Below are 144,179 nucleotides of genomic sequence, written 5' to 3' on the forward strand. Positions count from 1 at the left end.
GCTTTTAGCTCTGCTGTCACCTTTTCTAGTGTGAGCTCCTTCTCAAGCTCAGTTATCCTCTTCTTTAGAGCTTTTATTTCTCGTTCCTTTTCAGCTGCATTCTGTTTGCTCTTATCATATCTCTCATTTACTTTAGCCAAAGATTCTTTGGCTGAATTGAGCTCCAACATTTGAGCTTCCAGGACTTGAATTTCATTTTGGAGCTTCTGCATATCCAGACTATGAGTCTGCTCTGTTGTTGGTGCAGTTGTTGATGTAGTTGGTGCTGTAGGCCCTGTTTGCTGGGGAGGAGGGGCAGTTGTTGGAGGAGCTTCCTCAAGATTGATTATTTCAGGGGGAGGCTGGGAGGTTTGACCCTCTTCTCTTTGCTTCAGTGCTGCCTGTAGTGCTGCCTTTGCAGCCTCAGATTCTCCTAGTTTGTCTTGAGTCCGGATTAGCTCCTTGTATAGAGATATCAACAGGGTCGTGGCCTCTTGATCATGCCTTTGCTGGGCCATCTCATCTGTTTGAGGGTGGATTGTGGCAGGGAGTTTGATCTTTCTCCTCAAGGCTGCCATGTCAGCATCCCTCAACTTCAATATCTCTTAGATCCCTTTGATATCTTTGGGATCATGTCCAATCTCAATGATTATGTCTTCCAAGGACCTTATTCTGTTGTCCTTTGCCTGGGATGATGCCCTCTCCAACTCCAGTTGAGAGGTTGTATTGTTAAGGCTATTTTGCAGCTTATAGTTATCCAAGGTTTGGTCTGCCAGGGAAGCATAGACCATCTCACCCGTTTGCTTGTGCAGTTCTATCTTGTCCATTGGGTGGATATCCTTGGCAAGGACTTGCAAGTTAGTCCTTAAATAATCAGAGGCAGATTGGGGCTGTGCTGCTGTTGGCATGAAATGACTCATGATCATTTTTCCTTCCTGCACATCATATGCAGACATGAGTCTTTGCTGATTGGTGGGAGCCAAGTTTAGCAGATGGTTGTACAGTTGTCTCTTGATGGGCTCATTTCTCATTTTAATATCGATGAACTGTTGTTTAATACTAGGCCCACCTTCCCTTTGCTGCCTAGAGGAACTCACTTCTCCTCCCATTGCTCTATCCTGTTCCTGTTGAAAGGAACTTGCTGATGTTTCCCTGCTGGGTGGGACCATACCCAGAGGCTGCCTTATTGGTATCTCTTCCTCTGAAAGAGGATTGATTCTCTGTCTCTTCTCCCCATGAGTTGCTAATGTTGTAAGGGGAGTTTCTCTGTCCCTTTTCCTGCTTGTGTCCTCCTTTTGTGGAGTCTGAAGTATTGTTGCATCAGGTGAAACTTCTTGCCTTGGAGGCTCAGTTTGTTTAGTGGATTTAGGGGCTTCCACTGTTTGCTTTTGCTGGGCAGGCTGTTCCTGCCTTTGTTCTTGTTGTTGTTGCTGCTCCTCTTGCTGCTGCCCTTCTCCCTGCTGCTCCATTTCTTCTTGTTGCTGCATTAGGGTTTCCATTTGCTCTTCGGTCATAGGAGGTGGCTGTTCCACCTGCTTTTCTTTGCCTTTGTTGACTGTCTGTGGAGGATTGATGGCAGCTTGATGGTGCGTTGTTGAGGACGAGGCAGCTGCTCCAAGTTGTTTTTTGTATGAGAGGGGAACCTGTCCACAAGTTTCTAAGTCAGCTTTCTTTTGAATATTTCTAGCCTCTCTCTCTAGCAGCTCCTCACTAGAAATTTCTTCTTCTAGGGTACCTTCTTCCCAGCTTAATTTATTGGCATACTGCTCAATCTCAGGCTGCCTTACGTGTGAATAGCTGCCCAATTTGTATCTTATCCTCCTGAGGGAGACAAAGTGATTGGGATCATAGGGTATCCATTCAAAGCTAGTTTGCAGTTTGAGGGCCTCTAGGATACTGTTTGCCTCTTTCCACCCCTCCTCTTTTCTGTTGTATAGGAAAGGGCCCAGCTGGCTCCTTACCTTTAACTGTGACTTCTTGTTCTTGCTTTGAAAGTGGAGGTAGTCGGCATTCCCAAACTGCCTGAAATATTCTAAGGCAAAAAGCCTCATGGGGACATACCTTGGCAACCTAAAAGGCTTCAACTCACAGCCATATATTCTGATGACTGTGTGGTCTTGGTAGAGGTACCAATTACCAATGCTGTAGGTTTTGTTCAGGTGGAGAATTCTCCTCATGTCATCAGTTAACCTTGGAGGAGGAACACCATCCAATACTGTCATGGCTGGATGAATGAATAAGTCTATGAACTCAGAGTATGTGTATGGTGATACAGAGGCACAATGAAAAACAGAGGTCCAAAACACAACTGACCTTGGATTCCCTGGGCATTGACTTGTTTCAAGGGAATAGAGAAGCTGGCTGGCTGATAAAACAAGAATAGGTGGTATATGTATGAAGTATACCTGAACAGTCTTTCCCTCTTCAAATTCATAAGCTGGTCATGGATCTTATCTGCAATGTATGTAGCATAATCATAATGTACAGCTGGGGGCTTACCAGGAGAGAATATAGACAGCATTGCCATTATGATTTCATCCACATCCTCCAGTCCCTTGAACCCTAGGACATAGCTGATCAAATCCACTAACATTCTGCCCAATTCATTCAAGTACTGATATCCAATAGGAGGAGTTCTGATGGCTTCAGAGCCTGGTTGTACAAACAGCTGGTTGATTTTGATGAGTTGGTCATTTGACAACTTGTTCCCCTTCTTTATCAAGTTCTGCATGTGGAGGGGGGTCAATGGCTTTGCAGTATGGAAGTGCAGCATCTCATTTATACTCTCTGGGGTGATATGGAACAGGACTGAGCCTGTAGGGCTGAGGACAGCTCTTTGGCCTGGGTCATAGCACTCCTGGCATCTGTAGATCAACTCTGGCATAGGATTTACCTGGGGGAGGTTGTAGATGGGCAAGTTTGAGTCCCAAATCCCTAAGATGTCTACTCCACTAAGGTGCTGGGCTTTCAACTCATTCAGCATCTGAATATTATATTTGGAGCCCAATGGAAACCAGTCTAGCATTTGATAATCCATATCTCCCAGGGCTTTCCATTCTAATTCCTGGTGAGGGGCATTGAGAGGCTTGATGTTCAGTGCAATTGGAGTCTCCATGGTCTATTCAGTTTCTATCTGGCAGGTGAATTAGTTTCAAGTGAGCAGTACAGCACAGAGGTGAGTTTTTGCAATGCAACTGTGAATTATGGGGAGCAGAGGGTGGAGTGGACACGCAGCAATTGAAATACTGCTCGAATTATAAATAAGACCAATGCCTGGTCTCCCTCTGTCTTCTATGGCAGGTTTTAAGTAACTTGACCAACTGTCTCACGTTTGCGCGAGCAGTTTACAGTTTTTGACCAAAACTCGGGAAATGAAGGCTCTGCTGGTGGTTTCAAGGTTGCAATTGTAATTAAAAGTGCTTGCAGAGGAAAGCTATCGGTGAAATAGTGAGTTTCAGTGTTCCTTAAGCGTTCTGAGCAATTTACAGTGAATTTCAGGCGTATGGAGGATGAACTATGAGAAATACCTGGCTAACCGCGAACAGAGGTTGTAGTTGTGGGTGGAATTGGTGCTCTGGAGGTCTTCCGGACGTTTCCCGCAGGTGGCGCAGTTCACGACGTAAAAATAACATGCAGAGGAAACAGTAGCAAATGAGTGAAAAGTACAAAAAAATGCGTTTTTTGGCTAAATATGGACTTTTTGCAATTTGGCGCTTTTTCTGTGATGACGTCAGCATGACGTCATAGGGTGGGGTCAGCCTTGGATGACGTCATCGGATGAGGTGGCGGGCTGCCATTGGTCCACGGGGTAATGAGGTGGCGGGCACGTTGGCACAGATGCGGACAAAAGTGTGATGCGGTGGCAGGCAGGGTGATGACGTGGAGATTACGCTGGACCATCAAACCGGGCGGTGAGTGACCTAACGGTTACGGTTTAGCCCTAGCCGCCACGGTTTCTCGAGGCGGTTATGATACGGCCCCTCAATTGTCAGAGATTGCTCCGAGAGCCCTCGATGGGCGACGCGTGGCCGCGCCCTGACGTAACGCAACGTCACTTTCTCCGGCGCTAAACCTCTGTCGCGGGGGCCGCTCCGATATTAATATGGACCGTCGGATCTCTTGGATCTGATCCGACGGTGGACGGGGGAATGATATGATCGGGGGATATGAATGCGGGCGGATACCTTTTTTATTATTTATTTTTGGGAACAGCGCCCGGCGAAGACCTTAGGATATGGGTTTTCATATTGTTCTCAATGTATTTCAAAAATAAACCAAATGCATGCGCCAACTTTGGTTTAGGCGGTCAAAAGTGGGTTTTTGGGTCTTTTCGTGATTTGAAAGGGGTTATGGGTAAAAGGGGCTTGTATAGGGTTTTACTTATGCACAATAAGACAGCCCCAATACTTTGGATAAGAGAATGAAATAGGTATTTAGGAGTCATTTTGTAAATGAAGTGGGTATAGGCAAAACCAGGTCATTTGTGAGACTTTTTAGCAAATGAAGTTTTTCAAGGGGCCAACTGAATTCAGAGGAGGGGGTTAGGGTTAGGTTCATCAAAGTGACTAGATGCCATTTGATCCCTGACAGAGAACTTATTGGCTATAATGCCAAAAGGAGGGATATTTATACAAATCCTGGGGTTTATACACCATGGTGTTAATACTAGTAGGGGAAAGGTGATATAGGGATTTACATAGTAAAGTTAGAGTTAATATGGATGGGGTAAATGAAAGGGGAAAATACTGAATTTGTTTGCAAAACACTTGGTTTAAAGAGTAGATCAAAATGAAAAGATTTTTACACAAGAAATGTGGCTTTTGAATGAACAAGAACCACCATGAAACCATGATCTTCTTCCATGAATCTCAGCTGATAAGGGGATGTTAGTAATGAAAAGAAAGGGGGAGGGAGGGAGGTTAGTCATGCTCCTTGCTGTAACTTGATGCAGATAAACACTTTGTCAATTGATAGACTTTGCCTTGGTAAGCACAGTTAACATATCTACAATGGTAAAGATAACCTTTCTGCAACCCCAACTACTTACCCAACTACTTGCCTAGCATTTTTTATTTCTTCTTAGAGGGTGCACTTGGACTTGCAGACCCTTACTTTCCTTTTCTTTTCTTTGGCTTTTCCTTTGTTTTTTCTATCTACTTCTGCCCTTATCTCTTCCAAGGTCCCAGATTAAGCTGTTGGGAGCCTTTTCTTCTCTACCTGAACTACTTGTCTGCCAAGATTAAACAGTTTAGACAGACTCCTTTCTCTATTCTACAACTGCAAATTTAAACCATGGAATGATCCAGATTAGACTTTTGGACCATCCATCAAAACTTTGAGTCCATACCAAGCTATAAGCACAGATCAGATTCTCTAGGAAATATGTGATTTTTGAGTCATCAAAGCAGAGCATATTTGGACCTTCCATAGCCAATCATGAAATATGAAACCTATTGGTATAGGTATCTAACAGTCTACTCTTTAAACCAAGTGTTTTGCAAACAAATTCAGTATTTTCCCCTTTCATTTACCCCATCCATATTAACTCTAACTTTACTATGTAAATCCCTATATCACCTTTCCCCTACTAGTATTAACACCATGGTGTATAAACCCCAAGATTTGTATAAATATCCCTCCTTTTGGCATTATAGCCAATAAGTTCTCTGTCAGGGATCAAATGGCATCTGGTCACTTTGATGAACCTAACCCCCGTTAGGTCACTCACCGCCCGGTTTGATGGTCCAGCGTAATCTCCACGTCATCACCCTGCCTGCCACCGCATCACACTTTTGTCCACATCTGTGCCAACGTGCCCGCCACCTCATTACCCCGTGGACCAATGGCAGCCCGCCACCTCATCCGATGACGTCATGCTGACATAAAGTTAGAGTTAATATGGATGGGGTAATTGAAAGGGGAAAATACTGAATTTGTTTGCAAAACACTTGGTTTAAAGAGTACATCAAAATGAAAAGATTTTTACACAAGAAATGTGGCTTTTGAATGAACAAGAACCACCATGAAACCATGATCTTCTTCCATGAATCTCAGCTGATAAGGGGATGTTAGTAATGAAAAGAAAGGGGGAATTCCCCTGGGCATTGACTTGTTTCAAGGGAATAGAGAAGCTGGCTGGCTGATAAAACAAGAATAGGTGGTATATGTATGAAGTATACCTGAACAGTCTTTCCCTCTTCAAATTCATAAGCTGGTCATGGATCTTATCTGCAATGTATGTAGCATAATCATAATGTATAGCTGGGGGCTTACCAGGAGAGAATATAGACAGCATTGCCATTATGATTTCATCCACATCCTCCAGTCCCTTGAACCCTAGGACATAGTTGATCAAATCCACTAACATTCTGCCCAATTCATTCAAGTACTGATATCCAATAGGAGGAGTTCTGATGGCTTCAGAGCCTGGTTGTACAAACAGCTGGTTGATTTTGATGAGTTGGTCATTTGAAAACTTGTTCCCCTTCTTTATCAAGTTCTGCATGTGGAGGGGGGTCAATGGCTTTGCAGTATGGAAGTGCAGCATCTCATTTATACTCTCTGGGGTGATATGGAACAGGACTGAGCCTGTAGGGCTGAGGACAGCTCTTTGGCCTGGGTCATAGCACTCCTGGCATCTGTAGATCAACTCTGGCGTAGGATTTACCTGGGGGAGGTTGTAGATGGGCAAGTTTGAGTCCCAAATCCCTAAGATGTCTGCTCCACTAAGGTGCTGGAGCTTTCAACTCATTCAGATATGAATATTATTATTTGGAGCCCAATGGAAACCAGTCTAGCATTTGATAATCCATATCTCCCAGGGCTTTCCATTCTAATTTCCTGGTGAGGGGCATTGAGGGGTTGATGTTCAGTGCAATTGGAGTCTCCATGGTCTATTCAGTTTCTGTCTGGCAGGTGAATTAGTTTCAAGTGAGCAGTACAGCACAGAGGTGAGTTTTTGCAATGCAACTGTGAATTATGGGAGCAGAGGGTGGAGTGGACAGCAGCAATATGAAATACTACTCGAATTATAAATCAAGACCAATGCCTGGTCTCCCTAAAAGGGGCTTGTATGTTTCTGCACAATAAGCAGGTAAATTGGGTTAGGCAAAACCAGGTCAGTAACTTTTTAGCAAATGAGGGGCCAACTGAATTCTAGGTTCATCAAAGTGACCAGATGCCATTTGATTGACGAACTTATTGGCTATAAGCCAGATATTTATACAAATCTACACCATTGTTAATACTAGTAGGGGAAAGGTGATATAGGGAACTTGAATTTGTTTGCAAAACACTTGGTTTAAAGAGTAGATCAAAATGAAAAATTTTTACACAAGAAATGTGGCTTTTGAATGAACAAGAACCACCATGAAACCATGATCTTCTTCCATGAATCTCAGCTAGTCATGCTCCTTGCTGTAACTTGATGCAGATAAACACTTTTTCAATCGATAGACTTTGCCTTGGTAAGCACAGTTAACATATCTGCAATGGTAAAGATAACCTTTCTGCAACCCCAACTACTTGCCTAGCATTTTTTATTTCTTCTTAGAGGGTGCACTTGGACTTGCAGACCCTTACTTGCCTTTTCTTTTCTTTGGCTTTTCCTTTGTTTTTTCTATCTACTTCTGCCCTTATCTCTTCCAAGGTCCCAGATTAAGCTGTTGGGAGCCTTTTCTTCTCTACCTGAACTACTTGTCTGCCAAGATTAAACAGTTTAGACAGACTCCTTTCTCTATTCTACAACTGCAAATTTAAACCATGGAATGATCCAAATTAGACTTTTGGACCATCCATCAAAACTTTGAGTCCATACCAAGCTATAAGCACAGATCAGATTCTCTAGGAAATATGTGATTTTTGAGTCATCAAAGCACAGCATATTTGGACCTTCCATAGCCAATCATGAAATATGAAACCTATTGGTATAGGTATCTAACAACGGGTTTTACCTATTGATTACCTATTAGTGCCTGTGGCCCCAACTGTTCCCAACGAGTTCCCAACTAAAAAAATACTTTGGGAGAAGTATAAAAAGGCTTCAATGGAAGGCCTTAAGGAGAGAAGAGAGAGAATTACTCTGCTGAGATTATCCCTGATCAAGTCTGAAGATCCCTGTTCTTTCAGTACTTCCCCCACTACAGGAAAACCTTGTTCCCTTGAGTTTTGTTGCCATTTCATTAGTTGGGATATCCTTGTGTGAGTCATGGAAGGAGCCTTTTGAATACTTGAGATTGGATGGACCCGGAGGACAGTTCCACTTGGAGCCAGCAAGAGGAAGATTCAGGTGATATCATTCCTTGCTTTTTTTTAGTTATTTACAATAAAAGAAACATTTGTCTTGTTCCCGAAATCAATCTTCTTCATGCATATGATGTTATTGTTATGGTTTACATATGAATAATTGTTTCAATGTATAATTAACCATCTTTCAATAGGTTATGAAGTTGATTTCTATATGATGCTTTGTCCATATATTGCTATGATTCTTTGAATTGGCTATTTTGTAGGTTCAAGGATCAAGAGTAACTCCAAGAGGGTTTGAACCCTGGCTGGATCTGCTCGAACGAAGGACCCCCAGGTACACATCTCTTTACATAGTTTTCTTATTTAAGTATCATGTTTGCATGGAATGCTTGTCTTTTACTATAGATAACCCCTCGCTCTGCTAGGGTGTTCACCCAAAACCCTAGGGGACTTAGTCCCTCAATAGACCCCATAGAGGGGGGCTCAAAGCCCCTGTGACCCCCCCACTACACAATCGACGCAATGAAGGGGGGGTGGCTCCGCCCCCGCTCTAACACCTCAGTTAAATATGTGGGTTAGTCAAGGAAAGAATATAACACAACCCAACACGACTCACATTTCGGATCATATCCAGGAATGGAGGAGAAGGAAGAGGCTCATGAAAGCCAATGTCCCACAAGAATTCCTTCTCGAATGGTTTCTTAAATCATTACAACCTAAGATTTCTAAGGACGTGTCCCTCTCCGGAGTTTTCACTGAAGAGCAGGCTATTTTCAATGCCTAGCAGTTAGAACTGATCTATTCTCAGTCTGGGGTTCTTCAGAAAATTCTACTTGACACTCCTAGATTCAAGGTGGATATAGCCAAACTGAAGCTAGGTCCCCATGCGGACGGGCTAGTCGGATCAATTGATGTAAACATTGTTAACTTGCTAAATCAATTGCAACAATTGTCTTTACAAACTACTTCCTCTATGCAGGCATCACCATCCACATCTACAAATTCTCAACCTATGTCTATAAATGTCGTCTAAACTTCTCGCCCCAAAAGAAATAAAAAATCCGATGGAAAGGAAAACAACAAGGTAGGAAGAACTAGGATGGGAATGTTAATGCAAACAAACCTGAAAATGATGTTGTAGAGGGTAAGAAAGAGTCAAAGAAAAAGGTAAAATTTCCATGCAAGTTATTGTTGGCTTGTTGGGGCCTGACTGAGGTTCAGAGGTGATTTAGCCAAACAAATATCAGTACTACTATCCCTGCCTACGAAGAGCGAATTGAGGTCTCACCTGAAGTATGGGAGGGTGTTAGAACCAGGTTTCCACACCCTGGAGATGTCTGATGATTTCAAGTGGTTCGTGGTTCAACCCTGCACGCACGTCGCTACGTGCACTTACCCGTACTTCACAGCCTGAGATGCTGCCTTCGTGCAGCCCTATTTGGGGGTCGAAAAGTGTTATTACCCAAGTCCTTACTAGTAACCCTATATTAGTTGATTAACTTAGCTTATTTGTATGATTTTAGTTATACTTAACAATATTCTGAATTAATACAACTGCACACAATAAATAAACAGTATAATTGAAAATGATATCAAACATGTAATAACTCAGTATAGATGCACAAAATTGGTAACAAAACCTTTCCTTATTAATCTCTTCTCTGGTTACAGACTCAACTCTAACCTGCACACTTAGCTGCAGGGGTCTGCGCACTCAGCTGTGGACTCTACTAGGCCTCTGCGCACTCAGCTGTAGAGCCTCTTTCTACTACTACGACCCAAGACACACTTAGACTCTTATTCTATTCTTCACTATCTCCTTCTATCCATTAGATTCTATGATGTCTTTACAACTTAGAGCCTCACTCTATTTATACAATCCCATGGTTCACAGACCATTGGTAGGCCGACATTACATTCACATTTAGGACGGACAACCCTATGACTCTAACATAAATTTCACCTCTGCAATTTGCAAAGTATTGAAATAATATCAACTCAAAACTTGGGCTTTGAGCCACAAAACATGTTGTGGGGGGATTCCATGCCCAACAAGCCCACAACACAAAAATCGTGACTCATCCTCGAGTCACTCTACTGGTGCAGTGATGTTGGGGCAGAGTCCCTCCAACTAGTCTCGAACGGTCTTGATGTTCGCAACGCACTGAGCTGCTACTTGCTGAACCTGCTGCATCCTTTGTCCTGAGACCTCTATGTCTGAATTGTTTCCTTACATTTGTACCGACATCTGCTACGTATGTTTATAGTCCTGTGCCTTTGTCCAACTCCTCGGAGTGAGAAGATTTTGTGTTGGTTGGATAGTTATATAGCCGACCCACCCATGTAGGGCTTCAAGCAACTTCCATTTACTTTGTCTGGGAATGGTTCTCCATTTAGTTTGACTAGCTAGAGCGCACCTCCATCTGTGACCTCCTTAACCACGTATGGTCCCAGCCAATGCATTCTAAATATTCCCAGAAATGTTTCAAATTTACTGTCATACAGCAGCACTAAGTCATTTACCTTGAAGGTGCGCAACTTGATATGGTGGTCATTCCAGGCCTTTTCACGCTACTTTTGTACCTATTGATGAAACCTAGCCAAAAACTATTCTTCCTCAAGTTCTTCTAATTGAGCGAGCCTTTCCTCTAGGGCTTCACAGTCCATCATCCCTGTGAGCACTATTATGCGCATACTAGGTACGATATATTCCATTGGCATGATAGCTTCTACGCCATAAACTAATAGGAAAGGTGTTTGTCCCGTCAGTTTCTTGCACGTTGTCCTGTAAGCCCATAGCACAACAGGTACGCGCAGGTCCCAATATTTCGCTGTGCATTGCACACTTTGGTCAGCGCAATCTTCAATATTTTGTTGAAAGCTTCTACAGTCCCATTGGCTTGTGGGTGGTACGGTGTACTTTTCTAATGATACACCTGGAATTCTTCTATGAGGGCGCTGATTGTTTCGTTCAGGAAATGTGTTCCACAATCACTCATTAATATTTTTGGATAGCCAAATTGGGTCAACACATTTTCGAACAAAAACTTCACAGCCATAGTGGCTGTGAAATCTTTGACCGACTGCGCTTTTGCCCATCGTGTTAGATATTTTGTTACGGTGATGATGTAGTGCGCGACCATCTTTCCCTGAGCTTTGATTGGTCCCATAAAGTCGACTTCCCATTTTTCAAACGGCTGCAGTGTCATTTGTGGATTTAATGTCATCTCATTCCTCCGCGATGGTTTTCTAGTCCTTTAACATATATCACAGGCCTTACAATGTGCTTTTGAATCCTGGTGTAGGGTTGGCCACCACAACCCTGTGCAGAGAATATTTTGTGCAGTTGCTTGTCCTGCATACTGTCCTCTTGCAGCGCCCCCATTTTCTTCCATGAGGATCTGACTTCTTTCAAATTCAGGTACATATCTTCGCAATATCTCATCATTTCCCAGTCTGCATAGGTGCCCCATGATGACCGAAAAATCCACCGTGTGCACCACCAATTCCTTCTTTTGTTGGATGGAGTATTCCTTTGGCACAGTCCCTATTGTCAGAAAATGGATTATATCTTCGAAGTGCCTGTCCGCGATGCGCACCGCAAAGAGCTGTACATTAGGTAGTCCCTCCTCCAAATTAGGGTTCCTCGCCCGTCTCAATGTGTGACAAGCGATCCGGTCTTGTGTTCAGGTGTCCCTACTTTAAGACGACCTGAAAATCATATTCATGCAACAATAAGATCCACCTGCATATGCACCCCCCCCCCCCCTCAACACAGGCTTATTAACTAGGTATTTCAGTGCGGAATGGTTAGTATACATCTTGAAATGTCCTCCAAGCAAATAGTGTCAGTATTTTTAGAGCACATACACCATTGCCAACCCCTTGCGCTCGGTGATGGAACAGTTCTTCTCTGCTTTGGACAAACTTTGGCTTGCAAACGCGATAAGTTGATCTAAGCCTTCCCTGCCCTGCTTTGTGAGCACTACTCCTAGTGCGATACATGATGCATCAACATGGACATGAAACTCTACATCCAATTTTGGGAAGACCAGGATTAGAGTGGAGGCCAATTTCCCCTTCAGGACATCCAAACTTTTCATGCAATTGTCATTCCAGCAAAATTTAACATCCTTTTTCAATAGTTTTTCCATCGGTGCAGTGATTTGGGCATAGCTTTTGATAAACTTTCTGTAGTACCCGGTGTGTTCCAAGGTAGCGCACAGTTGTTTAACACTTTGCGGTGCTTCCAAATTTAGAATAATGCAATCTTTGCAGGGTCCACCATCAGTCCCTACTTGCAGACCACATGTCCTAACAGGTTTCCAAAGGGAACGAGAAATGTGCACTTCTTAAGGTTCAGCACAATCTGGTGTTGGCGGGAAGTATCCAGCATGAAGCGTAAGCTTGCTACATGGTGCTTAAATAATCCAAAGACAGTCCAATCATCCAGATAGACCTCCAAAAATTTGTGGATGTATTCTTTGAACGAGGCAACAACGATGCGCGAAAAGATGGTTGGTGCATTCTTCAAACCAAATGGCATAATGGTGTATTGAAAGCATCCCCATTCTTTTGCGAAGGTCATTTTTCTCCTATCTTCCGGTGCGATCTTAATCTGGTGGTACCTCGAGAACCCATCTGTGAATGAGTATTCTTCTTGTCCACTGACATTTTCCAATACTTCATCTGTGAATGGTGTCGAGAATGGGTCATGTACACATGCGTCGTTTAGCTTCTTGAGGTCCACGCATATTCTTATTTCACCCTTCTGTTTTTTCTCTTGTACTACCATAGGACTTACCCAGTCAAATTCATCCATTGGCTTAATAATTCCGGCTGCGAGCATTTTGTCTAATTCTACACGGACCTTTTCCTTATATTTTGGATTCAGGCGATAAGGCCTCTGCTTAACCCGCTTCGCGTCGGGCTTTAGAGTGATCTTCATCATCCCTAAGTTGCCAACGATCCCTTTTAAATCTGTAATTTTGGTCAGGAATAAGTCTTGGTATTTGTGAAGTAAGTCAGCGACCTTATCCACCGTGGAATCATCCCAATAGTCTCTAAGCATTGCATACTTTGGTGCCACCTCTATTCCAATGTTTACCTGCGTCGATTTTAGTGGCGCAGTGATGTCGGGATCCTCAATCAATGGTCCTCGAACTTCGTGACGGCCTTCCATTTCTAGAATGTTAGTATTTCATGGGTCCTCATCATCCTCCACAACATTTACATTGTAACACTCTAGCGTACATCTCAGCTATGTCGCCCATGCCAGCTGGAGCACCTCCATTGGCTCCTGGGGTATTTTGAAGATAGTTGTTTTTACTACTTGTAGCACATCATCAATAGTATACCACCAACAATCTTCAAACGTGAAAGTTAACAGAAATCCCTCGTGCAAGATATCCCCTTCACTCGTACCATGGCGGAGCTCCGTCTCAGTATACCAATTCATGGGTATGACAGAACAAATGCACCCATTCAAGCTGTGGCTCTTCCCCATAGACCTTGGTCCATTTTGCGAGGTGTGTAGGTGGATCATCCCATCCGTCATACTTTTCTGCTAGCCACATCTGTGGTTTCCCAACTCATAAGCACAACATCTTTCTACATTTACACTATCTCTCAATACTTCACTAATGCGTACCCACCACCTTGCGAGCGTAGCATGTGTTAGTGTTAGTGTCTTCACACTGCCATCAGTGATCAAAATTTGCTCTTTTGCATTTCATAGTAGGAGTCCCAAACTGATGAGTCATTCCATTAGGTCATGGATTCACTGAAGGTAGGGTTTACATCCAGTTTTTCTCCTCATAATTTGTACTTGCTGATCCTCTTTCATATTTCAGTCATGGTTCATGATTTACTTTGCAGTTTATCTTATTAGGTCTCAGGGTTTGTTGTCTTTAGGTTTTAGGGGTTTATCATGGTCAAAATCAGTTATTTCATGCCAATAATGGTCAATAAGGATATGAGGAGACTAATAATCATTGTTAAAATCATAATTTATCAATTTGAGAGCCGAATGCAGTTCTCACCTCAAAACTTGTTTTGAGGTGAAAACAAAGTATTATAGCTTTTTATATTTGTTAATGATGTAATTTTATTGTTTCTATATGTAATATTTATTCCCAAGCTCCTCCTAAGATTGTGATGTTGCCAAGCATTTTCCAGTGCCAAAAAATCAAAGTGATCTAGAGCATTAGTCCACTTGCAAGCAAAAGAGAAATACACTAGAAAAAAAACAGAGCATTGAAAATGACAAAAGACATTACAAAATGGGTTTTCAAAAAAGCAAAAATTAAAAGGGATCATATATAAATTATTTCTTTCCTATTTTCATGCCATTTTGTTATTGAGAAAATCCAAAGAGCTAAGGAGAGAGGAAACACGATTTCTAAGAGTCATTGAGCGAAGCAGAGGAAAGCGCTACGTCTTTGGAGGATTTGGACTGGCGTTGTGCTCCTGTAGCTAGCGATGTGTTCCTAGACTAGTGTTGTGCTCTTGGAAGTTTCACACAGTGCAAAATAACACAGTGTTGTGCTCCTGTAGCTGGCACTGCGCTTTGACCAACAAAGTCCAAAAGTGCTCCAAGCATCCAAACTTCACCAAATTTCTTCCATATTTTCTCTTAGAAAGCAAGTAACATCATTCCTCTTGTTGCTTAGTGTGCACATGTGAAGATTTTCATGGTTTTTGATCCTCAAAATTAAAACCCTAATCTCTATGGTAAAACCCTATCTTTCCTACAATTCATTTCATAAACTTGAATCCTTATTCCATCACTACTATCAAACTCTATTACTCTCTTATCACTGCCCAAACCCCCTCCCACATAAATTTTTCCCACACCTTCATTTCCATCCATTCCTCCAAGCCATTTCCCGTTCCACCATCCATACATTACCACTGTGAAAACTAAGGGAACCATGGACAGAGACAGTGATCAAGAATATGAGGAGGAAACCTTGAGTGATAGTTCTATGGAGAGGCACAGGAAATAGAGGAAGCCCCATAAAGGAGGAAAAATCAGCAGAGAGGAGCCCACCAGTTTGAGAGAATTACAAGCTTTCCCGCTTGCAGTTTCTTGTTTCAGAGATCAATCATGTTTTGAATTTTGTGAAATGTGGACAGAGTTCAGTTTCACCATGAGTTGGCCAGACTTTTTGTGACTTATCTCCATAACAATGAGGTGACACTTGCTGGAGTAACCTTTGCAATATCACCAGTTGTCATTTCAGAGGCTACTAGAATCCCTAATGTTGGTGAAAAATGGTACAAGGGTCATGATCTTGATGAGGATTACTATGAACCTTACATCAAGCCTCAATACAAAAACTAGGTGAAGAGGCTTTTCCCCTTTAAACTTTTGGAGAACAGGCATGTTCCTTTGATGAGGACTATCATCAAGTATTTCACTTGTGAAGGTAGATTCTCCCGATTATATGCTTACCATATAAGACTCCTCATGCACTTCACCAGGGTAAGAATGATAAATCTCAAATATTTCTTGTTTAGAAATATTGATAAGATAGCTCACATTGTGCAGAGGAAACCATACCCTCAGTAGTTGAATGACATCTACCATTATTCTTTGATCAAAATCATTGTTCTTCATCATCTCAGTCTTCTTAACATTCCTTGGGATACTTTTATGGCTCATGAGATGTTCAAAGGTCCAAAGATCCCTTCACCAATGCATCAAGAAGAAGGTGGGCCTTCTAGCCATGGAGAAACAAGGGAAGAGGCCAAGGAAATCAAAATTGCTGAGGTGCCAGTGTATTTAACATATCAGAGAGGCACAAGGAGACTTTTTGCAGCTACAATGTAAGTGTTTTCTCCACAAGGTGTAGAAGGGGCCTTGCCTTCATCATCAGTCCACATGCAAATGTTATCTCCACAAGGTGTGGAAGGGGCTTTTCCTTCTACATCAACAAAATAGGTACATATTGAGTAGTTGAGCAAAGGTAAGGAAAAGGTGCAAGAGGAAGATCTTGGTGATGAGGAGGAAAGAGATTTTGACTTGATTGAGCATGAGGAGCCACAACAGCACTTTAATCTTCATGGAAGTGGCATTATTGACTTGGAGGCTAAGGATGAAAACACCATCAAAGACCTCATCATTCAAGAAAGAGAAACTCAAATACAATATTTGGCAGACAACTTAGAGAGGGCCAAGTTCATCATCAAATATTTAGAGTAGGAAAACAAACAATTGAGGGACAAGCAAGTCCTCATGGAGCTGCAAATTATCAAAGCAGACAAGCAAATGGCTAAAGAGGCTCATGTCAAATTTACTCCTATTGAGAAAGAGATTGAAAATGATAGGGAAACATGGCTTGAGAGGGTTAACATACATCTTGAAAGACTAATTGAGAAGACCAACCAGGATAAGAAAATGCTCCGACACATGACCTACCATTACACGACACACAACAAAATCTGCAATATGAGGACTAGGAAGCTAAAAGCTAGGTTGAGTAGAGCCTTAGAGGGAAAGAAAGAGCAATATAGGTTGGAAATATTGGCTGAAGCCTCCCTAGCTCATCAAAGTAGCTGATGGTGGTGTCCCATGCCAAATTTGGGAAAATTTTGGAAACTTTTTGCATTTTAGCAATTTTGTAATTTTAAACACAGAATTTTTTCCCATAAGCACACTGCCACCGGCACTGTGCTTTCCCTAGAGAATTAGATGGAGAAAAGGTTTGCATATTTGGATTCAGGAGGATGAGAACATGCACCCTGAAAATTTTCAAAAGTTTTGGAGCAAATCTGGGTCACCAAAAGGTCCAAAAACTACCAAAAAAATGACCTATCTACCTCTTTTTGGACACACAGAAGAAATCCTAGGATATTAAAGTTTTGAGGGGGAAAATGACCTCCAAATTAACAAATTCTAGGTGTTACAAAAACTAGACTTGAATAAGTTTCCAATGAGCTATCATGGGCTCAATTTGGCTAAGGGGAAGGCTTCCAAAAGTGTGATGAAAGTGGTGCTGCACTTTTGGCCAGTGGCATTGTGCTTTTGACCATTTTGCTCAGAAAATCAAAATTTCGCCTATTTTGACTAGAAACTAATTTCTCTCTCCTCATGGTTGTTTTTAATGATGTAATTGATGAAATTTTATGTAATTGTAATGGTAAAATATTGTTAGAGGGTAGATTCATTAGTTAGAGGTGGTTTTGAGGCAAATTAATCAGTTTCCACTCTTTTAGAGGCAAGTTGTTTGACTGCCTATATTCCAGTTCGTAGTTCGGAAATGGTTGAAACAACCCCTCTTCTCATGGATTCGACCCCTGATGGTTAGGATGAGTGGTTTTGATGTCTATATTATGTATTTTCTTTCTCATTTGCAATGGTTGGATTCACTTGGATGCTCTGAACAATATTGTACATCATTGTAAGCAGTTTGGCAAGGAAATTAATAGGAGTTGCAACTATTTTTATGGGATACCTATGGTATGGTGCTTTTGCATAGTTTATTCTTTTGTTATCAGTTGTTTACATGTTTTATGTGTGCCATCATCTATTTCACTACTTCTAACTGAATGATATCAAGATAGATAAGTAGAATTCATTGTTTACAGTGCTCTACCTTGGGAAACCATTCAGTATTCTACGTTTTTTGATGTTTGAGAAGGATACATGATCTATGCATGCCTTCCTTAGCTCCTCAGCAGTCTTAGTGTTACCGGGAAAACTAGTGTATATTCAAAACTACTAGTACCACTAAGACGTGTAGCTATTTTAGAAACAAACAAACTAAAGTCACTTGTGCTTTCCTTTATGAGAGATAGATGAGAAAGAAGCAGAGAGTACCAACCTCAGTCTTTCGTTTGGCTCCTTGCTTGTTTCCTTTCCCCTTCGACAGAATCTCGCCACTACTTCTTTACTTGTCCCACTTCAAAGAACACCTGTAGAACCACAGCAGCATAATACCATCAAAGCATAGAGATCTATCACTGTAAAAAATATAGGATCAGATATATATTGACCATAAAAATGCATATATAAACACAATATTCAAAGATACACAAGAACATGGAGGAAAACTCAAATAGCTTTATTGATAAAAGTAGTAGAAGAGAGGATTACAACCACTTGGTCTCTTTTAGGGACTTAGAATCCCTTGGTTTATGGGCATATGTGATTGGGGTTGCAGTGCCCAAATATGTCTATAACAGTTTCCCCCTAAAGCATGAGGTCATAAATATTTTGATGTCGGGTGAAATGCTTTATAATGAGGATCTGAGGTATTTCGAACTAGAAGGTGACCTATAATAAGATACAATACAATACATTATCTTCATAATATTTTCATGATCTAGCTGAGGCAGGCATTCCCATGCTTAGCTCGATAAATTCATTTTCATGTACATAGGACAAACAACCGTCTGTGTGAAAATTGATGGTTCTGGTAGAGCCATCATCCCTTAGTTTGGATGATTATCTATGCAGCAATGATGCACATTTGATTTCTTTATTTACCTGAATATATCGCAGCCCAGATGGATGAAACTAGATCCAGGGTCTTCAAAACTCGTTCAATCTTCGCCTAAAAGTACAATTCGATCCATGTGAAAAGATGTTCTGATGTCAAACATGGAAGGACATCGCCTGATTACCAGCCGATGATGTAAGTTGTTCACAGGCATGAGAGGAATCACCGATGATGATGATGACCCTCAAGGTACTGTAGTACAATTCACGTGGTGTGAATACATGAGTCGATGTTGAACACCACACAAAATCTTTCGGTCGAAGGCCATTAATGTAGACCTGTCACCGGAAGTGAGAAACTTGCCATTGAGGCATGCAAGCTTCAAAGTACTGAAAGGGTTGTTCCCAGGTCGGCTTCTTGGATAGTGAGCTGATGTCAACAAGAAGTGACCCGTCGTAGGAGGGCATTGATGGATCCCACATCTATGAAACAGAATGGAGAAAATGATTTTTTAGAGGTGAAAACGATCTGATGATACAAGGTTCAAGGTGGCGGTCATGAGATAATGAAGCATGAAGGTATTGCAGCGAATGAGACACAAGCTGGGTAGGTGAATTCTCTAAGCGACTTCTCATGAACATATCGGCGACACTGAAATGGATTGGTAGCGTTAACCCCAAAAGTGGATGGTACAGTAGACCAATGGTGATATGACCGATGAACGGAATAACCCAACCCGAATCAATCATGGTGATGGAGTGAAAGTGTCATGTTTAAGAGCGACCTGCTACCAATAAAGTTTCTTCAAGTTTTCTTCCCAATTTTCCCCAGTCATTTTTGACCAGCACCTCTTTATATTTGTCAAGCTTGAGGAGGATAACATATGCTTGTTCTATAATTTGCCCTTCAGGCAAACCCATTTCTATGTTTTAATGACCCTAGCAACAATGAAACTCACTCTTGTCTGAATGTACAAGTTTTCCGCTATTTTTTTAACGAGTTTGACGACAAGGATAACTTAGTCCTTTCCAATTTTAGAGAGTCTGAAAAGAGACAGAAAGGAAACTCCAATATTCCTTTTTCGTAGTATAATCCCTTAAGTCCGAAAAAGTATAAAATAATGCGAAAAGGATGACTTTTCGATAGTTTTAACGAGCTAAACAAGACAAACGCTCGATCTTTTTGTGTAATAATCCCCCAGGTCCAAAAAGATTAAAATCTAGAGGAGGGATGGCACTTCCAATCACTTTAACGAGCTAGAGAGGCCAATTTCTCGGCAATATTTTCATATTTTACGAGTTAGATGAAGAGACCTTAAAGGAGACTCGTTTTTGAGGAATGAGTGATATTTCGGGTAGCAGTTGGTTCCAGGTAATCATGACAGTGTTAAGAAGATAGCTAACAGAATCACTCGTCGCAACTATTCCTCAAAAGGGGTTAACAATCAAATGGAGGCGTATGATCGGCTAAAATAGAGTGGATGTGATAGTAAGAACACGACCAAGGCTCAAAAGCTGATGATAATGTGTTCGTAATGGTTATTTACCGGAGGTGGGTTCATTTTTTAATGAGCTTAAACTTTGGTGGAACATATGCTCATTGCTAGGTTTAATTTTTAACGAGCTTGAACTTCGCGTAAAACTGCTTGTGATAATGGTCATTGATGTTTGATTCACCGTTAACACTCTGTTATTTTGACATTCGTACTACATGTTCAATTTCTCCATCAAAATGATTAGAAATGAGGACATATGCTTAAAAAATGAGTTAAAAAACTAATACCCTACTTAAATTAAGTGAATGGTAACTTAAAAATAGTTTTTTACCCCTCATTTTACCATTTCATTTGGAGTTGTGATTGTTGGAGCTCTAGAGGTGTTTTCCCCCTTGATTTTCATCAGCTGATTCTAGGAGATTCTGTGGACATTTTCGGTGCCATTTGGACCAGGTAGGGGCTAAACCTGAGCCCTTCAATTGCATTCTTTCCTTTTTTAATTCTAAGCATGTTTTCCTGCTTTTTTGGGCCCCTGGGGTTTGAACATTTCGTTCTGCCCCCATCGCACCTAGTATACATTGAAAGGTGCGATGCATCCTAGGCTGGCCATTGGCCAGTTAGGATGCATCTCACCTAGTACACAGCTAGGGTGCGATGGGCGCAAGGAGGAAAACATTTGCACTGATTTTTCATGGAAATTTTTCCTGTTTTTTGCCAAACCAAGATCCCAATTCTTCTTTTTGTTGCTTTTCATAGATTCATCGGAGCAATAATGGTTGTTACATGGTGTGAACATGAGCATGAAGAAGAGGACATGGTTGCCCTACATGATCCAGGTATGGTAACTCCATTGCGGAACTGTGACTTGCTCAAGTTCTTCCGCATGTCTAACATGAGGCAACAAATCAACTTGTTGCAATATTTCCTTGATGCATGGGATCCTACCAACCAAGTGTTCCAGATAAGAGGTAAATCCATCCCCATGACTATTGAGGACATCTATTTCTTGACCAGTTTATCGAGGAGCGGTGACCCTCTCTCATTATCAGGTTCTGCCCGCAGAGGTGAATTTGTGAGGGATTATATTCGCCGATACTATAGAGAAGGATCTCAGCCGAGCAGGGACGGCAAGATCAGTATCCGAGATGTCACAGACCGATCCTTGAGGAATATTTTATTCACCTTTGCTAGATTGGCTGGTAGCACAGCCCTTCACTTGGCCAATAGGTCCTATATGCAGTATGCCTTGGAATGCCTCAAACCCAAGGTATTCAACTGGTGTGATGTAGTACTTCTAGTGATCAAAGAACAACTTACCAAGGTGAAAAATGGAAGATCTAAGAACTTTGGCTATAGTTCTATTCTGACCACTTTCGCTTTGGAGAGGATCCCACTGATGCAGGCTTAGTACATCTCACTTGGCCTACCACCACTGACTGAGCCACGGATGCAGAGATTGGTCGACCTTATGGCCACACATGCTGGTGAATGGAAGGTTTCATTATTTGATGCTTTCTTTGAGTGGTTCAACCATCAGCAGATGGCTTATGTCGAATATCCATATGCTGGGATGGATTTTTGGGGTGACCCAGATTTGGTGCTGTCGGCTAGCGAGCAGTGGGGTGACATAGGTAAAAATATCTGACCATATCTATGTTTATTGTTTTTATAGTGTTCTTTTGTTTTTCAAATGTTCATGAAGACTAATCAAAACTCATGTGCTTATGCATATATCGGGCCAGTGCAACCAGTAGTTCGTCCGAGAGTAGTAGCTGTCATTCCAGCAAGAGAGGATGTAGGGAGGGCCATTCTTCACGACCTGGATGTATCCGAGACCCTTGTAGTCTTGCAGGATCAGATCGAGGGTCTCACCCTTGGTATTCCAGACATGAGGAACGATTAGTTGCCTCTGAGATTATAGTTCCATACCACTAGCGTGCCAAGCCGATGGACTAGGCGCTTATGCATGATTCCACAGGCGGTGACTAGTTATCACTAGCACCATTAGATTAGGGTGCCCCCTTGCATTTTGAGTTTTTGGGTCATATGACCGATTTCGTCCTGGTCACAGAACACTATGTACAAACAATATATCTATATATATATATATATATTTGATTTTCGGAGCTTCATTTTGGTTAAGTTATATGATCCTGATGCAGTTATTGATAAAATGCTTTTCTTTTACAAATGTTGCACATGTCTATCTGACACATAATTTGCTAATGAATCGGTTAATGTGTTTAAGTTTCTGGAAATATGTTGATATTGAATAGAATCAAACTGTCTTTCCAAAATATTGACCCTTAGGAACATGCGATATATAGCTGGATTCCGAACGGAATAGATGCCTGTAAGCTGTAGAATGATGAGCTGTGAGTCTAGCCTAACGACAAGTCGGCATATGCCATGCACGATGGTATTAGAGAGAAGTTATATCAACGCCCTATATTCAGCGATGTTGTTTGTTGATTGACCAATACACACCCCTTTGAAACTCACTAACTCGCCACTTGGATCAAAGATGGCCCAAGCTACAGAAGATAGGTTCCGCGTACTATGACTCGCCCCATCGGCATATCCAACAGATGATTCTAATGGGTTCTAAATCTACAACAAAATGCAAAAGTGGATTACCTAACCAAAACGATCACTCTTAACGAAAACAAAAATTTAACAAAAGCATATGAAGAGGTTACCATGACGAGTCAAGCATAGTAACGCTTAAGGTAAAACCCGTTTCGGGGTTGCGACAGTGGAATCCCATCATAATCTACTAGCTCGCAGGCTCCTTTTGCTAATGCACACTTAACAATGTAGGGACCCATCACAAAGACTAGAACTTACCTACTCCCAATTTATTGGATTCCTGATCATAAAGCAAGACCAGGTAACCTTCTGAGAAAACGCGGGGTTTGACATTCTTGTCAAATTATGCTTTGACCCATTTCTTATGTGCTTCGTTAGCCAAGGTGGCATCACGACGGGTTTCATCTAGTTGGATTAACTCTAAGAAACGAGCCTCTTCCTCTGAAGTTCAAGGGAGGAGGTCAACTGCGAGCTTGAGAGATGAAATTTCGCACTTAACTGGTAAGATCGCTCCCAGGCCATACACCAGCTGAAAGGGTGTAACCCAGTCGCATTTCTTACTGATGTCTGGTATGCCCACAAGGCTGAGTATAGGATTAGGTGCCAACTCCGTTTATGGACTCCAATCATCCTTTGCAGCATGCGTTTCAGGACTTTGTTGACCGCCTCAACCTGCCTGTTAGCTTGTGGATAATACGGAGTAGAGCTATCGTGGGACAGTCCTAATTTTGCGGCCAATTCAACCATCATGTGATTGTGGAAATGCAATCCATGATCTGTGACTATAGCTTGTGGAACGTCGAACCTAGAGACTACAAGATTGAAAAAGAAAAGAGTGGTCGTTTCGTCGTTGTTGTTTAATGTAGGCATTGCCTTGACCCATTTCGTAAAATAGTCAACCATGACTATGATATACCCATGCCCCCCGGCCAAGGTGGGGTTACATTGCATGAAATTTATGCCCCATTTGGCAAATGGCCCAACAGCAACTACTGGCTGCAGAGGTGCGGGTGGTATTCTAGTTTTGCAGTCGAAGATTTGACAAGCATGGCAACTTCTGACTGCGATTATGCAATCTTTGAACATTGTTGGCCAGAAGTATCTTGCTCGTAAAATATTTTGTGTCATAGCATAACCAGGTTGATGCCCCCCACATGCGCCTGAATGAAAATCATTCAGTACTTTTTCGACCTCCTCATGGGTGAGGCACCTTCGCAGAACTGTATCGACACCACGACAGTAAAGTGTTTCACCGATGATCATGTATTATTTTGCTTGGTATTGAGTACATCGCTGTTCTGAGCGAGAGGTATTAGACCTATACATTTGGGTTTGGAGATAAATGATTATATCTCCATACCACGGATCACTTGATGATATCAGAAACAAAGATTCATCCATGATTGTTGCTTTAGATGTTGAATCGTTGGATGACGATGGGAAATCACATAGTAACTCCGCGAAAACTAGAGCTTTCTTTGATTTGGATTTTACAAATTCCAGATCAAACTCTTGCAAAATTGCTATCCACTTTGAATATTTGCCCCCAAGCAACTGTCGTGACAAGATGTAATTCATGGGGTTGTAATCTAACAAAACGATAGTTTTTCGAAAGAGAACATAGTGTCAAAATCTCTGTATTGATTGAACAGCTGCGAGAGTCAGCTTTTCAACATAGGAGTACTTGCTTTCTGTATCATTTAATTTTCGACTCAAATAATAAATAGGATGTTTGATTCCATTGTCTTCTTGAACTAAACCATTGTGATGGTCATATCTACTGCAACCAGATACAGGTTAAAGTCTCATTGATAATCAGGAGCATACATTAATGATGCTTTTATTAGGGATTGCTTTAGAGTATCAAAAGAAGCTTGCGTGACCTGATCCCAGTTGAAGGGTAGTTCTTTTTTCAAAATACATGTATAATCTTTAGCAAGTTCAACATAATTTAGAATGAACCTCAGAAATTTTGCTTTCCCTTGGAGTTTCTGAATCTGAAGCAAATTTGAAGGTGGAGGAAAATTGATGATTGCCTGAACCTTGCACGGGTCGAGATGAATTCTGTCCTTTGAAACTACAAAGCCAAGTAAACGACCAGAACTGACGCAAAACACACACTTGTGCGAATTGAGTCTTATTTTGTAGTGTCGGCAACATAGAAATATTTCTCTCAAATGCTGCCGATGATCGGTCCTCTTTCGCGAGAGAGCCGAAAGATCGTCAAGGTATGGTTGAAAAATTTTCTGGATGTCATGGAAGACATAATTCATTGCCCTCTGAAAAGTTTCCCCTGCGTTCTTTAAACCAAAAGGTAGCTTACAGTATGCAAATGTGCCCCACAGATAGATAAATGCAGTCTTTGACTAGTCTTGTGGGTGGATATTTATTTGATTATACTCGGAAAATCCATCCATAAATGAAAAGATTTCGCATCCGGCGCATTCGTCAATTTTCTGGTCGATGAAGGGTGTAGGGTAGTTTTCCTTTGGACAAGCTTGATTTACATCCCTGTAATCGACGCATACTCTAATTGTTCCTTGCTTTTTCGTCACAGGAACAATTTTCGATACCCAATCAATTAGATGAACCAGGTAAATGAAACCAGCATGGAGAATTTTTTCAACTTCTGCCTTGATGGCAGCGGCTTTCTTTGGGTGCACCTGCCGAAGCCGTTGTCTTACTAGTTTGACATCTGGATACATCTTAATTTCGTGTTCAACTATGCTCGAGTCAATGCCTGGCATTTCTTCATATGACCATGCAAATACATCTCTGAACTCGCGAAAGAGAGCGTAATATACTTCCAGTTCTGAAGAAGAACAAGATTTGCCAACATGAATATTTTCTACAACATCTGGTTTGGTCGAGATATTTATGGCGATAGTTTCTTCAATATTGGACAAATTTCGCTCGAAATCCACCGTATTTACAGTATTTGATAGAAAATCAAAGACTGATGGATGATTAAGGTCATTGGAGTAATCTTCGTTGTAATTTGGAAGATGGGAACGATGGTGGTAATCTTCCCATGGTGCCCCCTCTATGTTCATTGACTGAACAATTCCTTCGTCTATAGAATGTACATGTGACCAAGGATCTGAAGAGGTACCATACTCTTTAGACCTATCTACCCAAACACTTGACAAGCGTTCATTTGGGTTTGCCTCCCATGCCAAGAACATTGATTGCTACAATACTTCTATTGGGCTTGGAGGCAATACCTGGTGATGATCCATGCTAATATCGTGTTCGGACATCTTCTGAATGGAAGATACCATATTGCAGGTTCCCACCATGGCCACTTCCGCCAGGTTGTTTGGAGGCAGTAGGGAAAAAGTACCCATCAATGTAGGGTCTTTTAGCAGGCCTACTCCGATATTTTGAAGCAACTGAGAGCTTCCGTGGATCATCGGGATGCTTCCCGTAACTTGTGAACTATTTGGGAGAAATGTTTTTTGATAAAAAATTGTAATTCCTCCTTGAAAAGGAATTGCAATCTTCCTGAAATACGTTGACACAACAGCGGCCATAGCATAAATCCAAGGCCTTCCCAAGAGGATGTTATAATCGAGATTTCCATTGATAACTTCAACATCAATTTCTATTGTTTTGCCTTCCATTTCAACTTGTATGTTACTCAAAATCCCGTATGGAGTGTATGTTCATCCATCGAATTCTTTTAACATTGTTGACGATCATGACAAGGGTGGTGAACCTAAATTTTTCCAGCAACTCATTGACATAATACATGTGGATGCCCCCTCATCAATAATTGTTCGATGAACAGTTTTGTTGAGGGCTTTCACTTGAATGAGGAAAGCGAGTTGAGCTAGTAACTGAGGTTCATATCCTTTATGATTAAAGGCCACAAGATTGGAATCCACTGGGTCAATCCCACCTATTGCTGATAATAGAGCCTTCTTTTGGGAGGGGAAATTTTGCAGTACTTCAAGTGTTGACATAGCGGATGGTGATTGGGCCAGGTCCTCTACTATATTATAATTCTGTGTCAATCTGGCATGAGGATTAAATGTTGATTTGTGTACTACTCCCTTTGGTGGCTTTATTGTTAGCTCAGGAATGATGGGTGGCACAATTTTGATCGAAGTTGTTGTTGAACTACTAGGTTGATCAGTAGCCTTGTTGTTCAACAGCTGTGGATTTCCGTAATATTTATTCCTTGTCGATATCAAAGCATCATTTTGCTGTTTTGAAATGGACAACATAAGCACTTGGGATGGGGAAGCATTGTCGCTAGCAACCAGATTGGTTCTTGGGTTCGGAAATGGGTCAGTCAATACTGCTGAAGTTCTTGAATTCTTAAAGATATTCTTAACTTCAGATTTATATGGACAATCTCTCATCCAATGATCCTCATCGCATATAAGGCATGAATGACTAGGTTTCCTTTGCCCAGAAGAGTTTGTAGACTATTTTTCAGGAGACAAATTGTCCTGTTTCTTCTTTTTTCTCTTCCCTTTCTTCTTGCCCCTTGGTTGCTTCGGTTCTTTGCCTTTATCTATTGACATGGAATTAACCTCCGAGGCGAGAAGTTATTCATCTACATTTTGACCAGAAATCTTACAGGCTTTCTTAGACACAGCATTTTTTGATTTCGTGCTTGTCATACCTATCACGCCATCGCTGGCATGAGAGTCCTTGTTTGATTTAGGAGGAGGAGGAATGGAAAATTCTGGCCTTAGAGCATCAAGGATTTTTTCATAGAGCGTGCCAGACTGAGTATAGATCAAGTCTAGATATTGCGCATAAGAAATGACCTACTCTTCAGTGACAACTCCTCCCTTTCCCACTTCTTCTGTAATAGAAGGTAACAAAGACTTAATAAACCATTCAGCTAGTAGCTGATCAGGGACATATGTTTTTACCATTCTACGACAATGTCACCATTCATGAATATTATCAAATATGTGAGTGGCCATCATCTGTTTGAAATTGGTAAGAAGCTCTGTTCCTGTTTCGTACCTTATTGGTAATTAAAAATGGGTTTAAAAGGTGGTAGCAAGGGCACTGAAGTTATCAAATGAAGCTCTAGGCAATTCGATGACCATTTTGTTGCCGGACCAGTTAATGTTCGCTAAAAAAGGTGAAGCCTAATTGAATCATCATTTAGAGTGTTGGAGGAACACCATCGATGAAAGGTCATCACATGATTCAATGGATCTTCACCTGGATTTCCATTGAATTTAGGAATATCTGACAGAAGTGTATGAGGAATCGCCAGCCACCAAGGGGCATAGGAAATTGGATCATTCGTTAGCCGATTTAGATCTGGTAACTCTAAAGTCGCCACAAAGGGCAACTGTTGATTCAGGTTCGACGAAGCGTACCCAGGATAAGATGGGATCGCCTAAGTGGTGGGTCTTTGCATACCAGCATAATGCATTTGATGCCGATAACTTTGATAAGGTTGTTGGGCATAACCAATTTGGCATGATTGATGATAATCGTTTTGAATATACGGCTGCCCATTACCTGCAAATATTTGTTGCTCAGGTCCTTGGTAAGCTTGTTGGAATTGTGGTTGTTGATGTGGCACTAGCCATGGTTATCAAACCATTTGTTGTTTCCCAATATTGGATGTTTGACCAAGATGAGGGGTAATAGTACGCATTTGAGCCTGAGTCGCTCCAGTTCAGGTGCCACTAATTGGCGATTTTGGTTGTGTCATGGAGACAAGAGGTTGTTGTACTACGACCTGAGAAACTTGAGGCTAGCATACAATAGGCAACGCTTGTACTTGTGACATATCACAATAGCTGGTGTAGTGGGGATATTCTACACAGGTAGACTCGGTTGCATTGAGTATACAACTCTTGGTTGTTGAGGTAGTATTGGCACCCAACCGTTGAATGTGATTCCAATTTGACCCGAATTCGGTTGTGAACTCTCATATGGCTGTCATTCCAGAGGGAACAATGAAAGGGTATAGTGCCCCCCATACGGGGGCAATCCAGTGCTCAAAGGAATGATCGGTCTTTGGAGACCAGACTACCCAAATTGATACTGTTGTGAAGGATCAATTTGTTGAGATTCAACATAAGAAATTCCAGATACTATTCCGGATGAACAAATGGGAATAGACCATACTGCCGAAACGGTCCCTGGGTGGACTCTCTCTAGTGGTTGAGAGCTAGTTGGGATAGATGGTATACCAGCGAACATTTTCAGAGTGGTGGCAGGAGGTTCTGCTACCGCTGTATCAGACGACACAGTCCTAGATGTCAACGGTTGTCCAAACATGTTGATTCTATCCAAAAGACTGCCCATCAATTCTACAGGAACTTGCGAGGAAGGGGTATTAACTTCTGAAGTAGAAGGATATAGGTGGATCCCAGTTCTAAAATGTGATGGAGTACTGGATGGAAGATCCTCTGTAATCTCTTCTATAGCAATCAATCCAGGTGGAAGAGGTAGACCATCAGGTCCGTAAAATATTTCTGGTGCCAAAGAACATATAGGTTCTGCAACGACAGATGCTGGAGGGGTAACACCTTCTAAATCAACTCTAGATGGAGCTAGTTCAGGAATAGAATTGTTTACTGTTACACTAGGATCAGTTCTAATGTCCTCTTGTAACTGTGGAACTTCTTCTGTAGAGGCAGGGATACCAGAAATGGTTGGAGTAACCAGAGTCTCGGAGGATGTTGAAGCACAAGTTTCAAACAAACAAGGAGACTTTGACCCAGTTAAACAAGTTCGATTGGCCTGGAATGGTTTCGTTTCCGAAGTCAAAGATTGCTGAATCATTAGTCTCCACAAACGATGGGGTTTTGATTGAATTTCTTCCACAATTGCGGATTATTTGATCAACTCAAAATAAGAAGGGAAAATTTTATTCCGAATTAAATGAATTTTATATGCTTTGACACAAATTGCTTTTTCAATTTTTAAGAGCCGAGAAAAAGCTAAAGATGACTCTAGTCGCCTTCGATTTTTAATGAGCCTGAAGTGACAAGTGCTCTGATGGACATTTTCCTTTAAGGAGTCTGAAAAGGAATGAAAGAGACTACTCTACAAATCTAGATAGAGGGATTACCAAATCAATCACAAAACTGTAGAATACTTTTTATAGTACAACAGTCAATCTTCCCGAATGCTGTGTTCAGTTCATTGCGATCGATAGGGTGACAGACACGGCTTCCTAACGATAAAGGATATAGCCTATTGTGTTCTCCCAATATATACTCGACGGTAAGGGGGAGCACAAGTCCGTACTGGAACTTATTGTCTCAAAGAGGAGGAATCACCCAACCTACAATGAAAGTGATAGTTACTAGGCGTTACAACGTCAGAATATGTCTCTAGCCTAGACTTCTAGATGTTGTGCGTTAGGTTCCAAAGCATTTTTATGTTCATTGAATTCATTTTACAGTTGATATTTCTTAAGGAGTTTTCCTTTAAGGTTCACCCCGTGATGTAGATATACAACTCCTAAATATGCAATCTAAGATGATAAACAGTCATTTACTCTTCTTTTTGCAATGAAAATCCTAGCTACTAAGGAAAGAGAAATGAAATCCTTTCAACATAGAGCAGAGAGCACACACTAGATGCACTGTCCTAAATCAAAATCAACAAGCAGTCTAAATGCAAATGCACATGCATGTATTTTTTTTCCGCTTTCTTAATGTGTGAATGAAAAGAAGAATGCTAAGTACAAATCTGAATTATATCTTCTTTCAAAGCGACAGTACTAATGATTTTCTTTTCAAAAACGAAAAGGAGACAAGACGACACTTTGCAGTTTTGAATTGAAAACTGCTTTTGAAACTTGAAATACTATTAATTTAGATCAAATACAAGAGTAACAGTGTAATCGACTATCAAAAAGAGGAGGATTCTTTTCCTTGGCTGGAAACGACACTTGCAACACTTTCAAGTCAAAAGACGACAGTCCGATTAAGCTACCATTTTGTAAATGAGAACTGTGAATGGTGAAAAATACATTAAAAAAACATTCACAAATCTTTGTACAATGGAGGCTGGATGATGCAAAGGAAGGGGTTTCAACAGTGGTCTACTGATCACAGATAGAAAAACTCCTGAATAAAGCTGAAGGCAGTGAAGAAAAAACCAAAATCTGGAGGCAGAAACAGTCTTATCTGATCATCGCACCTATAACACAGAGAAACATGGATGCATCTCACCTACTGCACATGGGAGGTGCGATGCATCCAAATTGCCAAAAATATAAGGTGCGACGGTCCAGGGATGAGACTTTAACTTGGTTTTTGGTCAGAGTTTGCAGCTTAGTTCAGGGATTTAGGCCGAGCTAATGATAGTCAGTAAATACAAAGTATAGGGGCTGATCTAATGAGGTTTCTTGAGCTACCTCTAGGGCACTTAGGATGTTTGCAAGTCAATTGTTCAATTCATAAACAAACCCAGAGATTGACTGAAGCAACGTTGATCTACTTTGCACTTGCATAGCAAATGCAGTTCGAAGGCTAGCTGGCTTAACTTCAGTCTTCATCTGTGGTTTATGAATCAAACAAATAGAGACAAGCAATCAAACTAATTCCTCCCCAGTGGAGTCGCCATTTTGTTATCGGGAAAACTAGTGTCTATTCAAAACTTCTAGTCCCACTAAGACGAGTAGCTATCTTAGAAACAAAAAAACTAAAGTCACTTGTGCTTTCCTTTACGAGAGATAGATGAGAAAGAAGCAGAGAGTACCAACCTTAGTCTTTTGCTTGGTTCCCTTCTTGTTTCCTTTCCCCTTCGACAGAATCTCGCCACTTCTTCCTTACTTGTCCCGCTTCAAAGAACACCTATAGAACCATAGCAGCATAATACCATCAAAGCATAGAGATCTATCACTGTAAACAATATAGTATCAGATATATATTGACCATACAAATGCATATATCAACACAATATTCAGAGATACACAAGAATATGGAGGAAAACTCAAATAGCTTTATTGATAAAAGTAGTAGAAGAGAGGATTATAGCCACTTGGTCTGACCCAGCGCCATCCTCCCAGCTTGAAAGCCCTCTTCACCTCATACAAAGCAAGATCACCCAACAATGTCCTCAAAGAGAAACCAACAACACTTCTTTGCAAATTACCAAATTCCAACCTTTGGATCTCTAGGATGAGGGATCCATATATAGATATTTGCAGGGAGTGAGTCAACTTCTGGGATTTTAATTAGTGTCGTCTCTCTGATAGTTCTTGGTTCCACTTGGAGATTTCATTATCTCTTACTCATCCTTGGGCGAATTCAGGGAGGCAAGTGTCAAATGAGCAGCTTCTAGAAGATTCTCAGGGTTTCCACCTAGCAAACTGCTTGTGCCATTTGTCTGCTCTCGCTCATCCCACCCTATAGAAGGGCTTTCCAGTATGCATCGCACTTTTTTCATGTGGCAGGTGAGATGCATCGCACCCTTAGCACTAGGCAGTCTGTATGGTTCTGCTTTGACTAGTTTTGAGTGGTTTTTCATGGAGAACTTTTGGGAGATGATGTAATCTGCTGACCTTGCTCATTTAGGGTATGAAACAAAACTTTTAGGGACTTAGAAGCCCTTGGTTTATGGACATATGTGATTGGGGTTGCAGTGCCCAAATATGTCTATAACACTTAGACATCTCACCTCACTCAATTTCAAGTGTAAAAGTCTATACCTACCTTGCCCCATAGAACACCCTGTATTCTGACCTAAATTCCCAAACCCAAATTGCCTAGCTCCATCCGATGTAGTAAAAAACCAAAAACATCAATAAAAACCCTTGAGCTACTGTACCTAGCATAAAATCTTGTCCATGATCCAGTCATATTGACTAAGATTCATAAGGAGAGATCCCTCTTCTGACCTGGTCAGCCTAGCTACTAGGTTAAGCTTGGTTTGTGGTTACCCTAGAATTTCCTTCCTTCAGCTTAAGCTCAATCTAAGCGCTAACAGTGCGCAATGCCCATTTTAGAGCATGAAACTGCTATTGTATTGGTACTTCACTTTCATATTTGTTTAGGAATTCATCCACCATTGTCAACCAGTCATACATAGGCAGATTCCTTACCTCTATTGTCACGCAATGCAGTGATCTTACCATCATGTTGAAATTGAGCGTGGCTACCTTGTGTAACCGATTCTACCATCGTTCTGTTTCCTCATCCGAATCTGATGTGCAGGAGCTCTCGCGCTCCCATGAAATCCTGACATCCGCTATAGGATTTACCCAATCCTGTTCCCAAGTGGTTATCTTGTAGATACAATCTAGCACGTCATCTTCGTCGCGCACTGGCTCTGTGTATCGTGATCCTTCTGCAAGGTCTAAAGGTACTGTTAACACCCAGGTTGTTCCCTATGACTCCCAAGGGAATACGGCCGGGGTAACCACTAACCAATCTTTTAATCACTGTTTCTAGCCAAACAGTGATCAGAGAGGGCTCTCTCTTTATGATTTAAATCTACAGTGATGGTGTTTTAGGCTAGGTATTGAGTACAGGTCATGTTTGTGTTTCGGTTGATGAAATTCCCTTAGACTTCAGTGATGTAGTTTTTTAGATATGTTGAATATCATTGGGCAATGGAGTCTGTGGCTTAATGTGTTTGAATCTGTGAGATGAAAGATGGAACTTACAGGGCCATTTGGGTGTTTAATAGAACAGATTTTTGATTAAAAGACTGGTAACAGGTAGCACAAACAGTGAAAGCATTTAAGAATTTTCACTATTTATCTATATGTTCCCAACAGATAGCTTTAAGAAGAGAAAACAGAAGTCTTAGGGGCAAAAGTTGAATCCCTGAGAATGACTGTTACAATAAAAACACAGTTTTGAATTGCAGCAATTAAGAATTACAATTCTGTTACTGTATATGAGGAAAACATATATAATAGCTCAGTTTGAGTCCAGGGTAAACATGGTTAAATCCTGGTACTATCCTTTCACCTTGCTATCAAGTGTACAACATTAGAACGACAAAGAGAACAAAAGACTCAAAACAGACACGACAAGAGATCTGAGAATACTTATAGTTTTATGCAACACCCATGGAATCCTGTAACATGCATCCTTCACCACAAGACATCAAATACACCAAACTTCTGGAAGTTCCATTCCTCCTTTTTTATTAATTCTCTGAAAATATTACAGCAGATGGAAGTTATCCAAGAGAAAATTCCAGCAACCCCTTCAGCATCTGTGAAGGGTCTATATATACTAGCGGTGGTCTACAGAAATATCTGAGTTCTGCGTTATCTCAGTCTTTACATTCTCACCAACTCTTTAAGATATTATGTCGAAAATTTATTACACATTTAATACACAGTACAGGCATTTTAATGCTCTGTCAGAAGATATTTAGCTTTATAAGAATAGCTAAGTCGGTCTGGATATTTGGAGTTAATGCATAGAAAACCCGACTGTAGGCTGGTACACTATGTCTCGGACCTGTCAGCTGTGACTTTGACTGCTGCTGGTGGCGAGTGACTGGTCTGGCCGAGTTGGCTCAGCCTCTGCTTTTTCTGTAAATTTTAATTCCCAAAATTGCCACTGCGCGTGTCTGCTTTTTTCCTTCTGCGCTATTGGTTCTGGCCTGTCAAAATTGTCTGGGTCAAATGCCTCCAGACATCCTGTGTGGGCAGTTGATGTGCCAAAATTGCCCCTAGAGTCTCATCTGCTTCTGTGAACTTGAAGAAATTGGGTGGTGTATCAAACAGATGCTCTATCTCATTCATGAGAAAAAACAGGTTCTCCACTCTGTCATACATCATTTGCCCTGTGGCTGGCCCTGTGTCCTTTGAAGTGCTGGGAGGTTTTGCAATCTCTGCTACTGCATGTGCATCAATTCTCTTGTTATAGTTGTCCAGGGTGAGCAGTCTTCCCACGCTGCTCAAAATGTTGGGGAGGCCTCTGTTCTGCAGTGTTACAAACTTCTCCAGGAACCTGTTAATTTCTGTCTGCATGTCCTGTGTCCTTCTTTCCAAGGTTCCAATCAAGTTTCTCAATGTAACAACTCTCTTGGCTATGGCAATTGTTTCTGTCCTGTTGTTGATTCCCATGCTAGCCAATTGAGTGCTGGTTTTGTAATTCAGGATATTGATCATCCTGGTAGTTGCTTCTGGCATGTGCCCAAGGCTTGCCCTTGCTCTCTGTATTTCCTTGTTTGCTTTGGTGATGAGCACCATTTGTTCATCCATGGTTTCAATGTATTGCCACTGTTTGGCAATGGATCTCCCAATGTTGCTCCACAACACTGCTTTCATATCAGCCGTTACCCTTTCCAGTGCAAGCTCTTTTTCCAGCTCAGCAATCCTTCTCTTAAGGGTTTTCACCTCTCTCTCCTTGGCTGCCTCATTTTGTTTGCTTTTATCAAATTTCTCATTAACATTTGCCAAGTTCTGTTTGAGCCCATCCAGCTCTTTCATTTGAGATTCCATAGCTCGGATCTCTGCTTGTAGCTTCTGCATATCTAAGCTAGCAGCTTGCTCTGATGTTGTTGTGGGGGATGTGGATGGTGCTGTAGCTCCTGTTTGCTGAGGAGGAGGAGTGATGATCGGAGGTGCTTCCTCAAGATTTATTATTAATGGAGGAGGCTGGGAGGATTGACCTTCCCCTTTCTGTTTCATGGCTTCTTGTAGTGCTGCCTTTGCAGCTTCAGTTTGTCCTAGCTGGTCTTGAGTCCTAACCAGCTCTTTGTATAAGGATACCAGCAGGTCTGTGGTATCTTTTTCTTGCCGTCGCTGGGCAACTTCATCTGTTTGTGGATGGATGGTAGCCGGGAGTTTGATTTTCTTTCTTAGGGCTGCCATGTCTGCATCCCTTATTTTCAGCAGTTCTTGGATGCCTTTGACATCCTTGGGATCATGTCCTATCTCTATGATTACCTCCTCCAAGGATTTGATCCTGTTGTCCTTGGCTTGTGAGGATGCTCGTTCCAATTCTAGCTGGGATGATGTATTGTCTAGGCTGCTCTTTAACTTGTAATTTTCCAGTGTCTCATCTGCCAGGGAGGCATACACCATTTCACCCGTTTGTTTGTGTAACTCTATCTTATCCATGGGGTGAATATCTTTAGCCAGAACCTCCATGTTGGTTCTTAAATAGTCTGAGGTGGACTGAGGATGTAGAGTTGTGGGCATAAAATGGCTCATTATCATTTTTCCCTCACTCACATCAAAAGCAGACATTAGTCTCTGCTGGTTGCTGGGAGCTAGTTTTAACAAGTGATCATAGAGTTGCACTTTTATGGGATCACTCCTTCTCTTGATTTCTATGAACTGCTGCTTTATACTTGAGTGCCCCTCTCTATGCCGGCCAGAAGAGCTGACCTCTCCTCCCATTGTCATATCTGGTCCTCTTTGAGATGAGCTGGCCGAGAGTTCTCCACTGGGTGGGCCCATGCCCATGGCCTGCCTTACTGCTATGTCCTCCTCTTGGGAGTCATTCAATCTTTGTCTCTTCTCTCCTCTGATAAAGGATGAAGTCTGGGGAGTCTCTCTCTCTCTCTTTCTGGTTAAGTCCTCCTTCTGAGGTGTTTGGAGGACTGAGCTGTCCACATTGATGTTTGTCCTTGGAGACAACTCTGTTTGGGGCTGCTGTTCTGTAGATCCGGGCAAATCTGTCTCTTTATTTTGCTGTAATGGCTGCTGCCCACTAGTTTGTGGTTTATCTTGTTGCTGCCCCAACTCCCGCTCTTCCATTTCTTCTTGCTGCTGTAGCAAGGTGTCAACCTGTTCTTCTGTTAATATAGGTGGTTGTTCCACCTGTTTGCCTTTGTCCTTGCTTGCTGCTTGGGTTGTCTGCTCGGCAGTTCGCTGTTGTGTTGCTGGTGTTGTGGTGGCTGCCCCAATTTGCCTCCTGTAGGAAATAGGCACCTGTCCACAAGTTTCCAAGTCAGCTTGTTTTTGGACATTTCTAGCCTCTTGCTCAAGTATTTCTTCATTAGTCATTTGCTCTACTAATGTGCCCTCTTCCCAATCTGGTGCATTTGCATATTTTTCAATTTCAGGTAATCTGGCATGAGCATAGTTGCCTAACTTATACCTGATCCTCCTGAGGGAAATAGAGTGGTTAGGGTCATATGGAATCCACTCAAAACTAGTTTTCAACTGGAGTCCTTCCAGGATCCTGTCTGCCTCTTTCCAGCCTTCTTCCTTCCTGTTGTATAAGAAGGGACCTAGCTGATTTCTCACTTTCAACTGTGATTTCTTGTTTTTACTCTGAAAGTGTAGGTAATCTGAGTTCCCAAATTGCCTGAAATATTCTAAGGCAAACAGTCTCATGGGAACGTACCTTGGCAGCCTAAATGGATTTAATTCACATCCATACACCCTAATGACTGTGTGATTCTGGTAGAAGTACCAGTTGCCGATGTTGTAAAGCTTGTTCAAATGAAGAATTCTTTTCATGTCATCGGTCAGTCTAGGAGGAGGGGCACCTTGCAGCACTGTTAGGGCTGGATGGACAAATAAATCAATAAACTCACAGTATGTATAAGGTGATACTGAGGTACGATGGAACACAGGGGTCCAAAAAACAACTGATCTTGGGATTCCTTGGGCATTGAGTGGCCTCAAAGGGACAGAGAAGGTAGCTGGCTGGTTGAACAAGAACAGATGGTATATGTAGGAGGTGTATCTGAACAGCCTCTCCCTCTTCAAGTTCATGAACTGGTCATGAATCTTCTCAGCTATATAAGTTGCATAATCATAGTGGATAGCTGGAGGCTTACCCGGGGCAAATATGGACAGCATTGCCAATATGCAGTCATCTACATCTTCTAGTCCTCTGAATCCTAGGACATAGCCAATCAAGTCCACCATCATCCTGCCCAACTCATTCAGGTATTGGTAACCAATGGGAGGGGTTCTGACTGCTTCAGAGCTAGGTGTAACAAATAGCTGGTTAATCTTCACAATCTGGTCATTAGACAGGTTGTTTCCTCTCCTTATCAAATCTTGCATGGAAAGAGGGGTCAGTTTCTTGGCTGTATGGAAATGCAGCATCTGATTTATACTCTCTGGAGTGATCTGAAACAGGACCAGGCCTGTGGGGCTAATGACTGCCCTTTGGCTGGGGTCATAGCACTCTTGGCAACTGTAGATGAGCTCTGGCATTGGATTGACTTGGGGAAGGTTGTATATGGGCAAATTTGATTCCCAAATCCCCAGGATATCTGCTCCACTCATGTGCTGGGCTCTCAGTTCATTAAACATTAGGATATTATACTTAGTTCCCATAGGGAACCAGTCCAGCATCTGGTAATCCATGTCTCCCAGGGCTTGCCATGCTAATTCTTGGTGGGGAGCATTGATAGGCTTAATATTGAGAGCAATGGGAGTTTCCATAGCTTGTGAAGGGATAAACTGTTGCAATTTGACAAGTGAGTTGGCAAAGACAGACTGCAGATTGCCCTCTGTGGTAAAAACTTGATTTTCTGAACTGTCAGAGGGGAATTTACCAGCTAGAAATTGAAATACTGCTGGTAATTGGTTACAGAGACTCTTTTGGGGCCCAAGTGAGCTTCTGGTAGTAGTTCGGAGGTATTTTAGCAATGAATTTGCCGGGGAAACGCAGAGCTGAGGGGTTTTTAGGTGAATTGCAGCTTATTATGGCTCTGCAGGGAATTTTTGGACTTCACAGAGACAATGGTGGAGGTATAACCCGGTTCTAGCGGTGAAAAAATCTGTTTTACGGTCCTATTATGCCTGTGAGCAGTTTAGAGCAGAATGCAGGTCGAATGGAGGGCAGGGTAGGGTAAATACCTGTAACTTGACGTGCAGAAGTCGTGATAAGGTGTACTGCAGTTGCTGGAGTGGTCGCCTTTGTTGAATTTACAGGTTGGCGGAAATCCGGGCAGAAACGGTTAAACAGAGAGTTCAGCAGACAATAACAGTGAAATGGTAAAAAATGCGTGAAATTTGGTTAATATGAGATTTTTACCCATTTGGCGCTTTTATAGGATGACGTCAGCATGACGTCATTGGTGGGTCACGGTGATGTGACGTCAGCTGACGTCATCGGGGTAGACGTGGCAGCAGACGACCGGTCAAAGGGCGGTGAGGTGGCAGTCCAGTCAGCGGTGAGCTGGACGTGGCAGAACGGTCAATAGCGGACGGGCGGAGGTTAAGCCGTGAAGGTTACGGTTAAGGCTCTAACCGTCACGGTCTCTCGGGGCGGTTAGAGTACGGCGCCCAGGGTGTCAGAGGGAGCTCCGAGACGGTCTAACGGGCGACGCGTGGCAGAGGCATGACGAGGCGCAACGTCATGTTCTCGGGAGTTAACGCGCGGACGTGGACGGCGTTCCGATATTGTGGTGGGCCGTCGGATCTGGAGGGCTTGATCCGACGGCTGGCGGAGGTGTAAGGTGCACGGCGGATAGTGCGGCGGAAAATATTAACGTTTATGGGTTTTGGCATAGTTTTTCAAATGTTTTTTCTGCCCACCCGCGCTTGCCTTTGGGAATGTGCCGAAAGCGGGATTTGATTTTTGTAAGGTTTGCAGAGGGTTTTGTGGGCTAGAGGGGTTTAGAGAGGGGTTTTTACCCATGCAAAGGTATTTTTTGAGGGGAAATGATCTGCAGCAAAGGGAGAGTATCGGAGATAGGTTCACCATGGTGGCCAGATGCCACTATGATCCCTCTTTGCAGATTTCTCGGCTATTATGCCTAGGGGAGGGAATATATAACATTTAGGGCTTTATACACCTTAGTGTTATTACTATTAGGGCAAGGGATAGAATAAGGGAGTTAAATAATAGAGTTAGGAGTTAGTATGAGGGAAGGAGAGGAATCTTTGAGAAAGGGGATGTTAATAATGGAGTAGGGGGGAAAAAGTGAAGTTAGTGATGCTCTCTGCTGTGAATCCATGAAATTCACCACCTTTTTTGCTGATATGTCCATTGCCTTGGCAAAATATCTTTGACAACTATGTAATGGTGAACCTGTCCTTTCTGCAACCACAACTGCCTACCCAACTATTTCACCTAACATTTTTTAGTTTCTTCTTGGAGGGGCACTTAGACTTGCAACCCTCAATTGCCTTTTCTTTTCTTTGGCTTTTTCCTTTTTTACTCTATCTGCTTCTACCCTTATCTCTTCCAAGGTCCCAGATTAGGCTTTTGGGAACCTTTGTTTCTCTACCTGAACTACTTGTCTGCCAAGATTAAGCTGTTTGGACAGACTTCTTTCTCTATTCTACAACTCAAAATTGAAACATGGCATGATCCAGATTAGACTGTTGAATCATCCACAAAAAATGTAATAAGGTCCTCAATATCTGAAGTAATTTCACACACCTCTGATTACCTGGAAATATGGGCTCTTTGTGCTAACAAAGCAGAGCATATTTGGATTTTCAATAATCAATCATGAAATATGAAACCTATTACTATAGGTATCCAACAGTGGCTCCACATGGGGATGGTTTTTCTTTTGAAAGACCAAGAACAGCAGGTCAGATTGCCTTGTTGCTCGATTGTCCATCTTAATCTTTGAGCTCTGATACATGTAACCTGTCAAAATTGTGTGCTTTTTGATAGGAACCTCTGGTTCTATGTGCCTGTTGCTGCTAGGTGCAGCACTTGGAAAACCTCTTCTTACAAACTAAAAATAGAAAACATATATAGGCCTGAATATATACAATGAACCTTTGGATCCTTATCATAGTGGACCATCATAATAGTGCTTCAGCATCCTGCCATTGACAGGACCTTCATCCAGTTCAGTTACAGTCAAACTTTTAAGGAAATAAGTGTTATTACCTTGCACTGCTTGGACAGCAAATGGTCCTTTCCACAAAGAATCAAATTTCCCATGTTTCCCTTTCTCTTCTCTTCTTGCATCCCACTTTAGAACTTTGTCTCCCATATTGAAATCTTCTGCTTTGGTTCTTCTGTCAAAGGCCTTTTTAAGTTTTTCCTGTAGTATCTGCACTCTGCTGAAAACTTGTTCTCTGGTTTGCTGTAAACAGATTATCTGGTTGATCCTTCTTTGCATGTCATTTGGCTCTGCTTGACTTTCTTGTAGAAGTTTCATAACTGGCACCCCTAGTGATGAAGGAAATCTGGCCTCTAATCCGTAGACTAACTCATATGGGCTGGTCCCAATTGATCTTTTGGTGGTTAATCTGTCTGCCCATAAAGCATTTACTAGTTTCTTGTGCCAGTTCTTTTTGTTCTCTTCCAGCACTTTCTTAATGATGTTTATCAGGCTTTTGTTTGATGATTCAGCAAGACCATTTCCCTGAGGATAGTAAGCTGTAGAATGGCCCAAAGTAATATGAAATTTATGGCAAAAGTTTACCATTTTCTTGGATCTGAAGGCAGCAGCATTGTCTGTTATTATCTTGTCTGGGCAGCCAAATCTGGCCAGTATATTGTTCTCTAAGAATTGAATGATCACTGAGTCATTTTCTTGTCTGCATGGGGCAGCTTCAATCCACTTGGTAAAGTAGTCTGTTGCTGTTAGAATCCATCTGTGTTGTCCTGAAGATGAGGGGTGAATTTCTCCAATGAAATCTAAGCCCCATTGTTGAAAAGGTCTCTCTGTTGCAATGGGCCTCAAAGGAAGTGGCAGCAGCTGTCTTTTGCCTTCAAACAGCTGGCACTTGTGGCATGATGTTGTGAATTTCTTCACATCTGAGAACATGGTGGGCCAGTAATAACCGGCCCTTAATATTTTGTCCACAGTGGACTTCCAGTACAAATGTCCACCACAGTCTCCAGCATGGAATTCTTGCATAATTTTATCAGTTTCATTCTCAAGAAGACAGTGCAGCAAAATACCTTCATGGTTTTTCCAGAGTAGATTCTCATCTAACACACAAAATTTGGATGTTTTCATTTTTAGGAACCTAGACTTAGTTCTGGACAGTCCTGGGGGAGCACACAGGTTTTGTAACACATAACAGATATCAGAGTACCATGGAGATTGTTCAAAGGCTACGTTGATCTTTGGAGTCGCCAGCTCTGTTTCACTGTCCAGTTGGTTTATATCTAAGGCTTGGAAATTTGATTCTGTCATTAACTTAGCCAAACCTTGCCCTTTTATTAACTTTGTAGGCTTTATTTCAATGTCAAATTCAAGTATGTTTGCAATCCATTTTCCTCTTCTACCCTCTAAGTTTTCTTGGGTGAGAATGTCTTTGACAATAGGACTTGGTACATAAGCCACAACATGAGAGTAAAGGATATAGATCCTAAAATCTTTGATAGCTTTGATTAATGCATAGGCTTGTTTTTCCATTATTTGGTATTTCAAAGGAGCATCTCTAAGAGCTCTGCTGAAGAAGGCAATGGGCTTTTCATTCCCTTGATCATCTTTCTGCAATAAAACAGCAGCAATAGTATGCTGGGAGGCAAAAGAAAAAATAATAAAGTCTTTGTCAAACTGAGGATTAGTTAATACCGGGGTTTGGGTTAAAGCCAGTTTTATGCTTTCAAAGGCTTGCTTTGCTTCCACAGACCACTTAACCTTTGAATCTTTCTTTAGCATATTGTTTAGCAGTCTGATCAATTCTGCTAAATTTGGGATGAACCTTCTTAAAAAATTGAGTTTTCCTAAGAATCCTTGCAACTCTTTGACATTCCTAGGGTGAGGCATTTGTAGGATCGCTTGTATCCTATCTGGATCAATTCTTATGCCATCTTTTGAAATGATGTGTCCTAAAAGTTTCCCTTCTTCCAAACCAAATAAAGACTTCTTGGGGTTTAAGGAAATGCCATATTTTCTGCATGTTATGAAAATCTGTCTTAAATGTTTCAAATGTTCTTGGTCAGATTTTGAGAAGGGTGTAAGATCATCTAAGTAAATGACCAAGAAATCATGAATTTCTTTTGCAAAAGCAATGTCCATTGCTCTTTGAAATGTTGCCCCTGCATTCTTCAATCCAAAGGGCATTTTCACATACTTGAAAGTACCCCATGGGGTAGTAAATGCAGTTTTGTCTTGATCGTCAGGGTGTACCAGGATTTGATTGAAACCTGAGAAGCCATCCAACAATGATATTCTTGAGGCTCCCACTACTCTTTGAAGGATTTGGTCCATTTTGGGTAAGGGATAGTTGTCTTTGAGTGATACTAGGTTCAAATTCCTTAAGTCTACACAAAGTCTAATCTCACCAGTTTTCTTTCTTGTAGGGACCAAATTTGAAATCCACTCAGAAAACCTGATTGGTGCTATGATCCCAGCTTTGAACATTTTTTGTAATTCCTTTTCAATGGAAGGAAGAAGCACAGGATTGATTCTTCTCAATTTTTGTTTGAATGGTTTTTGATTAGGCTTGAGGGGAATGGTGTGCTGTATAACAGAGGTATCATAAGACTTCAAGTCTTCATAACCCCAGGCAAAGACATCTTGGAATTATTTAAAGAGATCAACATATTTGGGCTTTTGATCGGGGGGCAAAGAGGCGGACAGCTTGACTATCTTAGGCTTTTCCATAGTGCCAATATTACATTCTTCAACTCTTGCATCTAATGGCTGCATCTTTGGTTTCCTGGGGACATCATTTGAGTCAAAAATGTCCTCTAGTGGGGTAAGGCCTGCTGGGAGGAAGTTGTCTTTGAGTTGTATGATTTCAGTTTCAATGTTACTCATCTCTTCACAGTCCATTTGTTTAATTTGTTGAATGTTTTCATTGTTGAAAATGGTTGGGCTGAGTAGTTGTTTTGCTGTCCTAAGTGACATTGGGTGAGCAGATTGTTGAAACTGTAATTGTGATTGACTTGCTCCATCAACAATTTGAGATTGACTTGCTGTCTCAAGGTCAATATTTAATCCTGTAAACTCTTGTTGCAAAGTTAAAAAGTTGTTTATTTGCCTATCATTCTCAAATACTTGCCATTCTTTGACATTGTTTGGAATAGAAGGCCTATATTTGACTTCTGCTGTGAAACAATTGTTGGGTTGTAGTGGGAATTTGAAGGTGCTGGCAAATGTTGCCAAGCTGTGAGCATGGAGATTGTGGCCCCTTGGAATCTTTGTGAGAACAAACTCGGAGAAAGTTTCTAGTATTTCAATTACAGCAGACCTGTAGGACCTTAATCTTTTGTCATTGGTGACAAAATCCCCTTTTACTTGTTGAATTACTAGATCAGAGTCCCCCATGATTGAGAGGCTATGTGCTTGTAATGATTTAGCAATCTTGAGACCTAGTAGCAGAGCTTCATATTCTGCCATGTTGTTAATGCATTTAAAGTTCAGTCTATATGCTCTGCCTTGTGCACAGGCTTTCTCTTTGTTATGTATCCATACTCCAGCTCCTGCCCCTAACTTGTTAACTGAGCCATCAAACTCTAGGACCCACAGACTATCTTGCTGGTCAGGGAATCTTAAATTCTTCTCATGGGATGGCCATGTGAGCATGAGTTGAGGTTTCTTTTCCCATTTGTCTCCTAGGATAATTTCATCATTTGTTTGACAATTTTTTACAACTGAAGGAGGGTGAATGGGTATTGTTGGGCTGATTAAATTTTGGCAGGTGCCACTTGTTTGATGGATGTTTTGTTTTTGTATGGGTGTCTCGGTCTTGATGTCATTGCTTAAGAAATTTGTGCTGTCATTGAAAAGGATGAAGGAGTCTATGTCCGAATGGACAGCATATATTGGGAAATTTTGGGGTTTCTCTTCACTGCTGACCATATACTTCATGAGGGTTTCCCTATAAAGTCTTTTTGGTTGTCCAAAGACAGAGATGGTTGCATATGACATGTCTAACTGCAGGGAGCCTTGAAGCTTTGCTCCCCATGATCTTGATAGTAGCATCCCATACTTGGGTGGGATATCAGCAACAACAACATCCATCAAAATGGTCTTGTTGGGGAATTGGACCAGGGACACACATAAATCCTTAATCAGGCCCAAGCATTTTACTTGACTAGAATCAAAAGAAAACAGGTCTTTGTATGGTCTTGTTATATCCAAATTTAATCTTTCCATGACTGCTTTTGGCATGAGGTTATGAGATGCACCTGAGTCAAACATTGCATTGTGCAGTATTTTATCATGAACGTGCAAGCTGACATAAAAAGGTAAAACCCCTGTGACTACTGTTTTTCCATCTACCTCTGGACCAAACAGTAATTCTGGAGTGTCATCTAGCACATTTACATCATCTTTGTTGTTGGTGAGTTGAAGGGATTTCTTGATCTGTTGCTTATATATGTCATGCTTGGCTAGCTCTAAAAGGGGAATTGCTATCTTTAACTTGCCAATCTCTGTTCCTAGGTCAAAGGGTTTATCCACCTGATTTTTAGGGTCACGGACAGCAGTCCTTTCCTTGTTCAATGAATCTCCTTGTTGGATTTCATCTTGATTTTGGAACCTGCCCCCCATGTCCATGTCTTGAGGGGTGATGTTCGGATTTGGGTGAGAGGATGATGTTGCTGTGGGCTCTTGTGGTGTGGACAGAAATTCAGTGACCTCCTCAACCACTACTTCCTTTGCAGGCAAGTTTGTTTTGTCATTAGGTTCAGTGACTGAGGCTTCTTTAGATTGCTGTTTCTCCTTTACCTTTTCAGGCTGATTTGCATTTATAGTCCGACTTCTTAGTTTGTACTGCTTATGGACTTCATAGACAGCAGTATCATATCCTTGCTTAAAGTCAAAGGATTCTCCTGATTGTGTTTGGAATGTTTTGTTCTCATCCTCATCATGGTCTTCTTGTGTTAGGAAAACATGGCTTTTACCATCCAGACCTATTAAATTGATCTCTGGATCTTCATTGAGCTGATTAGCCGAGGAAGTTTCTGCATAATTTTCTTGAAAAGGTGGTCTGATATCTTGGTCAGCACCTGTTTTTCCTATATTGGGGTTCTGTGTTCTCCTAAAATTTGGGTTTCTAGGAGTATTGTTTTGTGGTGCTTCCCATGATGACTTTCTTTCTACTGATTCCACTCTCTCACCTAGTCTTTTCATGCTGTTTAGTATTGCATCCAACTTCTGATCAAAGCCCGAGGGCTCTTCCTTGAAACCAACCTTCTTTTCCAGCTTTGCCCTGTTTCTTTTGGCAATTAGGTTGGCCTCTACAGTGATTGCAACTCTTTGGGCTTCTGCAAGGGTTGGAGGGTCTCTTTCTCTCAACTGATAGGCCATATCAGAGTCAAAACCATCAGGGAAGTTATAAAGGGCCAAATCAGGAGGGGGCCTTAAGTTCTGGGGAATAGCATTGTATATGTTGTTAAACCTAGCACAATATTCCAACACCGTTTCTTGGGGACCTCTTTTAATAGTGTTATATTCACCCAGTATATGGTGTGGATCTCTCTTTTTCTCCCATCTGTTGGTAAATTCCTGGTATAGAACTTCAGAGGTTGCAATGGAATTTGCATTCAAGGATCTAAACCAAGTTCTGACATCCCCAGTTAGGCTTTGGACAAAAATTCTCATCCTGACACTATCATCATCAATTTCATAGGTCTCAAAGTGGTCTTGCATCTTTTTAGCATGCTGGATAGCTGTCAAAGGGCCATGGGAATCAAAAAATGATAGTCTGGTTTGATAATCTTGGGGTAGGGCTGGCGCATTGGCTGGAATCTGCAATGGTGCATATCTGTTAGCCATGTTTATAGGGTTAATAGGGTTGATAGGAACAAATGGGACAACTGGGATAACAGGTGTACTGGGGTTAATAGGATGGGTAACAAGTGGAGAACTGGTTGAGTGAGTATGTGCAGATGGTGAAGATGGAAAGGTAGCACTTTGAGGGGTTGAAGATGAACTAGGGGAGTTGGGTGTGGAACGGAAAAGGACTTTGCAAGGAGTGGGAATTTGAAGGGGTTGGTCTGACCTTATATCTGAATCAGCAGGTTTATCCTGCTTGTGCTGTTTCCTTATGTTCTTTGGGATGATATTTGGGTTATCAACAATGATGGGTTGGTCAGGGTCAGGGTGTGCCCTAGTGTGCCTTGGGTTTCTTTTAGGAGCCAGCTTCTAAGTGTTCTTTCAGAATTTTATACAGAACTTTTGTATTTACAAGGGCAAAATAAGAACTCTGGAATGACTATATATGTTTCAAGGCTAGGATAAGTTTTCCCTAGTTAGCTCTTCCCTAAGACTGCCCCTGTATTAGAGAAACAGTCCTAAGATGTCTTGGCTAGCTTCAGGCTTGATGAAAGCTTTGGAAGATAGATAGTGATTGAATAGTCTTTTTCCCCAGTGGAGTCGCCAATTATGTTAACACCCAGGTTGTTCCCTATGACTCCCAAGGGAATACGGCCGGGGTAACCACTAACCAATCTTTTAATCACTGTTTCTAGCCAAACAGTGATCAGAGAGGGCTCTCTCTTTATGATTTAAATCTACAGTGATGGTGTTTTAGGCTAGGTATTGAGTACAGGTCATGTTTGTGTTTCGGTTGATGAAATTCCCTTAGACTTCAGTGATGTAGTTTTTTAGATATGTTGAATATCATTGGGCAATGGAGTCTGTGGCTTAATGTGTTTGAATCTGTGAGATGAAAGATGGAACTTACAGGGCCATTTGGGTGTTTAATAGAACAGATTTTTGATTAAAAGACTGGTAACAGGTAGCACAAACAGTGAAAGCATTTAAGAATTTTCACTATTTATCTATATGTTCCCAACAGATAGCTTTAAGAAGAGAAAACAGAAGTCTTAGGGGCAAAAGTTGAATCCCTGAGAATGACTGTTACAATAAAAACACAGTTTTGAATTGCAGCAATTAAGAATTACAATTCTGTTACTGTATATGAGGAAAACATATATAATAGCTCAGTTTGAGTCCAGGGTAAACATGGTTAAATCCTGGTACTATCCTTTCACCTTGCTATCAAGTGTACAACATTAGAACGACAAAGAGAACAAAAGACTCAAAACAGACACGACAAGAGATTTGAGAATACTTATAGTTTTATGCAACACCCATGGAATCCTGTAACATGCATCCTTCACCACAAGACATCAAATACACCAAACTTCTGGAAGTTCCATTCCTCCTTTTTTATTAATTCTCTGAAAATATTACAGCAGATGGAAGTTATCCAAGAGAAAATTCCAGCAACCCCTTCAGCATCTGTGAAGGGTCTATATATACTAGCGGTGGTCTACAGAAATATCTGAGTTCTGCGTTATCTCAGTCTTTACATTCTCACCAACTCTTTAAGATATTATGTCGAAAATTTATTACACATTTAATACACAGTACAGGCATTTTAATGCTCTGTCAGAAGATATTTAGCTTTATAAGAATAGCTAAGTCGGTCTAGATATTTGGAGTTAATGCATAGAAAACCCGACTGTAGGCTGGTACACTATGTCTCGGACCTGTCAGCTGTGACTTTGACTGCTGCTGGTGGCGAGTGACTGGTCTGGCCGAGTTGGCTCAGCCTCTGCTTTTTCTGTAAATTTTAATTCCCAAAATTGCCACTGCGCGTGTCTGCTTTTTTCCTTCTGCGCTATTGGTTCTGGCCTGTCAAAATTGTCTGGGTCAAATGCCTCCAGACATCCTGTGTGGGCAGTTGATGTGCCAAAATTGCCCCTAGAGTCTCATCTGCTTCTGTGAACTTGAAGAAATTGGGTGGTGTATCAAACAGATGCTCTATCTCATTCATGAGAAAAAACAGGTTCTCCACTCTGTCATACATCATTTGCCCTGTGGCTGGCCCTGTGTCCTTTGAAGTGCTGGGAGGTTTTGCAATCTCTGCTACTGCATGTGCATCAATTCTCTTGTTATAGTTGTCCAGGGTGAGCAGTCTTCCCACGCTGCTCAAAATGTTGGGGAGGCCTCTGTTTTGCAGTGTTACAAACTTCTCCAGGAACCTGTTAATTTCTGTCTGCATGTCCTGTGTCCTTCTTTCCAAGGTTCCAATCAAGTTTCTCAATGTAACAACTCTCTTGGCTATGGCAATTGTTTCTGTCCTGTTGTTGATTCCCATGCTAGCCAATTGAGTGCTGGTTTTGTAATTCAGGATATTGATCATCCTGGTAGCTGCTTCTGGCATGTGCCCAAGGCTTGCCCTTGCTCTCTGTATTTCCTTGTTTGCTTTGGTGATGAGCACCATTTGTTCATCCATGGTTTCAATGTATTGCCACTGTTTGGCAATGGATCTCCCAATGTTGCTCCACAACACTGCTTTCATATCAGCGTTACCCTTTCCAGTGCAAGCTCTTTTTCCAGCTCAGCAATCCTTCTCTTAAGGGTTTTCACCTCTCTCTCCTTGGCTGCCTCATTTTGTTTGCTTTTATCAAATTTCTCATTAACATTTGCCAAGTTCTGTTTGAGCCCATCCAGCTCTTTCATTTGAGCTTCCATAGCTCGGATCTCTGCTTGTAGCTTCTGCATATCTAAGCTAGCAGCTTGCTCTGATGTTGTTGTGGGGGCTGTGGATGGTGCTGTAGCTCCTGTTTGCTGAGGAGGAGGAGTGATGATCGGAGGTGCTTCCTCAAGATTTATTATTAATGGAGGAGGCTGGGAGGATTGACCTTCCCCTTTCTGTTTCATGGCTTCTTGTAGTGCTGCCTTTGCAGCTTCAGTTTGTCCTAGCTGGTCTTGAGTCCTAACCAGCTCTTTGTATAAGGATACCAGCAGGTCTGTGGTATCTTTTTCTTGCCGTCGCTGGGCAACTTCATCTGTTTGTGGATGGATGGTAGCCGGGAGTTTGATTTTCTTTCTTAGGGCTGCCATGTCTGCATCCCTTATTTTCAGCAGTTCTTGGATGCCTTTGACATCCTTGGGATCATGTCCTATCTCTATGATTACCTCCTCCAAGGATTTGATCCTGTTGTCCTTGGCTTGTGAGGATGCTCGTTCCAATTCTAGCTGGGATGATGTATTGTCTAGGCTGCTCTTTAACTTGTAATTTTCCAGTGTCTCATCTGCCAGGGAGGCATACACCATTTCACCCGTTTGTTTGTGTAACTCTATCTTATCCATGGGGTGAATATCTTTAGCCAGAACCTCCATGTTGGTTCTTAAATAGTCTGAGGTGGACTGAGGATGTAGAGTTGTGGGCATAAAATGGCTCATTATCATTTTTCCCTCACTCACATCAAAAGCAGACATTAGTCTCTGCTGGTTGCTGGGAGCTAGTTTTAACAAGTGATCATAGAGTTGCACTTTTATGGGATCACTCCTTCTCTTGATTTCTATGAACTGCTGCTTTATACTTGAGTGCCCCTCTCTATGCCGGCCAGAAGAGCTGACCTCTCCTCCCATTGTCATATCTGGTCCTCTTTGAGATGAGCTGGCCGAGAGTTCTCCACTGGGTGGGCCCATGCCCATGGCCTGCCTTACTGCTATGTCCTCCTCTTGGGAGTCATTCAATCTTTGTCTCTTCTCTCCTCTGATAAAGGATGAAGTCTGGGGAGTCTCTCTCTCTCTCTTTCTGGTTAAGTCCTCCTTCTGAGGTGTTTGGAGGACTGAGCTGTCCACATTGATGTCTGTCCTTGGAGACAACTCTGTTTGGGGCTGCTGTTCTGTAGATCCGGGCAAATCTGTCTCTTTATTTTGCTGTAATGGCTGCTGCCCACTAGTTTGTGGTTTATCTTGTTGCTGCCCCAACTCCCGCTCTTCCATTTCTTCTTGCTGCTGTAGCAAGGTGTCAACCTGTTCTTCTGTTAATATAGGTGGTTGTTCCACCTGTTTGCCTTTGTCCTTGCTTGCTGCTTGGGTTGTCTGCTCGGCAGTTCGCTGTTGTGTTGCTGGTGTTGTGGTGGCTGCCCCAATTTGCCTCCTGTAGGAAATAGGCACCTGTCCACAAGTTTCCAAGTCAGCTTGTTTTTGGACATTTCTAGCCTCTTGCTCAAGTATTTCTTCATTAGTCATTTGCTCTACTAATGTGCCCTCTTCCCAATCTGGTGCATTTGCATATTTTTCAATTTCAGGTAATCTGGCATGAGCATAGTTGCCTAACTTATACCTGATCCTCCTGAGGGAAATAGAGTGGTTAGGGTCATATGGAATCCACTCAAAACTAGTTTTCAACTGGAGTCCTTCCAGGATCCTGTCTGCCTCTTTCCAGCCTTCTTCCTTCCTGTTGTATAAGAAGGGACCTAGCTGATTTCTCACTTTCAACTGTGATTTCTTGTTTTTACTCTGAAAGTGTAGGTAATCTGAGTTCCCAAATTGCCTGAAATATTCTAAGGCAAACAGTCTCATGGGAACGTACCTTGGCAGCCTAAATGGATTTAATTCACATCCATACACCCTAATGACTGTGTGATTCTGGTAGAAGTACCAGTTGTCGATGTTGTAAAGCTTGTTCAAATGAAGAATTCTTTTCATGTCATCGGTCAGTCTAGGAGGAGGGGCACCTTGCAGCACTGTTAGGGCTGGATGGACAAATAAATCAATAAACTCACAGTATGTATAAGGTGATACTGAGGTACGATGGAACACAGGGGTCCAAAAAACAACTGATCTTGGGATTCCTTGGGCATTGAGTGGCCTCAAAGGGACAGAGAAGGTAGCTGGCTGGTTGAACAAGAACAGATGGTATATGTAGGAGGTGTATCTGAACAGCCTCTCCCTCTTCAAGTTCATGAACTGGTCATGAATCTTCTCAGCTATATAAGTTGCATAATCATAGTGGATAGCTGGAGGCTTACCCGGGGCAAATATGGACAGCATTGCCAATATGCAGTCATCTACATCTTCTAGTCCTCTGAATCCTAGGACATAGCCAATCAAGTCCACCATCATCCTGCCCAACTCATTCAGGTATTGGTAACCAATGGGAGGGGTTATGACTGCTTCAGAGCTAGGTGTAACAAATAGCTGGTTAATCTTCACAATCTGGTCATTAGACAGGTTGTTTCCTCTCCTTATCAAATCTTGCATGGAAAGAGGGGTCAGTTTCTTGGCTGTATGGAAATGCAGCATCTGATTTATACTCTCTGGAGTGATCTGAAACAGGACCAGGCCTGTGGGGCTAATGACTGCCCTTTGGCTGGGGTCATAGCACTCTTGGCAACTGTAGATGAGCTCTGGCATTGGATTGACTTGGGGAAGGTTGTATATGGGCAAATTTGATTCCCAAATCCCCAGGATATCTGCTCCACTCATGTGCTGGGCTCTCAGTTCATTAAACATTAGGATATTATACTTAGTTCCCATAGGGAACCAGTCCAGCATCTGGTAATCCATGTCTCCCAGGGCTTGCCATGCTAATTCTTGGTGGGGAGCATTGATAGGCTTAATATTGAGAGCAATGGGAGTTTCCATAGCTTGTGAAGGGATAAACTGTTGCAATTTGACAAGTGAGTTGGCAAAGACAGACTGCAGATTGCCCTCTGTGGTAAAAACTTGATTTTCTGAACTGTCAGAGGGGAATTTACCAGCTAGAAATTGAAATACTGCTGGTAATTGGTTACAGAGACTCTTTTGGGGCCCAAGTGAGCTTCTGGTAGTAGTTCGGAGGTATTTTAGCAATGAATTTGCGGGGAAACGCAGAGCTGAGGGGTTTTTAGGTGAATTGCAGCTTATTATGGCTCTGCAGGGAATTTTTGGACTTCACAGAGACAATGGTGGAGGTATAACCCGGTTCTAGCGGTGAAAAAATCTGTTTTACGGTCCTATTATGCCTGTGAGCAGTTTAGAGCAGAATGCAGGTCGAATGGAGGGCAGGGTAGGGTAAATACCTGTAACTTGACGTACAGAAGTCGTGATAAGGTGTACTGCAGTTGCTGGAGTGGTCGCCTTTGTTGAATTTACAGGTTGGCGGAAATCCGGGCAGAAACGGTTAAACAGAGAGTTCAGCAGACAATAACAGTGAAATGGTAAAAAATGCGTGAAATTTGGTTAATATGAGATTTTTACCCATTTGGCGCTTTTATAGGATGACGTCAGCATGACGTCATTGGTGGGTCACGGTGATGTGACGTCAGCTGACGTCATCGGGGTAGACGTGGCAGCAGACGACCGGTCAAAGGGCGGTGAGGTGGCAGTCCAGTCAGCGGTGAGCTGGACGTGGCAGAACGGTCAATAGCGGACGGGCGGAGGTTAAGCCGTGAAGGTTACGGTAAAGGCTCTAACCGTCACGGTCTCTCGGGGCGGTTAGAGTACGGCGCCCAGGGTGTCAGAGGGAGCTCCGAGACGGTCTAACGGGCGACGCGTGGCAGAGGCATGACGAGGCGCAACGTCATGTTCTCGGGAGTTAACGCGCGGACGTGGACGGCGTTCCGATATTGTGGTGGGCCGTCGGATCTGGAGGGCTTGATCCGACGGCTGGCGGAGGTGTAAGGTGCACGGCGGATAGTGCGGCGGAAAATATTAACGTTTATGGGTTTTGGCATAGTTTTTCAAATGTTTTTTCTGCCCACCCGCGCTTGCCTTTGGGAATGTGCCGAAAGCGGGATTTGATTTTTGTAAGGTTTGCAGAGGGTTTTGTGGGCTAGAGGGGTTTAGAGAGGGGTTTTTACCCATGCAAAGGTATTTTTTGAGGGGAAATGATCTGCAGCAAAGGGAGAGTATCGGAGATAGGTTCACCATGGTGGCCAGATGCCACTATGATCCCTCTTTGCAGATTTCTCGGCTATTATGCCTAGGGGAGGGAATATATAACATTTAGGGCTTTATACACCTTAGTGTTATTACTATTAGGGCAAGGGATAGAATAAGGGAGTTAAATAATAGAGTTAGGAGTTAGTATGAGGGAAGGAGAGGAATCTTTGAGAAAGGGGATGTTAATAATGGAGTAGGGGGGAAAAAGTGAAGTTAGTGATGCTCTCTGCTGTGAATCCATGAAATTCACCACCTTTTTTGCTGATATGTCCATTGCCTTGGCAAAATATCTTTGACAACTATGTAATGGTGAACCTGTCCTTTCTGCAACCACAACTGCCTACCCAACTATTTCACCTAACATTTTTTAGTTTCTTCTTGGAGGGGCACTTAGACTTGCAACCCTCAATTGCCTTTTCTTTTCTTTGGCTTTTTCCTTTTTTACTCTATCTGCTTCTACCCTTATCTCTTCCAAGGTCCCAGATTAGGCTTTTGGGAACCTTTGTTTCTCTACCTGAACTACTTGTCTGCCAAGATTAAGCTGTTTGGACAGACTTCTTTCTCTATTCTACAACTCAAAATTGAAACATGGCATGATCCAGATTAGACTGTTGAATCATCCACAAAAAATGTAATAAGGTCCTCAATATCTGAAGTAATTTCACACACCTCTGATTACCTGGAAATATGGGCTCTTTGTGCTAACAAAGCAGAGCATATTTGGATTTTCAATAATCAATCATGAAATATGAAACCTATTACTATAGGTATCCAACAGGTACCACTATGTGCAGTGATTTTTTTTCAAAAATCATTTTGTGCTTCTTTAGATTTATCACTCCATTCAATCAGTAGCCCAATCTATTCCTGATAGTGTGGGATAGGGATTATTATCATCGATAATCTCTATCACTTCGAAATCTTCAAGCATGCTCGCACCTTCGATGTCTACTGTTATCCCCTGCAACCTTCGCATCGGTAGGATCTTCTGTTGGTTCACCATTTGTAATTGAATAGGAGACCACTGCAACGCGGGACTGCCCATGCGTTCCCATGTCTATTTTTGTAGTACATTTGTGTCCAATCCTAGATCCAGAATCACTTGATCCATCTCATATTCTATGATTTACGTAGTCAATCTCATTTCCCTTCCTGTTCGCGATGTATGTTTCCTGAGCTTCCAGACTACACGTGGTTCTCTTGACCCAGCGCACCTAGTGATCAATTCCTGTAGCCCTTTCACATCCTTGTTGTCACGTAGCAGCTTCATAAATGTCTCCAAAAAGGTAGTGAGCATTGAAAGATCCATTCCCGGTTCTAGTGGATCCTTACTACTTGAAGTGGAGGCCTCCATGAAGCTCTACTTAGCTTCAATGAATGTCTCCTTTGTGCGCTCCAAATCAAATTCAGGTTCCTTTGTAGGAGCCTTGTGAACCCATGCAATTTATTTAGGCTTCTTACCTTTGTCCTCTCCTTTCATGATACCACTTCAAAGCACGATGTTTAAATAGGTCCTCTTCGCGGCTCAGACCTCATCATTTGTAGGTTCTAAATCGGGGGAGGCTGGAGTACTCCTTTATCGCACAACCTTGCTATCAATATAGGGCAGTCCTCTGTCTCATGATGAAATTGTGTACAATATAAACATGATGCCTTTGTCAAATTTGTACAATCACGGACATAATTCATTGGCCCTCCCAATTGTAACAAATCAGTTGTCTGCAACCCCTTCCTGGTCCCATTCCACCTCCACCTCATTTGTGCCCCTGAAATCCAGCGTGTGCCATCCCTGCATTTGGATCGAGGACTCACGTTTCAGTATGCACTCTGTAGGTAGGAGCCTGATCCGTCATCAGCTCGTAACTTCTGCAGCTGCGTTCATCATGGCCTACTGACCTACAAAAATTACAAAATAATTGCTAGGACGTCTGTATATACTTTTCTAATAGATGACAATGATCCACATCATGTTTTCTTCCTATCTGACAAATCACACACCATAGTGCAGGTGCCACACTTGGTCCTGCTTATGCCTCTAGTCTTACTGGAATCGGCCCTGCTATTGCCAAGTAATTTGTGAAGACTGGGCAATGGTCCTCGTCATGTCCATGGCCTTTGCATTTTATGCACCATACCTCCTCGTGTGCTTCTAGGCGAGTTGTCCTATCCTGTTTCAATCTCTGCATTTCCAGACACAAACTTTGCAATTGCGCATGGATTTTTTGGACTGCCAAGCTAGGATCTTGTATTGGGGTCTCATGTAGTCTCATTGCAATCTCTAAAGCATCAGCCTGGGTGGATAACTTCTGTTATGACAGCGTCGTCCTTAAATGCAGCGTTAGTGATGCTACAAACCATGCGCGACATTGTCCATCCGTCAAGGTCATGTTGGCTTCACGAATCATACTCTTCAGTCTCTAATCTAGATCCCATGGGGTCTTGCCTAGAAGTATCATGATTTCCTTAAACCCGATAATCGATTGTGTCTCCGATTTTGGCATACTAAATTCCATGTTCAGCGTGGCCTGGTTATCTGCGATCCCTACATTTGGGTGGTCATTGGAATGCTTAATGTACCATGTCAATGCGTGATCCTCCATTGCGCTTACTAGCGCTGCCTTCTTTATATTGTCATCCATGACTCCTTGTGCTTCCCATAAAACCTTTACTACAAACCAAAATTGGTTCAGATCTTCATTCCCTACTCATCTGAATACCGACAATTTTATCGCACTCACCATATTGAACTGTGGTGGCAGCAAAAGTGGTGTGGGTAGATATGGAGGTGACGATGGTGAAAATGGTGGTGGTGTAGGTGGGGGTGGTATGAGCAGAATTCGCTGCCTTATCAGACTAATCGCGCTCCTCAGAGAAACTTTCGCAAGCTCTTCCTCACTTTCCCGCCACGGCGAAATCAAGGGGCTATTTTCTATTTCTGTGCTACCTTCATTTCTATAGATCCTCCGACTTCGCATAGCCCCAAACATCAACTTATTTGCACAACCTGCTTTTCACACAATATCATTTTAATCCAAGTGTTCAATGATTTAATGTACTCACCTTGCAGTCCTTTGAGGAAGCGTCATTCTGCCTCGCTGTAGCTGACTGTCGTGTCTACCGCGAACTCGGTGATAAACCCTCCAATAATTTGATTGTGCCAATGGTCCACAGCGCGTGTGATCTCATCTTCTGATGCTTCTAGTCTACGCACCAATTCTGGAGTCCACACAATTGGTTTGTCAAGCCTACACTTTCCCTGACTCTCTGCTAGCTTCACTATCCACTCATACAACTTAGAGGGGAAGGATGCAAAGAAAATTTCGTGGATTTCTGTATATAATTAGCGCTCCAACCACTGTTCCTTTGATACTCACGGGTTTCTATTTTCTTGCACCGCGAACTTGTGAATCTTTCTATCCAACCACTCTTCAATTTCTTTCTTTGTTGGATTCCAGTGACACGACATCAGACATCCCTTATGCAGATCCCAATCCCAGCAATGGAACCATTTGTTGGCTTGTTGGGGCCTGACCCAGGTTTAGAGGTGATTTAGCCAAACAAATCCTGGTACTACTAGCCGTTTCGACAACAGTTCGTGGTGCGCGGACTGAGATCTCACCCAAAGTAGAATGGGAGGGTTCTAGAACCAGGTTTCCACACCCTGGATGTTTGATGTTTTCAAGTGGTTCGCGGTTCGACCCTGTGCACACTTCGCTACATGAACTTACCCATACTTTGCAACTTGAGATGCTTCCTTCGCGCAGCCCTACCTGAGGGTTGAACAGTGTTATTACCCAAGTCCTTACTAGTAACCCGATATTAGTTGATTAACTTAGCTTATTTGTATGCTTTCAGTTATACTTAACAATATTCTCAATTCATACAAGTAAGTGTAGTAAATAAATAGTATAATTTAAAATGATATCAAACATGTAATAACTCAGTACAGATGCACAAAATTGGTAACAAAATCTTTCTTTATTAATGTCTTCTCCGGTTACAGACTCAACTCTACCCTGCGCACTCAGTTGCAGGGGTCCCCGCACTCAACTACAGAGCCTCTTTCTACTACTATGACCCAAGACACACTTAGGCTTTTCTTCTATGCTTCACTATCTCCTTCTATCCATTAGATTCTATAATTTCTTTACAACTCAGAGCCTCGCTCTATCTATACAATCCCATGGTTCGCAAACCATGGGTAGGCCGACATTACATTCACACTTAGGGTGAACAACCCTATGATTCTAACATACATTTCTCGCCCGCAATTCGTGGATCTTTACAATAATATCAACTCAAAACTTGGGATTTGAGCCCCAAAACATGTTGTGGGGGGATTCCATGCCCAACAGTTATGCAATGGGGATCATTTGACTCATCTTTTCCCTAGCATCCAAGACACTCAGCGCTTATTAGTGCAGCAGGGGTCTTCTAGCTCCCAAGCTATTCTCACTAACCTTTCTCCCAAGGGCAAAAATTACTTTCTAGCGCAAATTCTAATGCTGGTACCCCCACAGGGAGAAACCAAGAAGGGGACAATTCATCAAATGTCTGTATGACGAGCTCACATATCGACGTTGCTACATGATCGTGTGATTATGATGAATCAAAATCATCTAAGGCTAAGTCTGCTTCTGATACCTCAGAGCCGCTCCATATTGAGAGGCCCTCTATTGAGTCTATACCTCGGATCCCGAAAGGCTTCGCGAAGTTCTCGACCATTAACCGTAATGCTAGGGAAACCCAGAACTACTTGATTATAGAAGATCTAGCTTAGAGTGCTTGCGCTATGTCAGCATTAGAGGTACTCCAATCATGCCCTGCTTAGAGGAGTGCTTTGCTCTTGACAATTGGAGAAGTAGATCCAAAAAATTCTCTTGTGCTCACTTTTGATATGTCAAACATCAAAAAGAGACTTCCCCATCATATCGCTTTCCAGATAAAGTCTACATATCGAAAGACTAACATCTCTCGCAAAGTTATAGATGAGGGAGCTTCCACATGTGTGATTTCCATGTCATGTTGGAAGCCCATTAGATCACCTCCAATTGTTCCTTCACCAACTCTATTGATAGCATTTTATGGACATTCTCATAGGCCACACAAGATTAGTCTAGCCTTTCCCATCTGTGTTGGGGGAAAGGTGGTAAATATTGAGGTATAAATTGTCGATGCAAACCTGGATTACAACCTTCTCTTAGGCAGGAATTGGATTTACGAGATGGGTGCCATATTTTCATCATTATTTCACATCCTTTGTTTTCCTCATGAGGGAAGGATTATAAAAGTTGATCATATGGATTATAATCTGGGTGATTCTCACGCATCCTCTGACTCTACTATTCCATTAGTGGACAATCCTAGGCAACCTATTGAGAATTTAGGAGTTGGGATGTACTCTTCTTTAATGGGTAGTTTTGATCTCCCTGAGGGGTCGTTTGCCTAATTGTCCTGCCTGTATATGCTTACTAACTGTGTCTCTTAACGCGAAGTCTATGTGCATTAGCGCAGGTTTTGCAACATACGCTTGTACCCATCTGGAAAGGTGTACACGCGGATCACTCCTTCTAGCCTTCTTGTTTTCGAATCACACCTCATGCTTCCCAAACCATATGTGCATCAATTTCTTGCATTCGCACCAGTCCTCAAAGCCTCTTCAGTTCGTGCCCCACCACCTAGCGAGCGTAGTGTGCAGTACCCATTTCAAAGCCTCGAACCATTGTTGTTTCGGCGCCTCTCTTTCGAATCTATTCAAGAAGACATCTACCTCACTTAACCCATCATACATAGGAAGATCTTGTAACTCCATTGATATGCATCGCAGTGATCTTGTCATCATGTTACAGCTTAGCGTGGTTACCTTGTGTAACCGGTTCTACCATCGTTCTATTTCTTCGACCGAATCCGATGTACAAGAGCTTTCGTGCTCCCATGAGATTCGTCCATCTACAGTTGGGTTTACCTGATCTTGCTCTCATGTGGTTATCTTGTAGATGCATTCCATGTCATCGCTATTGTCGTAGTTGCGCAATAGCTCCGTGTAGCGTGTTCCTTCTGCAAGGTCCAAAGGTACAACTAGGCACAAAGACTTTTTCTCAAAAATCATCTTGTGCTTCTTCAGTTTTATCACCCCATTCATGTCAGTGGCCCAATCAATTCCTAATAGCATGGGGTATGGATTTATGTCATCAACAATCTCTATCACTTCAAAATCTACCAGCGTGCTCGCTCCTTCAATATCCACTATGATCCCCTGCAATCTTCCCATAGGTAGGATCTTTTGTTGGTTCACCATTTGTAGTTGGATAGGAGACCATTGCAGCGTAGGCCTCCCCATCCACTCTTGTGTCTGCATCGGCAAAACTTTCATGTCCAATCCTAGATCCAAAATCACTTTGTCCATCTCGTATTCCCCAATTTGCGCAATAAATATCATTTCTCTTCCCATCCTCGTGGCATGCTTTCCGACCTTCCTTATTGTGTGCACTTCTCCTAGCGCAATCCCAACGCATCGATTGATGAGTTCCTGTAGTCCATTTACAGCCTTGTTGTCACATAGCAGCTTCATGCATGTTTCCAGAAATGTCATGAGCATTGATGGGTCCATTTCCAACTCTGGTCTATCTTTTCTTCCTTAAGGGGAGACATCAGCAAAGCTCTTCCTGGCTTCCATGAAGGTTTCCTTAGTGCGCTCCAAATCAAACTTTGTTTCTTTCGTTGGAGACTTGCAAATCTAAGTACTATCTTCAAGCTACTTTCCCTTATCATCCCTTGATGTAATTCTACTTCAGAGCACAATTTTCACATTAGGGTCTTCCTTGCGTGGCTCAGACCTCATCATTTGTAGTTTCTGAGTCGGGGGAGGTTGGAGATCTCCTTTGTTGCACAGCCTCGCTATTAGTGTGGGACAATCCTCCATCTCATGATTAAACAATGTACAATACAAGCATGATGGACATGTTGGATTCGTACAATCGCGGGCATAATGTCATGACCCTCTGCAATTGTAACATATCAACTGTCTGCAACCGCTTCCAGGCCCTCCTCCATGTCAACATCGTCCGCGCCCCTGAAATCCAGTTTGCGCCATCCCCGCATTCTGGTCAAGGAGCCGTGTTTTGGCCTGAACTCTATAGGTAGGAGTCCTATCCATCATCAGCTCAAAACTCCTACAAGTGCGCTCATCATGTCACACTGACCTACATAAATTACAGAACAACTGTTGTGAATTTTGTGTGTACTTCGGCAATAAATGGCAGTTGTCTGTGGCATGCTTTCCTCCTATTTGACAAGTTGCGCACCATAATGGAGGCATCGCACTAGGTCTTGCTTGTGCCTCTGGTCTCAACAGCATTGGTCCTCCTCATGTGAGGTAATTCGTGAACACTGGGCAGTGGTCCTTATCATGACCCTGACCCTTACATTTAACACACCATAACTTGTCGCGCACCTTTGGGCAAACTGTCCCATCTTATTTTAGATTATGCATCTCAAGGCACAAGCTTTTCAACTGTGCGTGGATCTGCTGAACTCCTAGGTTAGGATCTTGTATCAGGGTTTCATGCAGTCTCATTGCGATCTCCAAGGCCTGGGCCTGAGTTGTTAGCCTCTATTGTGATAGCATGTTCCTTAAATGCGGCGTTAGCGATGCTACAAACCACTCTCTATGTTGTCCATCCATCAAAGTCATGTTAGCTTCACGAATTGTGCAATTCAGTCTCTGATACAACTCCTAAGGAGTCTTTCCTGGTAGCGTTGTGATCTCCTTGAACCCAATGATCGACTATGCCTCTGACTTTGACCTACTAAATTCTCTGTTCAGCGGAGTTTGGATATATGTGATCCCTACATCGGATTGTTGTTGGAATGCTTAATGTACCAAGTCAGCGCATAATCCCGCAGAGTGCTGACCAACTTCTCCTTCTTTATATTATCATCCGTAACTCCCTACACTTCCCATATAACGTTTATCATGAACCATAACTGGTTTGGTTCTTCATTTCCTACTTCGTTGAACACTAGAAACTTTATCGTGCTTGACATATTAACTCGCAGTGGTGGTCGAGGTGGTATGGGCGAAGATGGGAGTGAAGATAATGCAACTAGCAGTGGTGTGGGTGGGGGTGGTATGCGCAGAATCCTCTATCTTATCAAATTGATCGCACTCCTTGGTGAGACCTTCGCAAGCTCCTCCTTGCCTCCTCGCAGAGGTGAAATCAAGGGGTCAGTTTCTAGTTCTGCACTACCTTCGTTTCTGTAAATTCTCCCACTTTACATAGCCCCAAAAATCAATGTATTCGCATAACCCGCTTTTCACACGGCACATTTTAATCTAAGTGTTTAGAGACTTAACATACTTACCTCACAGTCCTTTGAGGAAGCATCCTTTTGCCTTGCTATAGTTGACTGAAGTATCTACCATGAATTTAATGAATCCTCCTATAATTCGATTGAGCCAGTGATCAACAGCGCACACGATCTTATCCTACAATGCTTCCAATCTGTGCGTTAATTTTGGAGTCCACACAATAGGTCGATCAAGCTTGCACCTTCCTTGGCTATCTGCTAGCTTCGTGATCCACTGATATAGCTCAGTATGGAAACAGGAGAAGAAAATTTTGTGGATCTCTATGTACAGGTAGCAGTCTAACCACCCTTCTTTTGATAGTTGCAGATTCATGTTCTCCTATGCTGCGAAATCGTGAATCTTCATATCCAACCAATATTCAATTCCTCTCTTAGTTGGATTCCAGTGATACAACATCACACATCTCTATGTAGATCCCGGTCTCGGCAATGGAACCATTTGTTGGCTTATCGGGGCTTGACCCAGGTTTGGAGTTAATTAGCCAAACAAATCCTTGTACTACTGGCCCTTTCGGTAATAGTCCGCGGAGCACTGACTGAGGTCTCACCCAAAGTAGTATGGGGGGGTGCTGGAACTAGGTTTTGGCACCCTTGAGATGTCTAAGGGTTTGATTTGGTCCAAGTGTGAGTCCCTTCATGTAGGTTACTTCGCGCCCTTCCCTGGCCTTTGAACCCTGATATATTCACCTTCGTGCAGCCCTAACTAGAGGTTGTAGGGATTTTGCGCTGTTGGAGCAGCAATCTACACTATTCCCCTAAGTCACACCCGTGATCTTACTTATCTTCTTATAACAGTTAGTTACCTTCGCATCAACAGATGTCTTATATGATATTTACTCATTCAGCACATTCATATGATTTCGCGTAGTAAATAAACAGTAAACTTTCTATTCATACCCAATAATGCATAAACAGGAAAAGATACACAAAAATATGGTAAAACTTCTCTTTTATTAATTCTTCCCATGGTTACAGACTCGACCTGCCCTATGCACTCAGCTGTAGGGGTCCATGCACTCAACTACAGACTACTAGACCTCTACACACTCAGCTGCAGAGCCTTCTCCTACTCTACGATCCAAAGACACAACTTACACTTTGACTCAATCCTTCTTCAATCCCTTAGACTCATCTTGTTTCGCTCTTATTTCTACACTTAGAGCCTCACTCTATTTATACAATCCCATGGTCTATGGACTATGGGTAGATCTTTCAAACCGATATTACATCACAAAAGCAAGGGCGGACAAACCTATGACTCTATTATCGCGCTCTGCACCCACAATTCGTGGAGTATTTACAATGAATTTAGTCAAAACTTGGGCTTTAAGCCCCAAAACATGCCTTGGGGGGATTCCATGCCCAAAAACACTTCTTATACCTCTGGAATACTAGGTCAATCTCTAAGAAGGCGGTCACACTTACATAGAATGCAAGGGAATTTAACTTTGTGGGGATGATTGGAAGTTTCCTACATATTAATTGCATGGATAACAATGGTTGGTTGGTTGTCCCCCTTCTTATATTTATTTTTCTTAATCTTCCTTTTATTCTTCTTCTTATCCACTTGGTTACTAGCCTTGGGGCTTTCACAAGACGAAGAGGAAGAAGACCAAACAAACAAAGAACGAAAAGGGTCAATTTTAGGATCAACATAAGGTTGATACTTTTCAGTTGGAGGAGAACTTGGTTGAGGAGAAGTTTGGACATTTAGAACCATAGTGGTCGAAAACAACCAAATTGGTGAACCAATGGTAAATCCGGGAAGGGATAACGTTGCCATATAAGGCGCACCAATATATTAAAAGAAGGAAAAGGACCAAGATTCCCATAAGGGGGGTTTCCTTGATTAGTAGACTTAGAAACTATTGCCATTAGTCTCAACCTAAGATCTACTAAGTAGTTGTTCCATGGGGAGGATGTTATTCTACGGTTAATTAATTGATTTTAGAAATTAACACCACAAAATAAACAAAGGGGTAACTAGGAAAAATGGTTTACCAAGTAATAGTGAACTGCAATATACCACCTTAGAGAACCAAGGATTTACGTACAAGCAGGAAATCTCCCCTAATGTTGTGTTCGGTGTATCACAATATACAAGGAAACTGACCTGGTTACATATGGTGAGGATAGCAACCTATTGTGTACTTCCAAAATATATCAGCGGTACATGGAATTGCAGTCCATAATAGTGTAGCCTAATGTGTAACCATTTGAATAGAGTGTTCCCATATACTTATAGTGCATGGAGTGCCATCCAATATGTCGAGAGGTATGTGGAGAAAAGTCCTATACACGTATGTACGTGAAATGAGAGATCACCCCTTGATCGTAATGCTGACAAAAAATGACTACTCCTACATTTAAAGACGCCAGAACATGTTTCTACCCTAGACCTCTAAGTGTCATTAATTTTGAAATGCTCCTTAGGTTAATTGAGGTAAATTTTAAAGTTTTTCTTGAATTAGATTTCAGTTTCAAGGCTCAAAGCTCAATGTCACCTGATGATCCAAAATGGATCTAGAATAGGCTTCAAAGTCTAAAATGTTCCTCATAGAGGAAAATGAAAGTCAAGGGAATGCTCCTAGAAATAGTGCCATTGCATAGATCTTTTCATTCTAAATCTAATGCAATTTGAATGGGCTAAAATGGACTTCGGATGAAGAAGTTATCGCTGAAAGAAGATTGCCTTTGTCCTTTGAAAAAGGAGGCATTTCTTCTAAAAATGGCATAAAGGGCTCCCTAAGGAAATCGCATCGCAAATGTGCAAAGGGGTGGACTTAAGGCAAAGGTGGAAGGACTCCCCCGACTGCGACCTCCGACTTATCACATCAGAGATAGGCCCACATGTGATATTGGGACCCTAATGCACTGTGATCTCCCGATTGAGATTTGCGATTGGAGCCAATAGCAATGATCGGAGATATCGGTGATCGGCGAATCAGTGGATCGGTGTCGGCATGGTCGATGGCATATGGAAAGACCCCAGGGGCCATTGTGATAACGACATGCGATGTGCGATGTCGACCGTCCGATCAAGGAGCAGGATCAACGATCCAAATTTAAACGGCGATCAGGAGATCGGTGATCCCCGATACCAAAGGGCTAATGCACTGCAATATGCGATATGCGACTTGCGATAAAGGGTGGGCTCGATGGGGATTATGAGTGCGATTTCATAATATTTGAAATCCAGAAATTCAGATTTTCAATGTATTTCCCGTGTAAATGGGTTTTTGGCCATTTCGCCATGCGACTTGCAATTTTCGATAGGAAGGCAAACCTAATGGGATTATGGATGCGATTCTATAAATTTTGAGTTCCGATATATAAATGTTTGTCAGGATTTTCTGTGTATTAGCGAATTTCCATATAAAATCAAAAATACAAAAGGAAATTACCCAAAGAGATAAAGCTAGACCTAAAAGATTTATAGATGTGGTTTTAGGTTATTAAAGTTTCGTGGTTAGTGAGATTTCGGGTGGACCTCAGGCGGTAAGTGGTATTCAACAAGCTCCACCCGATCCCATACACTGGTGAACACGTGGCATGGCGCCGGAGAGGGAAAACCTCCTTTTCGGGCAGGTAAACTCCGTGCACATAAGCCACCCGAAATGGATGTCGGTCGCTGGATCGGAGATCAAGAAGATCAACAGTGTGAAATACAAAGGGGTTTGCGACAGCCATAAAAGGTAGACCCGATAGGATTTTAATCCTGATCCTATATTATTTGAAGTCTAGTTAAACGCCCATGATGAGTTTTTCATGTGTTTCCTATGTATTTCCGTTACTTTGGCTGTTACGGCCAGAGGAAGGAAAACCGATCAGGTTTCCCGCGCCGACGATTCCTTTCCACTGTGAATGGATTCTTGTGGTGAAACAATAAGGTTTTCCATGGAGGAGGACTGTAACCGAAGCCACACAAATACGCCGAGGGCTCAATTAGCGTAGGAGCTGAGAGATTGCAGAGAGTTTTGTGAATGCATGCATAGGCCGAGAGAAGCTCAGAGAGACAAGAGTTGAGAGAAGAAAGAAAAGAGCTGAGAACCAGAGCTCAAGATAGATGCGCAAAACTAGAGGGTTGATAGCAGCAAAGAGCCGAGAGCCAGAGCCTGATCCAGGGATAAGATGGTGTTCTAAGCCCATTGTTTCTGTGTAATCCAATGGAGTTGAGCGTGGAGCTTGAAAAAGAACTTATGCCATAATCCCAGAGAGCCTAGTCGAGTTGACTGGATCTCAAGGAGACGTAGCCCAAGAGTTTTGGGTGAACTCCATATTAATATTACTGTTATGTGTGTTTGTTTATTTAGTGCATTATCTACTGTCACATGTATTTAAATATCAACATAAGCATACACCTATTTTCAAGCACTTTTATGTCCGCAATTGGTTAATCAATAGATCTTGAAAATATTTAAGCTTTCGAGTGGGAGAGGTTCTTGTAAGCTTGACAAGGAGCCTTTAGTGCCCCATTTTCAGATCAAGCGGTATCAAAGCTTAGGATTGATTAACCCCACCTTCAAAGAAGGTGATATCAGAACTGGTTATACCATGAAGTAGGTGGTATCATGTTGCAAGTGGTATCAGATCAAAATGCTTGATTGACATAGCAAAGATTGCTTGTCTGAAAGGTGTTTGGGTAGTCAAGGATTTATTTTCTGATTGATTGTATGATTGTTTGCAGACTGACTATTGTTTGAGTTTGCAGAGGCGAAGGGAAAGCTATTGTTAGCTGAGTCTAGGAGAGGACAAGAAGGAATAAGGGATGAAGGCACTCTTCTCATCCCAAAGTGCCTCAAGGCAATCCTTGAAGCACAAGAGGTTTGTTGCAAAAGGTTGCTTGAATAAGCTCCTTGTTAATCTTGTTTGAAGTTCTCTTGTTTATTGGCATAATGACAACTTCTACAAGTGACTCCTCAAAATATTCTTTCTTCACAAGAGTATTTGATGAAGATATGAAGCAAGACTTGTTCATCATGAAGTATATGGTGAGAGAAGTGTATGAGGATGGAAGGAATAGCAGCATACTTAGAGAGTAGTTGAATTTCGTGAAGGAAGAGAAGCAGTTTCTTTCTGACAAATTGTAGGAAATGGATAGGCAACTTCATATTGCAAATATGAACCTGAAAACGATGCATGAGTTGGAGACACAACTCTTTGTTGCCAAAGAAGCCTTAGTCAAGTATCAACTTGAAGAAGAGGTAAACAATTCTTGTTTGTCTTCAAATTCTTCTAAGAATGCATATATTGGTTCTTTTGAAAAACATACCAAAGGCATAGGTTCCAAGTTAATGTCCAAGATGGGCTATGAAGGAAAGGCTTAGGCAAACATGCATAAGGTATTGTTGAGCCAATAATATTTGAGGAAAGGCCTAAGTATTTGGGTCTTGGCTATGGGCAGTTTTATGGAGAAAGTTCCAAAGCTGCTAGGGAGGCCATTGAAACAGTTCAGAAGGAGTTTCATTTCAGGTCTTCTACCTCAAGATTGTGAAGATTGTATTCTTGGGGAATGTAGTGGTTTGAAGCATACCTTGCAAAAAGAATGTGTATATCAGCATACACTTGAACCAAAGAGTTGTGGAAACTCTGACCGCCTTGAAGAGATTGATGGTGTTCCAAAGGGAGCTACTTCTTCATTTAATTTATCTCCTCATGAAGGAAACAAAGGTGAAAGAGAAAGGTATAAATCTGGTTCTAACCATTTTCCTTTTGATTATGTTCAGCATGGTAAATCTCCATATAAACATGGGAAAAGAATTGCATGTTCCTTTTGTGGTTTGGATAACCATCATGTTTCTAGATGTTGGAAGAGAATGGCCACATACATGAAACTTTCGAAGGAAAGGAAGCAAGAAGCGAAAGGTCAATTGGACAAGGCAAATCATGTTGTCAAGAGGATGCACATGTGTTTCTCTTACTGCCATAAGCAAGGACACATTGCTGAAAAGTGTTGGACTCTGAATCCAAAGATGCTTCCACAAAACTTGAAGAAGGTGGAAAGAGAAAATGGCAGGAATGGAAAGGAAGATTCCATGATTGATGTGTTTTAGGATGATTCACATGTTGATTTTGATGTGTAGACAAAGGTAACACCTTTGAAATGGATTAGTAAGAAATGGTTAGAGTTCTTATCCAAATAAGATTGCATGTCTTTTGATTTGATGCATCTATTTGCATTTGTTTGTTAATGGAATGCAAGTTGCAGGGTTTTGCCAAGAAGGTGAATGGAAAAAGTTGAGTAGGAGACTCACTTTATTATTGCAACATTATATTCATTTCATCTTCAAAAGTAAAGTGTACTTAAGTGAAAGTTGAAGGATGAAATGCATGCATAAGCTTGATGTGCATGAACACAGGGATGTTGATGATTTCCTTGTATTTGAACATGTATGTGTAATTAACTCGAAGGGTTGATTGCTTTGTTTTAAACATGCATGTAATATTGACTTGAGAAAAGTTGATTTGGTCTCCAAGACGGAGATAATGATGAAGTGTTTCATCTTTGAAAAATCATGTAGAAAAGATGTAAAGACATGCTTGACTTGAAGCGTCATTTGTTTAAGGGAATTTTTTGTGGGCTTGTTATCTAGTCCATCATTTGTATTCAGATGTAAAGACATGGAGGTGTTCACAAGATGTGAAATCTATTTCTTTTGTTGAAGCAAGAGTTTAGGCCATCCAGTTGTTGTCTATATTTCCATTGTTGTTAAAAGTTGTTGTTGACAGCATGTCAAACAGGTACAAATGGAAGTTTTTGTGAAGCAGATGTAACTTCACATTTGTTAGAGCCTCCTTGGATCAATGATCAAGGAAGAGAAGTTAAAACTACCTTTTGTGACCTTCTCAACAGGATTTCTGCATGAAGTCAAGGAGGAAAATAGTTCTTCCCAACAGGACCAGCACATCCAGGAAGGAGAGTGGTCAAAGGCTTTGGATCAAATGCACTAGGCAAGTGTATGGAGGCTGAAAGAAAAGGGTGTTGTTACTCTCATGTACTATTCAGATCAGTATATCAGTCTTTTGGAGACCAAAAGTTCTTTTAGTGGGAAGGTGTGATCCAAAATGGATCTAGAGTAGACTTCTAAGTCTAAAATGTTCCTCACAAAGGAAAATGAAAGTCAAGGGAATGCTCCTAGAAACAGTCCCATTGCATAGATCTTTTCATTCTGAATCTAATGCAATTTGAATCGGCTAAAATGGACTCGAATGAAGAAGTTATCGCAGAAAGAAAATTGCCTTTGTCCTTTGAAAATGGAGGCATTTCTTCTAAAAATGGCATAAAAGGCTCCTTAAGGAAATCACATCACAAATGTGCAAAGGGGTGGACTTCAGGCAAAGGCAAAAGGACTCCCCTGACTGCAACCTCTGAATTATCGCATCAGAGATAGGCCCGCATGTGATATTGGGACCCCAATGTACTGTGATATGCTGATTGTGATTTGCGATTGGAGCTGATAGAAATGATCGGAGATATCAGCGATCGGCAGATCGGTATCGGTGTGGTCCATGGCATATGGAAAGACCCCCAAGGCCATTGCAATAGCGACATGCGATGTGTGATGTCAACCATCAGATTGACCAGTGGGATCAATGATCTAGATTTAATCGAAGATCGGGAGATCGATGATCCTCGATACCAAAGGGCCAATGCACTGCGATATGCGATATGTGACTTGTGACAAAGGGCAGACCGAATGGGGAGTATGAGTGTGATTTTATAATATTTGAAATCCAAAAATTCTGATTTTTAATGTATTTTCCATGTAAATGGGTTTTTGGCCACTTTGCCATGCGACTTGCGCTTTGCGATAGGAAGGCAGACCTGATGGGATTATGGACGCGATTCTATAAATTTTGAGTTTCGATATATAAATTTTGGAATTCAGGATTATATGATCCATAACAATTATAAGAAGAATTTCGGCGTAAATCACATGTAGAAAACCTTTGTCAATGCATTTTGAACCAACTAGTGTGGTTCATCGTCAAGACAAATTAAATGAACAGATCTCGCTTTGCATATTAAATAGATAGCAGAACATTCTAGACCAAGTAAGAGCTATAATGACAACGATTAGATCTGACCAGGAAATGGCTAGTTGGTTTTTATCTAAGTCAGCTAGCCATTTCCCGGTCAAATCTAGCCGTTTTCATTATAGCCATTACTTGGTCTAGAATGTTCTGCTATCTATTTAATATGCAAAGCAAGATTTGTTCATTTAACTTGTCCTAATGATGAACCACACTAGTTGGTTCGAAACGCGTCGACAAAGGTTTTCTACATGTGATTTACGCCAAAATTCTTCTTATAATATAAATGTTTGTTGGGATTTTCTGTGTATTAGCACATTTCCATATAAAAACCAAAATACAAAAGGAAATGACCTGAAGTGATAAAGTTGGACCCGAAAGATTTATAGATGTGGGTTTATGTTATTAGAGTTCCATGGTAAGCGGTATTTCGAGTGGACCTCAGGTGGTAAGTGGTATTGGACGGGCTCCACCCAATCCCGTACACTGGCCAACACGTGGCATGGCGACGAAGAGAGAAAACCGCATTTTTGGGCGGGTAATCTCCATGCACACAGGCCACCCGAAATGGATGCCAGTCGTTGGATCGGAGATCAAGCAGATCAATGGCGTGAAATAAAAAGGGGTTTGCGACAGACATAAAAGGCAGACCTGATAGGATTTTAAGCGTGATCCTATATTATATGAAGTTCGGTTAAACACCCATGATGGGTTTTTCATGCATTTCCTGTGTATTTCCATTATTTTGGTTGTTACAGCCAGAGGAAGGAAAAATGATCGAGTTTCCCGCACCGACAATTCCTTTCCACTGTGAATGGATTCTTGTGGTGAAATAGTCAGGTTTTCCATGATGGAGGACTGTAACCGATGCCACACAAATACACAAAGAGCTCAATTGGCGCAAGAGCTAAGAGAGTGCAGAGAGTTCTGGGAATGCACGCAGAGGCCGAGAGAAACTCAGAGAGCCAACAGTCGAGAGCAGAAAGCAAAGAACCAAGGGCTAGAACTCAAGATAGCCACATAGAACCAGAGGGTATCCGAGAGCTAGAACCCGAGCCAGGGATAAGATGGTGTTCTAAGCCCATTTTTTTGTGTAATCCAATGGAGTTGAGCGTGGAGCTTGTATAAGAACTTATGCCATAATCCGAGAGAGCCTAGTCGAGTTGACTAGAGCTCAAGGAGACGTAGCCCAAGAGTTTTGGGTGAAATCCATATTAATATTGTTGTTATGTGTGTTTTTTTATTTACTGCATTATTTACTATCACATGTATTTAAATATTAGCATAAGCATACACCTGATTTCAAGCACTTTTAATTCCGCAATTGGTTAATCACTAGATCTTGGGAATATTTAAGCTTGACAGGGAGCCTTTAGTGCCCCATTTTCAGATCACCTGAACATGCCTATGATGAACCTAATATGACAAAAATAACTCTTTTCATTTTCCTTTTAACAATGAGAGGCCTAATGAAGTAGGAGAAGAAGAAATCAATAAACAATGCAACCATCGATCTCCTCACTATTCCATTAAAAATATAATCCCTATATGCAATACAAAGATGTTTTTCTTTTCTTTTCTTTTAATGTTTCAAATGAAAAGAAACATATGGATGCAACTTGATCACCGACAAAAAGTAACCACACAAAATTTAACTATAACGTAAAAGTGTCTTTTCAAATTCAACAATCAATCTATGCATGCAACCCAAAATTGACAAGAATAAAGAAATGAGGAAACAAAAATCAAAGCTGATTAACACTCATACACAATTTATCCCCCCTCCCCGACGATTCAGGGGGAATTTTTTTTGCAAAAATGAAAGAAAAAAGACACAATTTCACACTAGAGAATTTCAATTTCACACACAAAACCCTAAATGTCATGCATAGAGAATTTTATTTTTCAATTCCACATAATTTTCAAATATGATGAAAACTAAGATGCATGTATAATCACTGATAAAAACAAACTTTTCATAATGATGATTGGAACACCAATGCTTTCAAGTAATCAAATGACTAAACAACAGAAGCGTTCCCCTGATGATGGACTCACTTTGTATTCCAAAACATTGGGTTATAAAAACTCTTTAATAGGTCATTCCACACTCTTTCAATACACTCGGCCTATATGTGTTAAACACACATGGGTAGCAAGAATAATCTGAAGGATAAATCATGAGAGTACAATTTTTATTAACAAATGATTTACATTTATAGTACAATATGCGACCATTGGATTCCACATCCCAAGGTTTCTTGGACTCCTTTTGTCCATTTGGCTTCCACACTAACCCATTGAGGATTAGGTGTCCAACATTCCCCCCCTTAATCCAAAGGGTTATGTATGAGTCCAAGAAGAGAGCTGTAATACAAATGTGTAAAAATGCATGGCAGCACTTGGCTGAAGGTGCTCTATGAAATGTTGGTATAAAGGGTGGTGGTTTAAGGATGACCACCAACACTGGAACGCTTAGTGCAGTTCCTGGAACTCTTCCAAAACTGGCAAGAAGATGAAGTCTTCTACTAGAGGAAGTGCTACTATTGTTTTGAAGAGGGAAACCGTCAACCAATAGAGGGAGGTCTCACCCCACATCAAAGGGAGAACTTCAACATGAAAAGGGAAGTCTCAACCTGTGATGGTTTAAGGATGACCAACAACTTTGGAATGCTTAATGCAATTCCTGGAACTCTTCCAAAACTGGCAAGAAGCTAGAGTCTTCTGCTAGAGGAAGTGTTCTCAATTTTGTTCCTGGAATTCTTCCGAAACTGGCAAGAAGCTAAAGTCTTCTACTAGAGGAAGTGTCCCAAATTACCAATTGAAGGCATGCTCAAGGGCATCTTTGGCTCTGGATACAACTCTGAATCTGGTGTGGTGGGTTGTGGCTCAGGTTTGCTTGATGTGACTTTGAAGCTTGTAGATGACCATCATTTCCCCCCCTGTCAGATACAAGGCAAGATGAAGGAGAAAACTCAACTGCAAGATTGTTCAATACTCTGGAACAAGCTCTGACATGTGTTTGGAATATCTTCTTGGCTGTTGATGCCCATTGCCAAGAAGAAATCCATCCAAGATGAATCTTTGTTCTTGCAGGATGTTTATTTCTAAAGCATCTGTGTGAAGAGTGATTGGTTTGATGATAGTGCTTACATGGATGAAGATCAAAACAGTGATCTTTCAAATGGCCAACTCGGTCACAGTGTTGGCATTTCACAATCTGTTGTTGTTGTTGTTGCTGTGGAAGAGGGGCAGAGTCTGGAACAACTCGAGGTGAACTGTCATGAATGAATCCAGCACTCTGAAACTGAATGGGCTTGGCATAGTCTGGAATATGAAAGGACAAGTCCTTGTCATATCCAAGACCAGTTCTGTGCTTATTGTGGACAAGTTGTTCCCAAGGTCGGATGATGGGCTTGGGAAGTGTAGACTGAGTTTATGCATCTGCATGTACAACTGCTGCTTTATTGGGAACTGGATCTAAATGAACTTCAACAATATTGTCTTGTTGTTTATGGGAGTCTGCTTCATTTTTCTGAACAGAAACGGGTTCAGAATGACTCCTTCGTTTTAATTCTTCTTGTTGTAGCTGAGTTTCATGCTGCAAAAAATCAATTTTCTCTTGTGCATTTTGTAGACAGACTTGAATGTCTGTGAGAGAAACTTTGCTGAATTTTAATGTATCATGATTAGTAGACAATATGAGAGTTTTGAGGAACTCTAATACTTCACTGATTCTAGCCATTTTTGCTTCAATGTCAGATTTACACCTTAAAAACTGATCACAACTACTACTCAATGTAGAAAACTAATACCCACTCACAGTACACAGCAATATCCTTTATAAATGTGCAGCAAGTGAATCAAGGAATTAATGCATATATATGTAGACAGAGACTATAATGAGTTTTAATACCACAACTAAGGCAGCAGCAACTGCAATGCTTGGATCCTTCAAATACTCCTTCCTCTTTTGAATCAGAAAGCCCCTATCGCTATTCTATATTTCACAGTTTCTTTATACTGAGGACTTCATCAATGGTCCTTACATATATTTTGCAAATTTTACAATCAACTCTTTTTGTTTCCTTAAAATAAAGTGAAGAGGTTTACTCAAGCTTGACCCACAATCGTTCCACTTCTTCTACAAGAAAGTAGTTCAGATCCCATAAAATTTTCCAAGGGTTTCAGAGAGTAACTCAAGAGTGAAAACGACGCTCTGTAAGTGTTGTTGCTCCTCAACTCCAACTTCATGTGCTGAAACCTGTTCCGGTGATGCTGCAATCTCAAGCCTAAGACGCTTTGACTTTGACTGGGTCAAAGCTTCTGCTTTAGGCAGCTCAGCGGTGCTGGAGGCCGGACTGAGCTGTAAAGGTCTCGATAAATCATGGGTCTTCAAATCGTCATTCGCCAATGCCTTTGTTACAGAGGGTAAGGTCCCGGTCTTAACTGAGATAGCTTGCTTCAAGCAAGGTTCTGATAGGTCAGCCCTTACTCCTCGCGAAGCACTCGAATCAACAAGGGTTTTTTTTTTTTTTGCTTTGGAAAATAACTTTCAGCGAATGGGTACAGCTCCTTCTCTAAAGGAGTCTTAGCAGAAGGAACGAACGCATAGAAGCCTGGCGCTTTACGGGGTTGATTATCAGTACAATGCTACAATGGAATTGATTTGTTGGGCGCATTCATATGGCGAATTAGTGATTTGATAGCATCCATAGAGTGATGAACAAACATACTCTAAAACATAGAGAAACAAATTGGAGAAGAATTTGAGCGGTAATGATAAAATAGGAAATAAAAATACATCCCTGCGCCCCCTTTTATCTGAGATTCATATATGTGCGCTTTGTCTTTCTAACAGTAACAGAAATGGTTTAATTCACAAGCAGTATAAACATCTAGGCAACACAACTAACAGTGCCAACTCTTATATTATATACTGCATCGCCAGGACGTGTGTGACAGCAACGCCGAGCTTGAAAGCGTGAGATTCGCTTGGATTCTCAATAGATGGATATCACCACATAAAATGCATTGAACAATCAGGAACTGATATACCAGCATTGATATACCAAGAAGAAAATTACACCACATTTCACACGCCAACTCACCGCATTTTCTCAATTCTCTATTCTGTAAACGGGGCCAACCCGAAGATGGTGACTATTTTTCCCTCTGAGCTTCAACGTCTGTGGAGAAATGAAGATGACAATGTTGATGCAATTAGCAGCTGCTTCTACCGCACACCGGCACATCCATAGCAATCACGTCTCCATTCCATCCTCCGAGGAACTTGTTAATTCGCATCAAAACCCCATCACATTCCTTATTAATTCACATCAAAATGAATTCCGATCCATCACACAAGTTGTCTCATTAGTGAAACCTACTAGATTTTTGGTTCCTGTTGGTCTTCCCAAGAAGCTCGTAATGTGTTAGGCTATGAAATCCCCAGAAAAACTCTTGTTTTGGTGAACGTGTGGCTATAGGAAGGAACCCAAAGTCATGGGAGGATCCAAAGCGGTTTGTGCCTGAGATATTCATGCAAGATAGCTTCGTGGGTGAAAAAGTTAAGAATTTTGAGCAGATGCCATTCGGAGACGATACCACTAAGCCAATGGAGGGTCGAAAGGCCACTATACGGAGGGTCGACTGTTCATAGGGCTGACTGTGGGGAGACGGAATTGCTGCGAGCAGAATGGTGCTATGGATTCATAAAATGTGTGACTGTTGGGGACAGAGAAATGTAGAGGAGCAGTGTGTGATTCCGCTGTGCATTTAATAGCATTCAACACCACAATATTCACGCCAATAATACACAGCATTCCACGCTAGTGATACAAAACGTATGCAGCGGATATGAGTATGGAGACCGACTGTTCATCGAATATGGGTGGAGATGAGTCGTTTACCTAACAACGTTTGGGCCAACGTTCAGGCAGGGAATATAAAATGCATATGATGCCGAGATTATATGCAGAACGAGCAGCTGACCTTGCCAGAGCAGTCTAGTCGCATCAAAAGAAGTAACGTTCGGTCTCAGACAGCCCTTAATAATGTGATTTGCTTGTGCCTTCCAATACAGCACTGGCCTGACATCGCTGACAAAACTGAATGTTATAACCAGGAATATACCAGTGACACCAGTACATAGAAAGACTGTAACGGTTCCTTCAAGGGCAGTGGTGACAGATTTGATGGCAGGTTTGAGCAGGAAGGAGCGTTTTTTTTTTTTTTCGATGCTGCCAGGGAAACCAACAAAGGGTACCAAAGATAATTGAACTCACAATGCTTTTGCAGGCAGATTGTATGGAGAGAGCCCAACTCAAAAATAGATGACAGAGGATCCAGAATGTTAGATCATCAGGCCAGTGTAGCGTTCAGCATAGTATGCACACAACGCGAGAATTGTGTTATTCAACAGTCAACCAGAGAAATATGTTATTCAACAGTCAACCAGAGAAATCACAAAACTCAGTTCAAGATGTTTGCTCGCTCAGAAACACTCTTCCAAATATGCATAGAGAGGCCACAAAACAAGTGGCTCAAATATGAGATTGGACAGGTTAGGAAGGTACCCGCTCTGATACACGGTTAAACACACATGGGCAGCAAGAATAATCTGAAGGATAAATCATGAGAGTACAATTTTTATTAACAAATTATTTACATTTATAGTACAATATGTGACCATTGGATTCCACATCCCAAGGTCTCTTGGACTCCTTTTGTCCATTTGGCTTCCACACTAACCCATTGAGGATTAGGTGTCCAACAGTATGGACTCATTATTCAAAAAATTAGTTTTCTAATTGTTTACACCTAATGATTGGGATTGGGTGAAAACTTGTAAATAATGTAAATAGTAAATAATGGAAAATAAAGATCCATCAGGAGGTGAAGCCCAAGAGTCACTCCCTCATGTATATAACCATCAATAATATTAATGAATAAACACAATTCATTTGAGGAGTTATTTCCTGGCCTGACATGGTATCAGAGCCAACTCCTTTTTACCTTTCTTTCCTTTGTAACTCCCTTCTGCCATTTCTACAGTCTTCCATGCTCTCTGTCACATGCATTAGTTTTATTGAATGCATGAATGGTATGTGTTTTGTGAAAGATATTCTCTTTTTCCTCACGTGGCCCTCCTCCATATGCTGGTTGCTAATACATTCCACCGCTCCAATCCATACGTTGCAGGTATCACACCACTCTGTTTTTAATTTTATCATTACATAGTGTTGCACGCTTTAGTTTGGTTTTGTTATATTAAGATGCGGCTTGTTCACTTTTCACATCCCCATAGGTTGCATTCTATAGTTTCTCCATTTACACAATCGATAGTCCGTGTTACACAGTCCACCCTCCTGGACTTCGTTCAACGGTGCCTCTCCCCTTGATCTCGGTCCCTTGGTCGCGGGAATTCTTTTGCTCCTTTCCCAATAGGATGCATGTTTTAGAATGGTGGGGGATTGCAAAGCTTTGAGAACCCTTTGAATAAGATGAAAACCATGCCAAGAATCAACAATGAGGGCCATGAGCGTGGAGAAATTTTTGAAGTAGATAGGATCAATAACATGTGTCAAGTGGATAATGCAACTAATTGGGAAACCTCTATATGAATACCCAATTCCTTTTTAAAATCCACTTCAGTTGCTCCCGTTGTACCTCTGAGATAGTAGTAGGTCAGCTACAAATGTGAGAGCATCTAAAATAATTGTTTTTTGGTTTTTGGTTTTAGTTTTGGAAGACCAATGAATGAAGACAGATGTAGAATTGAATTAATTAATCCTTTGGGGTATATTAATATCTCAGCAGAGGGTTGCTATAAGACTTTACATAGTGATATAGATCAAAATAGTGGTGAGTAGAAGACAACAAAAAATATGATTATCACAATTTCCAAACTGTGAAACAGAACAATCATAAGTAGGAAAACCTTCTAAACTACGTTCCAAAGGTTCAAGGTAGTGTACTTAAGCTTACACAATATGTTGATGATTTATTGATTAGAGGGGATTAGCTGAACATACAATTTCATTAATCCATTCTCTTAATAGATGATCACTTCAGGAGCTTATAGGAATCAATTGAAACACAAATTGTTCCTACCTAGATATCTCTATAAGTCAAAAGCATATGAAGAAAAAATCAATGATGGAAAACTGGAAAAACTTACAAGATAACACAAAACTGTGTAAAACCAGATTCAGAATCCTCTGCTTTGTATTAAGGTTCCAAAAAAACTGAGTACATCAAGTATCTGCAAAAGCTTCCTTCAAAGGTGACTTCCAGGTTCAAAGTAGAATTACAGTCAAGACTTTACAAGCAATAAAATATGAATCTTGAACTTCGAACCCTTAACAACTCGAGAAGAGAGCTTTTATACAATAACAAAACTAGGAAAATATCCCTAAAATTGATTCAGATTTTTAGGAAAAGAAAGATCCTTGTGGCAAGAAGATAGGGGCAATTGTTTGAATTGCTTCTTGTTGTCCCCTTTATTTAGGTTGTGCTAGCTTTTTGTATGATATTTTTCCCTTTTGGCTGATCATTTGTTTGTATTCTTCATGCTGGCAGATTGCTTCATTTAACCTTTTTACCTGATACTGCTTTAAACTCTATTTAATATGCTTTGACCTGGCTGAGTGATCTTTACTGTGCTCCTTTCTACCTTTATTTCGCATTCTAGTTTTACTGTGTTTTTCAACAAAAAATCGCTCATATTTGTCTTCAAACTATTATGCAAGCTTTTGTTTATAAGCCTAGAATTGGAGTTTTTACCTGCAAATCATTGAAATCATTAAGAAAAACAAGGTGACAGAGGAGGTATTCAATGGATTTATTGAGCTTTAAAGGATATCGGAAGGAGTCCAGGGCATATCGGAAGGTAAACAATGGATTTAATGGCCACAGAGGCATTATGGAGGCTTCGTTGTATAAAATAGGCAAAACAGAGTAAAATGGCATTTAAACAGAGAAACAACTTTCTTTTTGAATTAGCGGGAAAGGTGAATTGTGGTCGTTTTGTCGTTATGAAGGGTTATGAGTTAAAACTGAGATTTAGCAGGGTTTATCATTTAAATCATGTTTTGGGTTAATTCTTTGTTTAAACCTTAAAAACGATTTAACAAAGAAATCCTTCGCAAATCAATATATGGCGGACTTGAAAAATATGAGTTTGGGTGGATAATGACATCGGGTCCGGGTTTATATCGCATATCGCAATTAGATTTAGGAGAGGGTAGGCCCATCGCAAAGGAATGCGATAGGGGTCGGATGTGACGTGAAATAAACCATATATGATATGTGATCAGGTCCGGGTCCCAATCGCAATCGAGAATCACAGTGGAGGGAGGTATATACGTCGGATGAGATTTGCAATGAGGGTAGATGCAATATGGCGATAGACTATGATATATATTGCATCGGGTTCGTCACGCATTGCATATCGCAATGGAAGAGGGGAATGTATTCATGTTTAAAGAGCTTACGATGCAATATTTATGAATTACATAGCTTTTAATAAAACTAAAGGGTTTCGGGCTATTTTATAAAAGGAGTTAATATATAAGGGAAGGGAACTTTTTAAGGGTTTATTACATTAAGTTAATGTTAATATGAAATACGATCAGAAAGGTAAATAACACTAAGTATAATGCTTTTTACAAGTTTCTACTTTTCATATATGCATTAATACTTAGGGAAAACATCATTTTGTGGGTTTTTCGGGTAAAAGGGGATTTTACATGGTAAAAGGATTTTTACATGGTAAAGAGGGATATTACATAGGGTTTTCACTTTTCTTAGGTAAAAAGGGTTTTGACCTTAGGAAAAGGGGTAATTAGTGGAAAATGAATGAATATTAATGTATGAAGGTAGGAAGGGGAAATTAGTGAATATAGGGATGAATGGGGATGAATGGGAAGTTAATTACTTGATCAAGTAGACCTTCATTTTCCTTGTGTAATTGCCTCATGGATATAAAAGCATGATAAATGTACATTTTTTCCAATGAATAATCAAACTTCTGCAACCTTTCTCTACTTACCCTTTGCTTATCCTATCATTTTTCTTCACTTAATGGGTGCATTTAAGCTAGCAAACCCTTTTCCTTTCTTTTTATTTTACAAAAGCAAACTATCTAAATATACCTTACAACCTCCAAGGGCTCAAATTAAGCTGATGAGAACCTTCTTATTCTCTACCAAACTATTGATCTGCCAAGATTAAACAGTTTGGCCAGATCTTTATTCTCTAACTATAACATCAAATTTAAAGCATGAAGCAGTCAAGATTAAACTATTTGACTGTCATGGGTTGTGGCATTTAAAACAAGCTGCACACAGCCATTATTTTGTAGAAACAGAGTAGTGGCATTTAGACTTTCTCACTTTCAGAGTTTATTTGTTTTCTTTTCTTTCTAACCTAACATTTTCTTTTGTCTTCATTTTTTAGGACATCTAACCTAACATTTTCTTTGATATGGACATCATCATCAAGATATTTTTTAAACTAACATTTTATTCACTATTGTTATGTCCATATCCTAACTTAGCATTTTATCAAATATTCTATCTTATCAAAACCAAAAAATGCTACAACATTGGCTCCAGCTGGGGACTTCTTTCTCTTGTAGAATGCATAGAACCTGTAGATCCACGTGCCTTCTCCTCGGGCTATGGAGTCCTTGCTGTAAGAAAAAACACACTGACATCTTGAAAAGTAAAGAAAACTGGAGTATTTACAATGAAAGCTATTTCAACTTCTTAGTATTGAATGTAGTGTTTGATAAACCTTCCATTTACAAGAAAAGTGGTATATAGCCCCTCAAGATTCTGCAACACGAAAGTGTTGTTACCCTTCACTTCAGCAATTGCTAAAGGTCCAAACCATAGATTGTCAAATTTTCCATGCTTTCCTTTCTCTTTTCTCCTAGCATCCCATCATAGAACTAGATCACCTTCCTTAAAGTCCCTTTCCTTGGCTCTTATATCAAATAGTTTCTTCATCTTATTCTGATATTTCATCAATTTGTATTGAACTTCATCTCTGTTTTCATTAAGTTTAATAATCTAATTTATTCTTCTTGAAAAATCATCAAGTTCATCTGTTGATTCCTGCAGGAATTTTAAAACAAGGAGGACCAAATTGGTAGGGAAAATTTCATCTTTCCCATAGACTAAATGAAATGGAGATTTGCCAGTTGATCTCTTTGGAGTAATTCTGTTTGCCCATACTGCATAAATCAAATGTGAATTCCCAACTCTTCTTATTATCAGCTAGATTCTTTTTTATTAGCTTTACCAGACTCTTGTTTGATGACTCTGCAAGACCATTACTTTGAGGGTAATATGGAGTTGAATGATGTAACAGAATCTGATATTTTTGGCCAAATTTAATCATTTTAACACCAGAAAAGGTTGTTGCATTATCTGTGACAATTTGAGTTGGGCAACCAAATCTAGACAAGATACTTTCCTCAAAAAACTTAATTACTACTGAATCAGTAGCTTTTCTAACTGTAATTGCTTCCACCCATTTAGTAAAGTAATCTGTTGCAGTAAGGATCCATCTATGTTGATTACTTGAATTGGGGTGAATCTCTCCAACAAAATCTAATCCCCATTGAGAAAAAGGTGTTGAAACTATTGATGGAACAAGTGGAAGAGCTGCTAGTTTTTGTTTTCCAGCAAACATTTGACATGGAACACAACCTTTGAACTTTGCCCCTACTTGTAAGAACAATGTAAACCAATAAAATCCTCCCCTCATAATCTTGTATGCTGTTGTTCTCCAATCATAGTGTCCCCACAAAATCCTGTATGAAACTCATCAATGATTCCTTCAGTTTTTGATTTTGTTAAACATAATAACAAAATATTCAATGGATCTTTCCAGTATAAATTTTCATTTATAATGTAGTACTTGATTGATTTTAACTTGAGGGTTTTACACTGGGTTTTGGAGAATGATGTTGGACACTCAAAATGGATCAAGAAATTTACAATATCCTGATACCAGTTTGACAACAAGAATTTTTCATCAATGTGTATAGGACTGATATGCTCCGAAGGTGGAGGTTCTTGTGGATTCTCCCCTTCTGCAAGGACAGAAGGTTCTTCTGTATTCTTCCCTTTAGGATGAAGGGAAGGTTCTTATGGATTTTTCCCTTCTGTAAGGACAGAAGGTTCTTGTGTATTCTTCCCTTGTATTTCTAAAACAAAATTGATTTCAAGTACTTCGCAGTTGGATTCAGCTAGAAGCTTGGATAATCCTTGACCTTTTACTAGTTTGGTAGTCTTGATAGTTAGATCAAACTCTAGAATTTGAGTGATCCATCTACCTCTTCTCCCATCAGTGTCTGGATGGGTTAAGACAATTTTTATAGCACTATTAGGGACATAAGCAGTAATAGGTGAATGTAATACATACATCTTGAATGACTTCAGGGCTTGAATAAGGGCATAGGCTTGCTTCTCAATGATTTCATACTTAAGTTCAAAATCTCTCATAATATTGCTGAAAAAGGCTATGGGTTGGTCATGGGAATCTTCATTTTTCTGTAAAAGAACAACAACAAGGGTTGTTTCAGAAGAAAAAGAGAAAATACTAAATGGCATAGTATAATCGGGGCTGGCTAAGGTGGGAACTTTAGAGATAGCCCTTTTTATCTGTTCAAATGCATGCCTAGAAGAGGGAGTCCATTTGACTTCATGGTCCTTTCGAAGCATGTCTGTTATATTTTTCACTATCTCTGCATAATTGGGAATGAATCTCGTTAGAAAATTAATCTTGCCTAGAAAAGCTTGAATCTCCTTTATGTTTCTAGGCAAGGTCAATGTTTCCATGGCAGATACTCTTTTGGGATCAATTACTACTCCCTCCTTTGAAATTATATGGCCCAACAATTTTCCTTCTTTGACAGCAAACAAGGACTTCTTAGCGTTCAATGATATTCCAAATTTTCTATAGCTATCAAAAACCTTCATTAAGTGCTTTAGATGTTTTTGATTAGATTGAGAAAAAACAGTTATGTCATCAAGATAAATAACCACAAATTTATTTACCTAACCCATAAAAACGATGTCCATAGCTCTCTGAAACATTGCTCCAACATTGGTTAAGCCAAATGTGTTGGGTCCCTATAATACTAGTGATTACCCCATTACTATTGTAATTGTACCCCTTATTAATATTTTTGTGCCCCTATTATCCCCATATTGTTATTACTGTGCCCCATATAATCCCTCTATTGTTATTTTTGTGGATTTATATTATTATTGTTAGGTCGGCTGGGTTATATTGTGACTCCTTAGACTCCTATATATAGAAAGGAGGTTTTGTCATTTGTATCATCCAAGAATTCTTCATTTATGAAATGTAAAGGAGGTTGTCCCCTCGAAGAGGCTGAATTTTAAGGCGTTGATCTATCTTTTCTATCTTTTCTTGAGCTGGTTTCATAACATTTGGTATCAGAGCTTTGGATTCTAGGGTTTCGCTGCTGGAAACAGGTCATCGTGGCATTTTCGTTATAACTTTTTTTCTGTGATGTTTCAGAAACTAAAAAAAACCTCATTTGAGAAGACAGCATGCTAAAGCTCGGGTCCGAATTTCAGATCTTTTTGCACTATATTTGTGGAGATATGATCTGAGGAAGTTGGTATTTTTGCAGAATCCTGAATTACATTCCAAACAGGTGACCTGGGGAAAATCGTCATAACTTTCTCTTTGAGCATCGGATTGAAATTTTGTAAGAAGGTATAGAAAGAGTATAGACTATAGTTTCTTGTAGATATTTTGTAGAGCCAAAGGTCGAAAAAATTACTCGTGGCACGTCGTACAAGTTCGCTCTACTGAACTAGTCTATAATCAGGTCACTGTGGGAGATTTTGCATAACTCTTCCTTGGAGAATCCAATTTGGATCAAAATGGTGGCATTGGAAAGAGGACAAATAGGGCTATTGCAAATCACAATTTTAGAACTGGATGATTTGAATTTACAAAGATACATCAAAGGAAATATCGATCTCCTACAAAGTGAAAAAAGGTGTGTAGATTCTTTTAAATTTTTGCTTAAGATTGGTTTGAAATTCATTTTGAAGGAATTCAAAGGGCATAGTAGAGCATTATTATTGGTAACTGATGCCCCGAGGAAAGAAAATTCAAACACCTAGTAAGGAACCTGAAAGATCTAGCATGACTCATGAAGAAGAGGAAGAAATGCAACATGATATATCAAAATTACAAGACCAAGTGCAACAACTGTCCCTTGCACAAAAAGGAAAAGAATCTAAGATGCATGGTTTAAAGAAAGATGTAGAAGCTAAGATGGATGGTTTAAAGAAAGGTGTAGAATCTAATATGGATTGTTTAAAGAAAGGCGTAGAAGCTAAGATGATTGACGTGGAAGCTAAGATGGATGATTTAAAGATAGATTTGAAGACATATTTAACAAATTTTCTACAAGAAATGCTTACTAATGGTGAAAGGGTAGTAAAGGAAACTCATGATGAGAACAAAAGAAATGTTAATCATGATTCCATAGACTCTAATGTTGTATCGAACACCCACCATATTCCAAAAATCGATATGAGGAAGTTTGATGGCAAGGATCCCACAACATGGATATTACAGATGGAGCAATTTTTCGATCTCAATAATGTGAAAAACACACAAAAGGTACATATTGAAACTTTATATTTGGAACCAAATCAATTTGTATGGTATCAATGGCTTTGCTCTCGTAAACAATTTATCACTTGGGCAATTTTTATGGAAGAATTGATAGCACATTATGAGGATACAAAAGGTAACACTTTCTTTAGCCAACTGATAAGTCTCAAACAAAAGGGTTCAATAATGGAGCACATTGAGGAGTTCCAAAAATTGAACATAAGGGTAAAAAATATTCCAGAGGAGCATAGGATTGATGTGTTCATAGGGTCTTTAAAGGATAATATCCAACATGATGTTTGTCTTTGGGAACTTGATTCATTAGAGAAGGCATTCAGGTTAGCAAGAAAAATGGAAAGCAAAATTATGCAACTAGGAAGCATACCACTCACAACTATAAAGACGGAAGTGTTGTTGCCCCTAGTCTTCCACAACGTATAAGGTTGACACCACAACAATTGGAAGAAAAAATAGCAAAAGGGCTTTGTTGCAGTTGTGATATCAAATACACTAAAGGTCATAAGTGTGCTGAGAAGAAATTATTCTACATAGATTGTGAAGAGGAAGAAGAAAAGGAGCAAGAAGGGTCAAAAGAAGAGGATATACTCCAAGAACAAAGCCTAGATAAACAAGAAATGAGTCTGACCATATCTTGTAATGCATTGGCGGGAATTACCACTCCTCAAACCATCAAGATAGAAGGACAAATCAAGAAGAAAAAGGTAATAGTGTTGATTGATTCAGGAAGTACCCACAATTTTATTCATTGTAAGGTAGCAAAAGAATTGAATTGCTTCTTATATCCAGCACCAGAGTGTCAAGTGATGGTTGCAAATGGAGGAACAATAAATTGCTCTGGAAAGTGCCATAATATCAAGCTATCCATGGGAGAATATGTATTGACTAGCCCAATGTTTTCCATTCCAATGGGAGGTGCCGATGTTGTACTAGGAGTCCAATGGCTACAATCCTTGGGTATAATAGCTTTTAATTTTCAAGAAATTTTCATCAAATTTTCTACGGGAGGAAACGAATTTGAATTAACAGGTATTGCAGGGAAACCAGGAAAGATAATCAGCTCTAATGGTATGACAAAGCTTCTAAAAAAGGAACAAAGAGGTGTAATTGCACAATTATGTTCGCTAGATGTTTCCACATCGGAATCATCTATTTCTCTAGATCTCAAAAAAGTATTGGACAATCATTCCAAGGAATTTGAGACTCCCAAAGGTCTCCCACCTATGTGTGATCATGATCATGTTATTCATCTAATTCCAGGAAGTGTTCCTCCAAACATCAGGCCGTACAAATGTCCCTATGCCGAAAAGAGTGAAATTGAACGTATGGTTGCAGAAATACTAGAGGCTGGTATAATTCAACCAAGTCAAAGTTCTTTCTCTGCTCTAGTAGTATTGGTGCACAAGAAGGATGGATCATGGCGCATGTATCCGAATTATAGGGAGCTCAACAAGCTCACTATTAAAGATAAGTTTCCCATTCCTGTCATTGATGAATTACTGGATGAATTGCATGGATCAATTTACTTCACCAAGTTGGATCTTCGTTCAGGATATCATCAAATCAGAATGAAGATTGAAGACCTTCCGAAAACAGCATTTAGAACTCATGAGGATCATTATGAATTTTTGGTCATGCCTTTTGGCCTTACCAATGCACCTTCAACATTTCAAGGTTTGATGAATTCAATTTTCAAACCATTCCTTAGAAAATTTGTGTTAGTATTTTTTGATGATATACTAATCTACAGCAAGTCTTGGAAGGATCATGTTGAACATGTTGACAGGGTGCTACAACTATTGGAGGAAAAACAATTATATGCAAAATGATCCAAATGTTTCTTTGGAGTCCAGGAGGTGGAATATCTGGGTCATATTGTATCTCATGAAGGGGTTAAGGTAGACCCTAGCAAAATTAAAGCCATTAAGGAATGGAAAATCCCCACATCCATAAAGCATCTGCGAGGATTTCTCGGGTTGACAGGGTATTATCGCAAGTTTGTTAAGAATTATGGGAGAATAGCAGCACCTCTAACAACATTATTGAAGAAAGATGCATTTTCATGGACTCCGGAAGCAACAAAGGCCTTCGAACATCTTAAAGAAGCAATGTGCCAAGCACCAGTCTTAGCTACACCAGACTTCACAAAAACCTTTATTGTGGAATGTGATGCTTCAGGAAATGGAATTGGTGCTGATCTAATGCAAGATGAAAGACCCATTGCTTTTGAAAGTCATCCAATCAAGGGAAAGTTTTAACACAAAGCTATTTATGAGAAGGAAATGTTGGCAATACTCCATGCACTTAAGAAATGGCGACCCTACCTAATGGGAAGACACTTCAAGGTAAAAATGGATCATGATAACCTTAAATACTTTTTAAAACAAAGATTATCCTCTGAAGAGCAACAAAAGTGGGTCATAAAGATGTTGGGTTATGACTTTGAAATCATCTACAAAAAAGGGAAGCAAAATGTGGTGGCAGATGCACTCTCAAGAAAGGATGAGGACGTGGAAGCATTGTTGTGCGCCATTTCTATTATGTAGCCAGATTGGATAAACGAAGCAAGGGAGGAATGGAAGAATGACGAAGAAGTGTGGGCACTTATTCGAAAGTTACAACAAGATTCCAGTACGTCTGATACATTTAGCTGGAAAAATGATTCGTTATGGTACAAAGATCGCTTATACCTCTGTAAGAATTCCCAGCTAAAACAAAAGATTCTTATGGAATTGTACACTTCTCCCTTAGGAGGGCACTAAGGATTTTTAAAAACTTACCACAGGGTTAAGAAGGAATTTTTTTGGGATGGCCTTAAATCAGATATTCAAAAGTTTGTGGCAGAATGTATGCTTTGCCAACAAAATAAAGTTGAAACAATTAAGACATCGGGTCTATTACAACCTTTATCAATTCCAAGCCAACGTTGGGAGGAGGTTTCAATGGATTTTATCACAGGTTTACCCAAGTCTGAGGGAAAGAGTGTCAACATGGTGGTAGTTGAAAGACTTACCAAGTATGCACACTTTTGTGCATTATCACATCCATTTAAAGCCAGTATAGTCTACTGCATTTATGGAAACAATTCAAAAGCTACATGGAAACCCAAAGATTATTGTAAGTGACAGAGATCCCATTTTCACTGGAAATTTTTGGACATAATTATTTTCTTGTCTGGGTACTCAGTTAGCTCATAGCTAATCTTATCATCCTCAATCTGATGGGAAAATTGAGATAGTAAACAAATGTTTGGAAGGATATCTTCGTTGCTTTGTATCTAATAAACAGACACAATGGGTCAAATGGTTTCCTCTGGCTGAATGGTGGTATAACACTTCCTTCCATACAGCAACAAAAATGACCCCATTTATGGCACTTTATGGGTATCAGCCACCATCCATGACATCATATTTAAGAGAAAATTCTAAGGTTCAGGCAATGGAACATCACATCGAACATCAACAACAACTCTTAAAGGATAACCTCATGTTGGCACAGAATAGAATGAAACAACAGGCAGATCAACATCACAGTGAAGGAAGTTTTGATGTGGGTGATTGGGTATTCCTACGGCTACAACCATATAAGCAAATTTCCCTCAAGCAAGCTAAGAAGGATAATAAATTATCACCAAAGTATTATGGTCCATACAAGGTGTTGCAAAAGATTGGTACTATGGCATACAAATTGGAACTTCCTGCAGCTTCTCGATTGCGCCCAATTTTCCATGTTTCATGTTTAAAGAAGGTTATAGGCGACAAGCTCCCAGTTCAAATAATATTGCCAGAACTTGACGAGGAAGGAAAAATTATATTGGAACCGGAAGCAGTCACAGAAACAAGAACTCGATAGCTACGAAATCGATCAATTTCGTAGTATCTTATCAAGTGGAAGAACTTATCCGCTAAAGATTCCACACGGGAGGATGAGAATTTTATACAGAAGTATCCAGAACTACTCAAGCGTTGAGGAAAACACTTTTTTGAAGGAGAGGGGCATGTTGGGTCCCTATAATACTAGTGATTACCCCATTACTATTGTAATTGTACCCCTTATTAATATTGTTGTGCCCCTATTATCCCCATATTGTTTTTACTGTGCCCCATAGAATCCCTCTATTGTTATTTTTGTGGCTTTATATTATTATTGTTAGGTCGGCTGGGTTATATTGTGACTCCTTAGACTCCTATATATAGAAATGATTTTTTGTCATTTGTATCATCCAAGAATTGTTCATTTATGTAATGTAAAGGAGGTTTCCCCCTCGAAGAGGCTGAATTTTAAGGCGTTGATCTATCTTTTCTATATTTTTCTTGAGCTGGTTTCATAACAAAATAGCATCCTAGCATACATAAATGTACCCCAGGGTGTAGTAAAGGATGTCTTCTCTCTGTTTACTATATCAACATTTACCTGATTATAACCTGAGAAACCATAAAGCATAGAAAGTCTTTGTGCAGTTGAAACCATTTGAAGTAACTGATCCATTTTGGGCAAACGATAATTATTTTTTAATGATGCCTTATTTAGATTTCTAAAATCCACGCAGAGTCTTATTTCTCCATTTTTCTTTCTAACAGGAACTAGATTTGCAACCCAATTAGAATATCTAAGAGGGACGATGATCTGCGCATCTAGCATTTTCTTAATCTCCCTTTCTGCAGTTGGTAGAAGGGCTGGATTTATCCTTCTAAGTTTATGTTGATAAGGTTTTGCTTCTAGATTCAAAGGAATCTTATGTTGTATTAATGAAGTACCATAGGTCTTTAAATCAGCATAAGTCCAAGAAAAACATCCTTATATTTTTCAGTAACTCAAGATATTGAGCTTTGATCTCAGGATCTAGAGATGCACATAATTTGATGTTTTTGATATCTTCATATGTTCCAATGTTAATCTCTTCTATGTCATCTTCTGAAGAAATGGACTGCGGGTTTCAGAAAACATCATTTTGATCAAATAATTTTTCTAAAGTGTTAAACTCACATGGACAGCAAGACACATATGAAAGATAAATCACTGAGTGCAATTTTTATTAACAAGAGATGTACATTTATAATACAATGTTGTGACTCTTGGGTTTCAGATCCCAAGGTCTCTTGGACTGCTTAGTCTTTTCAGCTTCCACACTAACCCTTTAGGATTAGGTGTCCAACATTCCCCCCCTTAATCCGAAGGGTTATGTATGAGTCCAAGAAAAGAGCTGTAATACAAAATGTGCAAAAGATGCATGGCATCACTAGGCTGAATGTGCTCTATGAAATGTTGGTAAAAAAGGGGCGGTGGTTTAAGGATGACCACCAACACTGGAACACTTAGTGCAGTTCCCGGAACTCTTCCAAAACTGGAAAGAAAGTGAAGTTTTCTGCTAGAGGAAGTGATCCTATTGTTTTAAAGAGGGAAACCTTCAACCATAAAAGGGAGGTCTCACCCCGCATAAAAGGTAAAACTTCAACCTGAAAAGGGAAGTCTCAACCTGTGATGGTTTAAGGATAACCAACAACTCTGGAATGCTTAATGCAATTCCTGGAACTCTTCCAAAACTGGCAAGAAGCTGGAGTCTTCTGCTAGAGGAAGTGTTCTCAATTTGTTCACGGGCATCTTTGTCTCTGGCTGCAACTCTGAAACTGGTGTGGCAGGTTGTGGCTCAGGCTCGCTTGATGTGACTTTGAAGCTTGTAGATGACCATCATTTCCCCCCCTGTCAGATACAAGGTGAGAAGATGGAGAAAACTCAACTGCAAGACTGTTCAATATTCTGGAACAAGTTCTGACATGTGTTTGGAATATCTTCTTGGCTGTTGATGCCCATTGCCAAGAAGCGATCCATCCAAGATGAATCTTTGTTCTTGCAGGACGTTTGTTTCTGAAGCATCTGTGTGAAGAATGGCTGGTTTTATGACAGTGCTCACATGGATGAAGATCAAAACAGTGATCTTTCAGATGGCCAACTCGATCACAGTGTTGGCATTTCACGATCTGTTGTCTTTGTTGTTGTTGTTGTTGCTGTAGAAGAGGGACAGCTGAAGCTGAACTGTCATGAGGAGCAGGTGAACTGTCATAAATGAATCCAGCACTCTGAAACTGAATGGGCTTGGCATAGTCTGGAATATGAAAGGACAAGTCCTTATCATATCCAAGACCAATTCTGTGCTTGTTGTGGACAAGCTGTTCCCAAGGTCTGATGATGGGCTTGGGAGGTGCAGACTGAGTTTCTGCATCTGCATGTACAACTGCTGCTTTATCTGTAACATTATTAACATGCTGCTGATGGGTGGTTGTCTCAATGTTCTGAACAAAAGCTGGTTCAGAATGGTGTCTATTTTGATGTAGCTCTTCTCGCTGTAGCTGTGATTCAAGCTGCAAAAAATCGATCTTTTCTTGTGCATTTTGTAAACATGTCTGAATTTCTGAGAGAGATCCTTTGCTGATTTGTAATGTGTCATCAACAGTAGATAATATCAAAGTTTTAAGGAACTGTAATACTTCACTGGTTCTGGCCATCTGTCTTAATGCAGAAAAATAATATCTACTCACAGTACACAGCAATATCCTTTATAAATGTCAGCAAATGATCAGTGTGCAGTATAAAAGATTACAATCAGCTCACCAAAATCTTTTATCGATCCACGCATCCAAAAAACTCTGTGGGTCCTCAAAAACCTATCTGTGTGCCGCACTGCATATTATCCATTTATAAGTAAAGTAGTCTCTCCAGAATCCTTGTGGAAGGCATGGGTAAATATCACTTTTCCTCCTCTACTAAAGCTGACAATGATATGTAGTTTATACACACCCAAGTGCTTGGCAAATGTGCAAAAATCGAGAAGCAAAAACTAATGGCAGGATCATATGATAGTTTCAAATATCACTGGACAGCGCGCATTTCAATATTTAAAAAACAGCGCACATTCAATATTTAAAACGTTTCACATATCATTGTGTAACCATGCTACCTCAAAAGTGTTGTTCAGGTTCTTTAGTTCTGCGCTCCTACTTTCTCTTGCAACAACAATAATAACGCTTAGTATCAAACGAATCTCTGGTTTTTCTTCAGTTGTAAATCTTCCATGGCAGTTCCTCAGAAAGAAGGGACTGGACTGTAGCAGCAACTCAAAGATGCATCAATATCGGAGACTAAACAAGAATGGCGTCCCTTATTAGCCAATTCAAGAAAAAATATCGGAAAATATATATTTTTTTTTTATATTTCTGTGGTCACTTTACTCATCAATACACAAAATTTCATCAATAAGAACTTTGACTTGGTTCAGGTCAAACCCTGAACCTTGATATACATTTCCTGATCAGAGAACACAGGTTTTTACACTCCATTGTGCATTTCTTCACTTCCAAATATGATATAAAATTTCTTTCCAATTCAGGGCAACAAAATTAGCTGAGAAATAAAGACCGAGGAGAATTTTAACTCTGAAATTTTATAATTTTCTAAGCAGCTTAGCCTGCCTTGAGCTAATGAAACGCTTCAATCTTCATTTTATATCTCCGCAGTCGAATGCAGAGGAGATAATTCTAATGTCCGACTTTCACATGAAATTCCAGCGTTGATTTCCTCATTATCATCTCACGCTTGAAGATGTCCGATATCAAATCTGAAAGGAAAGCTTCTCGGGTAAAAGGTGTCCGAGAGCTTTACATTGTTCATAATTTTGTTTTGGAGATTGAGTAAGGTGTCCAGGATCTTTACCGTTTGTGTGCGATGTGCCTGCGAAGAAAGGAGGTTGAAGAAACTGCTTATGGACGCCACTCTCTCTTGTTTCTGTCTCTGTTGCTCGCGAGATTTGCGAATTTAAAACTAGTAGAACACATTCTTCCCTTCAATGTTACCAATACATCCACAGTCGACCAGTGATCTGATCAATCTGATTGGGCAAACGGACTCATCAATTTGATCAAGGCAACACATAAGCATAAGCATGAAGATGAAAAGGACATGTTCCGACTACCCATCACCCATCCACGTAGAGCGAGATCAAGGAGCATACGTTACAGAGCAAATTGGAGCGTAGGGTCTCATTGAACTTGATCTATAATACGACTGCCTTTAAAGAAATCAACATATTTCAAAATACAATGCATGCAGCAACGCACAACACAGTCAACATATATATAAAGGAGCGGATATACCATTCAATTGCAACTCAATCTTCCATAATCCTCCACTCTCCGTCAAAGTAGAAAGAGAACACCAAGAAACTTATGGCTAGAGAGCGCCAAGAGTCATTTGGCAGCTACGATGAAACTCAGCGTTTAACGCACCATTCAATAATGTATGAAATATATGTACAAAGAGGGAGGTGGATATACAGCAACCGCCATAACATCACTCTTACCTTGTTCGCTGTTCCAGATTATTTCGATGTAGAAGGCGAGCAGAGCTTTTGCGCTTCTTTTTTTTTAATCCCGGAGGATTAATTGAATAGAAATTAGTTCTTAATCCCGGATGATTAATTGAACAGAAATTAGGGACGTTGCGGCAGATAGTTGAACCAGTCATCGCGCTTCCTTATCATCAAGTCTTCCATCCTAACTTCAACGTACGGTGAATCTCGAAGACTTTCCACTACTAGAGAGCAATATTTGTTAGCTGCATCATGCATTAATCGAACAGAAATTACTGACGCTGCGGCAGATAGTTGAACCAGTCATCGCGCTTCCTTTCAAAACAATATCCACTTCATTAAAAACAGAGACTTCTACATCCAGCATAAAATATGAATCTCTAATAAAATCTGCGGCTGGGGCTGTGCGTGCAATGAGTTTTGTCTCTCGGGTGCATCACTCAAGCTGAATTTCGTGCTGGCACAAAACGTTCAAGCTCATGCATGTATCGGTGGTAAGAGTATTGGTGAGGATATCAGAAAACTGGAATATGGGGTGCTGAGTGTTGTCAGGCAGGCAAGAAATCAGAGAAAACGCACAACGCCAACGAGAATATAGGGTGCTCTTTCACAACGCCAACGACAGAGAGTAAAAACGGATGCGCAGAGACCTACTGACACGCAGGACAGAGGTAGAAACTGGCAGAGAATGAAACGCATGACAGAGGCAGCGTATTCAGGCCAGAGGGCGCAGACTTCAGAGGCGCAGTCTTCAGAGGGTGCAGTCTTTAGAGGCGCTCAGGACAGAGGCGTTATAAGGCAGCGGCAGCATGTCAGGAGCACTGGAAAAGAATATGGCAGAGAAAGAAACGTCATGCACATAACAGGCCACAGAAAAACAAGTGGCTCCGATACCATGTTAAACTCACATGGACAGCAAGACACATATGAAAGATAAATCAGTGAGTGCAATTTTTATTAACAAGAGATGTACATTTATAATACAATGTTGTGACTCTTGGGTTTCAGATCCCAAGGTCTCTTGGACTGCTTAGTCTTTTCAGCTTCCACACTAACCCTTTAGGATTAGGTGTCCAACATAAAGGAATGAATCCTTTTGGAATAAAATTATTTGATCATTGAATAATTTCGTGATTAGTGATTTGGGTTTTAAAATCTGAAGTATCATTTCTGTCTGCGTTTTCATTTATTTCAATTCTATCATCATCAATTTGTAGAAATGAAAAATCATCTATTACATGCAGAAATGATTTCAATTGTTCATCATCTTCGAATATTTGCCAATGTTTTAGATTATCTAAGATAGATGGCCTATATTTGACTTGTATCTGATAGAGTACATCAGTATGATCAGGAATTTTAAAAGTGCTAGCAGAGATAGCTAAAGCTTCTACATGAATATTTTGATCTTTGGGAATGTGAGTCAAATTAAAAGCATCAAAAAGGTTTACGACTGAATCCCATACTTCATTTCGGTATGACCTAAGTCTTGGGTGCTTCGTCGAGCAAGAAAAATTAACTTTCCTAACAATAAGTTCAGAATCAGTAAACACACTTAAGTTTTGGACTTTTAAGCTTTTGGCTAATTGCAATCCTAAAAGGAAAGCTTCATATTCAACCACATTATTCGTAACTTTGAAGTCTAATTTACATGATTGGGTCATGATTGGGTTATATTTTCTTTTTCGGGTGAAATTGAAACTACTTTAGCTCCTGCCCATCTTTCATGCAAGAGCCATCAAAGCACAGTTTCCAAATATCATTTTGGTTTGGTTCAGGACTTTTAACTACCTCTTCAATTTTAACTTGAGTTTTATGTTGGTTTGAAGTGAGTTGAAAACAACCGAAGTCTTGATATATTGCATAAATTGGATGATTCCTTGGCTAGTCAGTTTTACAAACAGTATGTATAAATCTTACCTCTCTATATAATCTTAATTGCTCTCCTCCATAAACAAGAATAGTAGCATATGACATATCCATCTGTAGAGTTGCCCCTAGTTTGTCATAGCAAGACCTAGAAAGGAGAATTCCAAACTTGGGAGGGATATCATGACAACAATATCAAGTACTACACTTTTTATTGGAATTTGGGCAAAAGTAACCACTAGATCCTTGATTAATCCCAAACAGGGCACCTTTTTAGAATCAAAGGTGTATAGGTCAAGGTAGGATCTAGTTATGTCGAGTTTCAAATGGTCCATGATATATTTAGGCATAAGGTTTTGTGATGCTCTTGAATCAAGCATACAATTATATAACATGGAATCATTTGTTTTAAGAGTTACATAGAAAGGAGGCACTATCTCATCTATCATGTCTGAACTAGGGCCAAAAACTATTGCTGGTTTTTCATATTGAAAACTTATGACATCACCTTCAGCATCAACCAAGGCATTTTGAATCCATTTTGTGACTTGGCTTTTGTAACCAGGGTTTTTAGAAAGTTCTGACAATGGAATTTGGATCTTAACCCTCTCTAATTCTTTTTCAACATTAAATTCAATCAAAATGTTTTTACCAGCTTGGGAAGTATCAATTGACTGATCTAAGGGCTTAATAAGAGTTGCTTGAGATTCAGTGGTTTTGGTACGTGGTTCAATCACTGGAGCTTCCTTTGGAGGTCTCCCAGGACCAGGCCTAGGCCTAAGATTATACATTTGTTTAATTATGCAATTAAAAATTCTAGAAAAGGCATGATATTTAGATACTTGTGCAGCTTCCTAGTCTTCTTGAACCTGATTCTATTGTGAGAGAAGAATGATGGTTGTTTGACTGGAAGAAGAATTGATACTATTAATATCTTCAATAATTGTCATAGTATTATCGTCATGTTGTTGGTCATCCATGAATAGAGGAGTAGGAACTTATTGATCATTGGTAGGTCTCTGAAGAATTTGTAGTGGTTGGTTTCTTTTATACTGACCTTGATTTTGGTTTTGAGGTCTAGTAACTGTTTGTTGTATTTTCCTAGGTTGGGTCTGGATCTTTGAAATCCTATTTGATAGGCTTCTAAGAAGAGATGTTATTTCATCTATTTTTGAGTCTTCTAATTTAGTCTTAGAGGAACTAGAGTCTTCTTGAATAGATTTGAGTTTTCTTTGGGCCTTTTCTTCCTTAAGTTTCAAAGAAGTTGAGGCTGCCCTATTTGCTTCTACTTCTATAGCATTTGTTTGCATATCTTCAAGAGTTCTTGAAGTTCTCTCATGTAGCATAAAAGGAAAGTCATCATCAAAAGCTTTAGAAAATCTGGACTTAGCTGCTGCTACAGGGGGCTTACAATCATCAGGCATTTGTGATAGAGTTTATTGAATCTTTTGATGAAATCTGATATTGGTTCACCAAAGTTCCTTTTAAGCTTTTAAAGTTATGTGAGGAAGTAAAGAGGATCCTTTTTCACACCCCATTGATTTTTGAATATGGTTGTAAGATCATCACAATTTCTAATGGTAGCTGCTGGTAACTGCCTAAACCAAATCCTCACATTTCCTTCAAGTGACTATATAAACAATCTCATATAAACATTTTCTTGTTCAATATTCATGTTGTCTACAAATTTCAAGGAAAGCTTGAAGATGGTCCTCAACTAAGGACCAGTTTCTCCATTATACTTGGGAAGGTATTTTAAGTATCCAGGTGGGAATGCATCAAGGTTATTAGGTAAGACTAAGGCAGCATATCTAGCCTATACAATAGGTCGGAAAGCCATGATAGCAGGTGGTGTATGAAGTGCTTAAGGGGTATGAGGTTGTCCAAGTGGAGTATGAGGTGTTTTTGTGGATGAAGACGAAATAGAGGAAGAAGATGGTTCTTTAGGGGTTGGTGAACTAGTTCGAGGTGAAGGAGGAGGAGATCTCCTGAAAAAGTTCAAAGGAGTCTTAAGAACTAGCTTTGGGACCTGTAAAGGAATACCTTCTTTTGATTCAAAGAGAGGATTGGTATATACAGAAAAGGTCTCTTCAGGTTGTTCAGAAGAAGAAGCTTTAGGTTGATCAAAAATGGAAGGAAAATGATAGGTGGTATGGGATATGAAATCTGTGGGTTTATATTCTAGTAGATTGACACCCAAATCAGATTCAATTTTAGGTGATCCTAGTGGTAGTGTGGGTCTCGGATGAGATTCTAATGAATGAATAAGGTAGGCTGACTTAAAATCAACTCCTTTATTTAGAACTTCAGCAACCCTAGGTGATAAATGGGAATAATCAAGATCAGATGGGATATTACCATAGGGGTCAAATGATTCTAATTCTCCAGACTATAGGACTAAAGAAGAAGAATAAGATGGTTTGTATCCCCTTTTAGAACTAGCTTTTTTTAGAAGCCTTTCAGGATCTAAAAAAGGACTAACTATGTCAGCTTCTGAATGAGATCTGGTATGTTTAAAAGGTGCCAGCTTGGGAGTGTGGAGTCACTTAGGTGAATGATTTTAACCTTTCTAAATCCTTTAATCACCTTTAAAGGAAAAGAATGAATGAATATCATTGTCCCAAGGGAAACTTTGAAGAAATTTGAATCCTCGGCAATGGCGCCAGTCTGATGTTGTACCTCTGAGATAGTAGTAGGATAGCTACCAATGCTAGAGCATCTAAAATAATTGTTTTGGGGTTTTGGTTTTATTTTTGGAAGACCAATGAATGAATACAGATGTAGAATTGAAGTAATTAATCCTTTGAGGTATATTAATATCTCAGCAGAGGACTGCTATAAGACTTTACACAGTGATATAGATCAAAATAGTGGTGAGTAGAAGACAACAAAAAATATGATTATCACAGTTTCCAGACTATAAAACAGAACAATCATAAGTAGGAAAACCTTCTAAACTACATTCCAAAGGTTCAAGATAGTATACTTAAGCTTACACAAGATGCTGATGATTTATTGATTAGAGGGAATTAGCTGAACATACAGTTTCATTAATCCATTCTCTTAATAGATGATCACTTCAGGAGCTTATAGGAATCAATTGAAACACAAATTGTTCCTACCTAGATATCTCTATAAGTCATAAGCATATGGAAAAAAACATAATGATTGAAAACTGGAAAAACTTACAGGATAACACAAAACTGTGTAAAACCAAATTCAGAATCCTCTGCTTTGTCTTAAGGTTCAAGAAAAACTAAGTACATCAAATGTCTGCAAAAGCTTCCTTCAAAGGTGACTTCCAGGTTCAAAGTAGAATTAACAGTCAAGAATTTACAAGCAATGAACTATGAATCTTGAACTCCAAACCCTTAACAACTCGAGAAGAGAGTTATTTATACAATAATGAAACTAGGAAAATATCCCTAAAACTGATTAAGATTTTTAGGAAAAGAAAGATCTTCGTGGCAAGAAGATAGGGGCAGCTATTTGAACTGCTTCTTGTTGTCCCCTTTATTCAGGCTGTGCTGGCCTTTTGTATGATATTTTTCCCTTTTGGCTAATCCCCTATTTGTATTCTTCACACTAGCGGATTGCTTCATTTAACCTTTTTACCCGATACTTCTTTAAACTCTGTTTAATATGCTTTGACCTGGATGAGTGATCTTTAGTGTGATCCTTTCTACCTTTACTGTGCATTCTATTTTTACTGTGTTTTTCAACAGTAAATTGCTCATATTTGTCTTCAAACTATTATGCAGGCTTTTGTTTATAAGCCTGGAACTGGAGTTTTTACCTGCAAAACACAGAAATCATTAAGAAAAAAAAGGTGATAGAGGAGGTCTTCAATAGCTTTATTGAGATTTAAAGGATATCGGAAGGAGTCTGGGGCATATCGGAAGGTAAACAATGGCTTTAATGGCCGTACAGGCATTATGGAAGCTTCACTGTATAAAACAGGAAAAACAGAGTAAAATGGCATTTAAATAGAAATCAACTTTCTTTTTTAATTATCGGGCAAGGTAAATAGTGGTCATTTTGTTGTTATGCGTGTTTATGAGTTAAAACTGAGATTTAGTGGGGTTTATCATTTAAATCATGTTTTGGGTTAATTCTTCGTTTAAATCGTAAAAACAGTTTAACAAAGAAATCCTTTGCAAATCAATATATGGCGGACTTGAAAAATATGAATTCATGGGGATAATGACATCAAGTTCGGGTTTATATTACATATCACAATTGGAGTTAGGCGAGGGTAGGCCCATTGCAAAGGAATGCGATAGGGGCTAGATGTGACGTGGAATAAACCATATATGATATGTGATCAGGTTCGGGTCCCAATCACAATCGGAAATCGCAGTGAAGGGAGGTATATACGTCGGATGGGATTTGCGATGAGGGCGGATGCGATATGGTGATAGCCTATGATATATATTGTGTGGGGTCCATCGTGCATCACATATCGCAATGGCGTAGGGGAATGTATTCATGTTTGAAGAGCTTCCGATGCGATATTTATGAATTACATAGTTTTTAATAAAACTAAAGGGTTTCAGGCTATTTTATGAAAGGAGTTAATATATATGGGAAGGGAACTTTTTAAGCGTTTATTACATTAAGTTAATGTCAATATGAAATATGATCAGGAAGGTAAATAACACTAAGTATAATTCTTTTTACGAGTTTTTGTTTTTCATATATGCATTAATACTTAGGGAAAGCATCATTTTGTGGGTTTTTCGAGTAAAGGGGATTTTACATGGTAAAAAGGGATTTTACATAGGGTTTTCAATTTTATTAGGTAAAAAGGATTTTGACCTTAGGAAAAGGGGTTCTTAGTGGAAAATGAAAGAATATCAATGTATGAAGGTAGGAAGGGGAAATTAGTGAATATAGGGATGAATGGGGATGAATGGGAAGTTAACTACTTCATGAAGCAGACCTTCATTTTCCTTGTGTAATTGCCTCATGAACATAAAAACATGATAAATGTACATTTTGTCCAATGAATAATCAAACTTTTGCAACCTTTCTCTACTTACCCTTTGCTTATCCTATCATTTTTATTCACTTAATGGGTGCATTTAAGCTAGCATACCCTTTTCCTTTCTTTTTATTTTACGAAAGCAAACTATCTAAATCTACCCTTATAACCTCTAATGGCTCAGATTAAGCTGATGAGAACCTTCTTATATTCTACCTAACTACTAATCTGCCAAGATTAAACAATTTGGCTAGATCTTTATTCTCTAACTATAACATCAAATTTAAAGCATGAAGCAGTCAATATTAAACTATTTGACTGTCATGGGTTGTGGAATTTAAAACAAGCTGCACACAACCATTATTTTGAAGAAACATAGTAATGGCCTTTAGACTTTCTCACTTTCAGAGTTTATTTGTTTTCTTTTCTTTCTAACCTAACATTTTCTTTTGTCTTCATTTTTTGGGACATCTAACCTAAAATTTTCTTTGATATGGACATCATCATCAAGATATTTTATAAATTGACATTTTATTCACTATTGTTATGTCCATATCCTAACTTAGAATTTTATCAAATATTCTATCTTATCAAAACTAAAAAATGCTACAACAGCTCCCATACTCTACCTTGTCTCTTTGACTGCCACATGAAACCCTCCTACAACTATACTCCCATTCGCAACCTCCCCTTCACTCTTCTCCCATACGTAGACCTCCCCTCTACTTTGCTTCCAAACGCGGCTTCCGAACACTGCATCCTTTAATACATTGACTCCCCCATACGTGACTCCCCCATAAACCCCTCCCCCAAATACTCCCTCCCCCACATAATCCCTCTCCCATATAATAACTACCCCATATAATCATGGGGGATTCATTCAGTGAACCTCTAACATATCACATGCGTTCATGTCATATTAAACAATACCCTTAATTTGACTACATATTGGAAAATCCCTCTAAAAATCACATTATTTAACCCCCTACCAATATGAACCCAATATGGCTTCCCAATTTAAAAAACCCGTACTGTCACTAGATATTATAGGTATCCATTTTTCATTAACATTTTTTATACCCCTTTATATTTTTTCATTAACTTTAAGGTCCATTTTTATATTTTCCAATATAAAAACCATTTACCCCTATATATCCCCCAATATATTATGTCATTTTTTCCTCAATATATATTCCCCAATATGAACCCATGTGGTATGATATTGCTCCCCTAGTGAAGCCCTCGTGCATATAATACCTTTGTCCTCAAATATCAATTTGCATTTTCTACACCAAAAGTGCATTTTTAGCCACCCAAAAAGCATTTGTTTTGCCATGAGAAGTACATTTTTTTTACAGAATACAAATTTTAAAATTCATTCATTGATATCTATTATGGGAGTGGTTCTCACCGGGAAGGAGAACTATCCCCAGTGGTCTCAGAAGATCAAGCACACTCTCATTTTCAATGAGACATGGAAAGGAGTTTTTGTAGGAGAAGGAGATAATGAACCTGCAAAGCCTACCTCAAACAAGGAATTCACCATTTGGGAAAACAAGAATAGCCAAGCCTATGGCTTGATTGCATCATTTGTAAATGAAGATGTGAGTCACCATATCTCACCATTTTCAAATGCTTTTGAAGCCTTACAGAAGTTGAAGGAACTCTATGACTCACAATCTGCACTTGAAGTTGTCCAATTGATGATTAAATTGTTCAACCTTGAATTAACAAATGATGATCCTCTTGGTCTAGCATCAGGAGTAAAATATATTATGCATGATATCAAAGTCACTAATGTGAAATAAACATTCCTCTGATAGCTTTTTTCAAGGCACTTTATCCCAGTTATTCAAATTATCTTGAGTCATTGCAAGCAAATGGAAACCTCAAAGAGATTACCTTTGACTCCCTTGTGAATAAATTTGTTGAGAGAGAGAAAGATTTTGGGAAGAAGACAACTCTTTAGTCTTCAAAAGAAGTTGTGTGTCTTGCACATAGAGAGAAGAATCATGCTCAAGATTCTTCTAGAGGAAGAGGTGGTCGAAGAGGAAGAGGAAGAAGAAATGTTAGAGGCAGGGGGGGTAGACACTCTTCAGGAGAAAAGTATGATCTTCATTGCATGCGTTGCAATGGAAATGGATCACATGATGCTTCCACATACAATTTTCTTTGGTAAAAATTGAGGGGGAAAGAAATCAAGCCAAAGGTAAAACCAATGACAAAGGGAAAGGTAAAGCACCTGAATCCGCTCACTATGTTGTGACACATTGTAATATTGGAGTAAATGAAGACTTTAATGCTTCACTTGCTTCTTGGAAAAATGATTGGTTGCTTGATTCAGGAGAAACTTGCCACATGAATTTTAGAAGAGATTTTTTAAAGAATTTACTGACAATGTTGATGGAGCAGTATACTTTGCAGACAAATCAAAACTCAAGCCATCAGGGCACAATCAGGCTCAAATTGTCTGGCCTTCCAAACTTTCTTCTACATGATGTTTTATATCTCCCACAACTGAGGAGAAACTTGTTTTCCTTGGTCCACATCCACCAACAAGGACACTCCGTTCGTATGTTTGATAACAAGGTTGAGGTGAGAAAGGCATCAGATCACTCACTTGTCATAACGAGGATAGAAGAAGAAAGACTTCTCAAGATGCAAGGTACCTCTACTCATGCACAAAATTTCTCATATAGTTCTCACTATGATGAAGGTACATTTCCATCAAATCTATTATGGCCTGTTATCTTTGAACACTTGAACTATGACAGCCTTTGCTTGTTGCAAAAAAATGGAGTTACTGGTTTACCTACAATTCCTAGGAAGCTTAAGAAATGTGATGATTCATTCTAGGAAAGCATACCAAATAGTCTTTTCATGATTCAAATTCCAGAGAACATAGAAAACTTGAACTCATTCATTCATATTTATTTGTTCCAATGCCCATTCCTTCTGCAAATGGAAATAAATATATGATGACATTTATTGATGACTACACCAGAATGTGTTGCGTTTATTTATTGAAGAAAAAATTTGATGTTTTTCAAACATTCAAGAACTTTCATACATGGATTTAGAATGATGCACAATCTCATATTGGCTCTACTTGCAGTGATAATGGAAAATAATACACTTAAAATGAATTTTAAAACTACCTTAACCAACATGGGATAAAACATCAAACAATTGTGCCTTATAACCCCAACAGAATGGAGTAATTGAAAGAATGAATAGGACAATCTTAAATATGGTACGTTCCATGATGTTATTCAAGAACGTAAAATTGATGTTTTAGGTCGATGCAGTTCTATGTGCTGTATATGTAAAGAATAGATGTCCATCTAATGCTATTAGAAACAATAATTCTTATGAAATGATATGGCCACATTCCTTATGTAAATCATCTCAGGGTCTTTGGTTCCACTTGTTAAGCCTTGATACCAAAGGTACATAGAAACAATCTTGGTGCAAGGAGTCGTAAGTGTATATTTTTTGGGTATTCAAATACCTTCAAAGCATACCGTCTCTATGATGAAGTTAATAAAAAGGTTGTTGTAATGAGAGATGTAACCTTTCTTAAATATTCCAAAGCTAACAATGTTGTTGAGCAGAAATTTGATCGCTTGGATAGATTCAGGCATGCAAAATCATTTCAAGAATTTGATAATCATATTCCACATATTGAAGGGGGGAATTCCTATACTGGATCAATCTGTGGAATCTTCTTCTGAATCACTCTCTCCCCCACATGAAACTCCAACCACTAATGATACTTTGAGTGATGTGACTGATAGAATTGGGAGTATCAATCTTGATTCAGTCCCAGCTCAATCAACTGAGCAGCATGGACCATCCCAAAAAGGTCCCCAAAAGTGGCTAAGAAAGAAACTTGAAAGAGTTCATCTTTATGAAGTTGGAAAGACAGGAACAAGAAATTCAACCAGGAAAGATGGAGGTGATGTAGATGATTCTGATTCACTTGTTGATTGTTGAAAATAGCAACAAGAAATGATAAAAATAGAATCCAGTATATTCCAATTTTAATTTGTCCCTGAATTAAAATTTTGAATTTAATCTCACCAACTGCTTGGAATTAATTAATTAATTCATTATGGATTAATTAGTTGGAGAAATTAAAGTTAGAAGTCTTTTTGAAGTCATGCAACAGTTATCCCTTAAATTAAGGACATTATCCTTTAATTAAGGAGAAAACATTGAGTTATATTTGAGTTCTAATTAGTTAGCTCAGTTTAGTGAGTTAAGTCCAGTTATATTAGTTCCAAACTGTTTGAGGAACTAATTGTGAGTTCATTCAGTTAATGCATAAATGCATCCAACTAGTGTACTCCAGATAACTAAAGATTCTCTCATCAGTAACTCATGCATGTCTATTCTGAGAAAGACCTAGTTGATATTAAAGACAAGGACATTGTACTATCAATTGCATGTGTTTTCCTATAAATGAAACTCATCCATGCAGTCAAGGGAAGGTTTCTTGAGGATTTTGCACTTTTACAGGGTGTGAGATCGGGAGGATCACATAGGAGAAACAGCGCAAGGAAATAGGAGCTTGGAGGGCAAAGGAGAAGGCTTGTGAGAAGCTTTGATTGCCTGTGAGCATCTAGGAGGATTGTATTGAGAGCTGGCTAGCTGTGAGAGATAAGCCTTTGTATAATTCTGATGTATTTCCACCTTGTATGATAATACACATAGTGGGGTTTTTAGCTGAGGCTTTCCCCTAAGTATTTTATATGTTTCAAGTGCATTGATTCTTCTTCTTATGGTTATATGTGTTCAACTCTGATTTAGCTTGATCTTTAAGCTTCTACAAGTTTGATAGTAGATGTAGATTATAATATTTTGCTTTGGTATATTGCATTATCAAGTTAATCTACAGTCAAATTTTCTACATAGATCTCAGAAGTAGATTTGTAGAGAATTTTTAGGAAATTCTACATTGATATGTATGTTTCTTATGATTGTGAACTGAATTTGTCTACAGATTTTGAACCAACTTCCTTTAAAAAAAATTCTTCTCATGATGAATGGAGAGAAGCGATGCAAAAGGAGTATGATGCCTTCATAAAGAATGGCACTTGGAAGCTTATTGATCCTCCATTGAGAACCAAACAAATTGCCTACAAGTGGGTCTACAAGAACAAGTGTAAAGTTGAGGGCTCACTTGACAGGCACAAAGCCAGGCTTGTGGAAAAAGGTTTGCACAAAAGGAAGGGGTCGATTATGAGGAGACATTTTCCCCCACATCAAAATGGGCTACCATCCAGACACTCTTTTCCTTAGCTTCTCAGAACGATTGGAAAGTCCATCAAATGAATCTAAGAACTACTTTCTTGAATGGAGATCTGAAATAGAATGTTTTTATGTCCTAGCCTAAAGGATTTTCTGTGAAGGGACATGAAAATAAAGTAAGCAAAATTGCAAAATCCTTGTATGGCCTCAAGCAAGCACCGCGAGCCTGGTATGAAAAGTTAACCGAGCATCTTCTAAAACTTAACTTCAAACATTATGATCTTAATGATGCAACTTTGTTTGTCAATAAAGTTGGTAAAACTGTTCTTGTTCATCCTTAATATTTGTTCAGAACTATTGTAAACATGTTTATAGTTTTATTGAAAATCTTGAGAAATTTTATTCGATGATGACTTCATGGATGATGAGATCATGGAAGCCCTGTATGAAAATCCATTTCAGCCGCATAAAGAGAGCTTAGAGGATACTTATCAAGATACTTGGGAAAATTTGCAGCAGGTTCAAGATCTTAGTACAATTGAAAATGATGGAAGACAAGGTCTTATTTCAGATCTGCTCATAGCAGAAGACAGTATGCAGGAAAATCAAGTTCCAATTTCAGATTGTGATAAAGTCAAGTTGGTTATTTCATATCTAGATTCAGATCGTGATGATGAAGAAACCATTAAAGCCTTCTCTGATTTTTCCCTTCAGCAACAGTCTAAAAAATCTAGTCACTTCGATACACAAGATCATAGTTAGCATACAGTAGCTTCCTCTTTGCTTGAAGATGAAGGAATTTTGCATCTTGATAGTAAAAAAGAATCACATGAAATGAATCAGTAGTCTGATGAAAATTTATATACTCCTTTGCTTGAAATTAATGAAGATATTCAACATCCTTGTAAAACTTTTGGAGGGAAAGAAGACAATTATTGTTTTAGCAAAAGAAAACAAAAAGTACTATCTCCTCTATCTGAAGATGAGATAGATCAATTCCTGAAAGGTCATGTTACAGCCCAAGCTAATGCGGGTTTGTAGTTTTCACATCGTTAAGAAGGTGTTAGTGAAGCTTCTTCCATTTTTGAAAATGAGGATAGTCTTGAAACTAGATTTATAGATCAGTGAATAGATATTGATTTCTTTCATGAAGATGATAGCTTGTCATGTTTGATAATCTTGAAGAATGTTTTGTGTTTAAGAATGACTTAGACTATGAAATTGAGGAGTATGAGCCTAAGAGAGACAGTATGCCAGAAATCGAGTTAGAATTTCTCATGCTTGAGGAATTTATAGCCAAAACTCATATAGCAGAAGCTTATACTTCTCTATGCCTTCCTATCAATCAACAACCAATTGTTCTTTCAGATCAGAATGAAGGGAGTACTTGTATTTTTGTTGTTGGATCTCAAGACAAGATAGTGCTTCAGGATTTTCAAGATCCCTTCGACATTCTTTTGCAAGCATTGGAGAAGATGAATGTTGTTTGGTTTGTTAGCATAACCCTTGGTTTCAGTTGTGAGTTGCCTACATGTACATTGTTCTGCTTGCTCAGGGAAAGTGAGAGTAGAATTTCAGTGAGTAGCCATCTGCTGGACTGGTTACATTGGAAGGTTCACTTCACATTATTGTACATATTTCTTCAGTAGGTAGGTGGTTGTCATTGGTATTTGAAGCCCTCAAATCTCAATGGTCTGCTGCCATTAATAATTTTTGTAAGTACTTGTTTCAATTAAGTAAGTCTTGAGTCATTTTTTCACTCAATTTCAAGTCAGTTTCGAGTCAATTTGTGTCATTTGAAGTTGTCAACATTTAGTCATGCATTTCAATTTAAGTTTTTGATAGTAGTGGCCCACATGGATAAGGCTACTTGGTCTACGGTGTTCTTGACACCTCCAAGGAGATTCCATCCCCAATAAGGCTGATGTTAGTGTCAGTATTTACATCCTTCCATCAGTGGTCAAAAATACTCTTTTCATATCATTTTAAGGGTCCCATTCAGAAATTTTTTATCATTCCACTAGGTCATGCAAAAAAATTAGTCACTGATGGTAGTCCTAGTCCAAAAACATCACTCTTCCCTAAATGTTATTACTTGTTGCATGGTTTCATGTCTTGTTGATTGTACATCATCCATAAAGGTATTTTTATCGTGCCATTTGTATTAGTCATGAGGTCATTATGTCATCTTGAAATTCAGTCCTTCAAGGTCTCATTAGGTCTTTTAGGGTTTTCAATGTTTCATTAGGTCATTAGGGTTGCCAAGGTTCCATTCCATTGCATAATACCACCAAGTAAAGGGTGATCAAATAACATCCCTTCACCATGTGAAGATGATTTGTAAGGAGAAATGCTTATTTCATTATGTAATTTTACGTCTTTCAAATGTAATAATTTCACCATCCCAAGTTGTTAACTCAGTGTTCCAAAGATGCCAGGCCATCAAAAGATCAATTTTTCAAAGGAAATAGTCAAGTGAAAGGGTAAAGTTTCAAAGGGTTAAGTGCATGCCAAAGGGAGTTGTCTTTTCCCAAGGGTGTCCAAATCATCATTTTCCACAAGCACTAAACCCTAATTTCCTCACCCATTGAGCTAGGGTTGCTATGGAATCAGATACATCTAAGTATATGAGGCATAAGGGAGGTCATTTCAGAAATTATGAGGCCATTCCAACTCATACACATCATGTCTCCATCATTTTTCAATAAGTCATTCCAAGGGACAAATCATTTGCTACACATAGGGCCGATTTTTTTCAAACTATGTTTTAGACCAAAGAGGGATCAATTTTGCAAATGTGAGAGAGGTTTTTGTCCATAATAGGCCAAGGATGAAAAACCTCCTTCAAGTTTTACACAGGTGTCATGGTTTTAGAGAAATGTCAAAAATTCAGTTTCTACAAGAGAGTTGTTGCACTTCTCGAGTGACTTTGGAAATATCACTTTTTATTCTATCTGGAGTCTCCAAATGACTTTCTTTATGATTCAAATGATAACTAGACAACAATATATTTCCAATGAGCTATCATTCACTCAATTTAGAGTTGAGGACGACCTCCAAAAGTTTCCTGCAAGAGAATGATTCATTTTTGCACCCTCATTCTGCACTTTTTGACAATTCTTGGGAGAATTGAAATTTTAGGGGCTATAATTGATCAGTTTTAGTGCTTGATAGCTCGATTGTATATCAAATAGAGAGACCTTTACAACGAGCTATTATGAGCTCAATTTGGACACCAAGAAAGCCTCCAAAAGTGGCCTGCAAAAAGGCATTTTGCATAGAGCAGGAGGCGTTGTGCATAGAGCAGGAGCATTGCGCATAGAGGAGAGAGCGTTGCACATAGGGATGGAGCACTATGTATAGGGCCTGTTTACCAGTGCAATTTCACACGGCGCTACAGATAGATCCTGAGCACTACGCACCTATCGAAGGCACTGCGCATAGGGTCAGCAAGCACCAAAACCACCCTATCAACTATCCAAATCTTGTTTTTTGCCTTCTAGAACTTCTAAACAAGTAAGTGTAATCCCTGAACTATCCTCCTGGAATTCAGTTCATCATTTTTAAGTTGGTTTGCCATTTAAAATTTCAAACCCTAGGTTACAATTAAATCCCTCCACCTATTCCTTATACCCTAATTCCCTCAAACACATTCCTCCACTTATCCCTTATACCCTAATCCCCAAGACAAAATCCTAAAACCCTATTTACTAAATAGTCCCTACCAAAGAAAATACACTCCTTATCACTCTCATATCATACATATTCCATCCTACACCACATAAGCTCATCTCCCCTTCCCCTCTCCTTGTTCACCATAACTCAGCCCTTGATTACTTTCTCTAGGGTTACAAAGCTTCAAAATTCAATAAACATGGACAAAGAGGATAGATATTATGAGGAGGAGGAAAAAATTTACAGTGAAAGCATGGGAGATGAACCTCACCATCAGATAAAATAACATAAGGGAGGAAGAATTATCAAAGAGGAACCATCAAACATCAGAGAGTTAAAGGCTTCTCATGTGACTGTGACTTGTTTCAGGCATCTACGATGTTATGAGTTTTGTGAGTAGGTACAAAGAGTTCAACATCATCCGGAGCTGACCAGGCTTTTTGTAGCCAATCTCTGCGATAACAAAGTAACTATTGCCGGGGTGACATTTACAGTTTCATCCTCCATCATCACTGATGCCACAAGGATTCCAAATGTGGGGGAAAAATGGTATAAGGCACAAGATTTGGATGAGCACTACTATGAGCCATACATCAAATCTAGGTATAGAAATGAAAATAAGAGGACCTTTCCTTTCAGGTTCCTTGAAGACAAGTATGCCCCTATGATGAGGATCATTATGAAGTATTTTACATGTGAGGGCATATTTTCTAGATTGTACACCTATCACATTAGGATTCTTATGCATTTCACTAGAGTGAAAATGTTGAAAATCCTGTATTTCTTATTCAGGAACATTAAGAAGATGGCCTACATTGTACAGAAAAAGCCTTACCCCCAGTAGATGAGTAGTATCTATCACTATTCCCTGATTAAGATGATTGTACTACATCATCTCAACCTCCTCAATATCTCTTGGGATACATTTATTTCCAATGACATCTTCAATGGTCCTCAGATTCCTCCACCGGTGCCTCAAGAAGCAGAAAGGCCTTCTAGTAGTGCCAAAGTAAAGAAAGATGAGAAGGTTAAAGAGACTAAAGTTGTTGAGGAGATAGAAGCCTACAAGACATATCAGAGAGGGGCTAGAAAGTTGTTTGCAATAGATAGGCAAGTGTTTACTCCACTTGATGTGGAAGGGGCCTTGCCTTCTTCATTAGCTCATAGGAAAATGCATGCTCCACAAAATGTGGAAGGGACTTTTCCTTCTTCATCAACACAACAGGTACAACAAGTGCAGCAGCTGCATAGAGGGAAGGAAAAGATTTTGGAGGAAAGCCTTGATGATGAGGAGGAAAGGGAATTTTATTTGATGGAAGATGATGAACCAGAACCACCACACATCCATCATGGCATTGAGATAGTTGACTTGGAGGCTCAAGATGAGGCAACAAACGAAAACATAACCATAAGGGAAAAAGATGCACAGACCCAAGCACTGATAGACAACTTGGTGAGGGCTAAGTATGTCATTTCATACCTTGAGCAAGATAACAAGCAGCCAAGTGACAAATAAGTCCTCATGGAGCTGGAACTTCTCAAAGTAAAGAGGCAAAGTGACAAGGGCAAGTCAGTAATGCAAGAGGAAGAAACACCAGCTACCTTGACTACAAAACAAAGAATTGAGAAGGAAATTGAGGAGGATAGAGAAACTTGGCTTGACAGAGTCAATTTTCATTTGGAGAAGCTGCTACAAAAGGCCAACAGGGACAATCGAATCATTAGGCATTTGGCTCACCATTACAGGACCCAGAATAAGATTTGCAACATAAGGGTCAAGCAAATGAAAACAAGGCTAAAACAAGCACTCAAAGGAAAAAAGGAGGGTGATAGGCTTAGGTTGCTTTCTAAAGCTTCCTTGGCTAACCAAGATACTTAATGGTGGTATTTTCCACAAATTTTGAGCAAGTTTTGAAGAATTTTTTCCTTTTGGAGAATTTAGCAATTTTTGACACAAAAAATTTAGCTCTATGGGTAGCGCCACTGGCACTGCTCTTTTCCTAGGGGCATCCAATGAGGAAATGGTTAGAATTTTTGGATTCACAATGATGAGTACATGCACCCTGTGCATTTTCTAAGCTTTTGGAGCAGAATTGGTCAACCAAAAGGTCAAATAACACTCCAAAAAGGACATTTTTGCCTTCTTTTTGAGCCACAAAAGCAGTCTTGGGAGAATCCGTTTTTGAGGGGTCAAATCAACTCCAAATGGGAAACTAAAGGCATATTTGGAAATTAGATAGGATAGGATTTCCAATGAGCTATTAGGAGCTCAATTTGGGCATCGGGAAGACCTCCAAAATGGTCCTGCAAAAAGTGTTGCGCATAGAGCTTGGGCACTGTGCATAGGGCAATTTTATCCTGAATTTTCACTTCACAGTGCCATGATTGTAATTTTGAGTTTTCTCTCATGGATGACGTTTTTACTAATGTAAATAGTAACTAGGCATGTAAATGGTATGGATAATAGTTACTAGAAGGTATATTCATTATATCAAAATTTATCTTGAGGACAAATGAATCAGTTTCCTCCCTTTTAGAGGCAAGTTGTTAGGTTGCCTAGATTCCAGTTTCTTGTTCATTTTTTGATGGATTAGTTCGTCATCCTAGGGATTCAACCCCTGAGGATTGGAGGAGGTTAAATCAATGTCTATATCTTCTTCTTATTTCTCATTGTAAAGGGTTGGACTTGGTTAGATGCTTATGCTTTGAGTAGACATCATTTTGTATCAGTTTTCAGCAGGAGATTAATGAAAAGTTGAAGCTATTTCTTTGGGATCCATGTGGTGTGATGTTCAGTTTAGTTTTCTATATTGTGATCATATGTTAAAAAAAACTTTTTAATTCATCAATCAGTTCATTGCTTTTAAGTGGATGTTTTCAAGTTGATAGGTAGAACCCATAATTTTATGCTTTGTTTTGGGAAAATATTCACAGTCTATGTTTTCTTTAGTTTAGGAAGAATCCATGTTGCTTACATGCTCTTTATAGCTCCTCACCCACCTTGAATTACTTCACACATCAAAGCCTAGAGTGTTGATCCTTATGCCTACCTTGCCCCATCGAGCACCCTGCAATTTTGACCTAATTTCCTTGCCCTAACTGTTTGGCTCTTCCTGATCCAGCAAAACCCTTCAAAATCAAATCAAGCCTTGTGTTACTATACCTAGCCTAATATCATTTTCTTGATCCAGTCATCTTGGCTGAGATCCTTATGGAGAGAGCCCTCTCCTAGCCTAGTATGGCTAGCTACTTGGATAAGCGTCGTTTGTGGTTACCCTGGCATTTCCTTCCTTCAACTTGAGGTTCAATCTAGGTGATATCAGAGCCTATGTGGGGAATGCATCAAGGTTTTTTTGACAGGTTGTCTCTCCGCAAGAAAACCACTAGAGCTTGTGAACTTGATGAAGCAAGACATGTTGTTGTGAAGTTTGTTAGGGAGGCTCCAAAACGAAGCTAAGGAAAATTTTTGGAGGTGTTGGTAGCTGCTACAACACTTGGTGACACACTAGTAAAACTCTAGCTCTCTAAATGGACCTTGTTCATGAAAAATAAGTCTAACACCTCTGGAAGTATTGTTCAGTTCTCAGTTTGTCTTGGTTTCTACACTTTCCTGATTGTAAGATGTAGCATCTTCCATGTTGTTGGTCTATTGAAACACATTCCAAGCCAAGTCAACACAATTGTTTCGATTGGGGTTGAGGGGTATATTGGTGCACAAGCATTATAGTCTTCAGAGTCTTAGTTTCATCTCTAGTGTTTCTCCACTGCTAGCAGGCCTGGATAGTACCCCACTGGAGTCACATAGGAACACAAGCATGGCTCTGCTGCTAGCGAACCTGGTCAATACCCTGGTGGAGTTACTTGCATTACCTCTCTGTGCAGGAAGCCTTTCTCTTCTTTTGCCTTATTCATTTTTCATTTTTTCAAACCTTTTTTTCACTTTTTTTTTTCATTTTTTCAACTGTGCATAGCACTATTCATTTAAAGGGCGAAGAGGGATCCCAACTTATTGAGAGAAAAATAGGTTGTTCCAGTAGATAAGTAGTTATTATATATTTGACATGCCTATTAAGGTTTTCCCCCTCACCTTACTCTACTTGACTAAGTTGACAAGGGTTAACCCAAAAACAATCGACTAGAGTAGGTGACATTAGTTAGCATGCAAGCATTTTGTTTTCACCAACATTCACTCCGAACAATACATATTTTAACTCGACATATCATGGACTAAAAGTAACATGTTCTTCATACAAAGCTAGGATGACAAATAACCAAGTGCACAAGGCCTCTTGTACTTTACCTAGCTTGTTTCAAGAGTTATACATGGTTTCATGTGAAACTAACCTACAAATGAAACAAGAAAGCGAAAAAAAAGCAAAGCAGAAGTAGAAGCAAAGGAAAAAGCAAAGCAAGTAAGAAAACAAGAAAGAAAGTGAACAAACCAACAAAGAAAGTAAGAAAACAAGCATGCAAGAAAACAGATTGAAAGAAAACACTACTCCTACTCCTAAGCTAATGGTGCATGGGTCATATCACATGAAGTGATACTTCCAATGTAGCCACCGACGCAATGGTTGACCCATGTTGGTGGAGGCATGGTTCGCGAACAAGAAAACTATGTGAACCAACAAACAAGAAATATATATCAGTGAAGACAAGCACACTCCGAGTTTACAAGCGACCACGAAACAGAGATGAGTGAAAGCGCATGACATGCACTTTGTGGACTTTCCATGGTGCTATGCTACACTATATGTGCAGATGTCGAGTGTATGCATGTTGGAAATAATACTGAGAGGGGGGGGTGAATCAGTATTATCTAGCAATTTAATAAATCTTCCTTATTTGATCTTTGAATTATTTTTGCATGTCAGTACCATAAAATAATGAGCATGAACAAAGACAACAGATAGTCACACCAAAGAACACAAGATGTAAGGTGGAAACCCAATGTGGGTGAAAACCACCTGCTACAATATGTCTCTATCTTCTTTCAAATTAGAAACTCCTTTTACAATGATTTTGTACTGGTGCAGTCCTTTACTAGTACGCAGGCTGCAACCTGCAGAGAGCTACAACTCTCTCTTGTTTTCCAGTCTTCTCCTGGAAGGGAGCTACAACCCCCTACTTCTTTTCATAAAGCATCAAATGATCATCAAGTACATAATAGTTACAGTCCACTACAGTTATCAGATCAGTAATAACAGAACTAACCCAGAACACCTTATCAACAGAGAAATTCAATCAACAAAACATCTTAAGACAGAGACGTAGTTTTCCCTTCTGTGGCCTGCGACCAGACACAGTTAACCTTCTGCTCCCCTGCGTCCACACGCAGAGATCCTTCTGCTGCGCTGCGTGCCCATGCACTGTTCCTTCAACTGCTCTGCGTCCTGTTGCAGCAGGGACGCACCCCAAAACACTATCGCGCCGCGTCTTTTTGCTACAGGGACACACCCAGAAATGCTATCGCGCCGCGTCTTTTTGCTCAGAGATGCACCTGATCCTTATTATGCTCTGCGTCCCCACGCAGTGCACCTGTTACTGTACTGCGTTCCGGACGCACCTGAATCTTGCTCTTCCCTGCGTCCCCATGCAGGTCTCTTCCTTCTGCACTGCGTCCCGGCGCACCTGCCTTTCACTGTACCTGCGTACCTTCGGGTATGAATGATTTCAAGACTTTAAGCGTAACCCAAACAGTCAGATCTACAGATCTGATCATGCGCCAAAGAGATCTCAGTCTTTCAGAAGATTCGCCTTTTTAGATCTAGACCAGATCTAGCCTCATAAGATATTCAACCAAAGACATGCACAAACCAAATGATCTCCTTTGCTTTATATAGGCAAGCTCCTCCTCAAATCATGGAACAATACCACGAGCCGACACCATAATAACACAATACCGTCGGCTAGATACCAAGAGTAAAACACAAGAAACCCCCACGTGAGATTTTCTCTGCCTTGAAATGTGTGCACTGGGTGGACGCACCTCCTGAATGGCTGGCCTGCGACTCTGGACGCAGTCCCTGCAAGGTGTACCTGCGGGTACGCACCTTCTGAACTGATTTTCTGCGTCCTTCTTATTTTTCAATAAATTGAGAGCCTTGTCATGGGATTTGCCATCAAGTACAACATCTGTAACATATAGCCATACCAAAGAACATAATGCCAACAATCTCCCCCTTTGGACTTGATGGCAACCTTACAATCTTCAGCTTCATTCTCCCCCTTTGACATCAAGGGCAAAGGGGTATGCTCCCCCTAAGATCATGCTCCCCCTGAAAAGAACCAGATCTGTAACAAAGAACCATAATCCATCATGAAAGAGATAGAGACATATTGCAGCTATTTCCAAGATCTCCTTCTGACCATCCTCCATAATGCCAACAATGCATTATATGCTCCCCCTGAACCTGTACCATCAATCAGAAAGGTTCAACAATAAGATGATGCATCAACAACTCCCAGCTTTTGCCTGAGGTATTCAAAAGTGTCCCTGGGCAATGGTTTGGTGAGAATATCAGCAACTTGTTCCTTAGAAGGAACATACTCCAACTTGACCTTCTGTTCAAGTACTTGTTCCCAGAGAAAATGGTACTTGATTGGTATGTGCTTGGTTTTTGAGTGCATAACCGGATTCTTTGAGATGTTGATTGCACTTGTGTTATCACATAAGATGGGGATAGGTGGTGTACAAGTGATTTGAAAATCCTGCAAAGTCTACATCATCCAAAGGAGTTGAGTGCAACAAGATGCAGCAGCAACATATTCCCCTTCAGCTATAGACAAGGCAATCGAACTCTGTTTCTTGCTGAACCAAGATACCAGTCTGGAACCCATAAAGAATGCACCACCACTTGTGCTTTTCCTGTCATCCACGCTTCCAGCCCAATCTGCATCTGTATAAGCATGAAGTGTAAGATCTGTATCTCTAGGATACCATAAGCCATAATTTTGAGTCCCTTGAAGATATTTGAAAATTCTCTTCACTGCCTGAAGATGAGTCTCCTTCGGATTTGCCTGAAATCTTCCAACTATTCCAACTGCATGCATGATGTCCGGTCGGGTACCTGTCAAATAAAGTAAACTTCCAATCATAGATATGTAGGTTGGTTGATGTACTGCTGCAGATTCATCATTTGCACTGAGGCTACATCCTGTGACCATGGGTGTACATACTGGTTTTGCATCTTCCATACCATATTTCTTCAAAATCTGTTTGAGATACTTGGTTTGAGATAAAAAGATTCCTCCTTCTTTTTGTTGGATTTTCAAACCAAGGAAATATGTCAGTTCTCCTAGCAAAGACATTTCAAATTCTCTCTGCATGACCGAGGCAAAGCTTTGACTCATCGCTTCTTCATTGCTCCCAAAAATAATGTCATCTACATACACAACAAGTATTAGCAATTTGTCATTTTCAACTTTTATATAAAGATTGCTATCTGCTGATCCTTTTGAAAAACCTTGTTGATGAAGATATTTGTCCAAACGGTAGTACCAAGCCCTTGGAGCTTGTTTGAGACCATAGAGATCCTTTTTCAATCTGCATACAAGATTTGGATCATTTCCAAGAATGAACCCATCTGGCTGTTCAATGTACACTTCTTCTTCCAAGTCTCCATTCAGAAAGGCTGATTTCACGTCCATTTGAAATACTTTGAAGTTTTGAAAACTTGAGAGAGCAAGGAACATTCGGATGGCCTCAAGTCTTGCAACCGGAGCAAAGGTTTCTTCAAAGTCTATTCCTTCTTGCTGCGCATACCCTTTACAAACAAGTCTGGCTTTGTTTCTAATTACTTCTCCATTTTCATTCAATTTGTTTTTGAAGACCCATTTTGTCCCGATAACATTCTTATCTTTTGGTCTAGGAACCAGCTCCCAAGTGTTGTTATTTTCGATCTCCTCTAGTTCTTCATCCATTGCTTTCACCCAACATTCATCTTTGCATGCTTCTTTCACATTTTGTGGTTCCGTTGAGGAGAGTAATGCCAAATAGCTTGAAGCTTCTGCAACTGTTCTTCTAGTTTGTACACCTGCTTCCTTTTGTCCCATAATCTGAGATTCTGGATGGTTCTTCTGAACATATCTGGATGGAGTCTTTTCTTCTATTCTTGTTTGCTCCCCTGGTTCTTCTTGAGGTTCTTCTTGAGATTCTTCTTCTTCATCATTCTGTCTTTGAGGGTAGCCTTCATCTTCTTCGATGTCTTCACGATGTACTTGCCTAGGAATGTATCCCTTCTCATCAACCACTACATCAATGCTGTCAACAATTCTGCCAAGTCTTTTATTGTAGCATTTGTATGCTTTGCTATGTGGAGAATAACCAAGAAGAATGCCTTCATCTGCTCTAGGTTCAAGTTTGCCAAGCTGCTCATCAATATTCTTGATATAGCATTTGCTCCCAAAGATTTTGAAGTGCTTTACCGAAGGAGTCCTACCATTCCAAAGCTCATGAGGAGTTTGAGTGCTGTTCACCCGGACATTCGTTTTGTTGAGAATAACAACCGCAGCATGTGCAGCTTCACCCCAGAAAGTAGCGGTAGTTCCTGATTCATCAAGCATAGCACGAGCCATTTGTTGGATTGTTCTGTTCATTCTTTCCACAACTCCATTTTGCTGAGGAGTTCTAGCTGTAGAGAATTCTCTCCTTATCCCATGTTCATCACAGAAATCGAAAAATTCATTTGAAGTAAATTCCCCACCTCTGTCGGATCTGAGGCACTTAATTTTGTGACCTGATTCATTTTCAACCAAGGCTTTGAAGGATTTTAATTTTTCGAATGCTTCATCTTTGTGCTTCATAAGTCCTAGCCAGACAAACTTGGAGAAATCGTCAATAAATAATATCAAGTATTCTTCTCCTCTAGGTGTCCTTTTCCTGAATGGACCGCATGTATCTGTATGTACTAGCTCGAGAGGCATGCTAGCTGATCCTTCCTTATCTGGAAAGTTAGTTCTGGTTTGTTTTCCAAACTGACATGATTTGCATATGGTGTTGTCAGGAATTTTGATATCTGGAAGATCGCGAACTACCTGATATTTGCATGCTTTCCTTATTTGTGAAAAGCTTAGATGCCCCAACCTCCGATGCCATAACCAGTGCTCATCATCCTTGCTCAGATAGCATTGTTGTTGTCCTTCTTCAAATATGTACAGATTATTTGGAGTTCTTTTGCCTTTGATCACTGTTTTACCTGTATCAAGATCACGAACAAGACATCCATTTGATCTGAATATAACCTCGGTTCTTTGATCACACATCTGGCTGACACTTAGAAGATTATGCTTCAATCCATCAACATACAAAACATTTCCAGCCTTGACCTTTTCTTTTAACTGAGCAATGCCCTTTCCTTTTATAGTTGCAGGAGTATCATTTCCAAAAGAGACTTTCTTTCCCTTTTCTAGAGCAGAATAAGATTCAAGTTTTTCTTTATCACCTGTCATATGCTTCGAACATCCATTGTCAATGTACCATAGATTTTCCTGTCCCTCTGCATAAAAATCTATCCCGCATCTTTCTGTTTGAGGTTCCTTTATTCTCCATGTTTTGGTGCTTGAGGCTTGTTCCTTTTTCTGCTGAAAACTGCTCCTGCATTCAGAGTCTTCATGACCAAAATTATCGCAAATAGAACATTCAACTTCATTTTCAAGAACCGAAAAGTTGTTATAGGTCCTTTTTGTAATCCCTGTCATACTTCTTTGTTTTTGAGCTTCCCTAGTCATGATTGTTTTATATGCAACACATTGAGCTGCTTTGTGACCAAAGTTATGGCAAGAAAAGCATTGTCCATTGAAGAAACTTCTGCGGTTATTGAATCTACCAGCCAACTGATTGTAATTTCTATTTTCATCTATTCTTGAACCAAATTGAGAAGATTTTACCTGTGGCTGGTTGTAGCTTTTGTTCACCCTTAAGATGGATTGCCCCTGATAGTTTCTGTTTGTAATTCGTCCCTGCTTTACCTGATGATCTTCATTGTTCTTTTGCCCATTTCTTCTTGCCGCATCAAGATAACTCTTTGAGGTGGATGCTTGAGAGGTTTCTCCATTATAGCCCAGACCTGTCTTGTTTAGAGGAGACCGCTGCACATTGATAATCTCATCCAAAGTTTCAGATCCTTTGACAAACTTAAGATTAATAGCTTTTGTTTTCTCAATCTCTTTTCTAAGACCAACAATTTCACCTTCTAGTTTTTCAAGATGTTTTTCTTTTTCATCAATTTGAAATTGTAGAGTATCAATGATCACATTCTTTTCTTCTATACATCTCTTGAGTCTAGTAATTTCCTCATAAAGGTTATCCACATCTACAGCATCCATATAATCATCATCTTCAAATGCCATTAACAACTTATATTCATTACCTCGTTCATCTTCATCATTGTTTGATAGACCATCACTATCTTCATGGGTGTAGTAGCTTTTCTTATTTGCACTTTGTTTCTTATTCCATCTAGCAGGTTCCTTTCCTTTATCCTTATAAGGACATTTTGCAGCATAATAACCTACTCTTCCACAAGCAAAGCATTTAAAAGGTAACTTACCTCTGAATCTTCCAGAACCCCTTTGAAGATTTCTGACAAAATTTGATTCTTCTTCTTCTGGGATGTGGCTTGCTTCATAATAATCTTCTTTACCTGATGCCTTGAAAGCAGCTTCTCTTCTGTCTGATGGACCTCCCTTTCTCATTTCATAAGCCGTTAGAATTCCATGTAGCTGAGACATAGTGAGAATTCGTAGATTTTCCTTTTCTTCTATTGCAGATACTTTAGATTCAAACTTGGGGGACAAAGACCTTAGAACCTTTTCAACCACTATAGCCTCTTTTATTTCTTCACCCAAATTTTTCATACAATTAACAATCTCATCTACCCGAAGAAAATAATTAGCCACACTTTCATCATTATACATCTTGAGAGTTTCATACTGAATCCTGAGAGTTTGAAGTTTAGCACGCTTTACCTGTTCATCTCCTTCATAGCTCGTGACAATTTTGTCCCATATCTCTTTTTCGGATTTGTAGTGCATTACCTTCATGAATTCCGTTTGGGATATACATCCTAACAGAGTAATGACTGCTTTTGCATTTGTTTCATACTTCTTTTTCTCAGCTGGATCTGTAGGAGTAGCTGAAGGAAAAGCGTAGCCTGTTTCAACAATGTCCCAAACTTCTGTACCAAGAGATTGAAGATATGCAGTAACTCTTACTTTCCAATAATTGAAGTTTGTCCCATCAAAAACCGGTGGCCTGATTGATGCTTCTCTCTCGTAGTTGCTCATGATGAACGATCTACCTTCAAGCGATCAAGCTTCTCTGAAGGACCTGCTCTGATACCAATTGTTGGAAATAATATTGAGAGGGGGGGGTGAATCAGTATTATCTAGCAATTTAATAAATCTTCCTTATTTGATCTTTGAATTATTTTTGCATGTCAGTACCATAAAATAATGAGCATGAACAAAGACAACAGATAGTCACACCAAAGAACACAAGATGTAAGGTGGAAACCCAATGTGGGTGAAAACCACCTGCTGCAATATGTCTCTATCTTCTTTCAAATTAGAAACTCCTTTTACAATGATTTTGTACTGGTGCAGTCCTTTACCAGTACGCAGGCTGCAACCTGCAGAGAGCTACAACTCTCTCTTGTTTTCCAGTCTTCTCCTGGAAGGGAGCTACAACCCCCTACTTCTTTTCATAAAGCATCAAATGATCATTAAGTACATAACAGTTACAGTCCACTACAGTTATCAGATCAGTAATAACAGAACTAACCCAGAACACCTTATCAACAGAGAAATTCAATCAACAGAACATCTTAAGACAGAGACGCAGTTTTCCCTTCTGTGGCCTGCGACCAGATGCAGTTAACCTTCTGCTCCCCTGCGTCCACACGCAGAGATCCTTCTGCTGTGCTGCGTGCCCACGCACTGTTCCTTCAACTGCTCTACGTCCTGTTGCAGCAGGGACGCACCCCAAAACACTATCGCGCCGCGTCTTTTTGCTACAGGGACACACCCAGAAATGCTATCGCGCCGCGTCTTTTTGCTCAGAGACGCACCTGATCCTTATTATGCTCTGCGTCCCCACGCAGTGCGCCTGTTACTGTACTGCGTTCCGGACGCACCTGAATCTTGCTCTTCCCTGCGTCCCCACGCAGGTCTCTTCCTTCTGCACTGCGTCCCGGCGCACCTACCTTTCACTGTACCTGCATACCTTCGGGTATGAATGATTTCAAGACTTTAAGCGTAACCCAAACAGTCAGATCTACAGATCTGATCATGCGCCAAAGAGATCTCAGTCTTTCAGAAGATTCGCCTTTTTAGATCTAGACCAGATCTAGCCTCATAAGATATTCAACCAAAGACATGCACAAACCAAATGATCTCCTTTGCTTTATATAGGCAAGCTCCTCCTCAAATCATGGAACAATACCACGAGCCGACACCATAATAACACAATACCGTCGGCTAGATACCAAGAGTAAAACACAAGAAACCCCCACGTGAGCTTTTCTCTGCCTTGAAATGTGTGCACTGGGTGGACGCACCTCCTGAATGGCTGGCCTGCGACTCTGGACGCGGTCCCTGCAAGGTGTACCTGCAGGTACGCACCTTCTGAACTGATTTCCTGCGTCCTTCTTATTTTTCAATAAATTGAGAGCCTTGTCATGGGAGTTGCCATCAAGTACAACATCTGTAACATATAGCCATACCAGAGAACATAATGCCAACAATGCATTCTCTTGACTGTGACATGCAAGGAAACAAGAGAAAGGTAGACCACTTATGTTGTGCATGTGTGATTGCTGTATAAGATTCCTCCAATGCATGAGTGATGGGATCATGTAGTTTGAGTGGAGGAAGTGAAATTTGGGGTGTTTGGTTGATCTTCAATGCAAAGCAAAGAGTGATGAGGATTATTGAGTGTTTCAACAATTTCCTGACCGAGAGTGAAACCAACCTCAAAACAGTGAGGGCCTGACATAACCATCAGCTCGGGCTGAATTGCCTCGAGATTCCGCGGGGTTTCGATTTTGTTCACAGATAGATCATTTTAGACTAGTGTCTTAGATAGATTAACAACGATTGAATCAACATCGTGATTAGATGAATAAGTAGAGAGAGCATGACAGCCAAGATCAGAAAATTTAGGATGTTTGTCGACATCCTCATGATTTGATGAATCAGGCAGAGGGGTAGATGAGAAGCAAATATGTTCACCCTTTGTGTTTTTAGAAATGACAAATGACATATTGTACGGATTTTCGGAGGAAGATGTGTCCTCTCTGCACTGTGATGATAGACTGAAATCTGCGTGTCTTGTGAATTATCAGAAGTAGAAACATCCAAAAATGGGCTTTCACAGGGGAAATCAGCAGTGGAAGAATCCCAATGGATTTCAAGATGAAGCGGATGAGGCACGGCTGGAAGGGATTCATTCTTCACCGTGAGTTCTTCTTTAGATTCCTGCACACACTCATCATGAATGATGGTGCAGGTTGGCTGCATAACACCAACTTCATCGACAACTTGATCCTCGTTCACAATAAGTGAGGAGTCTGGAATGGAAGAATACAAGATAGTACAATCCAAAGAATCAACAAACCATGAGGATAGAGGTTGATGGAATGAATCCATGTGACAACCAACAGTCTCGCAAGCCAAATCTATGCAGATATCAAGAGCAAGTGGGGTGGGAGGATGTGATAGTTCAACAGAGGTATGTGCATGATCTCCCACATCACTCCATTGTGGTGGAGCTATTTGATGAGGTGAAGGTGGACAGTCACTTGTGACAGCGACTATGCCTACTTGTGATTGTGCAGTTCCATCACCAGAGTATGAGCGAGATTTGAGTGATTTCAAGAATTGTGGATTTTTATATATGTAAAGAAGATACTCAAATCTCCCATCTAGAAATTCCCAATCAATATCATCTTCGGGGAATCGGTATGCAAGATTACAAAAGCATGTGTGAAATTGTTCAATGGATTCATCGGGTTCTTTTCATAATATCTTTGTTGAGTGCTTTATGGTCAAAGTGATTAAAAGTAGGGTCTATCTTTGCAACCAGATGAGCAAGAGAATGAATAGATTTTTCGGGTAGCACGCTACACCAATGCATTGGATGCCCTCAAAGTGTGTAGATGAAAAATGTGCAACTCATGTATTCTTCAAAGGATCCATGTCTTTCGCATGAGCCTAAAACATCTATCATGTTCCTAACCAAGGCTACGTGGCCTCCACCATCATATGTTTTATGAGACAAGTTATTCGAGAGCTTTTCCGAGATAATGAAGTCATTTTCATAATACATGCACTTCGGAAGAGAAACTTGGTAGTTAGTCATAATGGATATGTAGAGACCCTATGTCCTGCCATTAACTGGTCGAGGATTCCTAAGCCCACTGAGGTAACACAAAGTTTGGATTTATCATAACCCATAGTTCAGTTTAGGGGTTATTAGGCCATGTGTTCTATTATTCAAAGATCCACCTCACTCAGCTTGGAATCCATCTGGCAATTCATCTCAACCAAAACATGAGAACCCGATCACACCATGGTTATCTGGAAATGGAAAGGCTAGGTTGAAAACATTATCATAACTAGAAAACCATGCAAAAATAGCAAAGAACCACATGTAATACCCTGAATGTCAAATTTAGCAAGGAAAAACAACATGAAAATCGATACCTGAAAATAATCATGTTGTAGTTTCTTGATCCTTCTCTTCCTTTCTTTCTCGTTCATTCCTCTAGCCTTCTTTGCCTTTCTTGATCCAATGCCAAAGTGCTCCAAGAAAAATCGAAGTGTCCAAGAGTGAGAGAGAGAATAATGAGAGAGCTCCAAAACTGAACTCACACAAAGGTACCAACTGATCCTCATAAGCCTTTTTATCAATTAGGCCTCTATTTTCTTAATTTTACATCATTTTCCTTCATTTTCCTTCTCACATGAAACTTATGACCTTTCACCTTCCTTTTCTCCTAATTTCCATTATTTTCATAAATAAATGTGCCAAAAATGTAGTTTTGCCTTTCCAAATCCTTAGCCATTGCCTTTGCCAATTTCCTTAGCCATAATAAACCAATGAAAATCCACATTAGGATGTCTTGCCCCACATTCAACTTGGAAAAAGTGTCCCATCAATTGTGGTCATTATTTTTCCTTTATTATCTTTTATTACATGGAATTTTCACCAGGGTTGTTATAGTGAGAGTTTGTCTCTTACAGGCTCAAGTTTCAGACCAATGGAATTTAAAGTTTTCAAAAGGAGGAAAACAATCAATGTAGAAGAACAGTCTATTGACAGTGCTAGACCCACCAACATGTTAGGGGATCTCCCCAATAAGAAGTCCCAAATATACCTCAAACCATTTGGTGTAGGAGTCCCAGAAGTGGGTCGTACGATATCACCTTGATCGTGATTGCACACAGAGGTAAGTAGGATATCCTTGTTGGTAGCAAGGGTGTGACATGCGCAGCAAGCCAACAAAGGTTCATGAATGGTTCTAACACACTAAAGGTGGAATGAGTCTGCCCCTTGCAAACCGGTATCTTGAAAGAGAACAAATGAGCAAAGATGCATCACAAACTGGAAGGAAGGTGAACCAACAATCCAAAGTGATGGTTAAACCAACAACATATTTCAATAATATTCATACATAGATATACAGAGAGAGTCCATACATACATGCGTAAGTAAACATATACATATATCGTTAGAGTAAACAAGTTAACTGAAATACAATAACAACATATGCATGAAATGCGTTGGCTCTGTTATATTAAGAAGTGAATGTTCCAATCATGTTGTACAACCATGACCAACCACTAGTCTCAATAATGGAATGTTACAGTCACTCTCGCCTACTCCTCCAAAGAGATGTACTCTCTCTGTACTGTGGAGAAGCCAAGGCTCATTACAATACTTTCCAAGCTTTCTCTAAGATACTCCTATCAGAAGCTTGGCTGACCAAAAGCCCTTACAATAAGTTATGAGGTACTATATATAGAAAAGGGTGGGGTGACCCTTGACATTCCCTTTTGTGACTGTTTACCTACCCTCATGACTCTTCAACTACTCTATGATTGTTCCATTTAGCTATTGACAATTGAACTTCCACTTTACAAGATGTTACAATATATAATCTAAACCTGTACCCATGTGAGACAAAATAGGATTGATTACGTTGTGCAAGAAATCACTATGACTCAGACAACTGTGGGAAGACAAACTCTTCAACACCCTCATGATGGTCTGCAATCGTGTCCGTGTACTATGTGGTGACATCCTTCTAGAAATGAACTCTTTCCCCTATTGCATCTGGGTACACTACTTTGGATCCTCTGTTCAAATCCCCTGATAACATGTGAATCATTGCCTTGACTGTGGTCGGACCAGCGACATATTGATGCGTAGTGTCTACACTGATAGCCAAGTTTATGCTGGTGGCTATGCACATCAAGTTGTCAAAGTATGAGTCTAGCTCCAGTCGGACTTGTCCCTTTTTCTTTTCCTTGGTGAGTGTCCCAATAGATGGGATCGCATGTGTGTACACAACATCCATGCTTCTGAACACGCATGCACGGGAAGCCTACAAACTAGTGATCAGTTACGGGAGTTCTTCATAGTTCCTCAAATGACTCCAGATGTGTGCCTTCAACTAAACTGCCTTGGGCTTCATCGTCTTGGGAAAGTGTGTTAGGGCTCCTTTGTATCTCATTGTCCATGTTTGCATGTGATCAACAGCAGTATGTAAGTTGGACAAGATACATGCTCTTCTAACACAGTGTTGTTGCCAACCATTGAGATGGACAACTACCTTATGCACGGTACCAAATCTGGAATACAACACCTGCATGACTGTCTGAAGGGATGATACCTCATCCAGTATCACCTTCTTCAACTCTGATCGAGTGGATGATATAACCAGCTCTCCTCCCTGCTTGGTTGTATGTAACTCCTTAGCTATTTGCTCGTTCTATGCTATCAAGAAGTGAACACTCAAGCTAGTGGATTCATCATATGCTCTGGCTGGTTACACACGTCATATACGATTACTTGTTCCTCAAACTGTGTAGGAGATGTTTGTTCATCCGAAGTATACATTCTGCTTGATTGCACAACTCTATGCTGCGACTCGTAGAATGATATGTTGTGCATCTCCTCTTCCAGATTGTCTCCAAGGATCTAAATATCTCCTTGGTCACTTGGGACCTATTATACTTCTACATCCGATGAATCTGGTGGATCAACCTCATGGTGGTAAGGCATGAGGTCGATGTCTTTCTCTAACTTTGGCTGCTCCATCTCTGTATCCATCTACTCAAGTACTCGTTCAATCTCTTGAGAAAATTCTTGCTCCTATGACTGCTCACCATTTCTGCTTTGTGGCAGCTAATCGGATGAGTCTACTACCTGTATGGGTGTGGTTTCATCAATCTGTGCATGTTGCACCTCTTGTTGAATCTGTACCTGTTGTGCTTCCTTCTCCTGTCTACACAACTCCTCTTCCTTCCGGAGTTGCTGCTTCAACTCTTACAACTCCTTCACTATTTCCTCAATCCTCTGTTTTTCTCTCTTTCTTGGCGTAGTCCTCTTGTCGTGTTGTTGCCTCTTTGCCTCTATTGCCAAAGTTTCTTTCTGCACATGTGGGTTTTCTATAAAATTGCAGCTTTTTTCTACCTTGTTATGTGGAATTTTGTATCTACGGATAAATACAATTTCCCTAGGTGGGTAGCTACAGCTAGAACAATATATTTAAAGTATTTATCCTTTTTCTATAGAAGATAAATAAGACAAGGGACCTACTTGTTATCTTTCACTTTCCCTTTGTCTCCTTTGTTTGGCTCTCGTCACTCCTTCTCGAACTTAATCCGCTCAACAAGTACCTGCAATCATAAACAGAGGACAAAAACCAATCAAAGCAAGAGATCTATCTACTATAAGAAAATGGAATCGAAATCATTTACACATATAATCATCATAAATAAATACAAGAATATGAGAAAAGGTGTAAACAACTTTATTAATTAGAAGGAAGAATTACATCCATGAAGTCTGATCCATTGTCACTCCTCCAGCTTGGGTTCCAACCAACATCACATCAAAATCACAACACTCTGGTAGCATAACAATACTTGCTTACAATCTCAAACCTCACACCAATAGTATCTCCTTACAAATTCTCAAAGTCCAACCCCTCATCACTTACATGAGTGCTCAATTTATAGGAAAATGGAGGAGGTTTCATCATAAATGAGGGTATTGAATGGCCTTCCAAACTTAGAGTTAGTTTCCATGGAGGAAGGGATGAGAGGATAGGAGGTTACTTAACTCATTCCCTATCCATTTTTGAGCTCATAAGAGATGATAAGTGGGGAATCTTCTAGAAGGCTCCAAAATATAAGAATATACCCAGAACCCTATGAGGATTTTGCTCAATCTCGCCCAGCGCAGGTCAAAGTGGGTCTAAGTGCTTTGAAATTCAGCCTGACATGGGACTACCTGCATTGAAGTGCACTTACCCCTAACCAAGGTTGTGCTGGTCCCTCAAGGAGGCATTTCTGGAGGGATTCAGGCCAAGAAACTCTCAGGGAAGGAGGCATCCAAAGTGATGACTTGTCTAGGGTATGTAGCAACTGAATTAGGGTTTGATGAGCCCTAAAAGTACTGATTTGAATGATGGGAGTGACGTTCCCAAATAGATCAATGTTGCTGGATGGTTACGCACATTAGATATGATCACTCGTTCCTCAAACTACGCAAGAGATGTGTGTTCATTCGAACCCTATGAGGATTTCACTCAATCTCGCCCAGCATAGGTCAAAGTGGGTCTAAGTGCTCTGAAATGCACTCTGACATGGACCTACCTGCACTGAAATGCACTTACCCCTGACCAAGGCTGTGTTGGTCCCTCAAGGAGGCATTTATGGAGGGATTCAGGCCAAGAAACTCTCCGAGAAGGAGGCATCCAAAGTGATGACTTGTCTAGAGCATGTAGCAATTGAATTAGGGTTTGATGAGCCCTAAAAGTACTGATTTGAATGATGGAAGTGATGTTACCAAATAGATCTGTAAGAGATGCCCCCTAAAGCGTGAAGTCGAAAATGATAATGTCGAGTGATATGCTTTACGATGTGATGAGGAAGTTCCGAAGCGGATGGTGACCTACATCAATTACAATACATAATATCATGATATTTTGATTTTTCATGAATTTGCTGAGGGAAGACATACCCATGCTCATCATTAAACTTTCATTACAAGTACATAGATAGTTTTCTACATATATAGACCCATAATGGGATGACCATCAGTGTATAGCCATCGTACAGATGATTTGGTACTTTCCTGAAATCGCAGCCCAAATGGATGAAACAAGATCCGGGGTCTTATATCTCATTCAATCGTTCGCTCAAGTGTGAGTTTAACCATGTGAATATGTGATCTGAAGTCGAACATGGGATGACACTATCTAATTACCAGCCAATGATGTAAGTTGTTAACAGACGCAAGAGAAATCATCAATAGTGATAATGATCCTCTAGGTACTATAGTACATTCTACATGGTGTGAATGGATGATTTGATATCAAACACCATACAAAGTCTTTCGATCGAAGGCCAGTGATGTTAACCTATCGCCGAAAGTAAGAAATTTTCCATTGATGTATGCAAGCCTCAAGGTACTGAAAGGGTGTTTCTAAGTCAACTTCTTGGATAATGTGTTGATGTCGACAAGAAACGACTCATCATAGGAGGGCCTAGATCAACGACACAAAATGAGTGTAATGATTTTTGGAAACGAAATGTGACTCACAACATGAGGTTCAAGAATGGTGGTCATGAAAATGAAGGTTTATAAGTATTGCAAAGGATGAATTTTGATTGAGTGACTTCTCTTGAACATGTTGGCAACACTGAATGAATTGGCAGTGTTGACCCAAAATCAAAGTAATGGATGGTATGATAAACCATTGGTCTGGTAAACATCAAGAAGATAACCCAACCCAATTAGTCACAGTGATGAAGTGAAAGTGTCATGTTTAAGAGCGACCTGTTGCAATAAAGTGGTTTACCACTTTTTCCCATTTTCCCCGGTCATTGCTCACTAGTACCTCTTTATTTTTATCAATCTTGAGGAGGATAACATACGCTTGTTGTATAATTCCACCCTTCGGCTGAATCCATCGCTATGTCATGTTTTAACAAGTCTAGAGAAGGTGAAACTCGTTCTTGTCATGATGGACAAATTTCTCACTATATGATGTTTTAACGAGTTTAAGGATAATGATAACTCGGTCCTTTTCATGTTTAGAGAGTTTGAAAAGGGACAAAAAGAAAACTCCACAAGTTCTTTTTCGTAAGTTTGTCTCTCAAGTCTAAAAAAGCGTAAAATAAAATGAGAGAGAACCTATTGACCATGTTCGATCAACGTATTCCTTTTTCGTAAATAATATATCTCATTCCAGAAAAGGGTTAAACTTATACTGAGTAGATGGCGTTTCCAATCCTTTAACGAGCTGAAAAGGAGAAGCGCTTGGAAATCTTTTCATATTTCGAGAGTTTAAAAAGAGCTTAAAGAGGACTCCACTTAGAGGAACGAGTGGTGTCTAGGATAGCAACTAGTTCCAGTGATGTTGGAACTTCTCAAAACATGTTGATTTATGTGAAGAGGTTGGCTAATAAAACCACTCATTGCAACTGTTCCTCAAAAAGGGTAAAATAACCAAGTGAAAGTGTATGATCGGCTAAGAAGATAGTGATGATGGAAGGAGAAAAACCAAGGCTCATCTGATGGAAGAGGCTGATAGAATGGAAATCACAAGGGTTAAAATGGAGATGGGATCATTTTTACACAAGCTTGAACCATAGGGAACTATGCTTGGATTCGATTTCATTTTTACACAAGCTTTAAATGAAAAAGTATGCTTGGATTCAGTTTCATGTTTACATAAGCTTGAAATGAAAAATTGTACTTGATATTGGTTTACGTGCCCCCAGCATGATGACTTGATTCTAGGTGCATGCCCCCCAAGCTTCATTGCATTGACCTAAGTACTAGACTACTTGTGGTTAGGTAGATGGAATGAAGGTTCATTTACAAGATCAAGTGAAAGACTCGATTGGGATTTTATGAGATCTAAACAAAGACTCGAGTTGGAAATTTGCTCCAAGGGACATTGTATTATTTTTTAATGAGCTTGACACAAGACAAGGAACTCTGCTCAGATTCCTTGTTTCATTTTTTAACAAGCTTGACACAAGAAAAGGAACTATGCTCTGGGACCTGTTTCATTTTTTAATGAGGTTGACATAGTAAAATAACTATCCTCATATTACTTGTTTCATTTTTTAATGAGCTTGACACCAGACAATGAACTATGCTCATACCCTTTGTCTTTTTTTTTAACGAGGTTGACACAAGACTAGGAACTATCCTCATATTCCTTGTTTCATTTTTTAATGAGCTTAACACAAGATAAGGAACTATGCTTATTCACCTATTTCATTTTTTAATGAGGTTGACACAGTAAAATAACTATCCTCATATTACTTGTTTCATTTTGTAACGAGCTTGACACAAGACAAGGAACTATGCTCATACCCTTTGTTTCATTTTTTAACGAGGTTGACACAAGACTAGGAACTATCTGCATATTCCTTGTTCATGACCCATAAGAGGTCATGAGTTCCAAGAGGTTCTCAATAGATGGGAGAATAATGCTCTGGAAGGGATCTATAGCAAGGAATCCATTAGAGAGATCTAGTTCCAATGCCCCTAGTACATAATGCACAACATCACGGAATTGGTCGTCAGTTGATGTAGGCATAGAACGGGTTGCCACATAATTGACCCGTGGTGGGGAAGATACCATTGGGAAAAAAGGACCATTTAGGGAAGATGTTTGACTGCAAGCCATATTTGGACCGAGAAATGAAATTTGGTCAATGGTGACAATTCTGCCTTCATGTGGGAAACACATCACTCGAAAGAGTGTTGAAACAATAGCTCCCATGTCATAAACATAATCGCGCCCAAGAAGTAAATTATAAGGGCTCGGGACTACCATCACATTGAGATAAACAATTTTTCTTCCCAAAGAAATAGGAAAAAAAGGAAGGATCCCTAATGGTTCATTGGTTCCTCTGTTAAAAGGCAATAGTTTCTAATCAATAGACACAAGTGGTGGCAAACTAAGCGCTTGCCAAGTAGTGGAGGAAAGGATACTCACTATGCACCTCATATATAACAGTGCCAGGTACAATCATATTACAAACCTATACTATGATCTGTAAAGGCACATAAGAAGGAAGAAAAAATCCTATCAGTTGGATGGGGTACCATAGAAACGTAAGAATTAACCCCTTGAGTTGCGAGAGTGGGAGGATTTTCCTCCTGTCTTGATGGAACAGGAGGATTTCCTCCAAGCTCATTGGAATCTGAAGAAACAAAAAGAACCTGAGTGGTATCATACACACTCTCTATGAGAAAGGTACAATTAACTGAAGGTGAAATCGGGAACTGTTTCCTCGACCTGTGATTGGTCAGGTATAGACTCTGTTAGTGTCGGTCTTGAGCCCTCCATCGGTGATCAAAAACTCTTTGCATGTGCATAGGTAGGTGTCTCATCAGTATCAGTTTTGCATCCTGTTAGGCATGCCATAAAACTGATGGAGGAGCTGGTCCTTGTTCCCTTCTTGGCTTTGCTGGATCAGGTCATATCAGTTAATGAACTTGTGTCACACTTGTTTTGTTTTGTCTTGAAGTCCAAAGTCTTAGGTCTAGGGTTTCGGTCAAAAGTCTCTGCAAGGTCATGAGTCAGAGGTCTAATAGTCCCCAGCAAGCCAGAAGGAGGTATGTAAATATGTTTCATTGATATTTTCATCAGGTACAGCTCATTTATACCTTGGATTTAAAAACCATGTTTTTAAAGCCAAGGTCATGTCAATTTTGTAAAAAATAAGGAAATTTCAAAAATTCTTCACAATGCCGGCAATAACCCTGGTCTCCTCGCCAGAGTCCATCAGATGGTCTACCTGCAAAAAGAACGGAGTTGAAGCACTCAAAAAGTCAAATTCAGGACAAAAGTAAACTCAAAACAGTGTTAAAGAGAATGTCAAAACAAAAACATTAGAAAGTGGGTTTGGTAAGTTAATTTTTTTCAAATAGGGCCTATAAAGAGTAAATTTCCCTCTAAACAGCCTCATTATGCATTTGAGAGCTTGCAAAAACGAGTGAGAGGTCAAAAGAGGCGATTTGCAGAAAGTTGGAGTCATTCTCAGGGGCGCGACCACTCAGGCTCAGTGCGCGACCAGTTGGGTGGGGCGCGACCCCTCTGCAGTGTATTTTTCTAAAGGGCGCGACCACTCGTGGGGACAGCTCAGAATGGGGAAAACTCTACATTTTTGGAATTTTCATGCAAAAATACACTCGTCTATGGATGGACTTCAGATTTTATGAAGATTTGGACTTCCAAAAGCTCAAAATACATGCAAATTTTGACTTTCTGCCCCTTTTTTGAGTTGCAGAAAGCTGCCTTGGGAGAAATGACTTTTGAGGGGTCAAATCAACTCCAAATTTAGAAATTCTAGTGGGGTTGGAAAGTAGACTCACAGACATTTCCAATGAGCTATCTTGCACCTGATTTGGACACCAGGAAGGCCCTCAAACACAGCTGCCAATGTGCGCGACCACTCCAAGGGAGGGGCGCGACCACTCAGGGAAATTTCACCATTTTGACTATTTCGGCCTGCAAAACACTGTTTTTACTTTGGTTGACTTTTGATGTATGTAAATGATGGATTGTTGGGGAATTTTCATGGCACATGGATACATTTACTCTCCTTTAACACTTCTAGAAGTTTCCTTGATGTAAATAGTGAATATTAAATGCATGGATGGGTTACCTAAGTTTTAGAGGCAAGTTGTTTTGACTGCCTATTATCTAGTGCTCAGTTTAGAATTAGTTCAAACTGCTCCTAGGAAGCTGAGCTCGACCCCTAGAGGTGGGGAAAGGAGTTAGATGATCTATATTATGCCTTCTCTTGCTCATTTTCATGGTTGGACTCTTGAGGGAGAAGCTCCTATTGTATATTTTACTTGTATCTCTGCAATTTGAGGAAAGGGAAGACCAGGGTTTTGCAGACATCATTGGGATTCTTGTGGACTATTGTGTTGATGGTGTGTTGTCTTATTGTAATTGTAAGTGTGTTTATGTGTTCCATCTCTTTCTTTACTGCAGCTTATTAAACAAATGAAGTGATAAAGTTTGAATTCATGCTTGCCATGCTCAGCTTTCAAATTTGTTTAATGTTTATGTTTTCCACTGTCTAGAGAGGATTCAAAGTCATTGTTTGCCCTCTTTAGCTTCTCTTCTTTCTTCTTTGATCATCCATCTCAGCTAAAGGCATCAGCACAAACTCCTACCTTGCCCCAAAGACCCACCTGCAAAAACTGAGCTCAATCCCCGCACCCTGAATCGCACTCCCTCCAATTGCCACCAAAAACACCAAAGACTTTAAATCAACCCTCCTTATCAGTTTACTAGCCTAATATCAGTGTTCCTAATTGGGTCATCTCATCCTATTGAAAGATCTACCGAGTTTGACCGGAGAGAGCCTTCTCATACCCAGTAGGGCTAGCTACGAGGTGAAATGGTTTGATGTTGCCTTGAAGGTTTACCTTCCTCAGCCTAGGGTGAAATCTCAAGCGCTAACAGACTCATGGGATTCACATTCAAAGAGAGTGGGTTTGACCAACGGTTGATTTGGGTCAGTCACTTCATCAACTAGTGAAGGATTAAGGGAGAAGCAGGATTGTTATCCAACACTTTTTTGGCTTCATCTAGATAGGGACAAAGGTGAATGGGGTGATTCCCTTCACATAACCTACAGGGAAACTTAACTTTAACCATATTTCCATGAAATTTACTACTACTAGTTGATGGTGTGTCACCAGCATGATCTCCAGAAGTTGATGACATAAGGTGATGACGATAAGACCATTCTTCTAAGATCTAAGGAATACCCAAACAATTTCGAAGAAGATGGTCTCCCATACAAAGTTTGTATTGATATCGAAGTTTTTGAGGCTTATTGGATGGTTTCTCATCAGAAGTTGTATTCGAAGCAATGGTTGCTTGGTTGCCCCCCTGCTGAATTTACTTCTTCTTCTTCTTTTTCTCTTTCCTCTTCTTCTTAGCCACCTGGTTACTAGTACCAATAATTTCACTAGGCAAAGAAGAAGAAGGGGAGGAAGAAACAACCGAAGAAGAAGGAAAAGGATGAACTTTAGGATCAACTGGAGGTTGATTTTGTCCAGTTGGAGGAGTACTTAATTGCGTAAAAATCACGACATTTTGAACCAAGGAGCTTGAAAATAACCATACTAGAAAGCCAATGGTAAGTCCCGGAAGGCACAATGTAGCCATATAAGGAGCACCAATATTTCCAAAAGGAGGAAAAGGACTAGGATTCCCACCAAAAGGAATTCCTTGATCAGTGGACTTTGGAGTTGTTGCCATATGTCTCAACCTAAGATCAACTAAGGAGTGAAAGTGGAGGATGTTATTCGCAGTCAATTAATTTTATTTTAATCAAAATAACATAACAAAACAACAGAGGGATAATCTAGGCAAAAGGATTACCAAGTAACTGTGAACTGCAAAATACCTTCCAGTGAACCGAGAAGTACGAGCAGGCAATCTCCCCGAATGTTGTGTTCGGTGTATCACAGTGTACAAGGCAGCTGACTCGGTTACCTAAGGATGGAAAACAACCTGGTGTTGTCCTCCCATATATACCTGAAAGTACGTGGAGGCCCAATCCATATTAGCATTGTCTAATGCGAAATTGCACAGTGAGAGCATTCCTTTATACTTTACGTACTGTAACACCGCCCTATATACTCAAAGGGACATCGATGAGCTACGATATAATCACATACGTGGAAAGAGGTATCACACTCAGAATATATTGCAGACAATTAGCGACAACTACTATGTTTTACGACGCTGGAACACGTCTCTAGCCGAAACCTATAAATTTTACGCGTTAAGTTACAATGCTCCATTAGGTTAATTGAGATAACTTTTAAGTTGATCTTCTTAAGAATTTTCCTTTCAAGGTTCACCACGTGATGTATGTTTTCAATTCCTAGAATGCAACTAACATGAGAAACATTCTTTCATTCAATTAACAATGAAAACTGTAGCTAGTAAGGGATAGAGCAATCAGATCTTTGACAAGGAGCAAAGAGCACACCTAATGCACTTTCCCTAGCTATTCCTATCAAGCATTCACAAACTATAATATGCAAAATAAAAGTTTTTCTTTTCAGTTCCCTTAATGTTGAGATGAACAAAAGGAAACTAATGCATATATAATCAATCAATCATTTTGCAAGAAACGAAGACTTTATGAAAGTTCCTTTCCGAAAGAAATGAAGACTTTTATGACACTTTCTTTTTAGCAAATATTAATCAACTATGAGCTAACTTTGACAATGAATTGATAATGATAAAGAAATAATTTAAGAAACACTAAAAAATCAAGGCCAAAGTAGGGCTAGGAAGAGAAATACAAATTGATTTCAGAGACACAACAATCATTGATCTTTCAGCAAGCAAAAACAGAAGGAAAATTGGAAAAACTCAAGTCAAAGATGAGATTTTTGACCTAAGGAGGATCAGCGCAACCATGAATGGGAGATAGTGTGCTTCAGAGGACTGTCCTCAAGCCAAGGGTGCTCTGCAGCACTCTGCCTCTTGACCAAACCTGCGTTGGTGCCAGAGAGGCCATATTAGGGGCTTTCAAGCACAATTTTTACCAAAAAACACTTCAAAAAGGATGAAACAAGATCAATGGAAGCAAGTAAAGTCTACTAGGGTGTACTAGGATGAAGGTAAACTACCCGGAATGATGATCATTCCCCATCGGAGTCACCAATTTGATATGTGCAATTTTGCATCTATGGATAAATACAATTTCCCTAGGTGGGTAGCTACACCTAGAACAATAGATTTAAAGTGTTTATTATTTTTCTATAGAAGACAAATAAGACAAGGGACCTACTTTTTATCTTTCGCTTTCCCTTTGTCTCCTTTGTTTGGCTCTCGTCGCTCCTTCTCCAACTTAATATGCTCGACAAGTACCTACATTCATAAACAGAGGAAAAAAACCAATCAAAGCAAGAGATCTATCAACTATAAGCAAATGGAATCGAAAGCATTTACACATATAATCATCATACATAAATACAAAAATATGGGAAAAGGCGTAAATAGATTTATTAAGTAGAAGGAAGAATTATAGCCATGAAGTCCAATCCATTTTCACTCCTCCATATTGGGTTCCAACCAACATCACATCAAAAGCACAACACTCTAGCAGCATAACAATACTTGCATACAATCTCAAACCTCTCACCAATAGTATCTCCTTACAAATTCTCAATGTCCAACCCCTGATCACTTAGATGAGTGCTCAATTTATAAGAAAATGGAGGAGGTTTGGTCATAAATAAGGGTATTGAATGGCCTTCCAAACTTAGAGTTAGTTTCCATGGAGGAAGTGATATGAGGATAGGAGGTTACTTAACTCATTCCCTATCTAATTTCGAGCTCATAGGAGATGATAAGTGTGGGAATATTCTAGAAGGCTCCAGAAGATAAGAATATTCCCAGAACCCTAGGAGGATGTCGCTCAATCTCAGCCAACACAGGTCAAAGTTGGTCTAAGTGCTCTGAAATGCACCCTGACATGGGCCTACCTACACTGAAGCACACTTATCCCTAACCAAGGTTGCATTGGTCCCTCAAGGAGGCATTTCTAGAGGGATTTATGCCAGGGCATGTAGCAACTGAATTAGGGTTTGATGATCCCTAATAATACTAATATGAATGATGGGAGTGATGTGCACAAATAGATCTGTAACATACATTTTCATTGTCAGAAATATTTATCTTGCCTTTTGTTAGCGCTTGAATTTCACCTCAGGCTGAAAAAGATAAACTCCAAGGCAACATCAAACCACTTAGCCTCGTAGCTAGCCCTACGGGGCAGGAGAGGGCTCTCTCCGGTCTATCTCGATAAATATCTTCAAAGGGCAAGATAACCAATAAGGAAACACTGATTTTAGGCTAGTAAACTGATAAAAGGTTTGAATTGGGAAGTTTTAAGATTTTGGTGGAAAATCAGGGAAAGGCAATTTTGGGTGCGGGGATTGGACACAGTTTTTGCAGGGGGTTTTTTGGGGCAAGGTAGGAGACTGTATTGATGCCTTTGAATTAAGTGAATGGATAGGAATGACCGGTGAGGGGCTAAAGAGAGCAAGAAACCTTCAAGATTTCTCTTTAGACAGATGAAAACATAAATATTAAGTAAACTTAAAAGCAGAGCATGGCAATCATGAATTCTACTTTAACACTTCATTTGCCTAATTTGCAGAAGGAAAAGTGGGAAGATGAATCACATAAAAAACTTACAAGTACAAAGAGAAACACACCATCAATACATGTAACCACAAGAATCCCAAAAAGGACTGCAAAACCCTGGTCTTTCTTCCTTTGCCAAAATTGCAGAGATAATGAGTAATACAATAGAGCTTTCTCCCTCAAGAGTCCAACCATGAAAATGACCAAGAAATTACATAATATAGGCAATATAACATATTTCCTTGCCTCTAGCTGTCGAGCTCATCATCCTAGGAGCTGTTTCAACCAATTCTAAACTGAGCACTAAAATCTAGGCAGTCAAAACAACTTGCCTCTATAAGCTAGGAAACCAATTCATTCATTAAATGTTTGCTATTTCATGAATGAATCTTCTAGAATAGGTAAATAAGTGTCATGTCAACATGAAAATACATAAATTACATCAAAGAGGGTGAAAAATCCCATCACAAGTCAAAACTGGTCAAAGCTGGGCGAATTCCTGAGCTATAGATGAAAAATTGGCAAACTTTCCCAACGGGTCGCGCCCTCTTTCTGAACGGGTCGCGCTACTTTGGAGCTGCGTTTTAGGTACTTACAGGTGTCCAAATGAGGCAAACGTGGGCGTTTTGGAAAGGTCTGGATGTCTACTTTCCAACCCAAGTGGAATTTCTGAATTTGGTGGTCATTTGCCCCTCCAAAATTGCAATCTCCCAAGACTGCTTCATGTATGTCAAAAAGGTGGCAGAAAGTCATTTTTTGCTTGTTTTTTTACTTTCTGGAGGCCCAAAACTTGGTGAAATTTCTTGGAAATGGCTGAGAAAGTGTATCTTTGCATGAAAAATCCAAAAATGCTGAGTTTTCCCAAAAAGGAGTTGCCCAATTAAAAGGTCGCGCGCGGCGCGCGACCCGTTGGTGAAGAAAACCTGTGTTTGGCACAAAAAATTCACAATTGACAAAATTTTCTCCAAATTTCTTGAAATTTGGGCTGGGACTCCCCAATAAAGTACCATGCTCATTCAAAGAGACTTTGGCCAAAATTTGGAGTGGATCGGGCCTTTTCCGTCGTTTTAGTGCCTTGGCCAACCTCCTTGGATCTGGCGATTGCAATTTTGACATTTCTCTAAAACCATGACACCTGTACAAAAAGTGAAGGAGTTTTTTCTTCTTTGGCATGTTATGGACAAAAACCTCTCTCAGTTTTCCAAAATTCATCTTTTATTTCTCTGGAACATCATTTGAGTGCGACTTGTCCCGATGTGTGAAACAAGGAATTTTGTTGAAATGGAGCGAAATAAAGGGGATAGGGGGCTTCTAAATTCTTGGGGAAATTTTTGGGAGTGGGGAGGTATGTTAGGAAGCAGGGGAAGGTGGAATATCAGAGATTGAGCGAGGGGAAGGGGTCCAAAAGGGCAAAACACAGGCCAAACCTAGAAAATTGCTAGGTTGTAGCTAGAAACTAGGGTTTGTGCAAAAATGAGGAATTTGGGGGATCTCAGTGATGGGAAGCATTTGATAAGGTACATGAAGGATAGGGGAAGGTGTATGAACATCTGGATACAAGTTTTGCAAATGATTTGACCGTCCAAGAGAAATTAGCTTTCAAAACCCTAGGAGAGGGAAATGACCTTGTCTAGGCGCAACTGAAGCATGAACAAGGTGTAAAATGACTCATTAGACACTGACATGATAATGAAAACCATATGAATGATGATAGACTCAGCTGAATAGTGAAATAGATTGGCATTTGGACAACTTTGAAAAAAGTGAGAGCAAACCCTAGACCTAATGCCTAGTGACCAAATTTTGCTTGAAGACTCACTGAAATGACAAAATTTGACCTTGACACTCTGAGACCACTTTGTAAGAGCATATTTGATCACTGGAGGAAGGCTGGAAAGACTGACACTAACACCTTTGTTGTGCGCTGGTATGTTTCCCTCTACTGCTGTTGTTGTTGGTGCCCTCCTAGATGCTACTTCGGTAACCATTCCACAGTGATTCTGACTGCTTCATTGGGCCTAGAGAAGTTGTGATAATATCTCCATGGGTCTTCCTCAGCCCAATGACACGCCCTGTGGATCCACGAAAATTTCACCCTCGTGCAGTGATCCTTCAAAAAGTAATGCAATTCATACGGATTGAAGCTTCTAGTGCCGAAAGTAAATTTCTTGAACTCTTTTGTCTCGACATCTGCATGCATGAGATTCTATATCTCGTACAACCCAATCAGCAATGGAAGAGTGGGACAAGGTGCCTTCTTCATTTGATGCAGCCTAGATGACAATCCTGCCGAGATGTGGTATGACACTTCTTATATCATGATCTTGTCCATGAAAACTTTGTTAAAACATGTGGAGGCTTCTCCATACTGTACATCTGTATGAAGGTGCCAAAAGGTAAGGCATACCAATCTGTTATGTCAATCAGTGACTCCATAGCTTCCTTTGACATGTAAGGTGGATCCTACTCAAATATCATCTTGCACACCGGGGTGACAAAATGGTCTGGCAACTGTGTGATGACTCCATGGAAGCTGCATTCGAAAATAGTTTACAATAAGTGTTCATAGAGGTTTCCGCTGATGTCCATGCCCACTTCAAGCCCAGGAACTCTTGATGGGCATAGATTTCGTCGAATATGTATGCAGACATGTAAATTTCTACTTACTGATCTTTAGGTAGCTGTCGAGCTCCTGTTACATGTTCCTTCAACCTGTGAACCAACATGTCGGACCAGTTGCATGCTTTTCCTTCACTGGACATGTCGAACCCAACTTTGCAGGAAGGTCTTCATGCTCTCTTAGTAATACAAGCAACATACAAAGATGACCAAGTACTGATACACCTTCCATAGTATCTTCTTCTTGTAAATATGGTTGGGTGTCATCTTTAATTTGGCTAGCTCCTTCACCTAGTTCTTCAAGATATCCCTAGAGTTTTCGTTACTACTGGGTATGCTGAAGGGTGTCTCCATGGTGATCACTGGCTTCGGCAAGTGGTACATCTAATGATAGTCCAATGCCTTGAAGGTAGAACTATTTGTCCCACTGACACTGCTCAATATCATCTTCTCAAGATCAATGTGCGAGACGGTCCAATGTATCATGTTTGCACATGGGAATGTGGGATACCTGCATGAAATCTAGTACAAAGTCGGACTTGTGAATGTTCACATAGACTTGTGGTCTTCAATATCTTCCCCAAATGTGCCTCAGAATGCACCATTGACCTCCTTCCATTTCAACTTGATTTATTTGTCTACGATCATCTTGGTGTCTTCGTAAATCGACAAACTTGTAGATACTCACTCAACTACATCTCCAGTTGCACTTCTGTTGGTTTCCTTTGACCCTGCTCTCTTGGACGCCATTGATCTTGAACTGCAGAGAGACGGAAAAAAAATTGCTATATCTAGAGACATGATGACATGAATGGAAAGAAATTTATCAGTTGAAAACAAAGAAAACTTGAGGACTGACATGCAACATACCTGGGAGACTGTTGCAAAGGATTGCATAATGTTCACTCGGAGGCCAGGACACTAACTGTTGGAACTATGAAAAAAGTAGTCCGGACTGTCAGGAGGCTGGTTGACTATTGGAATTGCACAACGTGGAATCTAGACTGGCCTGTTGGGTGTTAAGATTGCGCAATGAGTAATTTCAGCTGGCAAGTCATGTAGGCCCAGGGACACTATCTAGTCATATTTGCACATTTTCTGGGAGGAAGGTAGAGCCTTCCCTCTTAGAATTGCACAAGGTTTTCTTGACAAGTCAGAGTTCGATCCAAGGTTTCTCAAACCCACCGACAGGCGACTAAAATCATATGAAGATTTGAATGCATGGCGATACTGAGTGTAAGTAGGAGTGAATTATCATGCATGAAAACAATGAATTCAAGATTCATAAAATGGGAAAACATGCATGTGTGTGAAACGAGTTGTTGAATTAGCAACCTTTCATGAAAAATAGTTTCATACATGTTACAACAATGATATGAAAATGAAAAATGAAACGGTGCTTGTACAGGCTAACATGCATGCAAATGGCAGCAAGCATTCACAGAAATCAAGCAGGCAATGCTGCAAAAGACAAGTATAGCAGACTTACCTGGAAATAGCTAAGCTGGACATGCTGAAGACTCCTGGATGTACTCTGGGATGTTAGAGCTCCAATATCGATGTCAAGAGTGATCTCAAAAGCATCGAATCAATAAGGTTGAGGCTTATGACGTGCATGCCACAAATCTAGGAAAAAGCGACACTTGGAGGAAAGTTTCTAAAATGATCTTTGTATGTAACCTCCAACTGCTAAAAATAGATCCCTAAAATCTAAGGATTCTTTTTTCATGTTGCATTTTTCTATTTTAGGAAAAAGTAGCCCATGCATGATAATCAAGTTTCTTGCGTCCCAGGTGGAACCGATCAACCTTAAGGCACATGCAACAACTTGCTTGACTAAGGGAGAATTTTGCACAATTTCTGGGAGGGGCTGGGTTGGCTATCCTAGAGGGATTATGCAATTTCTAGAAGGAGCAGGCGACTGATGCCTAGAATTGCATAGTTTCTAGGCTGAGTTGTAGTGTTGGGCCAGATTGCGCAATTTTCCTGACGAAGTTTGTTTGACTGCATTGCGCAATTTCTGAGCCTAGTACGTTGCCTAGTAGATTTGTGCAATTTCTGGAGGGAAGGTTGGTTCCCCTCCATAATTGCACAATTTTCTGAGGTATCTGCTCATCCAGCAGCTGGTCCAAGTCTGGAATGGTAGCCTATGATGGGAGTGAAGCAAACTAACATGCACAAGTTGGCAAGTTGCTGAAAAAACTAATGAAGCTTATGTACTTAACAGTGAAAGACATGCTGCTAGGATGGTTGGTTGGGAGGCTCTAAAACAAAGCTAAGGGAAAATTTTGGATGGTGGTTGTAGCAGCTACAAGAGAGTCATAAAAGGTTACAAATCAAGAGGAACCTACTACAGTGGTACTATCAAGAAAGCATGTGCATTCTTTACAACAAGTTGAAGAAACAATTCTAGATTCCCCTACTTCTCCTTCTTCAAAACAACAAAGTATTTTTGCAAGATTCAGAGAAATGAAGAAGAAGAATGAAGCATTGAAGACTTCCACATATTCTGAGTTTTGTAAATAGTCTTCCGCTACTCAAACTATACTATTATCTTCACTTGACCCTGACATAGGGTAGTTTCACTTAGCATTCCTTGAGTCAAAGGTTTCAATTCCTAAAAGTGCAGAGGACTACAAGACTTCTGTATTTTCATTTGACACAAAGAAGATTCATCCAATAGATCAAAATGATATTCATAAAAAATAAAGTGAGATGATTTATTTCATATTGAAAAGCTCTGCCATGGCATCATCAAAATTTTCCTTAAACAACATTCATTCACAGTTCAAGCTAGAAAAGATGTCTTCCCTAGCTAAAGATACCATAATAAAAGCATTAGAGGATTTGATAATAAAATTAGGGTTAAATCCTAATGATGTTAATTTTTCTGAAGAGATCATCAAAAATAGGAATGAAAAAATTCAAGCACTCATAAAGAAATTAAAATTACCAACAATAGAACATCCCCAAACTCAGTAAGTGGGGAAGCTAGAGAAAGAGAAAGAAAATATGTTTAAGATTGTTAGGATATTCCGACACATAGGATATAGTTAAGTTCAACTTGGTCTAGTATAGAGTTAGGTTAGAGTTAGGTAAAGTGTGTTTCTTTACCGTTGTACATTTTGTAACTTACAATCCGATGGTCACGATATGTAGTGATCCGACGGTTCACTCTCACCTCGGTATTACCGACACTTGATCCGTGGCTTGACACCCGATTGGTCCATGAGTTCTATTTAAAGCGCATGGAGGGTCATTGTTCGGGTAATCTGTGCATGAGAGAAGCTTATGTAAATTTTCATTCTTTGATTAATAAATTGCCTGTAGTACCCACGTTGGGACAGGCCGTGGATTGTTTCCCTCCTTGCACTTTGAGGGTTTTAACCACGTCAAAAATACTGGTGTATTGATTTGAGATCTGGTTGTGAGCGGTGTCCTTTTGGTATTCTTTCTGAGGAACTTACCCTGTAAATTCCTACATGGTATCAGAGCTATTTGAGGGCCGCGTCCGTTGGTGATCCAAATCTGAAGCCGGTAGAACTGCATGCGGCTGTCGTTTCCTAGATCTGCTGTTTCTGACTGCTTTCGGGCCGAGAGGACTGCTCTGTTGCGTTCGGAGCATCTGTTCCAGTGAGGAACCCCTTTCGTTTCACGCGAAAAGGTTTCTGGTAGCCCTAGCTGCGTCATTTTTCAGATCGGGAGGTATACAGTGTTTTTTGCAGTTTACTGTTATTTTCTCTCTGCTTATTTCGGTCTCATTTTATTTAGCCTTTTTTTTAACCGGATCTATACCTTTCATTTCTGCGTATGCTCTTTGCCCTGCGACTCTGTGCGATCTGGGCAAATCAGAAACAGAAAGGAAGGATTTTTCTCATGCGTATGCTCTTTTCCCTGCACCTTAGTGTGATCTCGGAAAATCAGAAACATTGAGAAAAATATTTAGTATTTCGGCTAAAGCTAACTTTGAGATTTTTTTTTAAATTTCTAGTTTTTTGGCTAAAGCTAACTTCGAGCCGCAAGGTTCGTTTTTCTTTGCATATTCGTGTTGGGTTTTATGTTTTGTGTTTTGTAGGAAAAAGAGCTTTCTCAAGGCAAGCACGCAAACCAAGCCCCCCCCCCCCTCTCTCTCTCTCTCTCTCTCTCTCTCTCTCAATTTTTTTGTATAGATCAATTGGTTCAAAGCTATTTTAAGAGAGTAGAGGTCTTGGGTTCAAGTCTCCATTTTGTGGGGGCGGATTTTTTTTTTTCATTCCCGCACATTCGCGCACTTTGCCGGCAACGTCAACACTTTTTTTCAAAAAGCCATAACTTCTTCATCCGGAAGCCTTTTTCAGAGCCGTTTTTTTTAAAACCACCTATTTTTTCGAGATCTATCCATTGGAACACTTACTTTCAGCATCTTCAGCTTCAGTTTTTTTTTTTTTAAAGGAAAGTCCATGCCAAGTCATTCTTGACAGCACTAACTACTTCCAATGGGTAGCCTACATCGAAGATTTACTTAGAAGTAAAGGTCTCTTCAGAATAGCCACAGACCAAGAGAAGAAACTAAAAGATGAAGACAAGGCGGAAAAATGGGAAAATAGACAAGATCAAGCACGTGGTTTGATAGGGATGTCTATTTCTCCTGATCTTAGATTCCACATTGCAGAACTTGAGACTCCTCATGAAGCATTAGAAA

The sequence above is a fragment of the Pinus tabuliformis genome, chromosome 7 (assembly GCF_031772625.1).
Source record: "Pinus tabuliformis cultivar Carrire ecotype Pingquan chromosome 7, CPIR1, whole genome shotgun sequence".
In the NCBI taxonomy this organism is placed as follows: Eukaryota; Viridiplantae; Streptophyta; class Pinopsida; order Pinales; family Pinaceae; genus Pinus; species Pinus tabuliformis.